Source organism: Carica papaya, chromosome 5 (assembly GCF_054855325.1).
Source record: "Carica papaya isolate Zhongbai chromosome 5, ASM5485532v1, whole genome shotgun sequence".
Lineage (NCBI taxonomy): Eukaryota > Viridiplantae > Streptophyta > Magnoliopsida > Brassicales > Caricaceae > Carica > Carica papaya.
Genome location: NC_142313.1, coordinates 5,598,256 through 5,713,990, shown reverse-complemented (window position 1 = coordinate 5,713,990; position 115,735 = coordinate 5,598,256). Strand labels below are relative to the sequence as shown.

Below are 115,735 nucleotides of genomic sequence, written 5' to 3'. Positions count from 1 at the left end.
CCCTTTTCTAGTGCAAGACCACTGAAGGAAATCCCTAGCCGCTAGGGAGGAATGGTGGAGCCGCCGTGCCAGAAAATCACCCCGTCGGTAAGCTTCAGTTTTTTTCTTTTTTCAGCCAATAGAGACCACCTAATCTCAAATTTTGCAGGGTTTCGCATAGGACCAGCCAAAACCAGTCCAAACTAGCCAAACACAATCGTAGGTAGTGGAGTTGGCACTAGAGCACGGTGGCGGCGCCATGCTGGAACCCTAAACCGGTCGAAAAATTCTAAAACCCTTATTTTTTTGCCCTTTTTGGTATTTCAAGACATGTGACGCGTGTTTTCGATTTTCACATAAAAAAATCCAAGAAATCCGAGCCAAAAAATGTAATAAAAAAATGGTATTTCGAACACCGACTCGGGATAAGAATCTCTCACCATTTCTCCCGTTATAGTTAATTAAAGTTTAAATAATAATAAATGGTAAAATTTTTGAATATTAACAACCTTTTATTAATGAAATACAAGTCACCGATGGAGCTGATAATTGGTCAGTATATAGTTTATTTGTACTGCCTATTAGTTTCTATGTTGCCTAAATTGCTTACTGTTATAGCATATCCTTTAATTTATTAATTTTAATTGTTTTCTCATTCTTTAGCTTACTTAACTATTTTATCCCTATCTGTCCATTGGTTTGAAATAAATGTTATGATAATGTTTTTTTAGTGATTAAAGTACCAAATTATATTGTCGTTTAATTATCGTTATATTGTTATGAAATTATAAAACAAGATTTTTGTGTATAATTGATGATTAGTTGATAATGAAGATATGTATGTGGAAGGCTTACCGGATGTCTTAGAAAAGGGTGTATGGACCCGATACATAGAGCAAACTCTACCGTGGACATTATCTTAGTCAAACGGGGTTGAGAAGTCCCATACCGAAAATGGTTGAGAAGTATTTGTTCACCCTTATATCGGACGAGGTATTGAGGTGGTGGTATATTTTTGTACCCATTACCAGATGGGGTATGGGGATAACGGTTATTTAATAGATTGAATATTAAGTTCACGTGTAGGAGAAATCTCTATGGAGTCTTAGAGATACCGGTAAGTAAGTGAAAAGGTAAAGTTTGATTATTGTTTTTTCGTAGAATATCTAATAAATTTTTATCTTGATTATTGTCTTAATGAGTCCTATTTGAGAACCTAAAAGATGAGTATGAACTACATTTTTAAAATTAAATGAATTTACCAAAAAGGAAAAAATAGTTCTATTGGTTATTTTGTGATTTTTACCAACATTTAATTTTCTGTATCGGTTATTAACTATTGCTATTCTTACTGGACTAGTGTAACTCATTTTTCTTATTTAACTATTTCAAATCAAGATGACTAAGATTCGAATCCTGAACAATAAGAAAGTTAGCTACTAAAAGTTGTCTCCCATTTTTCATCAGAGTTGCGCTGCAGAGGTCGACCCTATAATTTTCTAGTTACATTTCTATTTCTATTATTTTAATCTCTTTTAAAGAGCATTTCCGTAGCCTTATTGGGTATTCTGATTTAACTATGCAATGAATATAACTCTAAAATTCTCAGTTGTTTCTGCTTATATTTTATTAATACAATATTTTCATTCAATTAAATTTTGGAACTGTTACACATAATATTTAATAAAAATAATTAATAAATATCTATAAAAACAGTTGAGGATGGTGTAGTTGTTGATAGGTATGTGTATATATGTATATATATGATGTTCTACACCTATGATCTAAACTCCCTTTTTAAATTTAAATGTCGTTTTGGTCTTGGCAAGGTCTTAATGGATCATAACATGAGTCCCATTCTGCTAACTTAGTTACAAACCATGCCCAAGGATTAGGTGTGTTTTCCTGTTTCTGTTGAAGTGCAAGCCCTGGGCAAGGGTTGTGTACGGGGGCTAATGCATACTGCATGTGTGGGGTCTTAGAGCTCAAGGCCAAGACCATGACAAATGATAATTTTACAGTTTCCGTTCTTGTTTCTTGTGGTTCTTCCTGATTTTAGGTTTTAATTTCTATCTTGCATTAAAATGGATAAAATAATTTGATCAGACAATAAACAATTCGTTTTAGACATATAAAAGTAGGTGACAAGGGTGTTATTTTTACACCCTATCACAAAATAAGTAAATTATTTTTATTCTTCTTCTACAAATCTCCAAATTTTTATTCTTAATACCCTATAAATAATTCGAACTCTATAACAACAAGAACTAATTTTAACGCTTTTTTTTGTTGTTAAAGAATTGAACAATAGTTTTTTCGTGTTGTCGAATAGTTGAACGGAGAAAATAGACGGGGAATGCCTGATTAAATTGATTGTCTCAGGTAGGAACGATGTTCAAGTTTATCAGGGATATCTCAACTGCATGCCTCATTATACCTATATGCAGCTGAGATATCCCTGATAAACTTTCCATGTTCTTTGCTTACAGCAAAGGCTTTAAGAGTAGATATTTATAAAGCAGGAGAGGTTTGTAAGCTGTGGCTAATCTCTTATGAGATCAGTTGATGATGTCGATCATCATCTGAATGGACCCCATCCAATACTTTGAATTGATTATCAAATAGAGGTGTAGTTGTGTACTGATGGTGCTTGACGTATTTGATTGGGACTGTATTAAATATCTGTGGAAATATTGTCGTATAAATAGAAGGGTAAGAAAGGATGACACTATTATTATTATTATTTTTTCATTTATTATTTTCCAAATGAGAATTAGTCCCCTGCTCGTCCATCCAATTGGAGTAGGATCAGACTCAGATCCACCTACCAAGTATTATAAATATGTATGTATATATATTAGAAGTATACATTGCTCCAATTTTTATAAAATTAGAAAATAATATATTTATCTCCCGCAAAAACTGTGGACTAAGTTTACTTTATTCACATTTCAACGATCAATTAATTTTCTTTTTAGGTGAAGAATAAATCTGTTGCTAACATTATGTATAGTAAATTTTCATAATATTTTTATTTAAATTATTTTTTTTTCAATTAATAAACCACTCTTTAACTTTTTGTCAAATAGGATAGAAAAATATCTCATCATTTCAGAAATAAATCTTTATAATTAAATGCATAATGTTATAGCAACTCTTAGACCATTTTGTCTAATTGTTTTTCAATTTCTTAGTGTAAAAATCAATATATTTAGTTCTCATAATATTTCTCTTTTACTTGTATTCAAGCATCATTAATAAAAAAAAATTAGTTTAAACTATATTCTACAAGATATGTATTTTGTATAAATGTATATATTTTCAATACTAAGAAAATTTTACTTTTGAGTATGATGTGGAAAAGTTTAAATATATATTTACAATGAGAGAAATTTCATCAGTATTATGAGAATATTAAATTATATTAAGTAATTGTATACATATCTTCTAACATGATGATATTATGCTCTGTGGATACCATGTAGATTCATTAACTAAAACTAAGTAATTTTTTATTTTTCTACTTCTATTACTGAAAGAGAATAAAAAGCAGAAACTAAATTAATCTTTTAAATGTTTAATGCAATATATGTCTGGCATCCTCTGGTTTTTACAAGTCGATATGTATATGAACACAAGTAGAACGGTGATGACCATCAAAATGCAGGTGTCAGCCTTTGTTTTTACACAAGTAAAATCTGAATCATACAATTTTGTCTTGATTTATGTCCTATATCGTAATTACCTGAAACAAAAACAGGATCATCTTTAATTTAATTACACAACCACCCATCATACCAATTGATGAGGTTGATTAAGATAGGAACTTTTGTGCATGTTGTAGTTAGAAGCTACATATATGTGTGTTTGCAATATTAAAAGTGTAAAGGCTTAAGCTAAAGGTAAAGAAAATATTTAATTATGTCAACTATAAGTGGAAACAGTTTAGAATTTAGGATTTACATTCTTTACACAGTAAATCATGATGTCAAATAGAGTTACGAAAATATTTCTTTATAACAGTTCATAGTAATATAATAAATAGTTAAAACAAAACGAAATAAAAATCCTATAGAGTTAAGCTTCGTTGGGAAACTCTGATGGGATATAGGAGATAACCTCTATTCCGCAACCCTTCAATTGTTCAAGATCTGTAACTTGGACTTCTTGATCTGAAATGGTTAAATAAGAGAATAAGGTACACTATCTCAATAAAAATATCATACTTATCATCGATACGGAAAACCAAATGTTGGTAAAAAAAATTATAAAACAACCAATACAACCATTTTCTTTCTTAAATAAATTTATTTAACATAAAAACTGTTACACCATACTTACCCTTATGAGTTTCCAAAACCGACCTATGAAGATAATAATCTGAATACCATTTTTGTTATACATTTACATGAACAACAAACAGTAAACTTACCTCCTTACCTGCTTACCGGTATCTTTAGGCGTTTATAGGAATGTCCTCCTACACGTGGACCTAATATCTAATTTATCAATTAACCAGCTGTCCCCAAACTCCGTTCAGGAATGGGCGTCAAACGTACCACCGTTTTGATATTCCGTCCGGTATGAGCGTGAACTATACATCGCAACCTTTTTCAATATGAGACTTTTCACCCCGTTTGACTGAAGTAATGTCCATGGTATGGTTTTTCTTATGTACCAGGTCCATCTACCATCTCTCAGGGTACCCACTAAACTTTTCATACATGGATTCGCATCATCAACCAATTACCAATCGCATACTAACATCTCATTTCATAATTAAATATTAATATAACGGTATTTAAGCAGACAATATAAATCTATACTTCAACAATTTAGAAACGTAATTAGGGCATTTATTTCAAATTAGTCAACAACTAAAAATAACGGTTAGACAATCAATAAACGAGAAGGAAATTAAACCTATGAATTCAAGTGCATGCGGTAAGCAACAACAACAGTCTAGCAACAAATGAACAATATAGATAAAATAAGTAATTTCGTACTAACCAATTCCGGCTCCACTAGTGACATATAATTAATTTTAGGATTGTTTTAATTTTTACAAAATACAATGTTATTGATTATTAAGCTTCAATATATCATAACATGAAAAATGGTGACAAATTCTTATCCCGAGTCAGTGTCAAAACGCTATACTTTTCATTGTGTTTCCTGACAATTCCCGAGTTTTCTGAAATTTTCCTGCAAAAATTAAAAATATTCGTCACGTATCTAAAAATACCCCAAAAGGCCAAAATAGTGGTTTTAAAACTTTTTTCACCAATTTAGGGTTCTGGCATGGCATCGCCGCGATGCTCCAGTGTCGGCTCCGCCGCCCACAGCGGCAGTTCCACTTGGCCTGGTTGTTTTTGACCGATTTAGGTAAGTTTTTTTCAGTTTTATATGGAAACTTGTAAAAATCAAGTTAAGGGAAAGGTAAAAAGCAAAACTCTACCTGTAGAAGGGTCTCCAGGTGTGGAGGCTCCGCCATTCCTCCTTCATAGTCGAGGTTCTCCTTCGGCTAACCTGCACAAAAAAGGGACGAGGAACACAATGATTAGAATACCAAGGGAGATTTTAGATTTCGACTGTGGCAGATCGACCGAGTTTTGCTCAAGTTTTCTGTCTCACCCGTCGGCCTTTCGGCTCCAATATGGGTGTGAGTAGGTTTAGAATTGAATTCTGAACAAGAAGGGGGAAAAAAATACCTTTTCGATGTCGACAATGGCTTCGGTGCGGAAGTGACGGCAGTTGGTTTCTTTCCGGCCACCCTTCTTCTTCTTCTCTAGTGAGGGCTGGTGCGATTAGGGTTGAGGTTTCTTAGAACGCGAAGTTTAAATACCCTCCTCAAGTCGATATGGGCCATCCATGAAGGGACACGTGGTCTTCTCCCATCCGTTGGATCTTTCTTATTCGGGGATTGAATCTGAACCCCATAATCGAATTGAATCTGACCGTTCGATCGCACCTGAAGAGGAAATGCATCTGGGTCGTTTGTGCATGCGGAATGCAATCTGAGCAGTTGGATTCGTTGGCAACCAGATCGCCTGTGTGGCCTCTCGCGTGAAATTGATGTCAGCATGTCCACCACGCGGTGAGTCATCGTTGCTGCTGACGTGGCCGTCCAACATCACCATATATCCCCCTTTTGTGATTTTACCTTTGTTTTAAATTTTTCTTTCAAAAATATCATCCCTTCTTCACATTTTCACCATTTTTTTCAAAATTACTTTTAATTTCATCCCTAAACCCATTTTTCTCAAAACTTTTACAAAAATAAAATAAAATAAAAATTAAATTATTTTAATGTATTATTTTATTAATTAAAAAATTATCTCTGACCAAATTTTCAGCTCCGAGTTTTACAACTCTTTCCTCCTTAAGAAGAAATTTGATCACTCAAATTTGTCACCCTCTCACTAGTCAAATAATTGGGGGTAGTGAGATATGAAGTCCAATTCTAGCTCTCAAATGGTCTCGTCCTTCGCGTAATTCTAACATAAGACCTTGATAAAGAAAATTTTTCTGTTGTGAAGCACTCTATTCTTCCGATCCAAAATATCTATCGTACCTACTCATAAGATAGATTCTTCTGGAGTGAAAGTGGCTCGTGAGATAGGATATGCGAGGAGTCTGAGTTGTACTTGCGTAACATAGACATACATAATACTTTATGAATTCTAGATAGCTTTGGAGGTAATGTTAGTCTATAGACGGATGTACTAACCTTGTCCAAGATCTCAAACGGTCCAATGAATCGGGGATTTAATTTTTTCTTCTTTCTAGACCTGTTGATACCCTTAAAGGGGTTGACCTTAATAAACACCCGATCTCCCTTCTCAAATTTCAAATCTCTCCTCCGGGTATCTGCATAACTCTTTTGCTTGCTTTGAGCTAAATGATTGTTCTTCCTGATTCTAACTATTTTAGTTGTGATCTTCTCTACAAGATCTAGGCCACACAATTTTTTATCACCCATCTCTTCTCAATATATCAGTGATCTACAGGGTTGGGCATACAATGCCTTATACAGGGCTATGCCAATACTTGCTTGGTAATTGTTATTGTAGGCAAACTTTATTAGGGGCATGTAATTATCCTAATGTTCTTTGAAGTCTATAACACAAGCTGTGAGCATATCCCTTAATGTACGAATTTTTCATTCTAACTGTCCATCTATTTGAGAATGAAATGTGGTGCTGAGGGACAATTTTGTTCATATTGTTTGCTAAAAACTAGACCAAAACCAAGAGGTGAATCTGAGATCTTTGTGAGATATTACTGTCATCGAAACTCTATGTAGCCTGACTATCTTCTGAATATAAATCCTTGCTAGGTTATCTAAGGGGTCAGTCATTTTGATGACTAAGAAATGAGAGGACTTGGTGAGCTGGTCAATAATTACTCATATGGCATCATGTCCCGAGCATGCCTTAGGCAACCTTGTTACAAAATTCATGGTGATATGTTATCATTTCTATTCCAAAATTGATAATGACTGAAGTAGCATGCCTGTGCGTTGATGCATTGTTTTAACCTGCTGACATACAAGGCACTTGAAGATGAAATCAACAATTTTTCTTTGCATCCCGCTTCACCAAAACTAGGGTTATAAACCTTGATACATCTTAGTACTCCCGGGATGTATGGTGAACTTTGAGGTATGAGTCTTTATCATAATATCCCTTTTTAATTCAAGAGTCATCTAGGACACACACCCAGTCCTGGAACCTGAGCAACCCATCAGAAGATATTCGAAATTCTGGATTTATCATTGTTCTGTATTATTCTTGAGAGCTACTAGAGTTGAATAAGTTAATTGGGCTTCCTTTATTCTCTAAATCAGTTCAGGTTAAGAGTTAGATTGGCTAGATATGTAACCCTCTTCAAGTCCTGAAACCTTATTTATTGCACAACTCCTATTACCCTATATTCAGAAACTATTAAGTGAGCTAACATACTTGCATTTTTTCTACTGAGCGCGTCAACTACCACATTATCCTTGCCCCGGTGATACAAAATCTTACAATTATGGTCCTTGATGAGCTCTATCCAATGCCTTTAATGCATGTTGAGATCCTTCTGAGTGAATATATGCTTCAAGCTCTTATGGTCTGTATAAATCTTAAAAGTCTTCTCATACAAGTAGTGGTGTCAGGTCTTCAAGACGTGGCTAATAGCAGCAAGTTCTACGTCGTGGGTGGGGTAATTCTTTTCATAACTTTTCAACTATTGGGACCCATTAACTATAACATTTCCATGCTGCATTAGAACACAGCCTAACCCTAGGTAGGAAGCATCACTGTACACTGTGTATTGACATCCCACTTGGCAGAGCCAAAATTGGTGCAGTAGTTAACTGTTTTTTGAGATCTATAAAACTTCTTTCACAGTTTTCATTTCACTCAAACTTGACGTTCTTCTTTGTAAGTCAGGTCAATGGGGCGACTAGGTTAGAAAATTCTTCCATAAACCTACGGTAATAACCTATCATTCCCAAAAAGTTATGAATTTCCTTAATCGAAGTCAATTTCTCCCAACCGAGTACCGCCTCAACCTTCTCAGAATTCACTGATACCCCATCCTTAGATATTATGTGTCCTAAGAAAGTAGTCTGCTCAAGCCAAAACCCACACTTGCTTAATTTTGCATACAGCTTCTTTTTCCTGAAAACCTGTAAAACCTAAGTCAGGTATTGAGTGTGTTTCTTTCTGCTCTTCAAATAGAACAGGATATCATCAATAAACACTATGACGAACTGATCCAGGAACTGCCTGAAAACCCTGTTCATCAAGTCCATAAAAATAGTTGGCCCATTGGTTAGCCCAAATAACATGAGCAGGAACTCATAATATCCGTACCTGGTTCTGAAGGCTGTCTTGGTAATGTCTTCTGCCTTGATCTTTATCTGATGGTAACCTGAACACAAGTCTATCTTGGAGAAAATCTAAACACCCTGTAACTGATCGAAAAGATCATCGATCCTGGGGAGGGGGCACTCTATTCTTGATTGTGACTCTATTCAATCCCCTGTAGTTAGTACACAACCTGAAGGACTCATCCCCTTTCCTTACAAATGTGACTCCAACACTCCAAGGAGATACACTGTGTCAGATGAACCCACTATTCTACAATTCGTCAATTTATTTCCTCAGTTCTTTCATCTCTACACGACTCATACAGAAAGGGGCAACCGAAATGGGTTGGGTGTCAGGCTAAAAATCTATAGTAAACTCCATTTTTTTATCTACCGACAGTTTGGGTAGTTCATCAAAAAATACATCCGAGAATTCTCAAACCACAATGGTCTTTTGAATGCAAATTTTTTTCTTAGGCATACCTTATGTAGAAAGAACAACTGAGTTAAGGTATCATATAAACAATGCAGTTACCATAAGGGAATAATATTTAAAACTTTAGTTAATTGGTGAATGACTCTTTGTTAGAAAGATTAAATACAAGCTTCTTATTAAAGCAATGTACGGTGGTGTGATACACAACTAACTAATTTATTCTCATAATTACATCAAACTCTCCCATGTCTATTATTATCAGTCTACACCTAATTTTCTACCTACTAATGAAAAAAATCAGATTGACCGGACCATGAATTTTAAATTAGTTAGTTTATTTTTTACATTTTGCAATTTTAGTATATAATAATTTTTTTTTTTTTAATGTTTTGTCTTATAATAAGGAGATTAGAATTAATTTTTATAAATAACTAAAGTATAAATTATTTAATTAAAAGTTAATTGGTAAATAAATAAATAAATAAATTTTCAATATTTTTGGTAGATAGAATATAGAAACCTTGTATCTTCTAAGGTATTTCCTTTTCCTTTATTTTTATTTTCTTTTCATTTTCTTAGATGACTTGTTGACGGAACCTAAAAGATATTTTTATGGGGAGTTTTCTTCGAGTCCAAAAAGAAAGAAACTATTTATGCCTACTCGGTCTTTTCGTCCTCAAGTACCCTTTAATTTATACTCTCAGAGCCCCAGTCCACAACAAGACCTTCATTTGATAATCAATTCAGTTTTTTCCATATATATATATATATATTATATATATGTATATATATACATTGCTCCAGTTCTAGTAAAATTAATAAGTATCAAATATTGACGGTGGTTGATAACAACTAGTTAAAGTTTAAATTTATATTCACTTTAAATGTAATTTTCGATTCAGGCTTAGAAGAACAAAAGAGTCTTGTCTATCCTTTTGAGGTAGACCTTTGCCCATAAAAAGATTTACTTTTTGATCTAAAAAGAAGGGTAAAAGTCATATATATATATATATATATACACACACACACACTCAAATATATAACACATACATTAACACACGTGTAAAGTATAAGTAACAGTTCTGTAAATTTTACAATCCCTAAGGAATTGTCGGTCACGAACAAGATACAAAGTATTTTATTCCCCAAGAAACTTACATCAGTAGAAAGATGAACAGTCAGCTGCACTTTTCAAAGCTGTTGTGGTTCCACCTTTTAATCTAGCTGTATCTTCAAATGTACGTTTATTGCGATAAATTCAATTCTTTTAACGTCTGTAAAAATATATTAAAATTTACTTTTTAATTAAATACAGTTAAATTAATTAAAGTAAAATTGATTATGAAGAAAAAAATATTTCAAAATTTGGTAAACTAGAAAACCAACATCCTAAGATAAAAATTTGTGAACTGAAAAGCGGAGGAATGTTTTTTTTATAGAAGCGAACAAAAGAAATGATGGGAAGAGCTATATTACAAAAAGAGTATACATAGATGATGCATCCATGTATATGAATTGATAAAAATGGCAATAGGGAAAGGGTAGTGTGTAAGTATATATGCATGTAAATATATACCTGCATTATCTCCTCCAAAAACAAAAACAAAATCTTCTTCTAACTATATATACACATACATATACACGTACGTACATACGAGAAAAGAAGTGTTATACTATTTGTTTTAAACCATGAGTGTATATAATTATACATAGCTATCTGAAGTTTTAAATTTGGTAGTGTTATTTCTACTTTTGGATATAATAGTTCAATCCATGCCGTCTCTAACTAAAACTAAATTGGTTTTTAACGTTGAGAATGGTACTGTTTTTAAAATATTTTCTTCTTTTGATCTTTATAAATTTTTTTTTTTTTTTTTTTTTGAGCTTTGATTAGGTGCTGCCATAAAGCATCATTAATTCTTGTATAATTTTCCTTCAATTGAAATGAAAATTATGATCACGTTCAATATGTTTGTTACAATATATATCATTATTTTTTATTAAAATATACAGATAATAAAAAAAAATAGTTTAAAATAAACATAAATGAATTTATCAGCACACTTTCTGATAATTACTTTTTTCGAAAAAAGTTTAATAGAAAAAATTCATTGATCTCTTATACTGGTTCTTACCTATAGAAAGAATGGTATGTCTCAGAAAGTTATTGAATTCCTCAACTTCCGATGATGACTAGTTAGAATTATGATCAAAATACTATGTTGTTAAGGTACATTTTAACGTAATTATTAAAGTAGATAGAAAATCTGAAGTTTTCGACTCAAGTTCATAAAAACGAAGAGCCCTATCTATTCTTAATCACAACGAAAAACTTTTACTTTGAGATAGAACAATGACATAAAAAAAGAAGAAGGATTTTTTGATCTAAAAAGAACCGTGAAAGTCTTATACATACATACACATGTAAAGGTCATATTTTGCACTCTTGTCATGCTTAGTTTATTTTTGTGCTTTACCTTTCAAACATATGAGAGTACAATGATGAAAACAACAGTTCAGAAAATACATCTATAAAAATTATTTCCCATCTGTTCTTATTTTAATTTACTAATAAGATAATTATCCTTAATTTCAATATTGTAAACACACGCGTATATGCACACACATATATGCAGCTACAACTACAATGTGCATAAAATTTTCCATATGAATCAACATCATCAATCCGTATCATGGGTGATTATATATATTTTATGGTGCTGCAACTCATCACCGTTCTACTTTTATATAGATATGAACTTGCAAAAATCAGAGGATGCCAAAAATGATTTTACATTTAAAACCATGTATATTGCATTAGACCATTCGTTTTTCTTTTCAAAAAAGAAGAGTATATGCAGAACTTTTCATGAAGGCCCATATTCTAAAATAACTTTATAAATTAAAAACTAAAACATTACCGAAAGTTTTCATCTAAATAATTTATTTCAAACTGCATTATAATATAATTTTTAATTTAAATAATATTTAATCTTAAAAATTATTATATAATATATAACTAATATATTATACAATATGTAAAAATTAATTACACATACATATAATTTTGTACGCAATGCGGGAACAAAGAGGAGTTCAACACCGCGAACGAGATCTAAAGGTATTTGAGATCCGGGAAGGGTTTGTAGATGGAACCCAGCTGACACATCCATCCATGGAGCCCAGACTCAAAACTCTAGGCAATCCCACCCAAGTGGATATATATATATATATATATATATATACATGGCTTAGAAATAAATCCATTTGATGGGCCTAGTTTTCTATTTAAAAAAAAAAAACAGGAGAAAACAAATATATATATATATATATGAGATAGATCCAGATTGGGAATGAGCCAAGTCCAAATAGAAAATGGGGGGGGGGGGGGAGGGGAAGAAATATAAGTTCTGATGGGCCTGGATTGAGGGAATTAAACAAAGGGAAAGGGCAGGCAGAAGCCCTTTAGAAAGGGTATAAAAAGATCAAAAGTATATATATATATTTATATATATATACACATATATTGATAGAAATAGGTTAATCATATTTGGGCTCCTAGCCCAGAACTAAGTAAAACATATCAGAATTAATATTTGAAATCAAAAAAGTCAACAAACAACCCATTAGGAAAATGAATGAACAGAAAAAAAATGATATTGGGGCAAAAAATTCAGAGAAAAATAATAAATTAAATTAATTAAACAAGTTTAATTAAAAATTATAAGTAGGTTTAGAAATAATTAATTCTGAAAATAAAACACAAGGAGAATACAAAAATATTTATATGGTAGTATGGAGAGTATGAGCGAAATAAGAAAGCTCCATAATAGAAAATCCTATTGTAAAAGATTATTTTTAATTTAGCTTTTTTTAAAAAAAAATTTTGCAAAAACCTTTTTTTAAAGATAGAAATGTTAGAAATAAATTTTTAATTCTAAATAATTATCTCAACTTAAAAAATATAGTTTTTATAAAATATTTCTTTTTTTAAAAAATATAATATTTTACTGATATTTAACTTAATATAATTACTGTAATTCTATTGATAAATTATTAAATTAAAATTAATTAATATATATATATATATATATATATATATATACACATATATTTGTATTTGTAACTTAAAATTAGTCAGATGTAAAATTAAATTTAATCCTTCAACTCATTTACTTTCTGGCTTCTATCTATTATCCATGCAATATCAATTATAAATATGAAAGTGGGTGTGATTGGTTTAATTTACTTTTTAATTAAATAAAAATTTTAAAATTTCTAATATTAAACCGCTTAAGTAAACTAAGTATCGTCTTATAAATAAATTTCACGAAATTAATTTATTCGAAACATCATATATATATATATATAATATTTATTTGATAACGTTAAGAATAAATAATTATCATAATTGTTAAGATTTATAATATAATATTAATTTAAATAATAATTTTTTTAAAAAAATGATCGGAAGACGTAACATTAAAAGTTAATAAATAGATAAATTAAATTTTTTATATTTTATCTTTTTGTAACACCCGAACTCGAAAATTTGATTCAGAATAATTTTTTAATTAATAAAATAATACATTAAAATAATTTAATTTTTATTTTATTCTATTTCTGTGAAATTTAAAAAATATATAAATTTAGGGATGAAATTGAAAATAATTTTTTTTAAAAAAATTTGAAATTATGAATAAAGATGAGTGTTTTTAAAAGAAAATTTTAAAATAGAAGGTAAAATGGTAACAAAAAAAAACAATCACATCGGCAGCAATGACGAGTCAGAACGCGCTGCGTAGCAGACATGCTGACATCAGTTCCATGCGGGCGATTCGTGTGCCAGCGAATCCAACAGCCCAGATCGCATTCTGTGTGCACGGATGATCCATATGCAATTATTCTTCAAGCACAATCGAACGGTCAGATTCAATTCGATCATGCGGCACAGATTCATTCTCCGAATAAGAGATATCCAACGGACGGGAGAAGGTCACGTGTCCCTGCATGGACGAATCAGATTGACTCGGGGAGGGTATTTAAACTTTGCATTCCAAGAAACACTAACCCTAGTCGCACCAGTCCTCACTAGAGAAGAAGAAGAAGGGCAGTCGGAAAGAAACCAATCGCCGTAGCTGCCACACCGGAGCCACCGCCAACGTCGAAAATGTATTTTTTTTTATTCAGAATTTGATTCTAAACCTACCCACATCATATCAAAGGTTAAAGGTCGACAGGTGAGCCAAAAAATACGAGCGAAGCTCGGTCGAGCCGCAGCAGCCGAAATCTAAAATCTCCTCTGATGAGCCTCTTTCTATAACAATAAAAAAAAAGAGGGAAAATAAAAAAAAAAGAATAAAATAAATTAAAAAAAGGGGGAAAGAAACCCTAAGAGGGAGAAGAAGAAGAAGAAGAAGGGAGGCGTGGCTAGCAGCTGATCCCTACGAGGCAAAGAAATGGTGGCCAGAGAAGGAGGCTTGCGCATGATCATCACGTGATATGTTGGGAAGAAATAATCGCGTCGTAACAAGAGAGAAGAAGGGAGGCGCGACGAGCAGAGGGCAGATTCGCTCTTGGCACACAACGTGATGGCACAGAAGGAAACTTGAAGGTGTGTGTTCGGCAGGGAAGGAGCAACCAGACTACGGGGAGGCCAGATCATGACAGATTGATGAGATTTGTCCTAGACTGGCATGCCGTGACTTTTTGGGTAATTTATACTCATTCGCGGTGGCGAGTGCTTACTCCGGCAAAGGCTCGTGCGATGGTGCTTAGGATTCTAATACTCTTTTCAACCAAACTCTCGGTAAGGATATCTCAACCCTATCCGTAATTGCTTAATCAAAGTTTGCCCTTTAGATTGCCTAAAATTGATTGCGACTTTGAATTTAACTTATGTGAGATACCAATGGTGATGATTCAACTGATTTTATGTAAGTGTTGGTATATAACTGAGTTATTTGGAATTTCGTATTGCATGGTGGGTGGATATACTTTGCATATTGATGCACGGGAAAGACCATTCATGATTGCTTGTGTGAGTGGGGTGCGTGTGTCAGTTTATGTACCCGTGTTGTGGTGAGTGTGCGTTTTGGTATATATGTCTACTGAGAATGTGCGCATAAGTGTAGGTGTATAAATAAAAGGTGCATGTGGTGTCATATAAATATATATAGATAATTTGTATATATATAAAATACATAAGCCAAGTACCTGCTAAATAAATTATATTTAATTGTTTATATCTAAATATGAATAATAAACTGTGTGTGTTTGATATATATATATACACATGAGACTGTCTGCTTAATATACAGTGTGTGTGAATTTTTATTTTAAAATATAACTATAATGTTTAAATTCTAAAGTTGGAACATTAAACATAAATAATCTTTGAAGAGAAAAAAACTTAATGGATATCATGGAAGAGAGTGTACGGACTTGGTACATAAGGTGAACCCAAACGTGGATGTGTACTCAGTCATATGGGGCTGAGAAGTCCCATACCGGATGAGGTTGGGAGTTGGTTAAATAACACTCATACCGGACGGGGTATTAAGCCAATTTCTAATTATGGCGTCTATTACCAGACGGAATATGGAGACAGCCGATGATTACAAAGGAAATATTTGTGTAACCATGTGTAGTGGGAATCCCTATTGGCCTCCCAGTGATACTGGTAATGAAAATGACAACAAGTAATGGAAATAGAAATGGTAAATAACCCTGCTAAGGTGAAATAATAAGGAATTCAAAGTTTTACATTTGTTGAGATGTGTATTGATTGTGCTTCTCACTATGATTCTAATGATATCTTAATGTTATTTGTATGGATGATTGCGTGAACTGATAGTATTATTTTCTTTGTTAAAATGGAAGCTACCTGATTACATGTCTGATATGGTTGACGGTATTTATGAATGTAAAAGAGGTTAGTTGAATATAAATTTGATGTGATATGATAATAATTATAAAAAAACATAGAATTATAATGAAAAACAATAATGGGAACTCTGCCTTAGAGGAATAGAGATATGAAGTGAGGATTAAACATGTTTCTAAGTTTAAAAGTTGGTTTTATTAAAGTAAATGTTCCATCGACTGTTTTATCATTTTCTACAACACTTTGATGAACCATTATGTTGTTTGGTTTTTATATCTTTATTGAGCTAGTGTACCTCACTCAATTCATTATCCTTTCTAAATTAAGACGTTCAAAACTCCGCTCCTAAAGGATGAGAGATTCATTAGGAGATTATTCCACTCCATTTTACCTAAATTTAGACAGCAATTAAAGTTATCTATGTCATTGTAGTAAGTATTTAATTAAGAGGTTAGACACGTCTCATAAATTTTGGACATTTTAACACTAAGTTATGTAAGGGATGTTCCTTTAAATTCTTAAATATTGGTTATGTGCGATATTTCTGTAAATTATTTACCATTACACAGTGGGATGCGATTAGGACTCTGAATGGGAGGTTCGGGTCATTATACTTCCTGTTTCCCATTTTTTTTTGTTTTCTGACCATTGTGTTTCTTGTCCCTTTCTGGTGCAGGTTAGCTGAAGAAGAATCCTGGCCGCGAAGGAGCAACGGTGAAGCCGCCGTACTCGAAGACCCTTCCGTTGGTAGGGTTTCAGTTTTCATCTTTTTCGCCCAACAGAAGCCCCCTAACTTGGTTTTTTGCAGGTGTCCATGTAAAACCGACCAAAATTGGCCGAAAACAGCTAGGCTAAGAGGAATCGTCGCTGTGGACAGCAGAACCGACTTCGGAGCACGGCAGCAGCGGCGTGCCGGAACCCTAAATTGGCTAAAAAAATTTAAAATGTCCTGTTTTGGCCTTTTGGGGTATTTTTAGATACGTGACAGATATTTTTAATTTACGCAGAAAAAATTCAGGAAACGCGGGGACCACTAGGAAGTGCAGTGACAAGTACAGTATTTTTTACACCGACCTAGGATAAGAATCCATCACCCTTTCTCCCATTAAGGCGGATTAAAGCTTAATAATCAATAACATTGCATTTTGTGAAAATTAAAAAAATTCTAAAATTAATTACAGGTCACTACTGGAGCCGGAACTAGTCAGTACAAAATTGCCAAGTTTATCTATACTATTCATTTGTTGCTAAATTGTTGTTGTTGCTTACTGCATGCACTTTAATTCATAAGTTTAATTATCTTCTCGTTTATTGACTGCCTAATCATTATTTTCATCTCTTGACTTTGAAATATATACTCTAATTATGTTTCTTAATTATTAAAGTATAAATTTGTATTGTCTGCTTAAATATCGTTCTATTGATCTATAATTATGAAATGAGATGTTGGTATGCAATTGGTAATTGGTTGATAATGAGGACCCATGTATGAAAGGCTTATCGAGTACATTGGGAAATGGTAGACAGACCCGGTACATACGAAAAATCCTACTGTGGACATTATCTCAGTTGAATGGGACTGAGAAATCTCATACCGAAAGGGGTTATGAGGTATATTTCACTCTCATATAGGACAGGATATCGAGGTAGTTGTATATTTGGCGCTCATTATCATACAGGGTATGGGGACGACCAGTTAATTGACAAATTGAATATTGGATCCACGTGTAGGAGAACACCCCTATGGACCCCCAGAGGTACCGGTAAACAGGTAAAGAGATAAGTTTATTATTTGTTGTTCATGTAAATGTGTAACAAAAATGATATTCGAATTATTGTCTTTATAGGTCAGTTTTGAAAACTCACAAGGGTAAGGAGTAACGGTTTTTATGTTAAATGAATTTATTTAAGGAAGAAAATGGCTCCATTAGTTATTTTATGATTTTTTTAACTAACTTTTAGTTTTCCGTATCAGTGATAAGTATGATATTCTTATTGGACTAGTGTAGCTCATTCTCCTATTTAATCATTTTAGATCAAAAAACCCAAGATCCAGATCCTGAATAGTATGAGAGTTATGAATAGAGGTTACCTCCTAAACTCTATCAGAGTTACCCAGCGGAGGTTAACTGTATAGGATTTTTATTTCGTTTTATTTTAATAATTTATTTCATTACTATGAACTATTGTAAATGGATATTCCCGTAACTCTATTAGGCATCATGATTTACTATGTAAGTAATGTAAATCCTAAATTCTAAATTATTTACACTTATTGTTGACATAATTAAATATTTCCTTTACCTTTTAGCTTGGTCCTTTACAGTTGGTATCAGAGTCGCGTTCCTTGGAACCATTCTTTACACAAAGATTTAAAACACTAAAATATAACATGACACTCAGCCCTTTCTTATGAAATACAGGTACAAGGATATAAGGAGAGAAAGGCTTCGACTAAATCAATCAGCCCGGGATGAGTCACTTTGAGAGGATGTTGATGATTCTTCGAGATGCTAGAGAGATTTATCTCTGCCCAACATGCCTTGGAATAGAAGAGGGAGCTGTCTGACCCTCTATCATTGCCATAGTACGAGCCACCCCTATAACAAGAAGATCCAGTGCCATCTTGATACAATCTTGATACAATCTTGCTCCTCCACCATATTATCTAACACCGTCACAGTATAATCCGGTGCTCCCACCATACAACTAGGTGCCGGTATAGGGCCATCCGACCCTTCCTCAGCATAATCTAGTCCCTCTTCAATGGGAGCTAGTTCCACCTATGATGGACCCAAGCTACATTAAGAGGTGTAAGAGACTAAACTCATTTACCTTTACAGGGGCATCCTCCTTCGAAGAGGCTGAGTATTGGTTAACAGAGATAAAAAATGCCTTCGTAACTTTTGGGGTGGTTCTCGAACAGAAGGTTGTACTTGCCACCTACATGGTCGTGGGTGAGGAAGGTCGTTGGTGGCAGCTGAAACAGGCCACCCTACCCATTCTAGTCAAAATAGGCAGTTAATGGGTCCAGGTTTGTTTGGACAAAGCCCAAAGAAAATGGATCGGGCTAACACATCCATGGAGCCCAAACTCAAAACTCTAGGGAATCCCACCCAAGTGGATATATATATATATATACATGGCTTAGAAATAAATCCATTTGATGGGCCTAGCTTTCTATTTAAAAAAAAAAAGGAGAAATATGAGATAGATCCAGATTGGGAATGAGCCAAGTCCAAATAGAAAATGGGCTGGATATAAGATAAGTCTTCTTTTGGATCTAGTAAAAAGAAAAGAAAATTTTAATGGCTAAATAAAGAGAAATAAAAAAAGGTGGGATGGGGAAAGAAATATAAGTTCTGATGGGCCTGGATTTAGGAAATTAAACAAAGGGAAAGGGCAGGCAGAAGCCCTTTAGAAAGGGTATAAAAAGATCAAAAGTATATATATATATATATACACACACACACACACACACACACACGTATATTAATAGAAATAGGTTAATCATATTTGGGCTCCTACCCCAGAATTAAGTAAAAGATATCAGAATTAATATTTGAAATCAAAAAAGTCAACAAACAACCCATTAGGAAAAATGAATGAACAGAAAAAAATGATATTGGGGGAAAAAATTCAGAGAAAAATAATAAATTAAATTAACTAAACAAGTTTAGTTAAAAATTATAAGTGGGTTTAGAAATAGCTAATTCTGAAAATATGATAAGCCTATGGGTATAAGAGTTCTCACATATAGGGAACAAAAATAATACATTCAAATTTTAATCAATTTAATATAATTTATAATTTTAATTTAATTTACATAAAATGTTATATAAAAGTTTATTTTATATATATATATATATATATATTAACGTAATCTATACAAAAAAGTAACTCATTAGTAAACCAAGTATCATTTTATAAATAAATTTCACAAAATTAATTTATTCGAAACATCATATATATATATATAATATTTTATTTGATAACGTTTAGAATCTTAATCAACGTGTAATTAAATTCAGGATTATCCTGCTTTTGTTTCAAGTAATTATGAGACACAGATATAAATGAATAAAAACGCACTTAAAAAAACATGAATGTAATCAGAAAATCGAAACAGAACTGCATGATTCTGATTTTACTTGTGTAAAAACAGAAGCTCACGATGGTGCTCCTGCTCATCACCATTCTGCTCGTGTATATATACATATATCCACTTGCAAAAATCAGATGATTGGCGTGGTCCATTGTTATTGACATCATCAGCCGATCTCATAAAAGATAACCGCAGGTAATAAACTTCTCCTGCTCTATAAATATTTCCCTCTTATTCCCTCTCGCTGTAAACACGGAGAGTTCTGAGAGGGGAAAAGTGAGATGAAGAGCGACGAACAAGCTCGGTCTCTGTTTGGATTTCTCTTTCGGGTAGGCCGAAATAGCTTACAGTTCTCTTAATTTTCCAGGAATATGTATACAATAGGCTGCAATTTAAGAATTTTGATAACAGTTACAGTTGGTACTTCACATTTGTTCAACGGTTTGCGTATCTAATCTTGATTTATCTCCAAGGGTTCACCCCCAAGCAAAATGGTCAACCCATGTCAAACTCTCTGCTGTTCTTATGTGATCTCATGGCCTCACCCAACGGTCTTCGGCCTTTTCTAAATTAACCTGTTCAGCTTATGTTCAAATCCACAAAGTTAAAAAAATCCTCATTTCCTTTGTTGAAATAAGTGTTACACGCTGCAATGTAGTAAATTTTAAGATTATGTATTTGATCTTTAGCAGTAAGATTGTGGGCATGCCAGATTTTAGGTCTGGTCGGCTGGTCTTAAATCCTTAGTCTGCAAACACGGGATTCAGTTTGTCCCAGTACTTTTGTCGACTAAACTAATTTGATCTCTCTATGATAACGAATTTGGTGATAAATCAAATTTCCTTTGTTGAACATTGTGGGATTCTTATAATTTGCAGAGGTTTTTACGGTTTCAGGTACTGCGTGTTATGATAGATAATGGGAGCGTTTATACCTGAAACCACACAGCTAAATTTTCATGTCCTGTAGCGCTTCCCACATTGATTTCCTAGAGAAACGGTGACGCCTACATATGTATATATCAATTAAAAAGTAAGAACAAAATTGTATGATTCCGAATTTAGTTTGCATATCAACTTGCAGAAAACCAGATGATGCCAAAAATGCATTGCATTTAAAACCCAAAACGACTGACCGTATATATTACATTAAACCATTGGTTATTTTTATTTTTATTTTTTTAAAAGAGTAGGTGAAAAATTCTTTAGCAAAATGTTTCATGAATGACCATATTCTAAAATAATTTTATAAACTAAATAAGATTTAAGATATTTAATCTTAAAAATTATTATATGATGTGTATCATACTTGTGACTTATTTTATGTAAATCTATACTAAATGTACCTTCATTAAAGTTTGTGTCTTACAAAAATGCAGAGTTTTAGAGTCATCCTCCATGAAAGTTTAAACATTGCATACGTGTTATTCATATCTTATTAATTGATTGCTTCATCTGTCAAATGTCGTTAATTAATATAATTATTTTTTTTCTCAATCCATAAGATCAAATGTTTCAACACATTTATATTTTGCACAAATTGATTAAATTATGTTTATATCTAATACCAAATTTATAACTAAAATCACTAATCATAAAATTATGTTTATATCTTTTATTATTATTATTATTTTTTAATTTCATAATCTTCAATTGGGTATCATATATATTTATGATACTTTGCCTACATCGAGATTTAGTGGTAAAATGAATAAATTTTTATTATTGATTGTGTATAATTTAAGAAAAATGTGGAAAAAATCAAAATAATTTATTAATATTATATGTGTATTCACAAATTATTAGCATAGAGATCATAAATATAATTTTGGAATAATATCAATATTTTTCTTAAGTACATATAAAAAAGTAGAAAATTATTTTATGGGAAACAAGAATAATACATTCAAATTTTAATTAATTCCAATATAATTTATAGTTAATCCTATATTTTCTTTAACATAATTGATACTAAAAAGTAAATCAAGTATCATTTTGTAAATAAATTTCATAAAATTATATTTATTCAAAACATCATTTAAATATATATATTTGGTAACACCAAGAACAAATAATTATCGTAGTTGTTAAAATATATAATTTAATATTGATTCAAATAACAATTTTTTTTTTTTAAAAAGGATGATTGAAAGAACAAATTATCTACCACTAAAAGTTAATACAATAAATCAAATAAATATATATATATATTGTCTTATAAATAATTAATTGGTAAATAAGTTTAATTTTTTTTTAAAAAAAAAATTTCTTAGATGACGTGTTAACCCAACCCTAGTAGAAATTTATTTTATAAAACATGTGATCAAAGGGGAAAAAACAAGCAAAAAAGGTCAACACGATCTTCTTCTAATTTTGAAGATTTGAAATATATATAATTTTCTATTTTAATTATTTAATTTTTTCGTATTAATAATTACTTGGGAGTTTTCTTGGAGTCCAAAAGGGAAAGCAATTATGCCTACTCCCCTACTCCATCCTTAATTACCCTTTAATTCATACCATAATACTGCCAAACAAATCTTCTAGAGTCCCAATCAGGTGCGGTAAGCACCTCCAATCTACCACTACGCCGCCACTCGGTCATCAATTCAGATGGCTAGTTGGGTCCATTGATGTTGGACCATCAACGATCTCATAAAAGATCAGCGGCAGGTTATCAAAGCTCTTCTGCTTCTTTTCCTTCTCTTAAGCCTCTCGCTGTAAACAAAGAACATGGAAAGTTCTTCCCCCCTTTCTCTCTCTTTCTCTCTTTATATATTTTCAATGTGTATTCCCCCAAAACGAGCCAACACTTTAATGGAATAAAATCTCTCACCGCCACTTGTTAATGGGTTTCTTGATCAAGTAACCGATGGACTCGTTTCTCTATACATCTTTCCCTCTCTTCGTCAAAGTCAACATGCAGAGAGTACCGGCGAGGAAGATTGTGCTGTTCCATTGGTGATCCGAGAAGTTTTTTTCTATAAGATTTTCTTGTGATTTTTTGGGAATTTGCAGGAGTTCTGGGAGGAAAAAATTGAGATGAAGAGCGACGAACAAGCCCGGTCTCTGTTTGGGATTTCTCTTTCGAGTAGGCCAAAATGGCAACAATTCCTCATTTGTTCTTCTGGCTTTTTCTTCGGTTATCTTGTGAATGGCATCTGCGAGGTTTTTTCTATCTTTCCTTCTCGCAACTCTGTTTTTTTTTTCTTTTCTAGTTGATTATCAAGGGGATTCTGGGAATTGAGAGTTTTCTTTCTTTTTTTTTCTGTCTCATATGCGTTTCTAAATCAGCCAAAGTTTCAACTGTTGTTCTGGATTTATGATGTTTGTCTGAGCAGTTACATCTTTCTTTTCTTTTGTTTGGTTGCTGAGAAAGTTGAGAAATTTCTTACACTTGCCTATTGAAAATAGCACCGATTGAATGCATGCTCTGTTTTTCTCTCCCTTAGAAAATTGAGAACTGTTTCAAGCACTGTTGTGGCCTTATGATGTTTATTTGAGCAGTCAAATCTTTCTTTTCTTTTGTTTGGTTGCCAAGAAAGTTGAGGAATTTGATATACTCGCTGCATGCCTATTGAATGTTTCTTCTGTTTTTTTTTTTTCTCAGAAATTTGAGAATACCCTGTTTTTCTCTTACACTTTTAGTTAATGAACAAAATGAACGATTATTCAAATTAATCCTCTTACAAATGAAATTTTTAAAAATACCCACCTGCATTTTTTATTTATTTTCTGGTAAAGCTTACAGTTTTGTTAACTTTCCAGGAATATGTTTACAATAGGCTGAAATTCAGGTAATCTTGGTTCTTGATCCTGTTTAATTGATACATTTTTTTATGGTGAATTTTGATCTGTGATTTATTTATTTAATTATTATTTTTACAGCTACGGTTGGTACTTCACGTTTATTCAAGGGTTAGTGTATATAATTTTGATTTACCTCCAAGGGTTCACCCCCAAGCAAATGGTCAACCCATGGAAAACTTACGTCAAACTCTCTGCTGTTCTTATGGGATCTCATGGCCTCACCAAAGGGTCTCTGGCCTTTCTAAATTACCCTGCTCAGCTTATGTTCAAATCCACAAAGGTAAAATTCATCATCTCCTTTGTTGAAACAAATGTTACAGGCTGTAACATAGTCAATCTTAGGATTATGTAATTGGTCTTTGTCAGTAAGATTATATGCGTGCCCAATTTTAGGTCTGCTCGGCTGGTCTTAAACTAGTTTAATTTCTCTGTGATAACTAGTTTTGATGATAAATCAAATGTCATCTGTTGAACATTGATTCTGGTTGCTATTACATTGTGGGATTGTTAGATGTGTTTGTAATTCATAGAGGCTTTTATGGTTTCAGGTACTACCTGTTATGATAATGGGAGCTTTTATACCGGGTTTGAGAAGGAAATATCCGGTTCACGAATACGTGTCTGCGATACTTTTAGTTGTAGGTCTTATTCTTTTCACCTTAGCCGATGCACAGACATCCCCGAACTTCAGCGTATTGGGTGTTGTGATGGTATCTGGTGCTTTAATCATGGATTCCTTTCTGGGTAATTTGCAAGAAGCAATCTTTACCATGAATCCTGAAACCACACAGGTTAACTTTCATGTCCTGTAATTTCCCGGAGAAAGGGTGAAATTGGGACCTTTGGTTTGATTAACAGCACTTGTTTTGCAGATGGAAATGCTATTTTGCTCAACTGTAGTTGGCTTGCCCTTTCTGATTCCACCAATGCTATTAACAGGAGAATTATTCAAAGCGTGGAATTCATGTTCTCAGGTAAAAGAATCCCAAGAACCTTTTTCCCCCCCTTCAATTCATTTTTGCCAAATATGCTGAAAATTCATCTGGGATTTGACAATGCAGCACCTATATGTTTACGGTGTGCTTGTCTTCGAAGCCATGGCCACGTTTATCGGACAAGTTTCGGTTCTTTCCCTCATCGCCATCTTTGGTGCTGCCACGACCGCTATGGTACATCCTTCCCTCATGCTTTCCTGTTTATCTTTTAAACTAGTCAAAACCAGTTAGAATCTACACGAAACTGAGTGAATTAGGTACAATTTAACCAGTAATTTTATTTGATATTCACAAATTTATGGAGTAAATTATGGGGACAGGTGACAACAGCAAGAAAGGCGGTAACATTATTGTTATCATACTTGATATTCACAAAGCCATTGACAGAGCAGCATGGGACCGGACTCCTGTTAATAGCCATGGGAATCACATTGAAGCTCTTGCCTGAAAACAAGCCTAACACCAGAAGGGTCTCATCATCATCATCATCATCATCTTCTTCTTCTTGGGCTGAATATGTCAAAATTGGAAGACCCTCTGCTGAACCAGAGAAAAAGGAAGTAGAAATGGGAAGAGAAGGAGATGAAGAGAGAAGGCCATTCGTTTGAAATCAATACTACTTTTTTTGGTTTTTTTTTTTTTCTAAATGCAAATTATTTTCTTCTTGAGAAATTAGAGGAAATGATAGGAAGTTGTTTGATGTTGATTTTGATATGATATGTATTCTGGGTAAAGGAGTAGGTGTGAGGTAATAAGTATAATTTTCCACAAAGTCATTTTCTGATATGTACCTTGACCTGACCTGAATCAATAAAATGACCATCAAAATTCCATTTTGGCTAATGCTGCCAATGGGTCAAATAATACACTAAAGTTTTTAAATTTTATTTACAATATTATGTAACTGAAAAAGCCAAAGGAAATGAATGCGAGAAGTAGATAAAATTGAGAGAACCCAAGAAAGAGAGAGGCTAGAAAAGGAGGAAATGTTTATGTGAGAAGGGGCCGCCAGAGATTGGATTATTTTGGACTTGGGGGGGTTGCCTGCCACTTGACTTGACATGTAACATGCACAATGACACCTACCCAATTCCCTTGACAACGGCAATGTTATTCTATATTCATTTATAAAAAATTATAATTAAATATTTGACGTTAAAAAATCGATTATCTTCTTCTTAAACTTGTCAATAATTTAACTTTTAAAAAAGATTTATTTATTTTTAGTTTTATTTATTTATTTTTTTTTTAAAAAAAAAGTAAATTTAAGTGAACCCATCCATAAAAAAAATAAAAAATTATTTATCATTTCAAGGCTTTAAGAAAGTTAATGTGATAGAAAAAACGAAAGAACAATGGAGAAATTATTCACACCAGTTATTCGTGACTGCTAACGTGACCCGTCGGCGGGTTCACTTCCTTCTTTACGGGCGGCGGAGAAACGCCGCGTTTTAATTGTTATCAGTAAAAGCGTAAGAATAATAACTACACGCCCACCGTGGGGCTCGAACCCACGACCACAAGGTTAAGAGCCTTGCGCTCTACCGACTGAGCTAGACGGGCTTAGGTGCTAACTTTAAAAATAAGTTTTTACAATACATTTTTCCTCGAGAGAGAATGCAAAGATTCATTGAAAGTACTTTGTGCTCTGATCTTTTTTGGATTAAAAACAGAACTTATATTCGCCAATAACTTTTTTTAATTCTTTAAGTTAGTTTTTTACTTCTTGTATTCAACTAGTAAGATATTTAGCTTAACTTATTTTACAATCAGTACAAGCTCATAAGCTCTCCAATAACTAACTTTTAAATTTTTTTTCTAAAAGTTTTTAAGTAAATAACCAAAAGCTTACGAAGTGAAGAGGCATAGAGCTCATAAACTCGTTTCTAACATCCTTTCTAAAAGTTGTTAACCCAACTTCAAATAATATATCCATTTGAGTTAATTAATCAAATTTTGCTTCTGTGCAAAAAATGAATAATGCACCAAGAGTATCCCGTCACCTACTGCCGATGTAGCTAATTCAGCTGTTACAATGTGACATGTAAATATCATTAAAAGGTTTATACCAAATGAAGCAATTCTTTTCTTAGCAGATGTACATTCATATGGAATGATCTATTATTATTATTGTCGGTAAACTTTATAAATGACTAGTAAATTTTATTGACTACTGAATTTTTGTACACTAATAATTAAAGAAAGAAAAGAATACACGTTATGGAATAATTTATGAAACACGCAAACCATGTTAGTGTTCAAAATTAATCTCAAACTTGTAAGGGAGAATATAAAGGTAGTTCAGGTTAAAAACTAAAACCAGGAACCCGCCAATCATTCTTTAGAGTTAAAATTATCTACCAGGCAAGACCAGAGGAAGGGATGGTGAAGCTCAAAGAAGACATTAGAGGCATCAATATTCAGCTTTCTAAACGGAAGCAGGGGTTCCTAACATATTGCATTTTCAGTTACCTTCACTAAGTGCCAACTGCAAAGCATGCTCTGCTTCCTTCAAGAATAAGCGGGTTAGTTGCTTCTGTCCTTGCCGATAAACTATAGAAGACCACCTGTTTCTACTCATCAATTCAAGTTGGGTCGAGCCATTTGCCTCTCTGCCATGACAAAGCAGAATGGAGTTGAGGGAATCTAGAATTACTAAAGAAATATTCCAATTGTCCGAGCAACTCTCAGCTGACATATGATGAAAACCTTCATATCTGATATAGATGTAAAAACTCAAAAAACTAACGGATTATGGAAAGAGTTTGAGATATGCTTTCATAAGAACATTGCAAACATTTAACTTTTTTCTAATGTGTGTGTGTGGATAAAACAATGAATTATTGCAAATGTTTTTTTTTCTTTAAAGAATGAATGGGCCTCTACTTATCATAATACCTTATGCAAGCTTGCTGTGACAAGTTTTCCGTGATGCATGCCTTCTCAAGCAGTTCAGAATCAGAGTCCTCAGGTCCTGAATTCTCTTCAAGATCCATCATTCTAGCATAAAGAAAAAAAAAAACTTCATAATATTCGCGGAAAAGAAAGTAAATGGTGCAACTCCATAAGTTTTTAATAGCACTTGAGCTAATTTCCAACATTACTAAACCACAACATGGGATCTCCAAATTTAAGAAAAGATCAGTATTCGCAATATGTTAATCATAACTTTTACCTTCCATTCACAATTCAACCAAGTCCATCCATACATCAAATTCTACCTAGTACATTTTAACTACCATTTGTGATTATTCAAGATTATAAATCGACTTAATTTGAATTGAACATGGAACTGAATAATAAAAATTTGAATTGAACGTGGAACTGAATAATAATTTCTTTCAAAATTTTACCTTTTTTTTCTCGTTTTCCTATTCCTAATCAGAATTAACATTTGAACCGAAATAGGCTTAGTGAAATAAGAAAGTAGATTCCAGATCTTACTTTGCATTAAGAAGATCCACAAGCAACTGCAAAGCTCCAGAATCCCCACAAGCCTCCCATACTGCTGCTCTTACTTCTGTCTCTGATGGTTGTCTCTCCCCTCCAGGTCCAACAAACTTTAAGAAAAGAAACAGTATCATTGAAAGCTAAAGAATCAGTAGTAAATGACTGACAAAAGAATAAACTATTCTACACCTGCTGCAGAGCTATGAATTCTGTCATTCTAAAGGATAATGGAATTTATATGTCTGCTTGATCAAGAATCCTCCACCTATCCATGACGTCTAAAGCATTTTTATCATCATTACCTCTCCATATATTATAGTGTTTCAGTTTCCGAAGTTTCCATGAGCAGTTAAATTCTTTGTTTATTCTTCACTTTATGAAACATTTCCAAGCAGATGACTGGAACAAAGCAAGAATCACCCAGTCCTAACTCCTAATATAAAATTAGAAGATCAACCTTTCAGAGCAGCCCTCATCAGTCAGCAATACACTGATATCCCAAGAAACATAAAACATGCTATTCTTCCAATCACTACAGTCACATGCATCCCTGCTTTAAGATCTACAAATTACTTTAATTGGAAAACTGCAGGAAACTATTCTATTTCCACATAGTAATTAGAAAATGGAAACACAAAGTTCAAGAAAACAGAGCTTGTAATAAATAGAAACTGCACCTCTTCAAGCAAAGATGAAACTTTAAAGAGCTCATCTTCTTGGAAAGCTATAGTCCTCAATGCAGTAAGAAAATCTTCAGGGAAAACAAGCTTATTTAGGTAAGATGGTGTCCTGCGCTGACCACTCCAACTGAAGTTGCAAAATTTAGCCATTTTTTCCTCATCATTATTTTCATTCTTAGCATTATTTCCCGGAAAAAACCCATGATCCAGCAATCTTTTAGGTAAAAGACACCGCAATTCAGCTTTCTGTAACAAAGAACCAGGTTTTACTGGCGCTGCAATTTATTTTTTAGGAGAAGAAATAAACATGGAGGAAAATATATTCCCGTGGTCAATTGGAAGACTTAAAATTATTGCTACAATGAGGCATTCTTGATGTTCACATAAGAAACATTGTACGAAGGCCATACGACTTGCGGACCTGAGCTTCCAAAAGCTGCATTTTGGAGTCAGAAGAGGGGATGCTCCTAAGTGCCTCCATTGGATAATGCACCTGTACAATTCCCCAACACCAGTTGTGCTCTTTATCAGCTCACAATTGGACAAAAATATAAACCTAAGGAGAATGTTAAAAGATTGGAATTAAACTAGCCTAGATCTAAATCAGCTTAGTCTAAAACCTCAGCGCCAATTGGTTTGAACATTAAGCATTACCGTGCATCAAAAAGAAAAAAGAACATAGAGCATTACCATGAGATAATCATCTGGATTATTCTTTATGACAAATCCGTAAAGGTAGAGTAGCTCCTGCATCAAACGAAAAACATAAACTGCTGTTCAATGGGAAGAATGAATAAAAATTTCACATTTTGCATGTATGTTTTTGACCCCAAGGTCCAGGTAAACATGTTTTACATATCATACTTAGAGAAATGTGATCAAATACTTTTAAATAGGTAAAGCACAAAATAAAGAAATGCTAAAAGTGAAAAGTATGTCAAGTATAATGTTGCTCTTACCGAGTTTGATTAGTCATTTTTCACTGATTCATGGAGCGCATGGACAACAAAATACAAAATTTTTCCTGATTTAGCATAGATGGGACCATGGTTCTAGGTCAGAGCTAGAATTTTTTGACAGTGGGGTCAAATAAGTATACACAAAAATATTGATTAGCAAAGTCAAATTGTATCACAATTTTGCTGAGGTCAAAATCATGTTTCATAATAACTAATGGTGTCAAAATTATCACCTATTATTATAACTAATAGGGTTAAAATTATTATTTTTCATTAAAGAAATATATATATAATATATTATTTTCTAAAACGAAGTGAGATCAATTGATTGGACTTAAAAAAGGGAGGAGGTGCCCCTATATCCTTCACAGTGCTAAAAGACCCATAATTAGAGAAGATGTAATAAAATCAATGATACAAAGTAAAATAATTGAAAGAAGGCTTTCTTGAGTTTAATGCAATATATTCTTAGAGGCCATGCCAAAGTTGCAACAAAATCGAATGAGCGGTACAGTTCATCTGTGCGGGAATATATACTCAGATCCAATAGCCATGACAAAAAGGTCTCAATGCAAAAGTATAATGGAACACAGTACTTAACTAATCCACAACAGGAAGTACCTCATTTCCTTTATTACCATAACTAATGGCAATCTCTTTCCCAATTTGGAATGGACTTTGTTCAGCTTTCACCAATAGGAGAAAAAGAATGTTATAACCAGTTAGATTTTTTCCAGCTTACTAAAATATCCTTTAAGAAAAAAAAAAGGAAAAATAATCACAGATTCCATCAGAAATACGCCATGTTAAGATGCATTTAGAAGATAAACCAACTACTCAAAATAGAAACTACCAGAAGAAAGGTACATGGAGAAAGGAACTCCAGTTACTGATCCTGTTCCATCAACTTCCCATGTTGCTGTTGGCTCCAAATCTAAAAAGTCCCGAGTAAATTATAAGAACTGAAGGCAAGCGCTTAAACATGAAAATTTTAAAAAAAATAAGGCATTTGCTTTTAGTTGGAAACTTGAGCATTTCCCTTTCAGAAGTGTATTCAAGAATTCCAGCAAAGAAAAACATTGCATCAAGCCAACCAATCCACAACTGAAGACTATGAAAAATAAGAGAAAAAATTAATCAGTAGCTCATTATGAAGAACGTGTGGAGAATAATACATGTAAGAGTAGTAAGAAAACAATTCATATGTAGGATAAGGTACAGAGCCCAGAGCCTATTTACAAATCTACATCTGCTGCAGAAAACTATTAAGAGATAAGCATAGGATTAAAGAACCTGACAACCCAAAACAAAGAACTTGAGAAAAACCATAATGGACTAATGCACCCTGAATACAAATAAAGATAGAAGACATGAGGCTAGTGGAGGACTCAATAAACTAATAAGATCTGCTGACTTGTCAAACAATTGGCATACCATGGTTACAAAAGTCAATGGCAGGGACAAGACCCTCAACCCAGACGGTCTCTCCTTGTGATACAAGAGTTGCTCCACTATGTCGGTAATCAGCCGCTTCAACCTGACACCCTATGAAAAGCTGTGATCAGTGATCTCAGATGACTAGCAAACATAAACAAGTATCTCGCAGGTTTTCATAGTTCCAAATTTACATCAGATATAGAAAATTGTTCAAAACTGCAACCCTACTTTCTTCATCATTTTTGTTAACCAACTCTCCAGTAGAAATATCACAGGCAGAAACCTCTTTTTTGTCAAGGGAACAGCCAATATTCCCATCTTCCTGAATTTGTGGAAACACATAAGACCGTGGAAGAGGAATGTTCAAGGCTCGAGTCCAAAATATGGAATTTGCCCTGCATTAACAAAATTTTATAGCATTAGCCACTAGTTGGAAGGGCAATGAATGAGATTATACTGCTGAGATAGCATAACCTTAGAGAAAAACATACCAAAGGAAATCTTCAAAGTGCACTTCACTGCAAAAGAAGCAACAAGAATCAGATAGATTTAGTTTATAACAACAATCCACCTTTCATAAACCACAGGCGACCTATAGCCGTGGAATTTATAGTTCAGTGTCTTATACTATTCAATATTAATGAAATCAAAGTCAAATACATGATAGTAAAAATTATAAAATAATTGTCAACAGTCTGCGTTATATCTAAACTTTGTATATTGAATAAAAGACTTCCACAATTCTTTTTCATAGTATCTAACTGTACTTTACAGAAAAAATAAACAATCAAACAAACTATGAACATTTTATTTGCATTTGGAGCATCAGTACTCTATATGTATAAAATGCCAGGGTAATGTTAATGCGAGTCCCTAGCATTAGAAAGCCTACGAGTGCACCATTGATTCCGGGTATACAAACAGCAAAACATTATGAAAATACAAAATTCACTAGAAATATTGGAAATCTTTATATAGATAAGCAAGACCAGAGATAACCTGTAAATGCACTTCAAGTATTTTGTTCAACTTGTTCTCAAATATATTTTGTTAAAAGTTGTAAAAAATGAGAAATTACCAAGTCTGCACATCACAAACCTTTCTGTATCCCCATCCAGAATCAGAAGTTTCTCCACCAAATCCTTCACTTTGTCGTTGTATAAAGATAGCAAAGTCTTCTTCTGTATATAAATGCATCTTGATTTAGATGTAAATTTCAGAAACACAATTATCAGAATACTAAGGAGCGTTAGCAAAATGAACAAGGCCAGAAAAAAACAAATAAAACTATGTCAACTGCCAAAAAACTTCATTTATGTTATAGTCAATGCCATGGAACTACAACTCTGATATTTTAAAAAGAAATCCAAACTTCTATCTTCCCCAGAAACAAAAACAGATGTCTCTAATGCGTTTGCTTACTGCTTTTCCACCTTATAGGGTTTGCAACTTTAAAACACTGCCAAAATTAAATTTTCAGCAAGTTATGTCCACTGGAAATAGAAACGTGATAGAAAGCAATATACCTGCAATTCAGTAGCCTGATACAAGGTTGTCCCCTCAAGCTCTAGACGCTCATCATCAGAAAACCAAAGTGGATTCCCAAAAGTGGAAGGAAGCATATCAAGATACCTGATAGAATATTTCTTACAAAATAAATTTTATCCACAGGAAACAAAGAGAAGAAGATTGAAACATTAGACATCCATACATACGGCTTCCAAGACGAGTTCTTACGAAGGCGCTCCACAGTTAGAAATAAAATCATCAAGAACCTATCATCTACTTCTCCTTCCTCAAACATGGCTCTACATTCTGGTCCAATAAAAGAATCTTGTAAAACTCTCATTGGAGTTATAGCTAAATCGAGGGGAACAACTAAAAGAACTCCTGAAATGTTAAGTTAAAAAAAAAAAAAGAAAACAGAGTTACTTTCAGGAATCTGGAAAAGAAAGCAAATAAACTAGTTGGGGGAAACAAATTTTTACCATAGAAATATATTTCCAAAGTTCCAGACCTGTTTTCTAGACATCCTTAGCATAAGATATGATTCAAAATGTAATGTCAAATAATGGGGTTTCTATAAACTTACATTCAAAGACGCAAAAAACCATGATAATTCCAATCCACACCAAAAATCAAAATTTTCAGGTTGTTGCTCTGAAAGAACAAAGACCTATTGCCATGTCAAATGAGCAAGACGAGTAGCAGTTAAACTCACTTATCTAATAGATAATTTAGAAATAGAGGAGATTGGGTGAGAAACACAAGAATATAGATGGGCAAGACACTATAATATTTTATTTTCTATTTAGGTAGACTAAGTATTATAGGAATTAGATCTCAAAAAAAACTATTAAAGCATTTTAAATTTTCTTTTCTAGAATTCTATATTAGTTGTAATTAATGCTTATATAAAGGCTACTAGCTAACAACAGAGAGGATAGACAATTATTAATCGAGAATTCTTTTGTTAGGATTTTATTTCCTATTATCTTTCACTATGTTTGTCCTCCTCCTTGTTATTGTGTCTACTCTATCTCTTCATTCTACTTCTCCCTATATTTCTTCACATTTTCAATTAAAGAAGTTCGATTGTTACTTTAGGTTCCAAATAATTATTTGTTGTTTTGTACTTTTAAAGTTAGTCAACTTATTTCAATTTACTTAGGCATTCTAATATTTTAGTTTCATATTTGGGAAGACTAATCATTATACAAATTAGAATTTTATGTTTCTTCTTTTATAATTTTTCATATTAATTGTAAGTAATATCTATATAGAGGCTGGTAATTACCAACACAATGGTAATGGTTTGAGATTCCCGGACAAACAAATATGGAAGGCAAAAGTGCCTCCTCGTGTATCGTTTTTTGCGTAGGAGGCAAGCAGAGAATGTACCTTAACTATTGATAATATGAGGAAACATGGAAAAACTTTGGTCAGTGCTTGTTACCTTTGCAAGAGAGCTAAGGGGAGTTGTAATCATGTTTTGCTGTTGTGTCCAGTGATGTATCAATTGTGGCTACGGTATATGAGTTGTTAGGCATTAGTTGGGTGATGGCTAGATTGGTTAGATATGAGATTTGGGCATGGACGGGTATTAGAGGGAGGAGTAAACTAGCTAACTTAATACTGTTGTCTACAATGTGGAAGGTGTGGAAGGAAAGGAACAAAAGGGCTTTTGATGAGGTTGAAGATGTAAATGGTTTTGACATTCTTAAGAATAGATGGTTCCAAACTCTTATTTTTTTTATTAGTTGGTCATACTCCTAGATCGTTGGAGGATTTAGGAGACCTAATCAATAAATTGATGACTTGTAAATAATTTTGTACATGGGTTGGCACCTCCTTCGTGCCCATATTTTTTTTTTTTTTGTAAAAATAAAAGTATAATATGTATTGCTATGAGCACCAAAAAGGTGGAAATCAATTACAATCATTTACAGCTTAATCCTCCAAACAAAATATGTTACTAAACATTTGAACCATAATTGGAAGATGACCCAAAAGCAAATATTCTAGGGTCCTAAGCCACTATTTGGAACATATTAGTACTACATATTATACTTTTATTTCAAAAAAAAAAATTAATTCTCTATTATCTCTTTGTATTCGTTCTTCAATTCATTGTTTTGTCTGACTTGTCTCATTCAGTCTATTTTTTCACCTTGATCTCTAGTTTAACCATTACTCATCCACCATCAGTTAGTACCAGATCTTAATTCCAGCCTCTACACTGTATAGAAAAAAAAAACTCAGATTTTCTCTATATAAAGACTAGTAGCTATCAATGAAGAGGACATTTTTTTTGGAGATAAATACTCAGAACATACAATAATGAATTAAGAATTCCTTCTTGGGGTTTCATTCTCTACGTTGGGTTTTATTCTCTATATTCCTTCTTCTGGTTTTTTTTTTTGCCCAATCGATATCGTTTAGTCTATTTCGCCCAGATTCTTCTGTTTCCCACCTAAATTTCTTCTATTCCTACACTATCGTGGAAGAAGTTACAAGTTAGTCTAACTACTATTTACCATGCATCATATACAGTCAGCTTTTTTTTGTGTGATTCATTTTAGCTTTTTTTTTTTATGATTAAACTTTTTCTTTGGCTGGATATAGTGAGAAATTTTGGAGTTCTTTTTTATGCATTTTAAAGAGGCAAAGGATAGGAGTTAAGCTACAATACCAACTGATATAGGAAAAGTAGCCGTTTAAACTAATTTGTCCAGTGATTAGTTTAGAAATAGAGGAAGTTTACATGAGAAACATAAGAATAAAGATAGGCAAGAGAAAAGTAATCTTTACTGTGATCAAATAATTAAAAAGGATTTAGCTAGCAACACCGAGAAAAGTAATTTAAGGTTCCAATGCTAAGCAAGAGGGCTGCAGATAAAATTCGCAACATTTGTTTGGTACAAATTTTATAGCTATACAGTCACATGAGGTTCGCGCCAAATTTAGACTTCTTCTGATCTTAACAAACGAAATCTATCAAACATTCCGAAAACTTATTTTCATTTCTTCACAATCGAATAGGGTGTTTACACATTATCTTTTAGCGCATGTATCTTTGCCTAAGGAATAAAAAAGTAAAGAGTTCCCGTTACCATCCGAAGCACCATTAGAAGAAACGATACCAAACCCTTTGTTGGAGTTGCAGTAGTTGATATTGCAACCACGTAATTCAACTCCATTAACCTGATTTCAAATCTCATTTAATTGAATCAATAATAATATATTAGAATAAACAATACAAAAGAAAAAATAATAATCAAACGAAAGCTCTGCTAAACTCATTTCTGATCGACTGAATATTCGAGTTGGGGATTTTCTATTGCAGGAGCAGAAAAGAGGGGAAAGAAAAACAAGAGCAAATGTTTTTTCATTAATGATGTCTCAGAGTTTTCTCGGGAAAGAAACATGAAGAATTTAGATAGAACCTGAAGCCACTGGAGGAATCGTTCCAGCTTCTCTTCTTCTGGCGTCGCCATTGCTTCCAGGGAGGGACTTCTCTGAGCAGAGGGGACCGACCAAAGACCGTTCAGTTTTTACCGTCGCTAATGGACTTATTAGTGAAATAAAATCGTTAACAATAAAATTAAAACGTATTTATAAAATTTTTAATTATTTTTCCTTTTTTAGTTTGAAAAAAAAAAAATTTAAATAATGTTTTACGGAAATATGAAAAAACACCATTTCCTCTTCCTTCTTTTCTTTTTCTTTTAATTTGTTTTAGGTTGAAAAATTACATTTTTTTTTTATTTTTTCATCGATTTCCTTGGAATTAAAATAGTTTTTATATTTTACTTTAAATTTGAAAAAGGATTCAAAAATTATTTTTTTAACTCTAATCATGTCTACGTGCTTTAAATAATATTAAAGTATTTTGATTAAACTATAAAATTATGCTCATTTATTTTAAATTTTAGTTGAATTCATAATTTTCAAGGATTTTTTTTTCATAATGCACCATAATTAAAAATTTTAATATATACATGCATATATTTCTATAACAAATCTATAATTTTATATTTCATTCTTAAATTTGATAATTACAGTAAATAAAATTCAATAATTGTAGTTTATATTCCTCTAATCTATTCATCATATCATTTCTCATTCTCTCTCCTTCTCCGGTCTCTAATTTTTAATCATTACTCATCTGAACTTAAAATTTTCCCATATATAAATGCTAGTGTTTGATGATTCTAATTATTTTTAAATTTTACATTTCTTGAATTAACTTATACTTTATTAAAATTACAATTTATTACTTTCGACGTCTTAAGGAGTATTGTTAGATAAGCAAATTTAATATGATTGTTATTTTATCTGTTTTGCATACCTCTGTATTTAAATGAGTCGAATTGTTCTAATTTTTAATCATACTATGTGAATTACTGACACTTGATGATTTTGTATGTAATAAATATAAAATGTAGTCCGTAATAATAAAAGAAAAGAAAATGAGAAAAACAGAATAAAGCTTGTGTGGTCCAAAATATATCTATATTGACATGCATATTACATCAAATATCTCGTTAAATTTTTTATCTCTGAGGGGTATTTGTTCCCCTTACCATTCGGGATATCTGTTTCCCCCTCTCCTATCTAGTTTGGAAAGACGTAAGAGAACCACTCCTAATGGATGATGGTGTGCCCTCTAACGAGAGTGATATCGCACTATCTGTAGAGACCACTCATTGCTAAGTAATGTTGTAACTATAGATATTTGTTAGGACCACTATGATTGGTACGACCGTGATCATAGATCATACCATGGGTGTAACGGCCCCGGAAATATTAAAATGAAATGAGTATTTAAATATATCAAATGCAGAATCGAGATCAAAATTTCAGTTAACATCCCTTATACGAAAACCAAAAACGTACTTAAATTATAAAAGGTTAAACTAACTAAAAGAGAAACTCGAAAACAAACCTATGAGCATGACTACAGAGTCTCTAGGCATCCCTTTCATCGTCCTCCTGCGGAACGGGCTCGGGAACCATGTCTTCCTGATCTGAAATGGTTAAATAAGGAGTGAGCTACACTAGCCCAGTAAGAACATCACGATATCTCACCGTCACGGAGGTAAAGGTGGGTAGAAAACACAAAAAGACCAATGGAGCATAATTTACAATAAACTCGCTTATTAACATAAAAACCTTTACCATCCACTTACCTCGGTGGAATTTATGAAAATAATATAAGAAAAACAATAACATTATCATAATCATGGAATAATATAAGCTGTAAAACATAACACTTATCACGCCTCTTGCAATTCAATCATTGTACAACATATCTTTTTCTCATTTACCAGCCTACCAGTATCCGTGGGGGTCCATAGGGGTCCCGCTACCCGTTAACTTTTAACATTCATAATCAGTTTCCAGGGCCGTCCCCATACCCCGTCCGGTATGGACGCCAAAACCATAAACCTCAATACCTCGTCCGGTATGAGGGTGAAACGGGCCGTCCCCATACCCCGTCCGGTATGGGCGCCAAAACCATAAGATCTCCATAACCCGTCCGGCATGTGAGACCACAATCCCGGTAGGGTTCCCTACGGACCCGGTCCGTCCACCATCTCCCAGGATATCTAGTCAGACTAACCCCCATAATACAATTATCAGTCTACACAATCTTTCATTTTCCTTTTCCTCAGTCAGCATCATCAATTCACATTTAAACAAGCAAATCGTAATTCATGCCAAACAGACAACATATAGTATCAGTTTTTCAGTCATTCAACCCATGATTAATAAAAACGTAGTATATGCACACAAATCTGTAAAATGAACACATCAAACCTCATTTTGCATTTAAAGCTGTAAACAGGCCAAATAACAGTAAATCACCAATCACACTAGACTCGGGCTCCATTAGCCACCTTAAGCAATTTCACACATTCGTTAATTCAAGAAATACCGTTTTATCATTTTGAACTTTAATACCGTGATAGGAAATAGGGTGAGGGGTCCTTACTCGTTTTGGGGTCCGAACACGGCTTCACAGTGCGCTTGCAGGCTGTCCCTAATTTTCCCTAAATTTTCCTCAGGGAACTGAAACGCACTACTGGTACCTGCACGTGTTCCAAAAAAAATTCAAATTAGGCCCAGCGCCTCTTTCGGCCCAAATCGCAACTCCGGCACGGCGGCGAGTCGCCTCGGGTTGGCTATTTTCGGCCGAATTCAGCCACACTCGCATCAGTCCCTGTGAGAAAACAACCCTAGGGCCCTCGGGGGGCCAAAAAATCACGGAAAACGGAGCTTACCCGCGGCGGCGCTCTCGGCTGCGGCGGCTCTCCGGCGAGGTTCGTGTTTTGGTGATTCGGCTCCGGTCAACCTGTAGAGAAAAGAATGGTGATCACGGTGATATAAAAATTGCATCAAACGGAGGCCGGGAAGGGCCTCATCGGAGGCAAAAACCGAGAAGGGGCGCGGCGGCGCCGCTGGGCTTCGGCCGCGTATTCCGGCAGTTTGGCCGGGATTTTGGCTCCGATTTGGCCACAGGAGGAATCAGCGTGGAAAAACGAGTCGGGAGTACGAAATTTACCTCGATCGGCGATCGGAAGTTCCTCCGGTACGGCGGCGGGCGGCAGCGGCCGGCTTCTGGTTCGTCTTCTCCGGCAAGCGGCAGGCGGCTAGGGTTTGTGGTCTGGTGTGGGGGTTCTATTTATAACCCATTGCCCTTTGATCTCAGCAGTCCATTTTGATTTAATCTGGGCCGTCCGTTCTTGATTAAATCTGGGTCGTCCGTGCGATTAAATCTGGGCCGTCCGATCGTCCGCGCGATTAAATCTGGGCCGTCCGATCGTCCGCTTGATCTGGGCCGTCCGATCGCGCCCACGCGGATTGCCAACGTGGCCCTTTCTGGAACGACGTGGTATTGCCACGTGGCAGGTCCTGGTTGGCCGGGACTGCTGACCAGGCCTGCTGACGTGGCTTTTTTTTTTTTTCCTCCTCCTTTCCGGGTGCTACAATGGGGTTGGCTAGTCGGAATGAGCAAATTGTTGTATCTGTATCTGATCTGGTCATTCAACTTGGTTAATTAGAAATCTACATCTGTCATCAAAGATGGAATTTTGTAACGATTTTGCCAAATATGACACGAAATATATGTGCATTTCATGATTTATTTGATTTTCTCTATTATTTGGCATGATGTGTATATTTAATTTTTTGTACTAACGTCCTATTTTGAAATTCAAATAAATAGTTTCCTTTTCTAATAATGAGTTAGATCAACAAGGAAACTGCACGGTGATATAAAATAATAAAATTTTGAAATCTTATGATTTTAATTTAATATTATTTTATTTACTGAGTATATAGAACTCACTCTTTTCATCCACTCAGATGAGGAAAAAAATGAGGAACTGCATGCAGACTTACCCTTAAAAGTTTATGAGGATCTCGTGGATCTACAAGTTTGAGTGCATGACTGTTCCCGCACTCTGATGAATTTCAGTAGTATAGTGAAAGAAGTGACCTTTATGTTTTATATTTTATTGCCATTTTTTACCTCAGTGATGTATGTATTTGGAACATTATATATATTTGTAATGAATTCGTTAAGATTTGATTTCGTTGCATAAATATTATCATGCACTCATTATTATGAATATGTATCTGATATCTATTTACATTAATTGGTACTTGGGATGTCACGATGATAGTTATAAATAACAATAGTGACTATCATAGTTTGTTAGCTCAAAATTTTAGTAACTGTATAATTAAATTTTATTATTTATTAGGTAGATGTTTAACTTAATTTGTAATGACCTTGGAACTCCAAATGAGACAAATTATAAATTTAGTGCGAAAGCGAAATAAATAGGTAAAAGTTTACATTCCTTACATAATAACTGAAAGTACTAAATGGGACTTACGGGAATAATCATTCTAAAAGACAACTAATTAGCAAAGAAATAAATTAAAAGTAAACAAACTGAACGTCCTACTCGCAACCCTCTTGCAGATTGGGCTTTGGATCCTGGTCCTCTTGATTTGAAATGGTTAATGAAAGAGTGAGCTACACTATCCTACTAAGAATATCACGCTACTCACGACAAAGAAATGAAAGTTGGTAGAAATTATAAAAATAACTAATGGAACTCTTAATTTAAGTAAATTCATTTATCATAAATAAAATCATTTACCACATACTTACCATAGTGAGACTACTAAAAATAACCTATAGAGTCAATAACATAACACATATCATAATTTAATATAAAATCAGTCGGAATAACAACCTCCCTTTTGTTAGCCTACTGGTATCCATATGGGTCTATAGGGATGTCCCCACTATGCGTGAACCTTTTTTTTTTTTACATTTTTAATTAACGGACCGTCCCCGTATCCCGTCCGGTATGAGCACCAAAATATATCATCCCTCAATACTCTATCTGATATGAGGGTGAAATGAGTTGTTCTCATACCCCGTCTGCTATCAGTGCCAAATTACCAAACCTTGATATCCCATCTAGTATGAGGTAATATTCACGGTAGGATTCTCTATGTACCCGGTCCGTCTACCATCTCTCAGGATATCCAGTAAGGTTGTCATTTCATCTTTTCACTTAATCAAATAATTTTCTGTTTACTTTTAATTTTCAGTTTCCCAGTTCAACTGTTATTACATAAAGTAAGCAAAACATGCATCAAAGGAATACAATCGCATCATCATACCAATTCTAGTATATTATCATATATTCAAAAACTATAAAATTAGACAATCGGTTAGACATAGCAAACAATAGTAAATAATCGGTTCCTGCTCCATTAGTAACCTGCAATTAATTATGAATATTTTTTAAGTTTCACAAAATACTATATTATTTAAAATTAAATTTTAATTTCATAACAGGGAATAAGATGAAGGATTCTTACTCAAAATGATAGGAAGCCAAAAAACGTGAGCCTTTTTACAAACTTCTTAAAGTCAAGGGGGAGAGCGCCAGGATGGTTGTGGCAACTTTCTACTCCTCTTGAGCTGTCTTGGCATATCTAAAATGGCTTCGAGCATCCGGCTTCACCACTGCTGCCTGCTCTCTTCTTCTTCGGCACTTCCCAGTCCACAACGGACCCGATCTTCTCTTGATCCATACTACTAGAGGAGGTTATATACAGAGCTTATGTCATACATATAACAGATAAGAAATTGAGTGTGGACCTAATAGAAATTGACACGGGGGACTTTCATGTAATTTTAAGAATAAACTAACTAGCGGCGTATCACGCTATTGTAAATTGTTTTCATGAAAAAGTTGTATTCAACCCTCCTAATTATGAGTCATTTACAAATTAATAAAATTTTTTAACATTTGTTCCCTCATGATAAATTTTTATATTATCAAGTGCTTTAATCCAGTTATTTTCTTTAACTAAGCAAACCCAATAAAAAAATTTGTATTCAAGAGATTTTGATAGTCTGAAACTTTTCAGATGTGTTTTCGGTTGAACTACCTGGATTGCCAGTAGATAGAGAAGTCGAATTCACCATAGACCTTCAGCCAAACACCAGTCTATTTCGGTTGCTTGTTACCGCATGAGTCGTGTTGAGATAGAAGAGTTAAGGAAACAAATCAATGAATTGTAGGACAGTGGATTCATCCCACATAGTGTGTCCCCTTGGGGTACTGGAGTCACATTTGTAAGAAATGAAGATGGGACGTTGAGGTTATATATTGACTACAGAGGTTTGAATAAGGTTACGATAAAAAACAAGTACCCCCTCACCATGATTGATAATCTTTTTGATTAGTTGCAGGGTGCCCAGGTCTTCTCCAAGATAGACCTGCGTTCAGGTTACTATCAGATAAAGATCAAGGCAGAAGACATTCCTAAAACAGTCTTTCAAACCAGGTACAGACACTATGAGTTATTGGTTCTGTCATTTGAACTAACCAATGCACCAACTATCTTCATGAATTTGATGAACAGGTTTTCAGACAATTCCTAGATCAGTTCGTCATTATATTCATCGATGATATCTTAGTTTATTTAAAAAGTAAAGAGGAACATGCTTACCATTTGACTCAGGTTTTATAGGTTCTCATAGAAAAAAGTTATATACAAAGTTGAGTAAGTGTGGGTTCTACCTTGAGTAAACTACCTTCTCATGGCACATCATATTAAAGGATGGAGTGTCAGTAAACTCTAAAAAAGTTGAAGCAGTGCTCAGCTAGAAAAAAATGACATCGGTCATGAAAATCCGTAGCTTTCTGAGGATGGCAGGTTATTACCGCAGGTTTGTGGAAAGATTTTCTACCCTAGCTGCTCCTCTGACTCGGCTCACAAAAAAGAATGTCAAGTTTGAGTGGAACGAGGATTGTGAGAGAAGTTTTTCAGAACTAAAGAAACAGTTGACTACTGCACCTGTGTTGGCCTTACTGAGCAGATCGGATGGATATACAATTTATAGTGATGCCTCCTAACTAGGGCTGGATTGTGTTCTGATGCAGCATGAGAAGGTCATAGCCTATGAGTCCAAGCAGTTGAAGAGTCATGAGAAAAACTACCCCACCCATGACTTAGAATTTGCCGCAAATATATACACCTTGAAGATTTGGCGTCATTACTTGTATGGGGAGACCTTTCAAATCTATACTGACCATAAGAACTTGAAACATATATTTACTTAAAAGGATCTCAACATACGTCAAAGAAGATGGATAGAACTTCTCAAGGACTATGATTGCAATATCTTATATCACACGGATAAGAGCAACGTGGTAGCTTACGCACTCAGTAGGAAAAATACAGGTATATTAGCTCACTTGATGGTTTTAGAATGCAGGGTAATAGGGGCCGCACAACAGGTACGACTTCAGGACCTTAAGAGAGTCACATATTTGGCTCACTTGACTGTTCAACTTAAGTTGATCCAAAGAATAAATGAAGTTCAGTCCGTCGATTCCACCTTAGCAGCCCTCAAGAAAGATACAGAACAAGGAGTTAATTCAGAATTTTGAGTCTCTGCCAATGAGTTGCTTAGATTTCAGGACAAATTATGTGTTCCAGATGACAGTGAGTTGAAAAATGACATTATGACAGAGATCCATAGCTCAAAGTTCGCCATGCATCCTGGAAGCACTAAGATGTATCAAAGTATGCAACTTCGATTTTGGTGGAACAAGATGAAAAAAGATATAGCCGACTTTGTTTCTAAGTGTTTTGTATGTCAGCAGGTCAAGGCAGAGCATCCACGCCCAAGCAAGCTACTTTAGCCATCACCAATTCTGGAGTGGAAGTAGGAACATATCACAATGAATTTCATGACAGGATTGCCTAGAGCACACTCAGTACATGATGTCATCTGGGTAATTATTGATCGCCTCACAAAGTCGTCTCACTTCTTAGCCATCAGGATGACTGACCCCTTGGATAAGTTAGCAAGAATGAATATCCGGAAGATAGTCAGATTACATGGAGTGTCAATGACAATAGTGTCCGACAGGAACCCCAAGTTCACTTCTCGGTTCTGGTCTAATTTCAGCAAGCCATGGAAATGAAACTGTTCCTTAATATTACATTCCATCCTCAGACCAATGGACAGTCAGAAAGGACGATCTGCACACTTGAAGATATGCTCCGAGCTTGTGTTATTGACTTCGGAGGCCATTGGGTTGATCATCTACCCTTAATAGAGTTCATCTACAATAGCAGCTATCAAGCAAGTATTGGCATGGTTTCGTACGAGGCATTATATGGCGGTCCATGCAGATCGCCGATATGTTGGGAAGAAGTGAGTGATAGAAAACTGTTCGCCCCAAATCTCGTAGAGAAGACTACAACCAAAATAGTCAAGATGAGAAAGAACATTCAGACAGTTCATAGTAGATAGAAAAGTTATGCGGACACCCGGATGAGAGATTTGGAATTTGAGAAAGGTGATCGAGTGTTCCTTAAAGTCAATCCTTTCAAGGAAATCATTTGGTTTGGCAAGAGGAGAAAAATAAATTCCCAATTTGTTGGGTAATTTGAAAGCTTAAACAGAATTGACACCGTCGCCTACAGACTGGCACTGTCTACAGAACTTTTTAGGGTCCATAATGTGTTTCACGTATTCATACTATGCAAGTACAACCCGAACCCCTATCACATTTTGGCCCACGAGCCTCTTTCACTCCAGGAGGATCAGTCCTACAAAGAAGTACTGGTCGGTATTGTGGACAGAAAGAGCAGAGTACTTCGCAACCAGAAAATTCCTTTTATTAAGGTCTTATGGCAGAATCACACACTGGGAGAGGCCACATGGGAGCTAGAATCAGATTTCAGAGTCTAATATTTCCGATTGTTTAATTGAGTGAGAGAGAGATAAATTTGATGGATTAAATTTCTTTTAAGGGGAGGAGAGTTGTAATATCCTTGATTAATTAATTTTAATATAATTAAAATTAGTGTATAAATATAATTTTTTAATTCTTATTTATTGTAAAAATGAAGAAAATTAAATGGAGGATGAAATTAAAAATAATTTTGAATGAGTGAAAATTTGGGTTTTATGGGTATTTTTGAAAGAAAATTCGAAAACTAGGGTCAAAACATAATTTAAAAAAATTGTGCAACGTAGGACGCCCAAACAACAACCTCAACGAACCGGAGCGCATCGAGTGACAAGGGACGCTGACGATCCGCGTGCCTGCAATCGAATGGTCCAGATTCATTCCCGCGTGTACGGACGGTCCGGATCCGTTCCCTCTCTAGACACGATCGAACGGTCTAGATCTACTTCCTATTTAAACGCGATTAGACGATCTAGATCAAATCGGATGAAGGACCCATATTCACTCCCTATTTAATCGCGATCGGACGATCCAGATCAAACGCGATGGACGACCCATATTAAAAAGAGACGGATATAAATATCATTTTTCACACCAAACCCTAACCTTAGCCGCCAGACCCCCCTGTCGAAGAAGAAGACCTAGTCACCAGAAAGGAAGCCGACCGCTGCCGTCGCCGCGCTGGAGCCACTTTCGACCGCCAAAAGAGGTAAAAAATTTCTCCTCTACTCGAAATTTGATTTTAAACACCATCATGGCCAAATCAGAGCAAAAGGACTAACGGATTGGCTAGAAATTGCAGGCAAAGCCTGACGACGTCGCTGAGGGAAAATACAAAAATCGCATCTGATGAGGCCATTTTCGAGTCCCGTTTCGTGAAATTTTTCCACCACTGTAATCACCGTTTTCGTCTCTATAGGTTGACTGAAGCAAAGCACCCAACTACGAATGTGAGCCAGCGGAGCCACAGCACCGGAGAACCCCGCCGCCGGTAAATTTCGATTTTTTAACTTTTTTCGACCAATCGAGGCACCTTAACGTGTTTTCTCGCATGAATTGGTACAAAATCGACCGAATTCGATCGAAAATAGCCGACCTGAAGCAAACCGTCGCCGCGGGCGGTGGTGCCATCGCCGGAACACGGCGGAGCTACCATGCCGAAATTTCAGAATTGGTCAAAAAGGGTCTCTAACACTAATTTTGAATTTTTGCAGATATTTCTAGGTATTTGAAGCGCGTTTTAATCCCCGAAGAAAAATTCAGCGAACCCGGGGACCGCTAGTAGGCACAGTAAAAAGTTTAGCATTTCGGACGTTAATTTAAGTAAGAATCCCTCACCTTTTTCCTGTTATGAAATTGAAGTTTAATTTTAAATAATATGGTATTTTGTGAAACTTAAAAAATATTTATAATTAATTACATGTTACTAAGGAAGTCGGAACTGATTATTTACTATTGTTTGCTACGTCTGACTGATTGCCTAATTTTACAGTCTTTGAATGCATAATAATATACTAAAATTGGTATTATGATGCGATTGTATTCATTTGATGCATGTTTTACTTGTTTTATATAATTACGGTTGAATTGGGAAACTAGAAATTAAAGATAAACAGAAAATTGTTTGATTAAGTAGACGGATGAAATAACATCCTTACTGGATATCTTGAGAGATAGTGGACAGACCAGGTATATAGAGAACCCTACCGTAAACGTTACCTTATATCGGACGGGGTATCGAGATTTGGTAATTTGACACTCATACTGGACGAGGTATGTGGACAACCCGTTTCACCCTCATACCGGACAGGGTACTGAGGGATGGTATCTTTTGGCGCTCATACCAGACGGAGTATGGAGACGGCCCCGTTAATTGAAAATGTAAAAAAAAAAAGGTTCACGCGTAGTGGGAACATCCCTATGGATACCAGTAGGCTGATAAAATGGAAGGTTGTTGTTCCGACTAATTGTTTATGAAATTATGATACGTATTATGTTATTTTTATAATAAACGAATTTACTTAAATTAATAGTTCAATTAATTGTTTTTATGATTTCTACCAACTATTTCTGTGTCGGTGAGTAGCATGATATTCTTACTGGGTTAGTGGAGCTCACTCTTTCATTAACCATTTCAGATCAAGAAGACTAGAATCCAGAGCTCGATCCACAAGAGCTTGATCCATTAGTTGTTTTTATGATTTCTATCAATCTTCATTTCTGTGTCGATGAGTAGCGTGATATTCGTACATGATTAGTGTAGCTCATTCTTTTATTAATCATTTCAGATCAAGGGAACCAAAATCCAGAGTCCGATCCACAAAAGGGTTGCGAGTAGAACATTCAGTTTGTTTACTTTTAATTTATTTCTTTGGTTATTAATTGTTCTTTTAGAAAGATTATTTCTGTAAGCCTCATTTGGTATTTTCAGTTATTGTATAAGGAATATAAACTCTTAACTATTTATTTCACTTCCGCACTAAATTTATAATTTATCTCGTTTAGAGTTCCGGAGTCGTTACATAATTTTTTTTTCTATTAAATTAATTTATAAATTAACTTCACTGAATAATAATTAAACTCTAAGACATACACGAAACCAAAAAAATACTCCAAATTAAACTCCGTTCTTAATTTTTTTTAAAAAAATTACTAAACTGAAAATGTTTTATTATTTATTAAATCATCTAAACTTCATGAAGGTAAAAATTTAATTAATTATAAAATAAAAAACGTGACTGAGTAAAAAAAATAACTTTAGTCATGTCCCAAAAAAAATTAATTATACAAGACGCTAAAAACTATTTAATAAAAATAGACAAAAAATAAAATATTTTTTTATGTATTAATAAATATTTTATTTAAAATCTATTATAGAATAAAAGGACTGTATATTAAATTTTTAATTAAATTTAAGATTTAAAGGTAAATTAAAGTACTAAATTTTAACTTGGTTACTTGGATCTTAAGGAGAAAAAAAAGAAAAAGAAAAAAGGAAAGAGGAAACCTCTTCCAAGCTGACCGAGTCCCTGCCACCTTATATATTATCTTCTCCATCTTCTGTGTTTCCACTTTTCTCATCGATTCTTCTCGAGTGCTCGGCTGATCGATTCGTCTTCCTTCTTCTGAATCAAACGCGTTAGACATTCTACTACTCAGGTTTGCTTCTTCTTCGCGTGTCGTCTCTGCAATTAAACGTTCTTCTTTTTGCTTAGGGTTTCTTGTTCATCACTGTTATCTTCAAACTTCTGTGGCGATCCAAGAAGATATAACCGCTCAAATAGTGGTGATGAGATCTGTGCTCGATTATGTTTATCCTTGGTGGACGTCAGTCGGAATTCTTCTTTTAGGGTTCTTTTCGATCTTGGAGGTTCTGTCGATGAATCTGCTGTTAATTGAGGAGATGGATTTCCGAGAGCTCGGGGGAAAACACGATTCTTGTTATTTGGGGAATTTGAAGATATACAGTGACTGCTTATGTTCGATCACAAGTGATCCTTTGGTTGTTTGTGATCAATAATATTATGGTGATTCTTTTTAATGTTTGGGCGAGACTATGTTAGGGTTTTGATGGATTTGCTTATGAAATACTTGGACCCTTTTATGTGGAATGGAAGTAGCAGAGGGTTCATGATCGAGGTTTTGATTCTGTTTGTCTTCCTAGTGGATAGGGAAAAGTGTTGTATATTTTCTTGGACAAAATATAGAATGGATTGGCGATTGTCTTATTGTGAGAAGCGTCAGATCTTGGCAAGAAGGGTTCTTGGGTTCAATTTGACATCTGATCTTTTGTATCTTTCCTTATAGCATGGACGTTAAGCAGGCAAGAGGCAGCAAAGACACAATGGGAAAGTTTGTTTATGCTGGGAGGTCCACACAATTGGCTACCAGAAAATCTCAAGTTTTGTCCGAAGATCGACCAGGAATTAACCCCTATAATGGCCCTAGGAACTCATTAGTTTGGACTTCGAAGCAGTCTCATGCATCAGCTGAGGACCGACCGAGAAAAAGGCCTAATTGTGACCGTACGAATTCAGTGGTTTCAAGTAGCCGAGACAGTGAGTCAAAATGTAATAATGCTCCAAAGACGCAAAGAAGGGTCTGTAAATTCTGGATCTCTGGCAAATGCCTGAAAGGGGAAAAGTGCCGCTTTCTGCACTCATGGTTTCATGGTCAAGGATTTGCCATGTTGGCCACGCTCGAAGGACATAAAAAGGTACTTCTTTAGCCCTAACCGTTTCTTTGTAGTGTATACCTTATGCATTGTTAACGCGTAGAAACATGCAGGTAGATCCAAAAGAACCGAATATAATTTCCTGCCATGTTGACCTTGCACTGACTCACCGGAGTTTCTGTCTTGAACAAACAGAGATTAAACATTCCTAGAAACATAATGTTCTGAAGTTTAATGTTTCGTTTATGTTTGTTTATTTATTTTTCATTAGCCTTTTCAAGTCAGCGATTGATTGCGGAAGTTGCTATGTGGTTAGGCTATCAAGGGGATTGCTCTTCCTTCTCGCACTGATATCCTTTATTCAGCCAGTAAGGATGGTACTGCACGGATGTGGGATTGCCATACTGGCCAGTGTACAAAAGTTATTAATTTTGATGCTGAGGTTGGTTCTTTAATCAATGAGGGGCCATGGGTTTTTGTTGGCATTCCGAATGCTATCAAGGTTGGTTATGTCATTATAATATTGTCTTTATTAAATTACAGCTTTAGGTGATTGCGCTATAGTTACAATCTTGTTTTGTGCCTTCTAGTGCTGAGTTCATGGTCCTTGTTGGTAATGTTGTAGGCCTGGAACACTCAGACAGGTGCAGAATTCAATCTGGAAGGACCAGTAGGTCAAGTTAATGCCATGTCTGTTGGCAACGACATGCTCTTTGCAGGATCACAGGTGAAATTTTGATTTATAATGGAATTCCTTTTTGACTTTTGTGATTAGCTGAAGCTACTCTGCCGAGTTGGAAAGTAATTCTAGGAGTTGAGTATTTAATGTCTAGTTGTTTTGGCAAATGTAAACCCGTGCATTTTGGGTTTTCAAGATTCTGAATCCATCTTAAAGTTGTTTAAAATTTTCGGTGCCGCTGGATGGAGCCATTTTGGTGGGTTTTCGAGACTCTGATTCCATCTTAAGATTGGTAATTTAAAGTTTCCTGTCATTGGTGTTGCAGGACGGAACCATTTTGGTGTGGAAAGGCAATACTGAAACCGATCCATTTAAAAGAGTTGCTTGTTTGAAAGGCCATACTGGCCCTGTGGTATGTCTACGTGTCGGAGGCCGAAGGCTGTTCTCAGGATCAATGGATAGTACAATAAGGGTATGTTGCTGACATTAAGAAAATTTCCTTTTTATTTTCATGTCAAGGGTGTATATATCTTAATTCGATTATACCTGCCATGCACGCAGAAAGCATAGGCATTCCCTTGTAAACCTTTATTAGGAATATCAAATAAAATACGTTGTGTTTTCTGACCTTACGTGGCCTCCACTCCATAGCTGCCTTTGTTTATCTGATTTGATATGTGATATTCGCACAAATTATTCCATTTGACGTTCTACTAATTTCTTGATTTGCACAAAGATTGTTTATCGTTTCTTTTTTATTTTTTTTGAATGTAAAACCAGGTTTGGGACCTTGACACATTGCAGTGTGTCACGACATTGAAAGAGCATAAAGAGGCAGTTACATCTCTTCTTTGTTGGGATCAGTACTTGTTATCATGCTCATTGGATGGGACTTTAAAAGTTTGGGGTAACACTGAAAGTGGTGGTTTTGAAGTAGTCCACACGCACAACGAAGGAAAGGTATTCTGAATTTTTTTCTTTTTCCGTTCCATATTTGATACTTAGTAAATGTTAATAGAACTTCACTGGATAATTGGATGAAATATTAAAAGAATTATTTTCTGACTAATTTCATGAAATAATTGTTTGAAACAGGGTATTCTTGCACTCTGCGGGATTTATGATTTGGAAAGCAAACCAATGTTGTTTTGCTCTTCTAACGACAACATTGTTCATGTCTATGACATGCCATCGTAAGTCTCAGCTAGTTCTCGTGGATTGTATGTCGAACAAAAATTTTGTTTGCGTAACATTTACAGCTGTATTTTTTAGATTCACTGTCCGGGGCAAGATATTTTCCAAACATGAAGTTCGTGTAATTGAGGTCGGGCGTGATGGTCTATTTTTCATGGGAGATGGGAGCGGCAAGCTGACCGTGTGGAACCTTTCAGGAAACACAGTTGAGTTCTTGAATGAGGCGTCAGAGAAATGCATAAGCCATAGATGAGATTGTTTTGTAATGGGACGTTCTTTGTAATTGTTGTTAATATTAATAAGAAGTAGATATTGAGATTGATTACTCATGTCTCTTATCATTAATAAGAGATTATATTATTTAAAATATAATTATGTTTTTTAATTCGTGAGGTATCATGTCATAGACTAGAAAGCAAATAAACTAGCTTTCAATTAAATTCCTTATTCAAAAATTATATTTTTCCAGTTCATAAAATTCCATGCTTTTCATTTGTAATTTTTGGAGAGATATTTATTTTATTAATTGTATCTATAGTTTACGTATTTGTGTATACCTACATAAGAAGTATATGCATTAATTACTTTTTTCAATGTCAATTTTTTTAGGGATAATTACTCTATTGATTGTATATATATATATATATATATATATATATCTTATTTGAAGTTCTTTCCACCATTTTAACTTGTACAACCATGTCATTCTTAATAAGAAGTATTAATGTATATATATTTATGGTTCAATTGAATATTGATTAATTAACTTCTTTATGAAGTGTATATATATTATAAGAATTGTAACGAGAGTTCTATTTAGTCTTTAACACATTTTGAAGACAAATTTTCTATTATTACTGTAATAGTATTCGTATTTATTTTTGTGAAATATGTATGACAGCCTTAGGTTTAATAATTCTAGTAGCAAGGTGATTTTTTAAGTTATAATAATATTTAAATATATAAAAAAAATTAACATATAACATATATAATAATTATCCATTTAAATTTTTAAGATATAACAATATATTTAGTTATAAAGTAATTAAAAATTATACTTTCTATAATTTTTAAATATAGTAATTCTCATAATATATATAATAGTTAACATTTTTAAATATAAAAATAAAATTCAAATTTTAATTAACTTATAATTTATAAATTGTATAATTAATTTATAAAATTATAACCCGTTTATAAGACATGATAAAGATTTAGTTAAACTAAAGGTAAGAAGATAATAGTTATGTAGATCTATCTACTACGGTAATATACATAATAAAATTATTTTTAAAAAATTTTAAAAATAAAAGTAAATTTATTGTGTATTGTTATTTATTATTAATTTTCAGTAAATTACTGCAAACTCTAAAATTATATATTATATGAAATTTTAATCACTTAAAATTTCATATTTTTTTATTTTTATATAATTTTTATTCACATAAAAAAGTCTATATATATATATATATAATTCTGGAATATAAAATATAGATGTTTTTATGGGGGTATCTATCTTCTTGAACCAGTTGTTAATTGGGAACAAATATAAATTAAACTAAAACCTTGGATGAAAATTAAGACTTAATTGTGATTAATGCGGACAAAAGATGGATAAATCTTGAGGGTAGATTTGATAATTAAGCCATTGGATATTCTTATATAATATATATCTTACCAAAGATTTCAAATTAATTAAGATATTCAATCATGATTTTCTTAAATATTTGAATTAAGCATTTTTCATAAATACTGTATATACAAAAAAGTACATATATATATATATATGTATATGTAAATACATGTGTGAACATAAAGGAGAAAGTGAGATAGCTGAGTGATTTACGTTAGAGTATCGTGTCCCGTTCCCTTCGTTAAGCTCGCTTGCTCACTAATATAAACCTCACGCCATACTCGTGCCACCAACTTCTATACAAACAATACATACATATATAGAAGAAAATCCAGACTCCTCTGCATCTATCTCTTTCTTTCTGATTCTCCGATCATGGCCGCCACGGCCTGCAAAGTCCCGAGAGCATCGGCAGTCCACATAGCTTCGTGGTATTGCGTGGCGGTGCTGGTGGCGCTGTTTTTGCTAATTAACTGTTTGGAGGAAGTGCCATCTGATCATCATGATGATACGGAAGTATCGGAGGTTGAAGATTACAGTAAGAAGGAAGGAGGAGGAGGAAGATTAATATGCGAGGAGATATATGAAGTTGGAGAAGGAGAAACCCTAAATGGCATAAGCGAAAAGTGCGGAGATCCATTCATAGTTGAAAACAATCCTCATATTCATGATCCTGATGACGTTCTTCCTGGATTGCTTATCAAGATTACTCCCCCACCTTAGTTCATTCCAACTTATATATACACATATATGTGTGTGTGTAACTATATTTTCTTCAACCTTCATATTGGCATTCTGTAATTGTGGTTATCATGTATATGTTTTCGTTTGGGTTAATTAATGAATGAAACTCCTGCCCATATATATATATATATATATTCGATTTTAGTTAAATAACATTAAAAAAAAAAAAACTTATAATTTATTTTTTTTATCTTATATAAATTTAGTAATGATATTGTTTCTTAGGGAAAGAAAAATCTATAATTAATTTTTTAAAATATTTTCAAACAAACAATTTTAACAAAATTTTTAATATCAAGTTACTCAAGACAAGAATTTTCAAATAATAATTCTTTACATTAACTGCAAATCATGTATCAATAGATGTCATTTACATATGATAAATTATTATTTTTTTTTAAATTTTAATCGGACCAAATATTAATGAATTTTGAAACTATGTTAAAATTAATTAATAAAAAATAATAATAACTCATATAGTAACATAATGTATAGTGAAAAAGTAATAGTAAATTAAAAAGGTGTCATTTTATTCAATGATCACCATTTACAGGCGAGAGAAAGTGTATGTAGCTGCCATGTCAGGGGCTCAACAACAATGGATTTGGCGCCCAATAGAAAGAAAATGTCTCGCTCTTCTCCAAACAATCAACACAAGAACCTCTCTCCTGCAAATCCACGCTTTCATGCTTAGAAACGCCATTGAAGCCAATGTTAACCTCTTAACCAGATTCCTTGTGGCCTGCACTTCCGTCACCTCCGTCGCCGGCAAATCTGAGCCTCTTCCCGGTATAATCTACGCCCGTCGGGTCTTCGATCATAGGTCTCAAAGAGACGACACCTTTCTCTGTAACTCCATGATCAAAGCCTACCTGACGACGCGCCAATTTTCTGAGTTATTCACATTATATCGAGATCTTAGAGCGAATACACAGTTTTTTCCTGATAGTTTTACGTTTACTGTGGTGGCAAACTCTTGTGGTGTGAGTCTTGCTGCTTGGGAAAGTTTAGAGATACATGATCATGTTATAAAATCTGGGTTTTGCTTGGATTTGTATGTTTCAACGGCTTTGGTTGACATGTATGTGAAGCTTGGAAAAACGATCATGGCAAGGAAAGTGTTCGACGAAATGCATGAAAGAAGCCAAGTTTCGTGGACCGCTCTCATCTGTGGGTATGCGAGGTCCGGGGATATGATTAATGCGCGGAAGCTTTTTGACGAAATGCCCGACGCAAAGGACACTGTAATATATAATGCCATGATTGATGGTTATGTCAAGTCGGGTGATATGAGTTCGGCTCGCAGTTTGTTTTCTGAGATGCCCGATAGAAATGTGATTTCTTGGACGAGTATGATCTATGGCTTTTGCAACAATGGTGATGTTGGTTCTGCTAAATCGTTGTTTGATGTCATGCCGGATAAGAATCTATTTTCTTGGAATACAATGATTGGTGGGTACTGCAAGAATAAGCAACCCCATGAAGCTCTGAGCTTGTTTCATGAGATGCAATCAAGCAAATCACTTGAACCAGACATGGTTACTATCTTAAGCGTTTTGCCGGCTATTGCTGATTTGGGTGCTCTGGATTTGGGTGAATGGGTTCATAATTTTGTCAGGGGGAAAAAGCTTGACAGAGAAACCAAAGTTTGCACTGCACTTATTGATATGTATGCAAAATGTGGAGAAGTCACAAAAGCGAGAAGAGTTTACGACAAGATGAGAGGAAAAGAAATAGCTTCTTGGAATGCTCTGATAAAAGGATATGCAGTCAATGGACATGCCAAGAAGGCGCTGGAGGTATTCATGGAGATGCGATCTGAAGGAGTTAAGCCTAATGACATAACCATGTTAGCTGTGTTATCTGCTTGTAGCCATGGTGGCTTGGTGGAGGAAGGGAGGAGGTGGTTTAAAGAAATGGTGGAGTTGGGAGTTGAACCACAAATTGAGCATTACGGGTGCATGATCGATCTATTAGGAAGAGCCGGGTGTTTGGAAGAAGCTGAGAATTTGATCAGAAACATGCCTTGCATGGCAAATGGAATAATTATGAGTTCTTTTCTATCTGCATGTGGGTACTCAAATGATGTTGTGAGGGTTGAGAGGATGCTGAATGAGATAGTGAGTACAGAGCCTGAAAATGGTGGGAATTATGTTCTGTTGAGGAATTTGTATGCTGCAGAGAAAAGATGGAAAGATGTGGAGAAAATTAAGAGGTTGATGATGAGGAATGGAGCAAAGAAAGAAGCTGGTTGTAGTGTTCTTGAGATTGATTGTAGATATTCAGCTGTTGATAAACCTTGTAATTCAAATTATCTTAGATTATGATAAATGAAAACTAACTTTACCCATTAAGCCCATAATTTGCTGTTATCTCTAACATATGTATATATATAAGTAATATATTTGAAAATTGCTATATATTTTAGGTACCCGGAAGAATTTTGAAGAATGGATAGAGTGATTTGTTGTGGAGTCTTGAATTTCTATTACAATAAATATTTTTTTTTATGAGAAAAGAAGAATAAATGGCTAGAAGAAAAGAAGAATATGCTGCAAAAATGACAACATTAATAATTGATAATGATGGCATGAAAAGGAGAGCTTTTTTGTTTTTCTTCAATTTACAAAATTAAATAAAATAGAATTGTGAAATACATAGTCATCCTTTTCCAAAATATTCTACATGATATATAAAGACGTATGTATATATGCCTCCTCACTGAATTACAACCACAATATTATATTTTATTTTAAATAGTTATATTTGTATTTCCAATTGTGTTGAATTAAATATTTAATATTTATAAATATATTTAATTAAATATATAAAAAGTAAATCCTACATAATTTTTTTAATTTTTTAAGATAAAAATAAAGATAATGTGTTAATATCCATTATAAATATCTTAGACAAAAATAAAATTTAAGTTAACTTTAGAATGTTAATGATGTCAAAACTTTTAAACTAAAAATATACATTATCTATATATATGTCTACTTTACATTCTACAGTGACTTCTTCCCATCCCACTACAAAAGTTATTCATTAGGATATATATATATATATAGTGCAAAGGCTCAAAATTTAAAAAAATAGAAATATTGAATTTAAGAATTGTAAGCAGAAGTAATTAAGAATTTAGAGTTTACATTTCTTCTACATTAATTCGGAATGTCTATAAGGTTATGTGAATGTTTCTTTTAAAGAGTTCTCAATAACAAAATAAATAAATGAAAAGAAAACACAACTAAAATTCCTATAGAGTTAATCTTTACTGGACAACTCTGATAGAATGTGGGAGTTACTTTTTATTCACACATTTCTTGCTGCACAGAATTTGAGTATTGGTCTTGCTGATCTAAAATGGTTAAATAAAGGGGATGAGTTACACTAATTCAGTAAAAATATCACACTTTACATCGATACGAAAAATAAAAAATTGCTAAAAATCATAAAATAACCAATGGAATCACTATCTCATTTTAAATAAATTCATTTAACATAAAAACTGTTATTTTCATATTTATCTTTATGAGTTTCCAAAACTGACATATGAAAACAATAATCAGGATAGCATTTTCTTACATATTTAAATGAACAATAACAATAAATTTATCTTCTTACCCGTTTACCAGTACATCTGGGGGTCCATAGGGATAGCCTTACGCATGGACCCAATACCCAATTTATTAATTAATCGGCCGTCCCTATATCCCGTCCGGTAATGGACGCCAAACATACAACCGTCTCAATACCCTATCTGTTATGAGGATGATCTATACATCCCAACCCTTTTCGATATGGAACTTCTTAGTCCTATTCGATTGAGGGAATGTTCAAGGTAGAATTTTTCTTATGCATCGGGTCCGTACACCCTTTCCCAGGGTATCCGATGAGCCTTTCATACATATATCCACTGTAACACCCAAATTTTCATTATTTTTATTTTTTAATTTATTTTAATTTATATTAGAATTTTAGTTTAATTTTTCAATATTTAAGTTATAAGGTTTTAATTTAATTTAATAAAAATAAAAATAAAAATAATGATAAAATAGGGTAAAATTATTTTTGGGATTTAATTGAAATTGATTTTGGGAAAAAGGGGTGAAAATTTGGATTATGGGGGTGTTTTTGAAAAGAAAATCAGAAACTGGGGGGTTAAAACGCAATTTAGGAAAGTTGTGCCACGTCAGCAGCCCAGTCAGCAGCCTCGGCCAACCAGAACACGCCGCGTGGCAAGGAAGCTATGCGGGACGAAGCCACGTGGGCGATCCGCGTGCACGCGATCGAACGACCCAGATCTCACGCGTGCGGACGGCCCAGATCGAATCACACACGGACGGCCCAGATCGCATTGCGATGGAAGGTCCAGATTGATTCCCATTTTAATCACGATCGGACGGTCTAGATTAAATCGTGATGGACGGCTGAGATTAAAAGGGGAAGATTATAAATAACCTCACCCACACCCGACCCCAAACCCTAGCCGCCAGTACCCTCACCGGAGGAGCCGGCCGCCGCCACCCGCCGCCGCACCGGAGGGTTTTTCGACCGTCAAACAACATAAATTTTCTCCCCTTGACTCGTTTTTCGATGCTAAATTCGCCTATGGTCAAATCGGAGCCAAACTACCAGCCAATCGATCGAAAAACACCGCCGAAGTCCAGTTGCGCCGCCGCGGCTTCCCTCGATTTTTGCCTCCGATGAGGCCCTTTCCAGTTCCCTTTCGATGCAATTTTTACACCACTGTAATCACCGTCCTTTTCTCTAAAGGTTGACAGGAGAAAAACATCAAATCGCGACTCGCGCAGGAGAAGCCTCGCACCCGAGAGCTTCACCGTCGGTAAGTCTCAATTTTTCGTGATTTTTTGGCCCACCAAGGGCCCTAGGGTTGTTTTATCACAGGAACCAATGCAAGTTTGGCCGAATTTGGCCAAAAACGGCCAACCCAAGACGGATCGCCGCCGCGGGCGGCGGTGCCGTCGCCGGAGCACGGCGGAGCCACCGTGCCAGAATTTTGATATTGGCCAAAAAGGAGCCCTGGGTCTGATTTGGAGTTTTTTGGGACACGTGCAGGTACCGGTAGTGCGTTTCAGTTTCCCGAGAAAAATTCAGGGAATTTAGGGATAGTCCGTATGCGCATTGTAGAACTGATTTCAGACCCCGAAACAAGTAAGGATCTCTCACCCTATTTCCTATCACGACATTAAAGCCTAATAAATTATAAAACGGTATTTTATGACTTAATAGATATGTATAATTGATTAAGGTTGCCAATGAAGCCCGAATCTGATATATTTTCGGTCAGGTGTTGTTTGATTTATTTTGCAGTTTTGAATGCAGTATGGTGCCTGATGTGTTTATTCTATGATCTCGTATACATGAATCACGGTTTCATTTATTATACTTTGAATTATTGTGAACCCGATGTTGTGTTGCCTTGTTTGGTGTCCATTACTGGTTTACATATTTGTATTTGATTGGATAATTGAGATTAAGAAAAATGGTAAAAAGGTATGTGAATTGATAATGGATAATGTCTACAGTCTCACTAGATATCCTGGGAGATGGTGGACGGACCGAGTCCATAGGAAACCCTACCGGGAACGTAGTCTCTCATATCGGACGGGGTATGGAGACCTTATACATTTTGGCACCCATACCGGACGGGGTATGGGGACGACCCGTTTCACCCTCATACCGGACGGGGTATTGAGGTTTGTGGTTTTGGCGCCCATACCAGACGGGGTATGGGGACGGCCCTGGGATCAGGTTATTAATGTTAATGGTTCACGTATAGCAGAGACCCCTTATGGATCCCCATGGATACTAGTAGGCTGGTAAAAGAGAAAATTTGTTGTCTGATTATTGAAGTGCAAAAGTATAACATATGTTATGTTACAAAGTGTATATGATTTTAGGATGGTTATAATGTTATTGTTTTCATATGTTATTTTCACAAATCTCACCGAGGTAAGTGGACAGTAAAGGTTTTTATCATTAATAAATGAGTTTGTTATAAATTATGCTCTATTGATCGTTTTTATTTTCTACCGACCTTTACTTCTGTGGCAGTGAGATAGTGTGATGTCTTTACTGGGCTAGTGTAACTCATTCCTTACTTAACCATTTCAGATCAGAAAGACATGGTTTCTGAGCCCGTTCTGCAGGAAGACGACGAGTTAGACGTCTAAAGATTTTATAGTTCTATTTATAGTTTTTATTTCGAGTATTTCTTTTAATTAGCTTATTCTTTCATATGTTGAATACGTTTATGGTTATTGTGTAAGGGATGTTAATCAGAATTTTTATTTTGCTTCCGCATTTAAAATTTTTAATATATACATCTTCATTTAAATTTCCGGGGCCATTACAGTTGGTATCAGAGCCGCGTTCCTCGGACTCATCCCTTACACAATAATGCTTAGAGAAATACTCACCGATAAATCGTTACTCAACTCTTCCTTGTGAAATGCAGGTGCAAAAAAATGAGGAGAGGAAGACCCCCACTAAATCGAACAGCCCGGGATGATTTGCTTTAGGAAGATGTGGACACAATATTTGAGATGCTGGAAAGGATAATGGCCACCCAGCAAGGTCGAGAGGAGAGAAGGGAGTTACCCGAACCTCCCCCACTACCACGGGTTGAGCCACCGCTACAGCAAGCAGATCCCGAGCCACCCCGGCACGAGCCTGCTCCACCACAGTACCACCCGGGACCACCGCCGCAGTATGAACCGGTGCCCCAGCCACCGTACTGCCCGGCACCGCCACAGTACAATCCGGTGCCCCCACCATTTCAGCAGGTGCCACCACGGGGCCCCCCAGTCTATCCTCAGCCGGGCCCAGTCCCTCTTTCACGAGACTCAGCTCCTTCCTTGATCGACCCAGGCTACATAGAGAGGTACAGGAAGCTGAACCCTTCCACTTTTGCAGGGGGATCCTCTTTCGAAGATGTCCAGTACTGGTTGGCGGAGACTGAGAGAGCCTTCAAGACCTTGGGAGTGGTTCATAAGCAGAGAGCTGCCCTTGCTTCCTACATGCTGGTAAGGGAAGCAGGTCACTGGTGGATGCTCAAGCAGGCCACCCTGCCTATACCAGCCACTTGGGAGCAGTTCTTAGCGGCCTTCCATGCGGAGTATCTCCCTGAGCACATCCGACACCTGAAGGAGATATAGTTTGTTCAGCTGGTCCAGGAAAAAATGACGATATCAGAATATGCTCGTAAGTTCCTAGAGCTGGGCCGATACTCCCTAGAGACATTGATGGATGATAGCAGGAAGGCTAGGAGATTCCAGTGGGGCCTCCGCCCAGAGATCAAGCAATACTTATTAGTACTGGAGCTCAAGACATACTCAGCTGTTCTAGTAAAGGCACAGATTATGGAGAGGAGGTTCAATGCCCGTCCTTAGTCAACAGGGAGTCACCGACCCTCGGCTCCACCCCGCAAACCAGCACCTACTGCACCGGTCCAACCAAATAAGAGGCCCAGACCAGTGATCCAGGCCCCTCCTCAGGCTCCAGGAGCAGTACGTGGAAAGATCTGCGAGCACTGTGGCAGAGATCGCGGGGACCGACCATGCTACTACCTCAACAACACCTGTCGCATATGTGGTAGTGCCCAGCACTATGCTAGAGAGTGCCCGAGGAACCAGAACCAAAGAAGACCTCCTTTTAAGGGCAGGGTTTACAACCTTACCCAGCAGGATGCCGACGCCGACCCGGACGTGGTACAGGGTATGTACACTATCTGTGACCATATTGCTCATGTTTTATTTGACACTGGTGCATCACATTCATTTATTTCACATGTTTTTCTTCCAAACTTAATGTATCACCTGATAAACTTGATTCATTGTTGTTTGTGTCTACTGCTGGGGGTGAAACACTATTAGGAGAAGTTATCTACAGGGTTTGTACCGTGGAGATAGCAAATAAGAAACTGAGTGTAGACCTGATAGGGTTAGATACGAGGGATTTTGATGTAATATTAGGAATGGATTAATTAGCGGCGCATCACGCCACCATAGATCGCTTTAACAAGAAGGTTGTATTTAATCTTCCTAATGAGGAGCTATTTACAAATTAATAAAATCATTTAGTACTTATTCCTTGATGGTAAGTTTTCTTAATTTTTTAGTACCTTAATCTTGCTATTTTCTCTAACTAGCCAAGCCCAACAAGAAAATTTGTATCCAAGAGATTTCAGTAGTCCGAGACTTTTCAGATGTGTTTTCAGACGAACTACCTGGACTGCCAGTGGACAGGGAAGTCGAGTTCACTATAGACTTACAGCCAGGCACCCAGCCCATTTCGGTTGCTCCTTACTGCATGAGTCGCATTGGGATGGAAGAGCTGAGGAAACAGATCACTGAATTGCAAGACAGTGGTTTTATTAGACACAATGTGTCCCCTTGGGGTGCTAGAGTCACTTTTGTAAGGAAGGGAGATGGAATGTTGAGACTGTGTATTGATTACAAAGGATTGAACAATGTTACGATCAAGAACAAATATCCCCTTCCCAAAATTGATGACCTCTTCGATCAGCTGCAGGGTGCACACGTCTTCTCTAAAATAGACCTGCGATCAGGCTACCATCAGATGAAGATAAGAATAGAAGAAAACCCCAAGACGGCCTTTCGAACCAGGTACGGACACTATGAGTTCCTGATCATGCCATTTGGGCTAACCAACGCTCCGGCAATATTTATGGATCTGATGAATAGAGTCTTCAGAGAGTTCTTTGATCAATTTGTTATCGTGTTCATCAATGACATCTTAGTCTACTCAAAAAGCAGAGAAGAACATGCTCACCATCTTGCCCAAGTTTTGCAGGTCCTCAGAAACAAGAAGTTATATGCAAAGTTAAGTAAGTGTGGATTCTGGCTTGAGCATACCTCCTTCCTAGGACACATCATATCGAAGGAATGAGTATAAGTGAATCCCGAAAAGGTTGAAGCAGTACTTGGCTGGGAGAAGTTGACATCAGTTAAGGAAATCCGGAGTTTCCTAGGGATGGCAGGTTATTACCGCAGGTTTGTTGAAGGTTCTCCAGCCTAGCAGCTCCTCTAACCCGACTCACAAAGAAGAATGCTAAATTTGAGTGGAATGGGGACTGCGAAAGAAGTTTTTCAGAATTAAAGAAGTGGCTGACTACTGCACCCGTACTGGTTTTACCGAGTGGATCGGGGGGATATACAGTTTATAGTGATGCCTCCTATTTAGGCCTGGATTGTGTCCTGATGCAGCATGGAAAGGTCATAGCATATGGGTCCAAGCAGTTAAAGAATCATGAGAAGAATTATCCCACCCATGACTTGGAGTTTGCCGCAGTCATACACGTCTTGAAAACTTGGCGCCACTACTTATACAGAGAGTCCTTTCATATATATACCGATCATAAGAGTTTGAAACACATATTCACTCAGAAGGATCTCAACATGCATCAGAGAAGGTGGATGGAACTCCTTAAAGACTATGATTGTGATATCTTATACCATCCAGGTAAGGACAACGTGGTAGCAGATGCTCTCAGCAGGAAAAATGCAGGTATCTTAGCCCATTTGATGGTTTCAGAATGCAGGCAAATTAGGACCACACAACAGATTCGACTTCAGGACTTGAGGAGAGTCACATGTTTGGGCCGCCTGACAGTCCAGCCCGAGTTAATCTAGAGAATAAGGAAAGCCCAGTCAGTCGACCCCGCCCTGGTAGCCCACAAGAAGGATGCAGAACAGGGAGTGAGCTTAGAATTCCGAATCTCTGCCGATGGATTACTCCGTTTCCAAGACAGGGTGTGTGTCCCAGATGACAGTGAGTTAAAGAGAGACATCATGACAGAGTCCCATAGCTCGAAGTTTGTCATGCATCCAGGAAGCACCAAAATGTACCAAGGCATATGGCCCCGGTTTTGGTGGAATGGGATGAAGAGAGACATAGCCGACTTTATATCCAAGTGCTTGGTATGTCAACAGGTCAAGGCAGAGCATCAGCGCCCAGATGGGCTACTTCAGCCGTTACCGATTCCGGAGTAGAAGTGGGAACACATCACCATGGACTTCGTAACGGGATTACTCAAGGCACGTTCAGGACATGACGCCATCTGGGTAATCATTGACCGATTTACCAAATCTTCCCACTTCTTGGCCATCAGAATGACCGACCACTTGGACAGTTGGCAAGAATGTATATCCGAAAAATAGTCAGATTGCACGCAGTTCCAGTAACAGTGGTATCCGACAGGGACCCCAGGTTCACTTCTCAGTTTTGGAGTAGCTTTCAGCAAGCTATGGGAAGAAAGCTGTCTCTCAGTACTGCCTTCCATTCTCAAACTGATGGACAATCAGAAAGGACAATTCGTACACTTGAGGATATGCTCCGAGAATGTGTCCTTGACTCCGGGGGTCATTGGGACGACCATCTACCCCTGATAGAGTTTGCCTACAACAACAGCTACCAAGCAAGCATCGGCATGGCTCCATATGAGGCGTTATATGGTGCTTGTGCAGATCACCGATTTGTTGGGAAGAAGGGGGCGATAGAAGATTGTTCGGCCTAGAGTTGGTAGAGGAGACCACGTCTAAAATAGTTAAAATCAGAAAGAACATTCAGACGGCTCAGAGCAGACAAAAGAGTTATGCGGACACCCGAATGAGAGATCTAGCATTTGAGAAAGGTGACCGGGTGTTCCTTAAGGTCACTCCTTTCAAGGGAATTAGTAGGTTCGACAGGAGAAAAAAATTGAACCCCCGATTTATTGAACCTTTTGAAATCTTAGACAGGATTGGTACTACTGCCTACAGACTAGCACTGCCTCCAGAACTCTCCAATGTCCACAATGTGTTCCACATATCCATGTTACATAAGTACAACCCGGACCCCTATCATGTCTTAGCTCATGAACTGCTTCCACTCCAAGAGGACTTATCTTATGAAGAAGTATCAGTCGGTATCACGGACCGAAAGAGCAGGATACTCCGCAACCGGGAAATATCATTTGTAAAGGTCGTGTGGCAGAACCACACGCCAAGGGAGGCTACCTGGGAGCTAAAATCAGATTTTAGAGCCCAGTATCCCCATTTATTCGACCAAGAGTAAGAGGCAAATTTGGGGAACTAAATTTCTTTAAAGGGGGGAGAGTTGTAACACCCAAATTTTTATTATTTTTATTTTTTAATTTATTTTAATTTATATTAGAATTTTAGTTTAATTTTTTAATATTTAATTTATAAGATTTTAATTTAATTTAACAAAAATAAAAATAATAATAATGATAAAATAGGATAAAATTATTTTTGGGATTTAATTGAAATTGATTTTGGGAAAAATGGTGAAAATGTGAATTATGGGGGTGTTTTTGAAAAGAAAATCAAAAATCGGGGGTCAAAAGACAATTTAAGAAAGTTGTGCCACGTCAGTAGCCCAGTCAGCAGCTCTAGCCAACCAGAACATGCCGCGTGGCAAGGAAGCTGACGCGAGATGTAAAGGCCCCGGAAATTTAAAATGAAATATGTGTATTGGAAATATCAAATGCGGAAGCGAAGTCAAAAATTCGATTAACATCCCTTACACTAAAACCAAAAACGTGCTCACAAAATATAAAAGATCAAACTAACTAAAGGAGAAACTCGAAAGTAAAAGCTATGAATATGACTATGGAGTCTTTAGGCATCCGCTTCGTCGTCCTCCTGCGGAACGGGCTCGGGAACAATGTCTTCCTGATCTGAAATGATTAAATAAGGAATGAGCTACACTAGCCCAGTAAAGACATCACGATATCTCACAGTCACGGAGGTAAAGGTGGGTAGAAAATACAAAAAGACCAATGGAGCATAATTTACAACAAATCCTTTTATCCATAATAAATCCTTTACCATCTATTTACCTCGGTGAAATTCATAAGACAATATACGAAAGCAATAACATTATCATCATCATGAAATCATATAAACTGTATAATATAATACTCATCACGCCTTTTGTAATTCAATCATTACACAACATATTTTCCTCATTTACCAGCCCACTAGTATCTATGAGGATCCATAGTGGTCCCGCTATCCGTTAACCCTTAACACTTAAAATCAGATTACAGGGCCGTCCCCATACCCCGTCCGGTATGGGCGCCAAAACTATAGACCTCATTACCCCGTTCGGTATGAGGGTGAAACGGGTCGTCTCTATACCCCGTCTGGTATGAGCGTTAAAACACATAAGGTCTCCATACCCCGTCCGGTATGAGAGACTACAATCCCGGTAGGGTTCCCTACGGACCCGGTCAGTCCACCATCTCCCAGGATATCTAGTCAGGCTGACCACATTATACAATTATCAATTTACATAATCTTTCATTCTCCTTTTCCTCAGTCAGCATCATCAATTTACATACAAACAAGCAAACAGTAATTTTATGTCAAACAAGAAAACATACAGCATCGGTTTCTCAGTCATTCAACCCATAATCAATAAAACAGTAAAATATGCACGCGAAACAATGAAATGAAAACATCAGACCTCATACTGCATTTAAAACTGTAAAATATGCCAAATACAGTTAACCGACAAACACACTAGACTCGGACTCCATTAGCGACCTTAAGCAATTTCACACATTCGTTGATTCAAGAAATACCGTTTTATCATTTCTGAACTTTAATACCGTGATAGGAAATAGGGCGAGGGGTCCTTACTCGTTTCGAGGTCCGAACACGGCTTCACAGTGCGCCTACAGGCTATCCCTAATTTTCCCTGAATTTTTTCTAGGGAACTGAAACGCACTACTGGTACCTGCACGTGTTCCAAAAAATCCCAAATTAGGCCCAGAGCCCCTTTTTGGCCAAAATCGCAATTCTGGCACGGCGGCTCTGCCGTGCTCCGGCGACGGCACTGCCGCTTGCGGCGGCGATTCACCTCGGTTTGGCCATTTCCAGCCGTTTCCAGCCGAATTTGGCCACACTTGCATCGGTCCTTGCGATAAAACAACCCTAGGGCCCTCAGGGGGCCAAAAAATTACGGAAAACCGAAGTTTACCGGCAGCGGTGCTCTCGGGTGCGGCGGCTCTCCGGTGGGGTTCGTGTTTTGATGATTCGGCTCCGAGCAACCTGTAGAGAAAAGAATGGTGATCACGGTGATATAAAAATTGCATCAAATGGAGGCCGGGAAGGGCCTCATCGGAGGTAAAAAATGAGGAGGGGCGCGGCGGCGCCGCTGGGTTTCGGTCGTGTTTTCCAGCCGTTTGGCCGGGATTTTGGCTCCGATTTAGCCACAGGGGAAATCAGCGTGGAAAAATGAGTCGGGGATATGAAATTTACCTCGATCGGCGGTCGAAAATCTCCCCGGTGCGACGGCGGGTGGCGGCGGCCGGCTTCTCCGGTGTCTGGTTCATCTTCTCCGGCAAGGGCAGGCGGCTAGGGTTTTTGTGGTTAGGTGTTGGGGTTCTATTATACCCTTTTACCTTTTGATCTCAGCCGTCTATTTTGATTTAATCTGGACCGTCCATTTTTGATTGAATCTGGGCCGTCCGTGCGATTGCATCTGGGTCGTCCGTGCGCACGCTTGATCTAAGCCGTCCGATCGCGCGTACGCGGATCGCCAACGTGGCCCGTCCCCGGTCGACGTGGTTTTGCCACGTGGCAGGTCCTGGTTGGCCAGGACTGCTGACGTGGCTGCTGACGTGGCGCTTTTTTTTTAAACTTAATAAAAATATTTAATAATAAAATAATAAATTTTTCCAAATTTTTCAGGCGTTACACGAGAGGCCATGCGGGACGGAGCCACGTGGGCGATCCGCGTGCACGTGATCGAACGGCCCAGATTTCACGCGTGCAGACAGCCCAAATTGAATCACGCACGGACGGTCCATATTAAATTGTGATGGACGGGTGAGATTAAAAGGAGAAGGTTATAAATAATCTCACCCACACCCGACCCCAAACCCTAGCCGTCAGTACCCTCGCCGGAGATGAAGAGCCAGTCACTGGAGGAGTCGATCGCCGCCACCCGTCGCCGCACTGGAGGGTTTTTTGACTGCCAAACGAGATAAATTTTCTCTCATTGGCTCGTTTTTCGATGCTGAATTCGCCTATGGCCAAATCAGAGTCAAACCACCGGCCAATCGGCCGAAAAATACCGCCGAAGTCCAGCGGCGCCGCTGCGGCTTCCCTCAGTTTTTGCCTCCGATGAGGCCCTTTCCGATTCCCGTTCGATGTAATTTTTACACCACTGTGATCATCGTCCTTTTTTCTACAGATTGACCGAAGCAAAATATCAAATCGCGACTCGCGCCGGAGAAGCCGTCGCACCCAAGGTAAGTGGACAATAAAGGTTTTTATTATTAATAAATGAGTTTCTTATAAATTATGCTCCATTTGTCGTTTTTGTTTTCTACCAACCTTTACTTCTGTGGCAGTGAGATAGTGTGATGTCTTTACTGGGCTAGTATAGCTCATTCCTTACTTAACCATTTCAGATCAGGAAGACGTGGTTTCCAAACCCATTCCGCAGGAAGACGGCGAGTTAGACGCCTAAAGATCTTATAGTTCTATTAATAGTTTTTATTTCGAGTATTTCTTTTAATTAGCTTATTCTTTCATACGTTGAATACCTTTATGGTTATTGTGTAAGGGATGTTAATCAGAATTTTTATTTCGTTTCCACATTTAAAATTTTTAATACATACATCTTCATTTAAATTTTCGGGGCCGTTACATCTACATTATCAACCAATCACAATTCCATACCAATATTTTATATTTACATATCAATAGTAAGTCATGCAATAAAAAATACACAAATCAATCAACAGATATAGACAAAATGGGTAGATAAACTAATAACGAGAAAGCAATTAAAACTAATAAATTATAGCACATGATGCAACAGTAAGCATTTTAGGTTTTATAGAAGAAAATAAACAATAAAGTTAGGACAATTATACACTGATCGGTTCCAACTCCACTAGTAATTTGTAATTAATTTTTAGAATTTTCTAATTTTTATAAAATACATCATTATGAGTTTTTAGATTTCAATTTACCATAATAGGAGAAAAGGGTGAGGGATTCTTACTCCGGATCAGTGTTCAAAATACCATCTTTTTCACTATGCCTCTTGGCGGTTCTTGGGTTTCCTAAATTTTTTCTACAGAAATTAAAAACACATGTAACATATTCTAAAAAACTCCAAAAAGGTCAAAATAAGTATTTTAAATTTTTTCAGTCGATTTAGGGTTCTAGCACGACGCTGCCGCCATACTCTGGCACCGGCTCTGTCACCCACAGCGGTGCTTCCTCTTGACCTGGTCGTTTTCGGTCGATTTTAACTGGTTTTGGCCGGTTTTACATGGAAACTTGCAAAAGAACAAGGTTAGGGGCATCTATCGACTGAAAAAGGGGAAAATTGAGATCATACCGATGGAGGGGTTTCTCAATGCGGCGGCTTTGTCGTTCTTCTCTTGCGGTTGGGGTTTCTCTTCGGCTAACCTATACCATAAAAACATGAGGAACACATTGGTCAATAAATCGAAGGGAACAGGAACTGGGAAGGGGCTCATCAGAGGGGTTTTCAGATTGCAGTCGCGGCGGCTCGGCCAAGCTCCACTCATAATTTTTGGCTCACCCTTTGGCTTTTTGGCTCTGATATGAGTGTGGGGAGGTGTGAAATCCAATTTTGAGTGAAAGAAAAAAAAATTTACCTTTTCAGCGTCTGGCTCTGGTGCAGCGGCGAAAGTGGCCGGTTTTCTTCTCCAGCGACTGGTTCGCTTTTCGATCACCCATCTTCTTCCTCTTCGATCTCCTCTCTGCAGCTAGGGTTAGGGTTCCCTGTGAATAGGAGTTTAAATACTCCTCTTCATTAAATATGAGCTGCCCGTTTGAGGATATGTGACGTCTCCTCAGCCGTTTGATCACTCTTATTTGAAAAATTAATCTGAATTGTTTGATCGAAGATACGTGGGCCGTCTGATCATGTTTATCTAGGAAATCAATACAGACCGTTCATGTGTGCGGGAGTAAGCACGAGCCATTGGATCACCCAAGCAAGCGAATCGCCTGCGTGGCTCCTGCATGGAACCCGTGCCAACGTGTCTTCTACGCGGTGCGTTCTAATTTGTCGTGCTGTTGACATGGTCGTCCCACGTGGCCCACATTTCTCTTTTTTATGATTTGACCCATTGTTTTCAATTTTTCTTTCAAAAACACCTCTCTTTATTCAGTTTCACCCCGTTTTCCAAAATCGATATCAATTTCATCCAAAATCCATATTTCTTCAAAAATTAACAAATAATTAAAAATTAAATTACTTTAATTTATTATTTCGTTAATATAAATTATATTAGGCCAAATTATCATGCCCGGGTGTTATAACTCTTACCTCCTTAAGAAAACATTTGCTCCCTCAAATTTGTTGCTCTCTCACTAGTCAAATAATTGAGGGTACTGGGTCTTGAAGTCTTATTGTATCTCCTAAGTGATCTCGTCCTTCGAGTGATTATGTCATAAAACCTTGACGAATAAAATTTTTCTGTTGCGAAGTACTCTGCTCTTCCGGTCCAAAAAATCTATCGGTACCTCCTCATAGGATAGATCTTCTTGGAGTGGAAGTGGCTCATGAGACAAGATATGCGAAGGATCTGGGTTACTTGCGTAGCATAGACACATGAAATATATTATGGATTTTTGATAGCACTGGAGGTAGTGTTAATCTGTCAGTGAATATATCAACTATGTCCAAGATCTCAAACGGTATGATGAACTAGGAGTTTAACTTTTTCCTCTTTCCAAATCTGTTGATACCCTTAAAGGAGGTGACTTTAAAAAATACTCGATTATCCTTTTTAAATTCCAAATCTCTCATTCGGGTGTCCGCATAACTCTTCTACCTACTCTGGGCTATTTGGATATTTTTTCTGATTTTAGTTATCTTTGTTGTGATCTCATTTACAAGGTTTGGGTCAATCAATTTCCTATCACTCACATTTTTCCAACAGATCGGTGATCTACAAGGTCCGCCATACAATGCCTCATACGAAGCTATGTTGATACTTGTTTGATAACTGTTATTGTAGGCGAACTCTATCAGGGGTAGGTGATCGTCCCAATGCCCTCTGAAATCTATAACACAGGCCCTAAGCATATCCTTTAGTGTGTGAATGGTTCGTTCTGATTGTCCATTTGTTTGAGGGTGGAAAACTGTGCTAAGAGACAATTTCGTTCCCATTGTTTGTTGAAAACTTGACCAAAATCGAGAGGTGAACTTGGAGTCCTTGTCTGATACTACTATCACCGAAACTCCATGTAGCTTGACTATCTCCCAGATATAGATCCTTGCTAACTTGTTTAAGGGATTGGTCATCCTGATGGCCAAGAAGTAAGAGAACTTGGTGAGCCGGTCAACAATTATCCAGATTGCATCATGCCCCGAGCATGTCTTAGGCAACTCTGTTATTGGTAATGTGATATGTTATCATTTCCACTCCAGTATTAGTAATGGTTGAAGTAATCTACCTAGGTATTGATGCTCTGTCTTAATATACTAATATACAAGGCACTTGGAGACAAAATCGACAATTTTTCTTTTCATTCCGCTCCACCAGAATCAGGGTTGCATGCTTTAGTACATCTTAGTACTTCTGATATGCATAGTAAACTTTGAACTGTGAGCATCTGTTATAATATCCCTTTTTAGTTCATTGTCATTTGGAACATACACAATGTCCTAAAACCTTAGCAACCCATCGGCAGAAACTCAGAATTCTGGATTTGCACTGTGTTCTATATCCTTTTTAAGAGCTATTAGAGTGGAATCAGTCAGTTGGACTTCTTTTATTTTCTAAATCAGTTCGGATCGAACAACTAGATGGGTCAAACATGTGGCCCTTTTCAAATCCTGAAGTTGTATCTGTTATGCAGCCCTTATTACCCTGCATTCAAAAACTATTATACGAGCCAACATATTTACATTTTTCCTATTGAGCACGTCGGCTACCACATTGCCCTTGCCTGACTGATACATGATCTTACAATTATAATCCTTGAGGAGCTTCATCCAACGCCTTTGATGCATGTTGAGATCCTTCTGGGTGAATATATGCTTTAAGCTCCTATGGTCTGTATAAATCTCAAAAGTTTATCCATATAAGTAGTGGCACCAGGGTTTCAAGGCGTGGATAATAGCGGCAAGTTCCAAGTTGTGAGTATGGTAATTCTTTTCATGACATTTTAACTGTCTGAACCCATAAACTATTACTTTTTTGTACTGCATCAGAACATAACCCAACCTTAGGTAGGAGACATTACTGTACATTGTGCATTCACTTGTCCCACTCGGCAGAGCTAAAACTGGCGCGGTAGTCAACCACTTCTTGAATTCTGTAAAGCTCCTTTCACAGTCATCATTCCACTCAAACTTGATGTTCTTATTTGTAAATCGGGTCAAAGGGGCGGCTAGGCTCGAAAATTCTTCCACAAATCTAGATATAATATGTCATCATCAAAAAGTTACGAATCTCTTTAACTGAAGTCAATTTCTCCCAACCCATTATTACCTCAACCTTCTCGAGATTCACTAACACCCCATTCTTTGATATTATATGCCATAGGAAGGTAGTCTGCTCAAGCCAAAGCCCACACTTGCTCAGTTTTGTATAAATCTTCTTTTTCCTGAGAACCTGTAAAACTTGAGTTAGATGTTAAACATGTTCCTCTCTGCTCTTTGAATAGACCAAGATGACATCAATATATACTATGACGAACTGATCCAAAAACTGCCTAAAAACCCTAATCATCAAGTCCATAAAAATGGCTGGTACATTGATTAACACAAATGGCATGACCAAAAACTCATAGTACTCGTACTGGGTTCTGAAAGTCGTCTTACGGATGTCAATTTGTCCTAATTTTTACCTGATGGTAACCCGAACGCAAGTCAATCTTGGAAAAAAACCTAAACACCCTATAACTGATCTAGAAGATCATAATCCTGGGGAGGGGGTACTTGTTATTGATTGTGATCATGTTCAATCCCTTGTAGTTAATACATAACTTCAAGGACCCATCCTCTTTTCTTACAAACGTGACTCCAACACCCTAAGGTGATATAGTGTGTAGAATAAGCTCATTATCCTGCAATTCTTTGATCTGTTTTCATAGTTTTTCCATTTCAAAATGACTCATACCATAAGGGGTAACTGAAATGGATTAGGTATCAGGCTGAAAATCTATGGTAAATTCAATTTTCCTATCCACCGGCAGTTCAGATAGTTCATTAGGGCATATATCCAAAAATTCTCGAACCACAAGAATCTCTTGAATGCAAATTTCTTTCTTAAGTTTGCCTAATGTAGAAAAGAACAACTGAGTTAAAGCGTCATATAAACAATGCAGTTACCATGAGGGAATAACGTCTAAAATTTTTATTAATTTGTGAAGGACTCTTCGTTAGAAATATTAAATACAAGCTTTTTATGAAAGTAATATACGGTGGCGTAATATACCATTAACCAATTCATCCCGAGAATTACATCAAAATCTCATGTGTCTAGTGCTATCAACTTTACACTCAATTTTCTATCTGCTATTTTTATGATACAAGCTTTGTATATGATATTCCATTGTAGTGTCTTATTCTCAATAGTAGACACAAGCAGCATAGAATCAAGATTTTCAAATAACACCTTTAAATTTTTTGTAAAGGCATATGAACCAAAAGAATGTGAAGCACTAATATCAATTAAAATATGTGCAAGGTGATTACAGATAATGTATGTATCATGTATTACGTTCGGGTTGGCTTCAGCATCCTATTGAGTGAAGATGTAGGTTCTGCCTCGGATTGGAGATATGGTCTGATTCTGATTTCGCGGGCACTCTCGTGCGTAATGTTAAACACTTCCACATATGCGACATGTATTGTTGATGCGATAGCATGGTTGGTCCCCATGATCCTTACCACAGTGTCGGTAAGTCCTATTGTGTCCTACTGCGTCATGTTGCTAGAACTTAAAAAGGAGTTGAGTCGCGGACCTAGGTCTCTTGTTATGTTGAATCAATGTAGTAGGTGTTGGTCCGCGGTGTGGAACTGGGGGTTTGGAATTGCCCACTGCTGGACAGAAGATGTAAATGTTCCTCTCTATTAGCTGTGCCTTGGCTAGAATTGTTGAGTAGGTGTTGAGCTCGAATACAAGTAGTTGTTGCCTAATCTCAAGATGGAGATCCCACTCAAATTTCTTTATCTTTCTACCTTCGTCCATCATGCTCTCAGGAGAATATTGACCCAACTTCAGGAATTTTTGAGTATACTCAGACACTGTCATCTCACCCTAAACCAAGTGTGTAAACTTCATCTTCTTCAAGTGTCGAAAATGCTCTAGGAGGTACTCTGCATTAAAAACTACTAAAAATTATTCACAAGTAACCGGAATGGACAGGGTGGCCTGCTTCAGCTATCACCAGCGACCTGCCTCACCCACGAGCATGTAGGTAGCAAGTATAACTTTCTATTTGGGAATCATTCCAAGAGTTGCGAAAGCATTTTTCATCTCTACTAACCAGTACTCGGCCTCTTCGAAAGTGGATGCCCCTGCAAAGATAGATGAGTTAAGTCTCTTATACCTCTCAATATAGGCTGAGTCCATCATGGGCAGAACTGGGTCCTGTTGAAAAGGGGCTGGATTATGCTGGGGAGGGGCTGGGTGGCCCTATGGCGGCTCCTGGTTGTACGGTGATGGCATCAGATTATACTGTGGCGGTGCCAGATGATACAGTGGAGGAGTAAGGTTGTATTGGGGTGGCACTGGATCTTCTCGTTGCAGGGGTGGCTCATACTGTGATAGTGGTGGAGGGTCAAGCAGCTTCATCCTCTCTTCTTGGACCTGCTGGGCAGAGATAAATCTCTCCAGCATCTCAAATAGTCATTCGACATCCTCTCAAAGCGACCCATTCCAGGTTGCTCTATTTAGTGGCGACCTTCCTCTTCTCATATATTTGTACATGCATTTCACGAGAAAAAATTGATTGTCGGGTTATATTTGAATAATTTAAATCTTTCTATAAGGAATGGTTTCGAGGAATGTGACTTTGATACCAACTGCAAAGGCTGAAAACTTAAGGAAATGGAAATATTGAATTCAGAAAATGTAAGTGAAAGTAATTAAGGGTTTATGGTTTATATTCCTTACACAATGATTCAGGATGTCTAATAGAGTTATGAGAATGTCTCTTTTAGGGAGTTCTCAATAACAAAATAAATAAATAAATAAAAACATAACTAAAATTCCTACAGAGTTAATCTCCGTTGGGCAACTCTAATGGGATGCGAGAGAAAGCTTTTATTTGTATCATTCTTCCTACTCAGGATCTAGGTCTTGGTCTTCCTAATATTAAATTGTTAAATAAGGAGAATGAGCTACACTAGTCTAGTAAAAATATCACACTTAACATCGATACGAAAAACTAAAGATTGGTAAAAATAGTAAAATAACCAATATAATCATTATCTCTTTTTAAATAAATTCATTTGACATAAAAATCGTTATTTTCATACTTACCTTTATGAGTTTCTAAAACTGATATATGAAGACAATAACCAAGATAACACTTTCTTACATATTTAAATAAATAATAATAGTAAACTTACCTTCTTACCCGTTTACCAATACCTCTGGGGGTCTATAGGGATACCCCCTATACGTGGACCCAATACCCAATTTATCAATTAACCGACCGTTCTCATACCCCATCAAGTAATGAGCTCCAAACATACCACCAACTCACTACCCCGTCTAGTATGAGAGTATCTATACCTCCAAACCCCTTCCAATATGGGACTTCTTAGCCCCGTTCAACTGAGATAATATTCACGGTAGAATTTTCCTATGTAGCAGGTCCGTACACCCTTTCTTATAGTACCCAATGAGCCTTTCATACATATATCCATATTATCAACCAATCACAATTTTATACCAATATTTCATATTTACATATCAACAGTAAGTCATACAATGGACAATACGCAAATCAATCAACAGATAGGGACAAACCGGGTAGATAAACTACTAACGAGAAAATAATTAAAATTAATAAATTACAGCACATGATGCAACAATAAGCATTTTAGGCAATATAGGAGAAAGTAAACAACAAGACTAAGACTTGTCTTAGTCTTGTTGTAGCTTTACTAGTAACCTGTAATTAATTTTAAGAATTTTTTATTTTTATAAAATACATCATTATCAGTTATTAGACTTTAATTTACCATAATGGGAGAAAATAGTGAGGAATTCTTACCCCGGATCGGTGTTTGAAACATTGTCTTTTTTATTGCGCCTCTTGGTGGTTCTCGGGTTTTTTGGATTTTTCTGTGAAAATAAAAAATACACGTTATGTATTCCAAAATATCCCTAAAAAATCAAAATAAGCATTTTTAAATTTTTTCAGCCAATTTAGGGTTCCGACACGTCGGTGCTGCCTCTGCCGCCCACGGCGGTGCTTTCTCTCAGTCTGGCTGTTTTTGGTCGGTTTTAGCCAGTTTTGCATGGAAACTTATAAAAGAATAAGATTACATGGCCTCTGTTGATCGAAAAAATGAAAAACCAAGACCCTACCGGTGGAGGGTTTCCCGGTGCGACAACTCAGTTGTTCCTCTTTTGTGATCTCCTTCTTCAGTAACTTATTTGCTTTTTGGCCGCCCCTCTTCTACCTCTCCTCTCTCCTCTCTGGCGGCTAGGGTTAGGGTTCCCTTCGGATCGTCCAAGCATGCGGATCGTTCGCGTGACTCTTGCATGAAACCCGTGCCAGCGTGTCTGCTACGTGACGCATCTTAACTCACCGTGCTGTTGATGTGGCTGTCCCATGAGGCCCGCATTTTTCTTTTTTATAATTTGACCCCATATTTTTATTTCAAAAACACTTTCCTTTATTCACAGTTCTACCATGTTTTTCAAAATCGATTTCAATTTCATTCAAATTTTATATTTCTTCAAAAATTAACAAAAAAAATTAAAATTAAAATTACTTTAATTTATTATTTTTTTAATATTAAATTATTCCGGAGTCAAATTATCGGGCCAGGTGTTACATATGGGTTTGTTATACATATACATATATATATGTATATATGGGTTTGTGAAGTTGTTGTAAAATAACAAGAGAATAGGACAATATGGGGAAGTGGATAAGATTCAAGTCCCGGAATAGTCAATAAATATTGGTCAAGAACCAACCACGCTAAATATTAAGGGGGAGGAAATTTGCACTTTAATTTGTTAATTAATTAATTTTTGTTTTAAGTTCTTAATTAATCTGTCCTCTGCTTAGGCTACTGCATGTTATTAGCTAGGCCAGATATGGAGTAACAAAGCATATCTTTCCTAATTAATATCACATTAACCATTTTTCATTAGCCATCAACCATTAATCAAAGCCATTGTTGCAGATTATTTAATTATATATTTAACACACTTCAATAAATTTAACTTGTTGCTGCTGGACTTAAAGTTCATACATATCCATATATATATATATATATATATATATGTGTGTGTGTGATGTTTGTTCTGTTCTCTTAAAGTGAAAGATATGCACACTTATTACCAATGCTCTATTATTGATTAACTACTACTATGATAATTTTTTTGATAAAAAAAATTCTTATTTAATTAAATAATTAAAATTATAATTGGGGTTGAATTATAATTTGATTTATTTTTATTTTAAATATTATTTTTTATTATATTATAAATAATATGTATTATTTAATTGACAAACGTAAAAGTTTTTGTTAAAAAATTTGTAATAAAATATTGTCCTGAGAGTATATTAATTATTTTTTATTAATTAATTTCAAAATAATATCACGAATTAAATTAATTATTGTAACAAATAATAGTAAAATGATAATAAAATATGATTAAATGATAACCAATACAAAACAGTTAAAATTGTCACTTTATATTTATCAACCCACATGTTACAACATAATGATGACATCATGAACCGATACAAAAGATTTAATAAAAACAATTAATAACATGATATATATACTACGTTAGCACTTAAATAGAATGGAGCATGTATATGCACACACACATAATCATATGTCTATATGATTTACTAAGCAAATTACAGTCTTCTTCTCTGAAAAAGGAAATTTACTAAGCAAAATAAAGCAAGGTAAACAGGGATTTTTAATGACCTTTCGCTGCCGTAAAGAGCCGAATCAGTAATCTGCCAACACGTATTATGTAGTACAACTATTTGTGGTAATGAGGTAACTGTACCAAATTCTTTCTTCCTCACCCCATATATACTTGCATATAATTCACAGACTTCTTCTTCTTCTTCTTCTTCTTCCTGTAAATATTGGACCTGCCGGTCTCCTCTCCATTTTAACCTCAGCAAAAGCTCCACCCAGTAGCTTCAATGGAAATTTTTGGGTCCATACAGTTGTGAGCTCCATTAACAGCTTCTCTCATCACCGCAGACTGGAGATAAACTATTGTAAGTCAATTAATTAAAGTTTTGATATATAAGCGCATTATATCTATATGTGTGGATATATAAACATTCTACAAATTCATGATCCATGAGTGCGTATGTACGTTGGTGTGTCTATATACATGCAAGATATATATATAAAACATATTATATATTCAATCTAGCTCCCGGATTGAACATTATTTTACGTTTTTCTGATTCAATAAATTATTTAATCTTGGAGAAATTAAATTTCAGTGTTCTTGTTATAAAACTGATTAATTATTAGCTTATTTAGGTTTCAGTTATAAGAGATTTAATTATGATACTGCTGAGAAAAAAAAAAAAAAAATTCAGAATTAGTTTTCTAGTTTAGTTTTATTACAGTGTAAATATTTTCTACAATAATTAATATTTAAAAGTTGACAATTATATATAAAATAAAATCTTTTAAATATAATAAAATCAAAATGTGAATTATACAGATTACTTTTTTTTGTAATAATTAGAATTAGTTTGTTCAGTATTTATATATGAAAAGAAAAAAATTACTAAAAGATAATCTAAATATATTTTAAATAAAATCTTATATTATACTGTTATTTCTTACCATTTGAAAATTATATTTAGTTTAAAAATAAGTATTGAACTATTATTTAATATTTATTTACTTTTAATTAACAAAAAAATTAAGAGATAAATTAGAAATGAGAGAAAGAATAAGGAGAGAGTAATAGGAGTCTTAATTTTTTTTTTTTTTTAAATTTATAATTCTTCATATAAATTTTTAAATATATGAATATATAAATTATAATTAAGTACAAGATATTAATCGTAATTAAATTTAACATATAAATTATTAAATAAAACTCAAAAAATATATATTACTTATTGTATTCATAATTTATATTTATATTCAACTTAATAAGATAAAAGAGTGTATGCATGCTAAAATTTATAAATTATTATTTTCAAGAAATCTATAGTTAATATACGATAGGTTTTTGGCGCTAATCGTCAATCTTTTTTCTAGTCCTCCAAACGCCTCTGTTGAATTAAGAATATGTTCTCAACTTCAACGAGAAATATGCAATTTCTAGCGTATCATGAGATCAGTGTGTGTACTAGCTATTTCTCTCAACCACATTACAAATTTCCCGCAACCATTTACTCCCTCCGTCGTTCGCGGAATTCGATTATCAGTGAGGAAGTTTCGATTCCTCGTTTGGCATGATGAGTCTTTACAAACCCTCTGATGCATATCACCCCCTTGTTTTTCACTGGAAAATCTTATGTACAAGAAGAGGGACTCGAGCTTGGTCGTCCTGGTAATGATTGTGTTGATTTCTAATGATTTCAGCTTTTAATACTGAATTTTTGTTCAATGCTTGAGCGTTGTCAATGGTAATTTGTTTAATGCTGTGTGTATTTTGATTTTCTCATGGGGCCTTAGTCATGATCATCGTATTGGGATGAGCTTTAGCTTTAGTTCAGCCGATCCCGGTAACGTGAGTATCTGTACTCGAGAAATTTTGAGGGGAAAGAACCAAGTTGACATAGATGGAAATGAATGAAAAAGGACTGACAGATGCGACTTTCTTTTTACTGTTTTCCTTTTTCCAAATGCAGCAGGTGAACTGAATTACTGTTTTCCTCATTTTGTTTATTGGGCAGAGATTTTTCTTCAAGATGGTTGCCTTTGGGAAGAAATTGAAAGAATCCCAAATTCAAGAATGGCAAGGGTGTGTACTTGAAAAACTTCCAGCATTTTTTTATATCTATTTTTCTCTCCAACAACATACTTATTCTCACATTCTTGTTTCACAATATAGCCTTGCCTGTCATTTGCCAGCTTTTTATCTTATAATTCAGAGGTCTTTTGAAACGCAGGATCTAAAGTCATAAAATCTCTATGCTTGTTCTATTTAGGACAAAAGTGTTCTTGTAAAAATCTTTTCTCTCTTCCAAATAATTAGATTGGTTTAATACATCTTATTATTGTCTTGTTAATGATAATCTTCATTCTGCTTGAAATTTGATTCCTTCAGGTATTATATTAACTATAAGCTATTGAAGAAGAAAGTCAATCGATATGCACAACAAATTGAGGCTGGAATGCAAGATCGTCAGTTTGTTCTCAAGGACTTCTCAAGGATGCTAGATGATCAGGTAGATAGATATATATAACATGCTCGTGGTACATGCAGCTTTATTCCTTGGTTTATGATATTTTCTTTTTTTGTTGCTGACTGTGCATCCATCTATCATTTCCGTATGATTTGTATTTTAGCTAAGACTGCTTGTTTATGATTAATTTTTGGGGTCAAGCAATTTTTACTTGGTTCTTCCTAAATCTTCAATTTGGAAATATATAGTTAAACCAGATTTTATGAGTAGTAAATTCCAGAGATATTCAGCATGCACACTACAGATGCCTGGTGACATTGTTACTCTAAAGCATGGAGGTCCTCTAATTATATTTATCTTTACTTTATGAGCATATTTTTTGCTTTCTGGGGATAACATGTTTGAATTTCTCACACATTAAAAGCACTTACCATGCTACCCTTTTGGCTTTTTCCTGTGAAAAGTTGGATACTCCTTATGCACGAACGATATCACAACCATTCAAGTGTGAGTACACTGTAAATGTCACTTTCTTGCTTGTTTTGAAAATTTTAGATTGAAAAGGTTGTCTTGTTTCTGCTGGAACAACAAGGATTACTTGCAAGCAGATTAGCATCTCTTGGAGAACAGCATGGTGCTCTTTTACAGCAGGCAGATGAATCAAAAATACCTGAATTGCAAGAAGCATACCGAGAAATTGCGAGGGATCTTTTACGCCTTCTCTTTTTCCTTGAGATGAATGCTACTGGTCTGCGTAAGATTCTGAAGAAGTTTGATAAGCGCTTTGGCTATAAGTTTACTGACTACTATGTTAAAACCCGTGCAAATCATCCTTATTCTCAGCTGCGACAAGTGTTTAAGCAAGTGGTATGTAATAAATCTAAATAAGAATAGTCCTTTTTCTTGTCCCTTAGTTATAAGTCCATATAAATGCTTCATTTTCTATTGGCATATGATCTGCAGCAAACACAATTTTCTTTTGAATTGTGCAGGGTATTGGTGCTGTTGTTGGAGCCATTTCACGCAATCTTGTAGAACTGCAGGACCATCAGGGAATCTATGTATCAATATATGATCAACCTTCTCTATCTCACTCGGTTGTCTTTCTTATCTTTTTGAAATATATGATTTTAATCACTGATCTTTTTATCTTGTTCAACATTATGGATTGGTTTAGGTTCTAAAATATTTAGAGAGCTTTATTGATATTCACAAATCATAGAATTTTTAGTCGACACTGGGAAAGGGCTGCCATTGCGTCTACATTTTTGTTCTATATAAAGAGAATCCTTGGAAATAAATCCACTCTTTCTAGGATTATTGTTGAAAAGCCATTACTATTTCTGTGCTTGCGCAGATATATAGTTTTTGAACTAAAACTTGCAGGAATAACCAGGACATGGATGACCTACATTTTAAATAACAGCAGAATAGCTAGTCTAGTTTAAGAATAATTTAACCTTTTAGTCATCATATATACGTACTCTAGCTATTAGACCTTTGCATTATGTAATTTAAATTTTGTAATTGTATAAGTTTAGATTTTGTAGCAAATAATTGAAGTGTAACTAATATACATACAAATTTTAGCATTTGGAATGTCATTAAACATACATGTATTAATCGGAACTGATATCATTCTATAATCTTCTTAGTGACTTTATGATATCACTTACCTTTCCATCAGTCCAATTTAATATTGATTCTGCATTTATCGCTTTCTTAATAACGTGAAGAATCGAAATTGCAGGATCCTGTTATTCATTCTATCAAAGCAGCGGTAAATAGGTTGTCCAACTCAACAAATTTCCTTGAATATTTGGCAAAGCATGCATTTATTATGCAAGAGGAGTTGTCAACTTTATCTGAAGATCATGTTGAGCAGAAATATCATTTTATGTCTCTTCTCCTGAACTTGGTGAATACATTTCTGTATATGGCCAACACATATATTATTGTCCCAACAGCAGATGACTACTCCATAAGCCTTGGAGCTGCTGCAACAGTTTGTGGTGTTGTGATTGGGTCGATGGCTATTGCACAGGTGTTTTCTTCAGTTTACTTCAGTGCATGGTCAAATAGATCATACTTGAGGCCACTCGTTTTCAGTAGTGTTGTTCTTCTGATTGGGAACACCTTGTATGCTCTGGCTTATGACCTTAATTCAATAGCAGTTCTTCTTATTGGTCGCTTATTTTGTGGGTATGTGAGTTCACTGTCATTTTCTTGCTATGATTACTTCTTATTTTTGTTAACATAGCACGTACTGGTTCTTGATTTAAAATGATATTGTTTTCTTGGTTTTCCACGTTAACTAATCACTTGACGTTATTGGTATTTCAGGTTGGGTTCTGCAAGAGCGGTTAATAGACGATATATCAGTGACTGTGTGCCCCTCAAACTACGAATGCAGGCTTCTGCTGGTTTTGTTAGTGCCAGTGCACTTGGAATGGCATGTGGTCCAGCTCTTGCTTGCTTATTTCAGACAGATTTTAAGGTTTATAAACTCACATTTAACGAGGATACTTTACCCGGTTGGGTTATGGCTATTCTGTGGCTTGTCTATCTACTGTGGTTGCGGATTTCCTTTAGAGAGCCTCCTCAAGAGACTAAAGAGAATCTTGCGGCAGAGGAAGCTAATTCTGGTATACAACTAGACTGGTCACCTTGAGGCCCGGGCTATAAATTTTATAATTTTGATATTTCAGTTTATGGCATATTTCTTTTTTTCTGATAGAAGTTTGTGCATATTTCTTCTTTATGTTACTTATGGTGCCTCCTCTTTTTGTTACGTCCCTTCACTAAAATTTCATAGGAGCAGCCAACTTCAAATAAGATCTCAATTTGCATCTATCTTCTTCCCCAAGTTTCTCCATTGCACTCTTTCTTCTAATTCGTGTCAACATTTTAATGCCTCTTCAAATATCATATATTGATCAGTCACAATGGGGGGAAAGGAAGGGAAAATTCAGAATGCAGATCCTACATCTACTGCACTCTTCTTCTGTGTTAAATTTCTTCATCAAAATATGTGCCTTGATGTCTTCTTCTGTTACAAAATTATCTTTATACTAATATTTTTCCTTTTCCATTTTTTTTTTGTCAAATGGCAGCGCAATTGGCAAATAATGCTGTGGAGAATGGTTGTCTGCAGCCTCTGCTTTTGAAATCGGCAGCTAAGCAACAAGATCAAAATGAGGACCAAGAATTTGATGATGGTGAAGAAGACTCTGAAGAATCTCATAAGCCTGCGACTTCTCTTGCCTCAGCATATAGACTGCTTACACCAAATGTGAAGGTATAAAGTTTAAATGAAAGTTTCTTTTCAACTGCTATTAACCTACATAACTGAATAGGCAAGTAACCTAAAAATTTTTATGTATTATTTCCGGTTCATTAGTTTATACACCTGATGAAATTTATGTTCTTTGAATACACGTATATATACAAGTGGATTGACAAACAGAATCTTACTGCAAGAATTAATTCATTGATAATAGAATCAGACATGAGTCTCAATTTAAGAAGTAAAACAGCCAATAGAAACTTAGGAAAACGGTACTGAGAATAGAGGTGAAAGTTTTCATAATCTTGAATCCATTCTGTTTGCTGAATTTGCTAAGACAGTAGCCTGCAGTGAAGGTTTTGAAACTCGATTTAGGAGCAATTCACACGTTTCTTTTTTTTCTCAAAAAAGTAACTTTAATTGATAACTAATAGAAATTTCTAGAAAGGCAAGATCATCTGTGATTCAAACTCCTGTGGAAGCAATCCGGTTCATACTTATAGAGAACACTTCTTCTCTGTGTATTTTTGCTTTGTTGATTATTAGATTTACTACTGAATGCCTTTGCATCTTCATTAGGCCTTGTCAATCTGGATCCTTAACCGCTGTCCCTGTATAACTGCTTATGATTCTCATCTTGCCTAGTCTGACATTTCATGCTGGAACCATGATGTTGTTTGCCCAGGTTCAACTATTTGTATACTTCATGCTCAAGTATGTAATGGAGATTTTGCTGGCTGAAAGCAGTGTCATTACTGCACGTTACTTTATATGGTCAACCAGCAGAATAGCAATCTTTCTTGCATGTCTTGGACTGACAGTGCTTCCAGTAAATATCATTGTTGGAAACTACATCAGCAACATATTTGAAGAAAGGTAAACAACTAAATGTGCGGAAAGATCCTAAAATTTCTAACTCCAACTCACTTCGTGGTGAATACTTGCATTACATTTACTTAGTGCTTATGATTTTTCACCAATCACCAATCCTATAGAATAAAAGTGGGTGATTAAAAGAAATAAGAAATGGTAAAACTGTTTCAACCAATTGCATATGTATTAAGAAGCTCTTAATAGAATATAAAACCTTTTAGGCTCAGTTAAGTCTATTTTATTATGATTCTATTCTTATATCTTCATTATTTATTGCATAGAATTTAGTCATTTTCATATTCGATGTGTAATTTAACCAACTCTATTCATAATTTTAACTTCACTGACAATTATATTCTCACTTGTCAAGGAAGGAATCACAAAAGCAACTACTTTGAATTAGATATAGAATTGTTTCATTCAATCTTGATCTTATTTTATTTTGTATTCTCATTAATGTTTCATGTAATTAAAAGTTAAATCAAATTCAAACTTAATAGGAGTTTTTATGCTCAGATGATGTATTTTCTTGATGAATTATCTAATTGCAGGCAACTTCTACTTGCATCTGAAATTATGTTGTGCATAGGTATTCTCCTAAGCTTCCACATTTTGATCCCTTACTCTGTCCCTCAATATGTCGGCTCAGCACTTATCATATTTGTATCTGCTGAAGTCCTTGAAGGTAATTAATTGGCATATTCACCTCTTGATTCAGTATGATTTCTTACTTGTAAATGTTCTTAAAAATGTCTGGTGATGGTGCAGGTGTTAATCTATCACTACTATCTCGGGTCATGTCGTCGAGGCTTTCCCGGGGGACATACAATGGTGGACTGCTATCGACAGAGGCCGGAACCCTGGCCCGAGTAATTGCTGATGGAACAATCACGCTATCTGGCTACTTGGGTGAAAATAGGCTGTTGAATGTCACCTTGGTTCCTGCACTTATCATCTGCATCTCCTCCATTATTGCTACCTGCTTTACCTACAATTCACTCTACTGATACTGATTGTCTTCTCTTCTGCTCCTGTACATAAATTTCTGTACAGTACATCTAAAGCTTACCACAAGCTCACGGTTGTTTGTTGCTGGTATTGTTATAATCATTTAGTGGAACTGTAGATATCTCTATCTTGTGAGTTTTTATCACTAGTCTTTGGGTCCTACAATGGTGTTTCAGAAGCGTTAGATCTCCTATCATATGTTTGATTAGTTTCGAAGTAAGGGAGTGAGCAAAAGTAGGAGAAAAATTCCTTTTTATATCTTTTTAGAAGTTTTGCAGAGGAGAAATTGAGGTTGGTTTTAAACTGTATTTTCTTTTTTTCTGGAATTGTGAGAAGAAAAGGATGGAAGACTGCCTTTAAACTATATTTTTCTTCAAATAGTTATATTCTGTATTTATCTTACTTTGAGCAAAAAGTTAAGAGATGGAGGAATCCAAAATTTGCAAAGACAACACCACTCCTTAGACACACACACATATATATAAATATATAATTAATCTAACTACCCTTAATATTTATTTTCTACTTATTATTTGTCATAATTTACTTTTATCCAATTTTTAAATGACTTATTTTTTAAGAAATTCATAAAAAGGAGAAATCATCAAAATAAGAAATAAAAATATTTAGAAAATAATTAAAACTAATAAAATTGGCAAAACTTAAATTTGATATTGAATACATATTGATGCAATTATACATTGTTTCAAGTAAAATTAAAAATTGAATACATGTGACGTTTAAGTAAAACTAAAATAATTTATTAAAAATTATATTAAAAAATTATAACTTGAATTCCATTCGAATTTTAGTAAGGATTTAAATTTTGATAAAATTTATATAAATTAAGTACAATATTTTAAGTAAATATTATAAAAATTTTAAATTTATTCTAAACATGGATGCAATTAATTTTGTCATATTCAATTTTAGTAATATGTGCATAAATAAATAAAGATAATCAATATAAATTACCATGCTATTTTAATTGTATTTTCTTAATTTTACTTATAGTTTTAAAATATCTTAATACTTTAGTGACAATTGTAAATTAACAATTCACACATTTAATTTGTACGGAATAATATAGCAAATAATTTGTACAATTAAGTTTATATATCGTGTGTTTATTATTATTATTATAAATGGATTCATAGAGTTAGTCTATGAATTTTTATTAAAGAAATTATCACATCAATATGTGTTAATTAATTTAAAATTATTTATCTTTATTCTAATGATTCATATTTTCTCCTTTTATTTGCTATAAAACATTATAATAAAAAAATAAAAAAAATGCCAGTCGAATTTGGAATCAGTTTGTAAGCAAGCAGTCTAGAATTTAAATCAACTGAAAATTTATAATTGTAATGCAGAAATTAAAAATAAGACTATTAATTTTGTGAAGATAAAATAAAAATATGTTGTAAAAATTTAATTCAGATAAATTATAAGGTAATGTATGCTATTTATGTTAAATTTGATAATAATAAATATAATTAAAGTTTACTTTTAATAAATTCGATACTAAATAAAATAATCTCAAATAACATATGCATGAATGGAAGGGAGGTTCTCGTAAAATCTTGGTCTCCGCAGAATTTCTCTGTTTATCAACCCTAACTTAGCTCTGCTCAAATTTTTACGTCCTGACAAAGATTGAATTCAGAATTCGGGTTCTGACTGAAATTGGAGAGAAGCATACTTCAAGATTCATCTATAAGCCAACAATTCCTTTCTCTCTCTGGATTTCTGTGTTGATTCAACCCGTTTACAGAGAGAGAAAAAAACAACCGAAAGCTACAAGCAGAAGAAGAGGAAAGTGAAATTTGCTTTGGGAAGATGGAGTCGGATTTTCCAGAGGCAACAGTGCAGAACATACTGGACCAAGACACCCTCAAGTGGCTTTTTGTAGGAGGAAAAGGCGGTGTTGGCAAGACCACTTGTAGCTCGATCCTATCGATCCTTCTCTCTCGGGTCCGATCCTCTGTGCTGATCATATCCACTGACCCGGCTCACAATCTCAGTGATGCCTTTCAGCAACGCTTCACCAAGACACCCACTTTGGTTAATGGCTTCACCAATTTGTATGCTATGGTACCTTTCAGCTTCTTCTCTCTTTGGTTTTTTGGTATCTGGTTTTGGTAGTGTTTTACTTATGAGTTTTCCACTTGAAACGTGATTGAAGGGGTGATGTTATCGTTCGTGTTGTCGATGTTGGTTTTTGGATCGGTTTATGGGATAACCAGCTTGATACCCACCTGTTTTGTTTAAATTTTATGGTTAATTTCTGTAAGTTTTAGTTTATGATAAATTTAGGATTTTGAGTTGTTTGTTTTGTCTCGCACCTTGGGGAATTTATGGGATTTCGTATGAATTTTACATGATAAATCCGTTTGGAACTTTATTCTGCAGTGGCTATAAATAGTCAATTTCTGCTTGATACTTCTTTATGAGCTATAGCAGGAATTTTTTTTTTTGTTTCCAAAGCAAATAAGGAAAGAGGTAAGGATATGTTTGGAATAGTATTCAAAATATATTGACTCAATTCTAGTTAGGATTGGCTAGGAATTCAGTTTTTATTATTTTGTGAAGAGCTTATATCCTCCTATAATTAAGATTATTATGGATTTTGGAATGAATTCCTCAAATTAAGTACATTTTTCCCAAGAATAGCCCAAAAGCTGTAAAGCTGTATTCACTAGATTATATCTGTACTATAACTTGCAAACTTCTGTTTTCGCATTGTATTAGTTTCTTATAGTCTTTGTAAACTTAAAGTCCTGATGTTGACTTTCACTGTATTATTGTGTTAGTTTCTTATAGTCTTTGTAAACTTAAAGTCCTGATGTTGCCTTTCACCGTATTATTTTGGGCTTGATCTTTTACAGGAGGTGGATCCTACTGTTGAGAATGAAGATATGGGTGGTGCCGAAGGAATGGATAGCCTGTTTTCTGATTTAGCCAATGCAATTCCCGGAATAGATGAAGCAATGAGTTTTGCTGAAATGCTCAAGTAATAACTTTGTTTCTTTTTGTTTGATTGTGTTGAACACATTGAGTTATCTTCTTTAAATTCTATTTTCTTTGTTGATTGAGGAATGAATTATTGTAATGATTTCATTTGGCACAATTCGCTATGATGCAGAATTACATTCTTAGTTCTCATAATGATCTCATAGCAACACTGAAGAATTTATGTCTTTCAAAATGTCTATATGCATGCTTTCACTTGCTTGTGTTTATTCCTTGTGGTCCTTTACAACGTTAAAGATGTTTTCATGTGGACATCCCCTAGCAAATGAGGGAGACTTTGTAGATCTCTGGGTATGTTGTTTTGTAATTAATAGTTCTATTCAACTTGGGCTCAAGGAAGCAATCCATTGATGATTTTTATAGTAAACATTATTTTCTGTTAAAAATATTAATCTCTAATGAATTCATTGAGAGTTAGATAAAATGCTAAAGATTTAAAGTGATAACTTTGAGCTTGGTAGAAACGACTTGGACCTAATTAATTTGGTAGGTAAATCACATTAGTGTGTAATTAACTTCCTCCATGACTTTGTTTTTATGGTTAGGAATTATCAAATTTTTAGGTAATGTTTTTCGTAACTGATGATATTATTTATTTCTTTCTTGTTTGAAAATTGGATTAGAGAGCTTTGAAGAATGTCTAGAGGTAAGCTTTGTTTTTTTGTCCTTCCTTTTCTTTTTTGTTGGTGATAGAGGGGGCCAATGAATTCAGCATCAGTTTGGCTGTGATTCTTTAGTTTAATCATGCATATATATTCCCTAATGTCCATGACCGGGAGATACATGTTAATTACTTTGTTCCTTTTGCAAGTTTTAGAGCTTTTGCCATACTTTTATTTAATAATGGTCCTTTTCATGTAGGTTGGTGCAAACAATGGATTATTCTGTTATAGTATTTGATACAGCTCCAACTGGCCATACACTCCGGCTCTTACAGTTTCCAGGAACCTTAGAGAAAGGTCTAGCAAAAATAATGTCCTTGAAGAGCAAATTTGGAGGCATAATGAATCAGGCATGTAGTTTCCCCTTTTTTCTCATTAGGAGGATCTATTATCCTCTGTTGATGTAACTGTCTTCTTTCTCTGTAATAACACTTCTTTTACCCCCTCAACCCCAATTCTTCCCCCCCCCAAAAAAAGACATAATGGACCATAAATTGATGGTGTTAGTAATCAACATTCAAGAACTCATGATCTAGAATGGCTTGTACCTTCACACAGTTTTGCTTCTCTCAAATGTTTTTTATTTAATTGAGGTCAAGTTTCTTGCATGAAGATCAAATTATTTTAGCGCCCTTGTGTTGGCTGATAATGGATCCTATTCCATGATGTGGTTTTCGGACATGCTTTGCTTTGTTGTTTATCAAATGTTGTGTTTATGCATCAAATGTTCTATTTATGTATCTAATGTGAATTTAATATGGAATTCCAAAAAAACTGTTTATGGCAGATGAGCCGCCTCTTTGGCATTGATGATGAATTTGGGGAGGATGCAATTTTGGGAAGGCTTGAGGGAATGAAAGATGTTATTGAACAAGTAAACAAGCAATTCAAAGACCCAGTAAGTAGACCAATGAACTAGCTTTTCCTGCTCCTTTTGTAGTTATTTTATTTCATTTAATGCACATTTTTTTAGCATCTGCACACGTGCTTAAGCAGAAATCTATCTCTTGAGATGCGGAACTTAGCATGTTTATCAAGCTGACTGATATCCCAGTCCCCATTATTTGTTTGATGGGTTAAATGTTAGTAACAGAAACCAGCTAGAGACGATGGTCCTTGTCCGTATAGAGTTGTAAATAAATCTATATTTGTTAACTTGTCAAAATCAATGAATTGGTGTACAGTTCACCATTAATCTCATCAAACTAATTAACGATTGACAATTATAGTCCGATGATTGTGGTATTGAAGATTTTGGAAACGTGAGTAAACATTACAGGTCCATAATTGCTAATTTAAGTTTTTCTGGGCTCCAATGAACAGGAAGTTGAACATGATTTTAGGGTCAGGGGAAGTTTTTTACAGGGCTTGAAAAAAACCTGCAGAGCACATCTGTAAACTGCTTTTTTTGCATGCCTGGACAATAACAGGTTCAAGCATTAACAATGGCTTGAGCACCTCTGGGTTGCTTGTGGATAGTCTTCCCTTATGAGTATAATAATTCTCATGTACTTATTGTCATAATAGTGTTAATTATGCCATTCTTTAATATCTCTGTATATATTTTTAATTTGGTTTGCATATCCCTGTTGGCAGGACTTGACAACTTTTGTCTGCGTTTGCATTCCTGAGTTTCTCTCCCTCTACGAAACAGAGAGACTGGTGCAGGAACTCACAAAGTTTGAGATAGATACGCACAACATTATCATAAACCAAGTACTTTATGACGAAGAAGGTGTACTAGCTATAACTATCTTAGTCTCCTTTTTCTCTTTTGGAATATATACTTCAATGAAAAATTAGCCATGGTTATTCATTTATCTTATGATTATAGATGTGGAATCCAAATTGCTAAAGGCAAGAATGAGGATGCAAACAAAGTACCTTGATCAGTTCTACATGTTATATGATGACTTTCACATTACTAAACTGCCACTGTTGCCAGAAGAGGTAATGCAGATCCCATTTTTCTTTTATCAGATGTCTTACTCAGCATACAGGAGCCATTATATATGAAACGATTTGATGCGTTCTGGGGCTATACAAGTGTTACAAGAATTTTCATAATATTTTTGAAATCAATTATCTAGTTTTTGTTTTTATTTTCATTTTCTTATGGTCTCTATATAGAATCTTGTTTTGGAGTAAATTAACAATATGGGCTTGTTTATCTCAAAAAAAATGATATGGGCTTCTTAAGAGAGAACCGAAAGTTTAGCACTCAGAAACTTTTTCTGATTTCTTTTCTTAGTCCTTTTTGTTCTTACAATAACCGAACACAAGTGCTTCTATAATCTAGGAGCCTGACCGGCAGTTATAAAATTGTTCAAATCCAATGAACTGCCAACTTAACAAGTGTCAGAAAAAACAATAAAACATATTGAATCAGTTAATTAAATCTGCCATACCTGATGTGTCAGTAGGTTACCATGATGAAGCACTAAACATATGGCAGTATATCAAATATTGCGACCAAACTAGCAGCACTTAGCTTCATATCTGTATTCTTCTATCAGATCAACTAGGGTCATAATATCTCCTCATTGCCATGTTGCTCACTGAATATGCACTTCATTGCTGAGTTTAGTTTGTTAGCCCCTGGTGTTCGACACATCTTATTGCAATTTATTCCAAAATGTAGTAGTTCTATCGCCAAGATCTGATAGTGGTGACTATTTATATATAGAAGCGCTACTGTCACTCTAATTAGTTATGAAGACCTTTGATAAGCAATGTATGTAACAGGTTACCGGGGTGGAAGCTTTGAAGGCATTTTCGCATCATTTCATAAATTCATATCAACCTTCTATCAAGCTAGACACAGTGGAAGAGCTGACGCGAAGGGTATCAACTCTGACACAGCAATTAAAAGATGCTGAAGCAGAACTAGAGCGACTGAAAAAAGGAAAACAGAAAGCATGATTGTCCCTAGCTTAAATCTTTTTGATGACTCTTGTTGTTTCCTTCACCAATTTTTCCCAGGTTGATATAGATGGCATCTTTTGTTATATTTCAACCTGCTGCTGGATGCATTACATTTCATATTTTTTTATGAGTGTCATATTTATTGTAAGGGTTTTTTTTTTTTTTTTAACCATTAGCAGCAGGCATTAAGCTTGCCATGTCAAGGCATCAATGTTCTGTAACACAGGCATTAATTTTGAGAATTTTTTTTTCATCTACTTAAATTCTTAGAAAATATGATAAAGTTAAATATGTTTTAGTTAGAGAAACTCTACATGCGCCTGAAAATAACATTTTGTTACGTGAATGTCTCTTTTTGGGCCTCCTTATTGTCAGCAGGATGAGTTTCTTTCTGTCGTCTGGTTAGTAGAAAATATGTGTTCTATAACTGCTGGTGAATTAACAGTCTGTGGGAGATTTTAAGATTCTCACCAAAAATTATTTTATAAGGAAAATTTATATCATAATTTTATTAATAATATAGGAAAAAGTCTTAAGAATAATACCATTTATAGAAAGATGTTATGGAACTGTGAATAGAATTAAGTGACATATTTGGGTGAGCTCGGGATACAACGTAACATTTTTTCATTGTGATTTAACAAAAGTCCAGATATTAGTTAGGCATTTTATGCACCGAGTGGAATCTGCAAAAATTACAACTAATCGACGTTGAGGCATTGCCGATTGCTCAACGTGCTTATTCCTTTTTCTGGGGGAAGGAGATGATTCCTTGAAGAGGGTGCTGATCATTTACCAAGAATAAAAAACTTATAAATCTCTTAGAAACAAAATACTCAAATGTATCTATAATATCAATTCCATTTCGATTTCCTTTGAGCAAAATATTAAAACCCTCAACCAGTGATATCGAACTTAAAGAAAAAATGAAGGTGAATTTTCAAAATCTCTATTATTTTTCTCTTTCTAAATAATCCAAAATATAAACACTGAAATGAGGAAGATGATCTTACTTTTTGGACTTAGGAGCACAAACCCTCCCATATCCAAATTTCTTCCTTGTCGGTGGCAAACATCATCCAAAAAGGATTAAGAAGAGAAAGAGCTGAATCCCAACCGTTTTAGTCTTACAACAAGAAACGGGAAGATGGCCTGAGAATCCTTACCCACTTGGGTACAAAAATCAGCCATCCAACATGATTCTACCTCTCTTGCAAGGCTATATAAAAAGAGAATCCTTCCCTATGTTGCCCCCCACAAGGCTATCCAATAATGAGAATCCTCCCCTATGTTGACCCCAAACAAAAAGTATTGCAACGCGAAGCCTTAGTTTTTGAGAGCTGCTTCTACAGCAAGTAGTTGGTAATCTGGTTTGAGAAGTAATAGTGTTAAAATAATTTCACCAATAAAGTGTTAAAATAATTTCACCAATAAACATCCATTCATGGTGATTTCCAAACAGGGACGTCCTCTTCTTTGGGCAAATGATTACTGATTCCTTAAGTTTAGCACCATAACCCTATCTCCTTTATCTTAGCACCAAATTGGAGGCCAAGATATTAACTGCAAACAAGTCCGAGGACTAGACCTAACTCTAATTGCCCAAAGTGGCTTTAGGGCCAGACACAATTAGAATTTTCAAGTTGTTTGAGATACACAAAGACAACAGCAAGATCGGTCACAATTCAACCTCAAATATGTTGCGAGGGGAAAACAGAAAGATAAGAATTTATAATCACTCTCCAAATCTTTAACTCTTTTTGTTTCCTTCAGAAGAAATTCAGCTTATATCAGCAAAAACTTACTCTCATCTCCTTCAACGATCAATATATTTATAAATATCTAGAAGTACAATAGCACCACCCAAGCCATGTGGAGTAATTGATATGACACTAGACACTAGACATTGGGTTAAGTTCAGAGACAAGGCCATAGAACCTGAACTTCAATAAGCCTCTCGTATTAAATGGTTCATCCGGAATGAGAAAGAAACAGTCTGATGTTATCCACCATGCAAGGTTGAAATAAAAACTACCACATCTTTCTCTTCCAAGGTTGTGTCCAGCTGGCCGCTCAGCTCCCAGTCACAGTCATTCACCAAAACAAGTACACCAGGTCTCCTGCATTACAGCAAAAATGCATCAAATCTGTATCAATAGTTTATGAGTACACCAGGTCAGAATCATAACTAGGGGTGCCAGCAACTCCCTAACATATTCACATTTCATCTTCTTTTCCTTATCAGGAAAAATATATTACTGATTCTTGCTAAAAATTCAGTATCAGATTGTCAATTCTTAAGTTCTTTTATGATTGCGGTTGAATTCACCAACAAGTAGAGGAAATTCAGAAAGAAGCTTGAAACTTACACAGACTCTCCTTTCATGAACATTTCAGGCCTCTCCTTGATCAAATTGGTACGTACCCAAGAAAGCAGATCTCTCATGCTTAACTGAGAAGAGAGGGAGGGGCAAGGAGAAGCTATATCAATAGACTGACGAAAACATGAGGCAAGAATTTTCTTTTTCTTTTTTTTTTTTTCTTTTAAATGTATAATAATGTTGTAGAAGAAATATTTTTCGAACTATACGCCACATAAAACATCTGTGGCAATAATGAAACTTGCCTTCTCTGCTTTATTTTGTGGATAAACATTAACAGTATGAATCTTCACTGAGTCACAAAGAAGTTCAAGCCCACCACTGCATTAGATGATTGAGAATTCCAGTATCAGGTCAAAAAAGAGAAAATGCAGGAAGATAAGTAATTCTTTCAGGGGTTAAACAGATAAGCATAAGTTATTAATCATCTTTAAGAATGTGATATTTTACCAAATACATACTCAGTACAAACAAGCACATTTATCCATAGCCTCTCTATTAATGGATCTAAGCTACATTTTACCAAACGCATATTCAGTACAAATAATCACATTTATCTATAGCCTCTCCATTAATAGATCTGTGATCTTGGGATAAGAAGCAAAAGATCTAAGGACAGTATTTTCTTCTTTATTCTCCAGGTAATAGGCATAGCAGAAACAAGAGGACCTTGTTATAAAAATAAAAAGTCAACTTTATTCATCCTTCTCAAACAATTCAAAAATCACAAGATTAGGAACTTCTCTAACAAGGTTAGGAATTTACAAAAAGGCAAGTTTGATGGAAATTCTTGTCACTCTGTGAATTGTGAAACACTAGTAATAGATAAAAATTTCTCATTTTAAAAGTGGTTGGCTTCCTTCCCATTTCAAAGTTTCCAGTTTTTGGCTCCCCAGAGAAACCATAATTCTCGGTGAAGGGGAAGGCTCGGGATATCTCCTGGGAACTTCCACCTTGTTATGGGATGAAATTATAAATGCCTTCATTAAAATTTTCGGAGCTCCAAAATTGAACACTACAACAGTGACAGGAAAGACAACAATCCTCAAAAGTAAACATCAGATCCGCATAAACTGCCTTTGTAACAATGAAAACAAGAACCGATACAGCCAAAAATAAAAACTAGAGCAGCGGAAAAAAATCAAAAGAATGATTTTTGCATCCAGAGCAATGAATTCCAAAAATCACATCAACTCGTAATATTTCCTCTTTCTTTATTTTTAACAATAAGAGTTGAAGTTCAACTATTTATGATGTTAAAACCTAACAAGAAATCCATCTCCCAGTACTTCCATTACTCGAAACAACAGACACAAAGAAGTAATCACATGAAACCAGAAGGATCAAAAGCGAGCAGAAACACAGAAGTCTTAAAAAGTTCTCCAAACAAAGAACAGATGAATTACGCGAAACAAAATGCATATCAGGGGCAAAGGTCTCATCCTCCACCTTTTCTCGTAAACCAAACAAGCATAAGAGATTATCAGAAGTAAAAGAAGAGAGAGAAAAAATGCGCTACCCGAATTCCAGGGTCAGTAGCATGTTGAATTTGGTCAGAGCAATTGAAAACCCTAGACGGAGGTAAGCTCAATTTCGTCGAATGTGCATGCAGAATCAATTCTTCCACTCTTTAATGTATATAATACAATTATTTCTTTTTGGGGTTTATTTTAAACCGCATAAAAACCATTTAATTACACAACGTGTTCCAAATAATTTTATTTAACAATTTTTTTTTTAAAAAAAAAAAACATAAATATAATACAGCATAGTTTCTTTCGATTATTTGCATTAATATAATTTTTGTTTGTTCCTTTCAGTTAATTTTTAATACTTGTGATTTTTACATTTTAAATTTATTTTTATAATTAAATGAATAAAATATTAAATATTTTTATAATAATAATATCAGAATTAAAATTCATTTAATAATTTAAATTCAATTTTTACTGAAAATATGCATTATAAATATCAAAATTAATCTCACTAAAAACATGTAATTACATATATATTCGAAACCTTTCCTCTTCCATTTCTTCTCAACTCACACGTCTTAACAGTCTCTCTCCTCTACATAATGATGAACAAATAATGATAGAATAAAGTCAAATAATTACTATATTTCTATATATAGTATATATAAATAATATTATATAATATATAATATAAATATGACGAACATATAATGACAGTAATATAATTAAATTATATAGTTGTACTTATTACTATTAATATATAAATAATAATCAATTTTTATTATTAGTTCATTTAAAATTATAACTTTTACTTTTAACTTATCTTTTTTGTATATATTTTTTTTGATAATTTTTACGTTAACAATTATTTTTATCAAATATGCAGCTTAAATTTTTTTAAAATAGCAATATTTTTTACAAATATATATATTAAATATTAAATAGATTTTAACTAAAACAATTTCAATTAACAATTAGTTTAAGAGTAATTTTAAAATATTACATCATAAAATTGATCGCTTTAATGTTTACCAAATTATTTTTTAATAATTTCTCCTATTCGTTTGGACTTGCGGCTGTTCATGGGCTTCTTTAAAGCCCAACTTGATGATTGGATTGCATCGGGGTACACAACTCGTGTTTATTTTAATTATGTAAGAGATTTGGTACTCTACGACTTTCCCTATCTATAACAAGATCTTAACCGTATACATTGCCAGCACGATTTATGATCGAACGGTCAACTTAAGCTTTAGACAAATCAACGGTTGAAATCAGAAAGTACTGTTTTGTGTCAAAACAAAAACGCACACCTCATAACTACTCTCATCCCTCTATTATGATTTTATCCGCCTGCAGTCTGCAACTTGTTGGCTTTCTAATCTCCCAGCAGAAGTTGAATAGAAAATAAATTGGAATAAGGGTTTTTTTCTTGTCTGGGCGATTGATCTTCGGAGTCTTGTCCAAAGTCGCCGGACTGCTGGAGAGTGACGTGCAGCACTCGGCAAGTAAAGGCCTGAGCTTAAAACATAGTGCTTCGGCTACCTGTTTCTCCGTCTTCGCTTTTTATTTGCTTCTGATACGTTTGAGGAAGAATCTATGGAGGCTTACAAGAAATGGGTCCGGAGGAACAAAGACTATATACACTCCCTGGAGTCTCTTGCTAACGTAAGCCTTATATTTTCTGAACCGAAGTTTGAAATTCTGGTTCGATTTTTGACCAATTTGTCTGTCTGGTACTTGTATAATATGTTTACCTATTGTGTGTTGTTGTTTGGTTTATGGATTATCGTTTTTTATTTCTCGGGTTGAGATGAAGGAATCTGGAATTGTGTATGAGTGCTAGTTTGATGCTTGTTCTTCATTTAATCCTCTTAATATAATCATACTGGCAGTGTAGGTTTGGTGCTGACTTCATTAGATTGGTTAGCTATGTAGAGCTTGATTTGATTCGTTCACTATACTAATACTGATCTACCCCATAGTAATCAATCTCTTATATGATAATATGCCTGTAAATTAATGTCTTGCTAAATTTCCATTGCTTTCATTTTTTAAAATGCTCGCATTCAGGGATCGTCCAATATAAGGTATTATTATCTGAAACCATTTAATATTTTGATTAGTTATATGGCAATTTATCTTATACCCATATTGAAAAGTTGGAAATTATGGTGCAGGGACTAACATGGTTTCTTCCTGAAAGATTTTCTGCTTCAGAGATAGGACCAGAAGCAGGTTTTGTGAAATTTTGGTAACATGTGGCTACTTCTTGTAATAGCTCTTTCATTCTACTTTCAAGTAATCATCTCTTTGGTTCCTGAGGAAATAGTCAGAAAGGAAAAAAATTAAAATGTTGAATTCGTAAAGATTCTCCCTTGCCTCTGCCTCCACAATATTTTTTAGTAGTTAAGATTTTTTGTAGTGTAATCTATGGATTGAAAATGTTGAGCTATCATGTCTTGGAGACATGGTAGTAGCTCCTATTGAATTTCATGTTTCTAGTTCACTTTTTGGTTTCTGAAAATAAGTACTGTATGCATGTACTTTATATTGTGGGTTTTCCTATGGTGTCGTAAAGGCAACGGTCATTTAGTCTTCTCACATTTCATGATATTTCAATAATTTTTCTGTAATTATTTAATACTGTGTAGTAATTTAGTTCTCTAAAAAAAAAAATCATGTAGTAATTTAGTTACTGCACCAGCTTTCTCAATTAATATGAAATATTTAAAAAGTTAACACGGAGACATCAGGCCTTAGGCATCATAGATTTCCTTTATGTTTTGGACCTCGGATATGGTATTATTATACTTCTTAGTCTGATATTTTTTAAACAGAAAAGGAAAAATTATTGCCAACACCTACTTTTCTAGCTATTCCAACTCAGGGTTCCTTCCTTTTTCATTTATTCTTTACTAAAAGTTGAATTTGGTATTGTAATGACTGATGCAGAGCTCTTTTGCAGTAACTGCTATTTTGGGCATAATCACTGCTATCAACGAGCACATAATCGAAACAACTCCAACCCAGGGGTCTGCAGGCTATGGTGAGCCTTATTCATTCCCTTATCCACTGTGTATATCAGCCCTGAAAGACTTGGAAACATTGATTGAAGTGGTGGCGGAACAATACTATGGTGATAAGAAATGGAATTTTATTGCTGTTACTGAAGCTGCTAAGTAAGGAACATTTAAGATCTGGTGTATGCTGCTGTTCTTTTTCTTTTGTTTCTCCTTTTTCATTGGCATTTTTTTTACTTGCCTATTTATTGTGTGTTTGATGTAATGCAGGGTGGTTGTTAGATTAGCTTTGTTTCGGAATAGTGGATACAAAATACTTCTGCATGGAGGGGAGACCCCAAACATTGAGAAGCAAGTAAATCATTCAGGTTTCCAGAACAGTGTTGGGGATTTACCAAATCCTGGAGGTAACAGGCCTGGTTATTTACAAAATTATGGACGACACCCCAGGACTCTAGAAGGCAGGGCAATATCCGCATTGAACAGGTTTGGAGAAAATGCTAGAATGGCATACCAGCCAGTATGGTTCAGGAGGGTTCAGCATCAGCATGCCATTATGGAGCCTTCAAGTAATTACTAATGAATTCTATAATGACCTAAGGCAACTTAGTACAGTTTGTGGGATTATTATCCTCATATTCATAGTTGTATCTTTAAAAATGCAGTGGTTGAGAGACGGACTCTTTCTACCATATTGTCTGAGAAGGGCATTCCTGGAGTTTTATTTGTCATGGGGGAGCTGCTGTTTATAACAAGGCCACTCATTTATGTTTTGTTTATCAGAAACTATGGAATCCGATCATGGACTCCATGGTTTCTTTCTCTGGTAATTGACCTTCTTGGTGTGGGCATTCTAACGCAAGTCACAAATTCATGGCGTGGTGGAAAAGAGCAACATTTTCATCTTTCCACCTCCGAGAAGGATGAGGTTTGGAGATTCTTAGATATTTGCATTGCAAATTTGTTGATTGCAATATGATTGTCAGCATTTGGCCAGAATTCAAGCAATTAAAAATTTGCATAAGCAACATTTTTAAGCATGTTCTGTTGCATGCGTGAGAGAATCAATGCTGAATAATGCTAGTTTATGTGTCTTTTACAGATAAAAAGAAGAAGGTTGTTATGGGCACTTTACCTCATGAGAGATCCTTTTTTCAGCAAGTATACCAGGTAGCAAATGTTTTCATTAACCATCTCATGGTCACACTTGGTATCTTCTTGGGGTCTTAGCAATAGCATTGTGCTTCTTGATTATTACAGGCAGAAACTGGAACGTACTGAAAAAATTTTAGAACCTGTTCCAATAATTGGGCTTCTAACAGGTGATATAAATCCCTTCCTTCTTATTGTTTCCTTCTCATGTTTTGGCGAAGCACTTCATTCATTAGCTGATATTCTCTTTACAATTGCAGAAAAAGTTGTTGAGCTTCTTGTTGGAGCTCAAACACGGTATACTTACATGTCAGGATCATGAGATCGAAGCCGAATGACCTCAAGCACTTGATAGTTACCCACATTTTTTTAGGTGCAGTAATCACCCCAAGTGTAGGATACATGTAAATTTTTTAAACCTTATTAAAGTCTTTTCTTCTACATAGACACTAGGGTGTTAGGATTGATTTATTAGTTTTTATACTTGATTTTCAGATTGTAATAAGCCGTCAAATATTTGATAAAATTAGAATTCTAAACTGAAATTTTAATGAAAGAAGTAAAATAACAATTAGTTGGTCTGATTAAAAGTTATTTTTAAGTGTGATGTTGATAGAAGAAATATCTTCAATGTGTTCTGCAGATGGAAGAAACTTCTTAAACACCATTACGGAAAACTACAGTTCATTTGTTTCATATACGAGATGGGATTGGACAACCATGAGACAGAGACGGGAGAAGACAGAGCCGTGTTTGGTGTACGTGGGACTGAATGAAGTTATTATGTGTGTATACATACTACTGGATCATTTTGATATAATATATTTTAGGAACAATTTTATTGGAATTTTGATTTATTCAAATGATTTTATTTTCACATTTGGGTATTGAGTAACTCCAAGAAGATTTGGTGATTGCACATGCAACAAGGTAGGTGAAAGAAAGCACTTGGCTAATTATTTTTTTATAGAAGAAATCATTGTAATGTCATGTTAGAGTTAGAATGAGATCATTGCTTCCTTGTAAATCAACTTTTCTTGTACTCCCTCGATCAATTGCGTAGTTTTTCAAAGTTTTCTTGTCAACTTCAACAAATAAATATATTGAATGAAATGCTGCAGTCTTTACCTGTAAAGAGTGAAGCCGAAGAGACGACAAAGCAGCATGGCTGTTGATGGAACACGGTCGATCATGCAATGTGTACGAGATACCATCAACAAATAAATATATTGAATGAAACACCGCAGTCTTTACCTGTAAAGAGTGAAGCCGAAGAGAAGACAAAGCAGCGTTGCTGTTGATGGAACACGGTCGATCATGCAATGTGTACGAGATACCATGAGGGCCCGATATCTCAATAGCAAAGGGAATGAAGACAAGCAGAACCTTAACTTTTGGCTTTCAGATATGGTGAAATTTTCTGCTAATCCTAACCTGTCTTGCCTCGAACCAGATTTGGGCATGGTGGACTCAAACCATGACTCTCATCTCTACCTATTGGGGTTGAATTAAAATTAAAAATAGCTATTGTATAGTTTGATTGTCTAATTGAAATATTTTTAATTTTAATTTTAATTTTTATGCTTACATGGACGATTGATTTTATTAATTTATTAATAAATAAATTATTCACATATTTTTTTAATTACTTAAAATTTAAATAAAATTTAATCAAATTCAATTTCAAGTTGGACAAAACCTACCCAATTACTCTTGCTTTTGGTATTGACCAAAACTTGGTCTATTCGATTCATTTAAGTTATCTTATTTGTGCAAAACGTAAAGATCAAAATGTAGTTTTTCTTTTGTTAAACACTAGTTTCCTAAATTTACCCACAGAACAAGATATATAATTATATATTTGGCTCTGCTGTTTGAATTTTCTTTGGGAATAAATACAAAATTCTTCTTTTATGGAATACAAATTATTCAATTATTATATGATCTCAAAAAAACTTATTATAGTAATTGAATAAAAAAACAATTAAATTACACACAACATCTTACTCTCTAACTAATGATTTGATAGATTTGAAATGAAAACATATTAAAACAGTTATTCTTGTTTTGTCTCTCTTTACAGAATAATACTTATTTAAGTATTGAACTATATATATATATATATATATATATATATATATTCATGCATGTTTGGGCAAGCAACTAACGGGAGCATCAAATATATAGATATACATATATATTATAATCTGTATTTGTGTACGTATATATTCTTCGCCCTGCATGGTCTCTCCCTTAGCTGATGGGAAAAATAAAAAAAAAAGGTTTATTTGTGTGCATGTTACAGTTTCAATTTTGTATGTTTTGGTTTATAAGTGATAAAAGAAAAGAATTTGTATTAATACTTTTTACCTTATAAATTATGTAAGTGTGTATGTATATATATATATATATACATATGCATATTACCATCTCAGTTACATGCACTAATCAAATTATCGTATAGGATTCTGATAATACCCTCACTTGGTTTTAAATTGAGGGTGAGTGTCCATGATTAGACCTGCTACACCCTACACATATATTATATATATACATATACATATACATAATATATCATTTAATAGGTGATAATATTTACGGTGTGCTAGCGCCCATCTTATCAAATCGTAGACTGGTCAATATTTCAACCCTTTTTAGAGTAGCCAAAGAGAAATAAGTCCCCAAGAGCTCAACCCCCATCCCCCCATCCAATCCAATATATACACACACCCACACATCTTGTGCATATATATATATATATATTATGACAACGCCGGCTAGTGGGTAGCGAGGTGGTGGTGATAGTGTGGGTGCCGGCCTAAGTAAACCATTTTGTAATGGGGTCCACGGGGGCCAGGCAGATAAAAGGGTCCCACCATGTCCAAGTTGTGTAGGGACCAGTTGTTAGGCAAGTGGGTCTGTGCTCACATACTCTTCCAGAGCATTGGTGGGACCGGGTAGCGGATTTAGGGCTGCTTCACGAGAGCACTGAGTAAAGGTTGGACCCCACCCATCAGCTAAAAAGGCCACGAGGCCCAGAATCCGATCTTGAAGGGCTTCTGTGGTGGGGGCCCACTATCAACGCCTGATGAGTGGTGGTGGAGGGTGGAGCCGTCTGATTTTGACAGATTGGGGGACCCCACCATAATACTTCCCGTACGCAACAAGTTGCCCTTCCATAATCCTCACCACCAACATGAATTGTGGGGCCACCCCACTTCCTATCATTTCTTTAATCAATACAACTAATTCGGCGCACGTGGTGAGTTCGCTGCATTTGATTGCACCAGATTCGGTGTTACGCTAGAAGTCAACTTGTGCTGTTTCACGTTAATTTCACAAAAATTCATGTCTTATATATATACATATATATAACTTTTTTTTTTTTTTTTTTACCACAAAGTCATTTACCTTTATATCAATTTTCTAAAATATTTTAAAAAATTACATAAATTAATATCAAAAATAAATATTTGTTAATGTGAAATATTGCATATATTATTATATTAATTTATAAATAATTTCTACGCAAATTTTTGTTATTCATTGAATTTTCCAATCAAATGTGATACATTGATAATAAATTTCATTATATGTTTCTTGATTTTAAAATTTTCAAAAAATTTAAAAATTCTCCCAAATCTACCTTATGAATTTCTCAAAATATTAATTATAATAATCAGATCAAGTAGTTAAAATAAAAAATATATATTTTATTATTGACCAATTAATACATCTTACCATAATATTACCTTTTGCAATGTCTCAAAAGTCAAAATTACAACTCATTTTGACATTGGAACATTTAAATTAGTATTAAATGGTCATTAATTTCTAATAAATTATACAAAATTTTGACTTCCATACCCATTTATAAATATTTTTGATAAACAAATTTTCACTTTAAACTCAATGACCAATTGAAAATATTTGAACGAGTTTTGAGAGAAATGAAATTTGCAGTTTTGGTGAAAACAGAGTATATCCCTCTGCCTTCCTTTTCTTGTGTATTTATATAAAATGAAGAAGAAGTTACAGTATTTTCAAGGGAGCTGCTTACTTCCCTTTTTACAAAAAGTAAAAGATATATTCAAAAAAGAAATGGAATAAACAAAAGCAATTATATGATGAGTATATCACCCACTGCACAATCGGTTACAAGGAATATGTGTGAAATCATTAACAAATCTGTAGGTCACCAATGATTGGGAGACATAGTGATAGAGGCTCAACGGTTTCTGTACTACTGCTGCTAAGGTGGAGGGGGACGACCTTTAGTCTCCTGACGTGGCAATTCTGCCACCTTTGCCTTTCCTTTCCTGTCTAAGCATCCACCACGTGTGCATTCTGCTGATGTGGATTGTTGACCACATGCATCATCTTCGTTCTTTGACACTCCCCCACAAGATGGGCTGTAGATATTTTCTACTCCCATCTTGTTCATGTGAGAAACCAGTGTTTCCTAACCCAATGATTTGGTGAACATATCGGCCAACTATAATCCACTTTGAACATGTGAAGTAATTACCATTCCTTCTTTAATCTTTTCTCGAATTAGGTGGCAATCTAATTCGATATGCTTAGTACGTTCGTGAAAAACGGGGTTTGCCGCTATATACATCGCTAATTTGTTGTCACAATGAAAAACAGTAGGATCAAGATGGTTGATTTAAAGATCATTTAGTAGGTACCGTAACCAAGTTAATTCGTAACAAGTTGTTGCCATGGTGCAGTATTCAGCTTCTGTCGATGATCTATAAATTGTTGGTTGCTTCTTTGATCTCCAACTGACTAGACTTCCCACGAGCAGTACATAATAACCAATGACAGATCTTCTGGTATCTGGGCAAGAGGCCCAGTCGCTATCACTGTATGTTGAGAGGCATACATCATAATTTGCAGCATAAAATATACCATGTCCCGGCGTTTGATATACCTCAAGATCTTGTGAGCGGCATTAAGGTGATTGTTCCGTGGTTCCTCCATAAATTGACTAAACAATTGAACAAGATAAGACAAATCTGGTCCGGTGATAGTGAGGTACATCAGCCTTCCGATCAACCTCCTGTAACTTGTTGGATCATCAAACAACACACCATCTTCTTTAGATAACTTTAAGTTGCGATCTAAGGGAATCCTTGATGGTGAAGATCCATTCGTTCCGGAGTCATTGAGCAAATCCAATGCGTACTTTCTCTGATTAATATGTATCCACTTCTGCCTCTGGCAACTTCAATCCCCATAAAAAAATTTGAGATTTTCCAGGTTTTTTATTTTAATTTTGCTGTTGAGGGAGTCTCTCAGTTCAGCTACGGCCTCCTCATTGTTGCTAGCAACAATAATATCGTCCATGTACACAAGCATTGTCATGAACACATTTTCTTTCTTCTTTATAAAGAGACTATAATCCGCCTTCAACTGAGTGAACCCCATCTAGACTACAAAATCTGACAGCTTGGCATACCACTGTCTTGATGCTTGCTTTAATCCGTATAAGCTCTTCATCAACTTACACACTTTCCCTTTTGTCTCTAGACCTTCTGGTGGCTCTATATATACCTCTTCATCAAGATCTTCGTGCAAAAATGTATTGTTAACATCGAATTGGTGAAGAGACCAATTTTTCATAGCTAGTAGAACTCTGACAGTTAACATTTTCACCAGTGTTGAAAAGGTCTCGTTATAGTACAAACCCTCTCGCTGGGTGTACCCTTTCGCCACTAATCTGGCCTTATGCCTCTCAATACTCCCATCAGCATTGTACTTGACTTTGTATACCTATTTGCATCCCACTGATTTCTTCCCTTTAGGCAAGTCACATAGAATCCATGTGCCATTCTCCTCAAGGGCAGTGATCTCAAGCTTTATTGCCCTTTCCCATTTTGGAACATTTCTTGTTTCAAACTAATTTTTAGGTTCAATGTGAGTAGTTATAGAAGATACATAAGCCTTGTATTCTGGGTTAATGTGATTATAAGAAACAAAGTCATTTAAAGGAAAAAGAATACTTGTTTTACCATACCCTTTCTTCTTGCGGGGATCATTGCTCAGGGGTTTGGACGACGACACTTGATGACACATGAAGTCCTGCAAGTATGCAGGAGGTCTCTTCTGTCTATCTGATCTTTTGCGAATATGAGTGGATGTACTAATTAATGACTGTGTTTAAGCAATCTCGTTTCTATCTTTTGTTTGGGGACTCATAAAGTTTTCTACTTGTTCATTTCTTTGCTCACTCATTTCTGGTGGTGATGGTTATAAGTTCATGAATTGAAAATTGTTGTAAGGGATATTGATCTCTTGCTGATTTGGGATATTTTGACTCTCTTGAGGGTTCTGGTTTAAGGTTGACTTGCAAGGGAATTCATTTTCGTGGAACACAACATCTCTTGACATGAAAATTCTCTTTGTCTTCAAATCCATCAATTTATACCCTTTGATCCCTGTGGGGTATCCTAAAAAAACACTTAACCTCCCTCTAGGATCAAATTTGTGTCTCCCATTTGTCAGTATAGTGTAGTAGGCAAAGCACTCAAAAACCTTCAGATGATTGTAGGAGGGTTTGGTTCCAAATAGCACTTCATAAGGGGTCTTGTTGTTAAGAACATGAGTCGGTATCCTGTTCACCAGGTGAACAGCTGTGAGAACACAGTCAGACCAAAAAAACATCTCTAATCCACTTTGAAACCTGAGAGTTCTAGGAATATTAAGCAAGTGTTGGTGTTTTCTTTCCACCACAGCATTTTGTTGTGGTGTTTCAGTACAAGTCCTCTGGTGTAAGATCTCCCTTATTTAGTATAATTCTTTCAGGTTGAATTCCTCGCCATTAGCACTTCTTATTGTTTTAACTTTGGTTTCGAATTAATTTTCAATCATGATACAAAAGTTTTCTAAGTTCATAGCCACATCTGATTTATGTTTAAGCAAGTAAATCTAAGTACACCGACTATAATCATCAATTATACTTAGATAAAAACGGAAATTGTCATAAGAAATCTCATTGCAGGGGCCCCATACATCGCAATGAATAAGCTTAAAAGGTTTTGAGGCTCCGTGTTGTGTGTTTCCAAATGAAAGTTTTTGTTGTTTACAATAACAACAGACGTTAGAAGGTTTACATCCAGAAGATTTAATCTCACTATTATCTATTAGTGTAATCTTAGAATCTGAAAGGTGTCCTAACCTAAAATGCCATAAATCAAATCTTGTCTCTAATGCATTAACGATTGGTAGTTGAAGTTTCTGAGGGAAACCTGGAAGAGACTCTCCTGCAGTAGCAGCAACGTCTTCATCTCTCACCAAGTGATACAAGTCATCCTTTACTCTACCCATACTAATGATCCTCTAAGTCGAAAGGTCCTGCAAAAAATAAGCATTGGATATGAAGGTCAAGCAGCAATTCTGGTTTTCAGTCAGTCTTTTGGCAGATAGCAAATTAAAAGAAAAATTGGGTACACACAAAACATTATTTAAGGTCAAAGTTTTTGTGAGTTTAACAGATCTGGAATGAGTTGCTGCTATTTTGTTTCCATTTGGGAAAACAACTAAGTATGATACCTTGAGTACATTTGAAGTGTAAGTGGAGGTCCTGCATATGACGTGATCAGACCCACCTGTGTCGATGATCCAGGGTGCCTGATTATTGTATTTTAATGGGTTTTTGAGTTTAGATAAGCAAGTAAATATACCAGAACAGTTAGGCAAATTGTTTGAGTCATCTTCTTTTGAGGAAAAACTAGCATTCTACTTCAAAAGTGTGACCAGCTGATCACGTTGGGTTTTTGTTATCCCAAATAGTTCCTCTGTTGCGTCTTTTGAGACTTGATTTGTATGAGTCTCTCCGGATTTTCTTCCCTTATATAGTTTGTGCCCTTTGGGATATCCATGGAGTTTGTAGCAAACCTCCACCGTATGCCCTAGCATTCCGCAGTGCAAGCAATTAGGTTTGTTTGGGTTTGCTTTGAAGCATTTCTCCAGTAAATGCCCCGGAACCTCGCAGTGGCTACAATAATACTTCTTCGAGTTTGGAGTTTTTTTGTTGCTCTGCTTTCCTCCATCTTTGGTCATCATCGCCATCGTCTCCCCCTTTGGTTAGTTAGCTGATATATCCCTCCTTTTTTTTTCCTGCTGAATGATGGAATATACTTCATTCAATATGGGAAATGGCTTAATCAAGAGCACCTGAGCCTTCAATCCTTTGAAGGATTCATTTAACCACATCAGAAATTTCATCACGCAATCTCGTTGTTGGTAATCAACCATGGCTTTCAAGCCTCCACAGGTACAATTTGGTATTAACTTGTAGTTCAGCAGTTCATCAAAAAGTACCTGAGTTTGGAATAGTAAATACCTACTGAGTCGCTTCCTTATATGAGGTTTACGATGTTCTCTTTCACTTCATAAATCCTTGGTGCATTTTGGTGCGCATGCCTATGCTCAAGCTCACTCCAGAGTTCAAGTGTCGTTTTTTCATAGAGAGTGCTTGTCTTAATATCTGATGACAGTGCGTTTTGCAACCAGGTGATCACTACATCGTTGCATCTGAGCTAGTATTCCATTAAGGGGTTATTGGCATCAGCTGGAGGAGAGACGCTCCTGTCGATGAATCCTAACTTATTTTTAATTCTCAACGCCCTCTTCATGGACCTACCCCATCCATGATAGTTTGTTGTATCAAGAAGCTGCGAAACAAGAACAGCTCCTGAGTTTTCGTTGGGGGCTATGTAATATGGACTGATGGGATTGGTATGATAAAAAATGGTTTCACTCACGGTAAAGAGGTTGACGCTGAGAGTTTGGTTTTGTTCGTCTTGAGCCATGGCTCTGATACCATGAAAAGATTTGAACGAGTTTTGAGAGAAATAAAATTTGCACTTTTGGTGAAAACAGAGTATATTCCTCTGCCTTCCTTTTCTTGTGTATTTATATAAAATGAAGAAGAAGTACAATGTTTTTCAAGTGAGTTGCTTATTTCCCTTTTCACAAAAAGTAAAAGATATATTCAAAAAAAAAATGGAATAAACAAAAGCAATCATATGATGAGTATATCACCCACTGCACAATCGGTTACAAGGAATATGTGTGAAATCATTAACAGATCTGTAGGTCACCAATAATTGGGAGACACGGTGACAGAGGCGCAACAGTTTCTGTACTGCTGCTCCTGAGGTGGAGGGAGACGACCTTCAGTCTCCTGACGTGGCAACTCTGCCACCTTTGCCTTTTCTTTCCTATCTAAGCATCCACCACGTGTGCATTCTACTGATGTGGATCGTTGACCACGCAGATCATCTTCGTCCTTTGACACCAATTCTATCAAAATAAAAATAATAATCAATTATAACCCGTATTAATTGGACTATCAATTATAGTGTGTGATAACCAATTTTTAGTGTATTTAACTCAAATAATGACATCATATTTTAATTAGAGACATTTGAGCCCAAAAAACAAAAAAAAGGTGGCACGTGATAGATATATGTATGTATGTATGTATATGTATAAGTATATATAGTTAAAAGGGTAAGTCCTAGTTTGGGATAAAATAAACAGGCATGCAAGGAAATACCATATTTTGCTTAACTAAATCAGCTGAGTTTGTATGTTTACAAAATATATTAAATCATATCATGTAATAAAATTAATAACAATGCTGGAAAGAGAAAATTTTGTGTAAAAATAAAAAATTAGTATTCATATTATTTAAATAATATCCAATTTTTGTGTTAAAATTTACATAATAAAATAAATTATTTATTTTAATTTAATTGCTTTATTTATTTAGTTCAACGTGATGTTAATTTGAAGCCATTAGATTATTAAATTTTCAAAATAAAATAATTAGTAATATATTTTAATAATTTATTACTATGGGAAGAAGAGTATATGTGACAACATATAATCAAAATATTATAATTTTTGTTGTATCACTTGTAATTGTTCTGTAAATATATTTCTTAAAAAATTATATTATCTTCGGAATATCTTCTATTTTATTATATCTTTTGAATATCTATTGCTCTAACTTAATAAAAAAATTAATTGGCTTATGGAATTTATAAATCACTAAAATTAATAAAAAAATATATATGTTTGCTTGGTATGTCCTTTTTAGCATTTTGGTAAACTAATATCTACAAAATAAAATTTCAATAAAATATCCAAGAAATACATATATATATATATATTTAATAAAAATATAAGATGTAGACTTATTAGTCAAAAGAATATTTGCTTTGACCCATATTTTGACATCATCAAATTTACATTAAAATGTTATTTTAATTTTACTAATTCAAAATAAATAGTTTATAATTGTAACACCCAATAATTGCTTCTATTTTTATTTTTATTTTATTTTATTTTTTTAATTTATTTATTTATTTATTTATTTTATTTTAATTTAATGAAAAAATGGTTAAAAATTTGTTAAGGATTAAATTAAAAATAATTTTAGAAAAAAATGGATGAAAATTTAGGTTCTAGGATATTTTTGAAAGAAAAATCAGAAATTGTAGGTCAAAACGTAATTTAAAAAAATTGCGCTATGTCAGATGCTCGGTCAGCAGCCCCGACCAACCAGGACACGCCACGTGGTAAAGGCGCTGACGCGGGAGGCCATGCGGGGAGGAGCCACGTGGGCGATCCATGTGCGCACGATCGAACGGCTAAGGTCTGTTCCCGTGTGCACGGACAGCGCAGATTGAATTGCGCACGGACGGCCCAGATTAAATCGCGATGAATGGTTCAAATTCACTTCTTATTTAATCGCGATCAGATGGTTCAGATCAAAAGTGATAGACGGCCTAGATCAAAAGTACATGGGTATAAATAACCCCATCCGCAGCCAAAACCTAACCATAACCGCTAGAACTCCTCGCTGGAGAAGACAGCCCAGCTGCCGGGAAGCCGACCGCCGCCACCCGCCGCCATACCAGAGTAATTTTTGACCGCCAAACGAGGTAAAAATTTCACTCTTTGCTCAAAATTTAATTTTAAACACACCCATGACCAAATAGGAGCAAAAGGACTCGCCAATTGGCCGAAAAATGAGGTCCTTTCCGATTTTCGTTCGATGTGATTTTTCTACCGTTGTGATCAATGTTTTCTTCTTTACAGGTTGACCAGAGCAAAATGTCCAACCGCAACGTGAGCTGGAGGAGCCGCCGCACCAGAGAGCCCCGCCACTGGTGAGTTTCGGTTTTCTACATTTTTTCGGCGTACCGAGGGCCCTAAGTGTGTTTTATCGCTGGAACTGATGCAAATTTGGTTGAATTCGGCCGAAAATAGCTAACCTGAGGCAGATCGCCATCGCCACAGCACGGCGAAACCGCCATGTCGGATTTTTAAAATTGGTCAAATAGGCCATGGGACTGATTTTTGGGTTTATTTGGGACATTTGTAGGTACCTAAGCGCGTTTCAGTTCCCAAAAAAAAATTCAATGAACTCAAGAACTACCCCTAGATGCAGTAAACCATTTAGCTTTTCGGTATTAAATCAAGTAAAGACTTCTTACCCTATTTCCTATCATGGAATTGAAGTTTGAATAAATGATAATACTATATTTTATACAAATTAAATAGATGTGCATAATTAATTACGGATTGCTAATGGAGCCCAAATCGGACATTGTTCTCTATTGATTTCTGTTAATTTATTTTACAGTTTAAAAGCATGATGATATCTGATTTATATATTTTATGGTTTAAATGTATGTATTACTGTCTTACTTGACCACTGCTTGATTTTGAGATTTAAGATATGATTGCATTATCGGATGCATGTTCATTGTTTGATTTGGTAACGGGGACTAAAGGAAAACAGGAAATGGGTGTGATCTAATAAACAGATAAGATGACAGTCTCACTAGATATCCTAAGAGATGGTGGATGGACCGGATTCATAGAGAACTCTACCGTGAACGTTGTCTCATACCGGACGGGGTATGAAGACTTGGTAATTTGGTGCTTATACTAGACAGAATATGTGGACAACCCACTTCACCCTTATACCGGACAGGGTATTAAGGTTTAATGTCTTGACGCTTATACCGGACGGAGTATGGGGTCGACTATGTAATTAAGACTGTTAAGAAAAATAGTTCACATGTAGCTGAAACACCCTTATGGATCCTCATGAATACTAGCAGGCTGGTGAAACGAGAAACAGTTATGATTTAGTTTATTGTTAATAAATGTGAATTTATGATATGTTTTATATTGCTGATCGTGCACGAAGTTATGATCTGTATGATATTATTACTTATATAATTTATTTCATAAATTCTCCAATGGTAAATAAAATGGTAAATGGTTTTATTTTTAATAAATGTATTGGTTTATATTTAGTGCTCTATTAGTTATTTTTTATTTTCTATCAACATTTGCTTCTGTGTCGATGATATAGTGTGATGTCCTTACTGGACTAGTATAACTCACCCCTTATTTAACTATTTCAGATCAAGATGACCTGGTTCTCAAACTCAATCCGCAAGAAGATTGCGAGTAGATGCTAGATACTTTATATTTTCCTTTACTTTTCTCATTTCTCGTGTTTCTTTCAGAGAATTCATTCCGTGATGTTTGTTTAGTACTTTTAAGTTATTGTATAAGGGATGTAAATCTTAACCTTTTATTTCGCTTCCGTACTTAAATTATTATATATTTCCTTTTGGATTTTTGGAGCCGTTACAATAATTTATATGTTCTTTTAGTATATTATAATATATATGTTAATATTATTATAGATAATAGATAAAATTTAGATATAAGACTCATTTACATATTAAATTTCAGTATAAATGTGTCTAGATTGATGTGTATAGACCAATGTGTGGCTCGATCGTGCAAGTCCCTTTGTAGCTTAATATACACGTGGCAAATATATACATATTTTTTGTATTAAGGTTATTTTAAATTAAAAGTCACATCTCGTTGGATTTTTTAATATATTTTTTATAATAATAATCCCACAACATAAAATTCGAATTCACGTTCTGATGAAAAGAGTCAGAAGAACAAACTATTATACCAATAAATAATTAATATATTCTCATTTTTTAAAGAAATACATATAGACATATATAATCCTCCATAACATACACATACACATACATATATATATATATATAAAGTTAATTAATGCAATTATACTGTACTTTTTACATATTTAAAAAAAGTGAGATTAACACGAATTGTTCATTAATAAAATAAAAAATACCAGCAGATTTTGATATCGCAGTTATCTGAATCTTTATTTTACAATATATATTTTCATTGAAATTATTATTTATTCTAAAATTAACATACATTAAAAAAATATATTTATTTCAAAATTTTAAACAATTATGCACACATTTAAACATAGTTTAGTTTAGTTTATATACGTAACAAAAATTTCAAATATTTTTCACATTTAAAATAAAAAATAAAGATGAAAAGAAATCCATAATAATATTCAATATAATTTGAAATTTTATTTTAATAGAAAAATAAAATTCATTAAAGATGTAACGACTTTGGAACTCTAAATGAAACAAATTATAAACTTAGTGCGGAAGCAAAATAAATAATTAGGATTTACATTCCTTACACAATTACTGAAAGTACCAAATAGGGGTCACGGGAATAACCATTATAAAAGAACAACTAATAACCGAAGAAATAAATTAAAAGTAAACAAACTGATCGTCCTACTCGCAACTCTCTTATGGATCGAGCTCTGGATCCTGCTCCTCTTGATCTGAAATGATTAATGAAAGAGTAAGCTACACTAACCCAGTAAGAATATCACACTACTCACTGACACAGAAATGAAGATTGGTAGAAATCATAAAAACAACTAATAGAGCTCTTAATTAAGCAAATTCGTTTATCATAAATAAAATCATTTACCGCCTACTTACTGTAGCGAGATTTACAAAAATAACCTATAGAGTCAATAATATAACACATATCATAATTTCATATGCAATCGATTGGAATAACAACTTTCTCTTTTACCAACCTACTGGTATCCATGGGGGTCCATAAGGATATCCCCACAATGCGTGAACCCTTTCTTTTAACATTTCCAATTAATGGGTCGTACTCATACCCCGTCCGATATGAGTGTCAAATTACTAAACCTTAATACCCTATCCAGTATGAGGGTGAAACGGACCGTCCCCATACCCCGTCCAGTATGAACACCAAATTACGAAACCTCGATACCCCATCCAGTATGAAGCAACGTTCACGGTAGGGTTCCCTACAGTACCCAGTTCGTCCACCATCTCCCAGAATATCCAGTAAGGCTGTTGTTTCATCGATTCACTTAATCAAATAATTTTCTATTTATCTTTAATTTCCAATTTTCCAATTCAACCGTAATCACATAAGATAAGTAATACATGCATTCAAACTATAAAACTAATTAACTAGATATTATCATGCATTCAAACTGTAAAATTAATCAACAGAATCAACAGTAAATAACTTCCGATTTTGGCTCCATTAGTAATATGTAATTAATTATGGATACTTTCTAAATTATACAAAATACCGTATTATTATTAATTAGACTTCAATTCCATAACAGAGAATAAGCTGAGGGATTCTCACTCAAATTGATGTCCGAAATGCTAAACTTTTGACTATACCTACTGGCGATCCCCGGGTTTCCTGAATTTTTCTTCTGGGATTAAAATGTGCTTTAAGTACCTAGAAATATCCCAAAAAATCCAAAATCAGTGTTAGGAACCCTTTTTGGCCAATTTTGGAATTCCGGCACGGCAGCTTCGTTGTGCTCCGGCCATGGCACCACCGCCAGTGGTAGCAGTTTGCCTCGCGTCAGCTGTTTTTGGCTGTTTTTTGCCAAATTTGGCCAGTTTTGTATCAATCCCTGCAGAAACACATGTTAAGGGGCCTCGGTTGGCCAAAAAAAATCGAAAAACTGAAACTTACTAGTGGCAGAGTACTCTAGTGCAGCGGCTCCACCAGCTCACATTTGCAGTTGGGTGTTTTGTTTTGGTCAACCCGTAGAGAAGGAAACGGTGATTAAAATAGTGAAAGAATTATGCATAACGGGAATCAGAAAGGGTCTCATCGGAGGCTTTTCTGTATTTTTTTGTTGCAGCGCCGCCAGACTTTACTTATGGTTTTCGGCCAATTCGCTAGTCCTTTTCCTCTAATTTTTCCATAAGGGTATTTAAAATCAAATTTCGAGTAAATGAGAGAAGTTTTACCTCTTTTGGCGGTCGAAAGTGCCTCTAGCATGGCGACGGCGACGGTCGCCTTCTTTTTCTGCGACTGGGTCTTCTTATTCGGTGGGGGATCTGGCAGCTAGGGTTAGGATTTGGTGTGAAGAAGGTTATTTATATTCATCCCCTTTTAATCTGGACCATTCATCACGTGTTATCTAGACTGTTCGATCGCGATTAAATAAGGAGTGAATTTGAGCCATTCATCTCGATTTAATCTGGACCGTCCAATTGCGTTTAAATAGGA

At 35.1% G+C, this 115,735-nt stretch overlaps 9 protein-coding genes and 1 non-coding gene across 16 annotated transcripts; 7 read left to right on the top strand and 3 right to left on the bottom strand.

The window, feature by feature from the left end:
- Positions 1-22,968: 22,968 nt before the first annotated feature.
- On the top strand, positions 22,969-25,913 carry LOC110813242 (UDP-galactose/UDP-glucose transporter 4-like). Its single transcript, XM_022040298.2, has 7 exons — positions 22,969-23,433; positions 24,034-24,062; positions 24,154-24,355; positions 24,624-24,866; positions 24,948-25,049; positions 25,137-25,244; positions 25,391-25,913. The coding sequence occupies exons 1-7, from the start codon at positions 23,308-23,310 to the stop codon at positions 25,676-25,678; spliced, it is 1,098 nt and encodes a 365-aa protein (XP_021895990.2). The 5' UTR covers positions 22,969-23,307; the 3' UTR covers positions 25,679-25,913.
- A 647-nt stretch (positions 25,914-26,560) lies between these two features.
- TRNAK-CUU (transfer RNA lysine (anticodon CUU)) lies at positions 26,561-26,633 on the bottom strand. Its single transcript has one exon. It is a non-coding gene; the product is annotated as a tRNA-Lys (tRNA).
- Positions 26,634-27,212: 579 nt separating this feature from the next.
- On the bottom strand, positions 27,213-36,694 carry LOC110813250 (SET domain-containing protein). 4 transcript variants are annotated; one of them, XM_088219653.1, is made up of 16 exons: positions 36,543-36,694; positions 36,210-36,300; positions 33,312-33,486; positions 33,123-33,228; positions 32,695-32,777; positions 32,088-32,114; positions 31,825-31,991; positions 31,594-31,704; positions 31,013-31,093; positions 30,781-30,845; positions 29,891-29,947; positions 29,622-29,693; positions 29,198-29,446; positions 28,515-28,630; positions 27,969-28,070; positions 27,213-27,787 (listed from the first exon to the last, which is right to left on the bottom strand). In XM_088219653.1, the coding sequence occupies exons 1-16, from the start codon at positions 36,591-36,593 to the stop codon at positions 27,535-27,537; spliced, it is 1,806 nt and encodes a 601-aa protein (XP_088075779.1). In that variant the 5' UTR covers positions 36,594-36,694; the 3' UTR covers positions 27,213-27,534. The 4 variants fall into 4 exon arrangements, with proteins under 4 accessions (XP_088075779.1, XP_088075780.1, XP_088075782.1 ...); XM_088219654.1 differs by having other exon boundaries at positions 27,213-27,682; XM_088219656.1 differs by lacking the exon at positions 36,210-36,300 and having other exon boundaries at positions 36,543-36,682.
- Positions 36,695-48,398: 11,704 nt separating this feature from the next.
- LOC110824851 (zinc finger CCCH domain-containing protein 48-like) lies at positions 48,399-51,776 on the top strand. The gene is made up of 7 exons (XM_088220139.1): positions 48,399-49,620; positions 49,895-50,080; positions 50,204-50,305; positions 50,583-50,729; positions 51,038-51,217; positions 51,353-51,450; positions 51,530-51,776. Exons 1-7 carry the CDS (start codon positions 49,213-49,215, stop codon positions 51,702-51,704), a joined length of 1,296 nt encoding a protein of 431 aa, XP_088076265.1. The 5' UTR covers positions 48,399-49,212; the 3' UTR covers positions 51,705-51,776.
- Positions 51,777-53,459: 1,683 nt separating this feature from the next.
- On the top strand, positions 53,460-53,807 carry LOC148253694 (uncharacterized). Its single transcript, XM_088219841.1, has one exon. It carries the CDS (start codon positions 53,460-53,462, stop codon positions 53,805-53,807), a length of 348 nt encoding a protein of 115 aa, XP_088075967.1.
- A 548-nt stretch (positions 53,808-54,355) lies between these two features.
- On the top strand, positions 54,356-56,182 carry AHG11 (Pentatricopeptide repeat (PPR-like) superfamily protein). The gene has a single exon (XM_022048691.2). It carries the CDS (start codon positions 54,365-54,367, stop codon positions 56,153-56,155), a length of 1,791 nt encoding a protein of 596 aa, XP_021904383.2. The 5' UTR covers positions 54,356-54,364; the 3' UTR covers positions 56,156-56,182.
- A 21,902-nt stretch (positions 56,183-78,084) lies between these two features.
- Positions 78,085-85,722, top strand: LOC110819528 (SPX domain-containing membrane protein At4g22990-like). Of its 2 annotated transcripts, none has more exons than XM_022048771.2 (12): positions 78,085-78,325; positions 79,335-79,629; positions 79,976-80,043; positions 80,350-80,470; positions 80,984-81,295; positions 81,421-81,525; positions 82,179-82,630; positions 82,772-83,073; positions 83,542-83,726; positions 84,400-84,590; positions 85,177-85,272; positions 85,356-85,722. In XM_022048771.2, exons 2-11 carry the CDS (start codon positions 79,594-79,596, stop codon positions 85,259-85,261), a joined length of 1,857 nt encoding a protein of 618 aa, XP_021904463.1. In that variant the 5' UTR covers positions 78,085-78,325; positions 79,335-79,593; the 3' UTR covers positions 85,262-85,272; positions 85,356-85,722. The 2 variants fall into 2 exon arrangements, with proteins under 2 accessions (XP_021904463.1, XP_088076035.1); XM_088219909.1 differs by having other exon boundaries at positions 78,096-78,325; positions 85,139-85,272.
- Positions 85,723-87,150: 1,428 nt separating this feature from the next.
- LOC110819602 (P-loop containing nucleoside triphosphate hydrolases superfamily protein) lies at positions 87,151-92,475 on the top strand. The gene is made up of 7 exons (XM_022048851.2): positions 87,151-87,692; positions 88,487-88,611; positions 89,493-89,643; positions 90,081-90,191; positions 90,890-91,028; positions 91,128-91,243; positions 92,039-92,475. Exons 1-7 carry the CDS (start codon positions 87,438-87,440, stop codon positions 92,213-92,215), a joined length of 1,074 nt encoding a protein of 357 aa, XP_021904543.1. The 5' UTR covers positions 87,151-87,437; the 3' UTR covers positions 92,216-92,475.
- Positions 92,476-93,929: 1,454 nt separating this feature from the next.
- On the bottom strand, positions 93,930-96,276 carry LOC110819619 (Ubiquitin related modifier 1). Its single transcript, XM_022048877.2, has 4 exons — positions 96,119-96,276; positions 94,845-94,920; positions 94,588-94,670; positions 93,930-94,338 (listed from the first exon to the last, which is right to left on the bottom strand). Exons 1-4 carry the CDS (start codon positions 96,139-96,141, stop codon positions 94,221-94,223), a joined length of 300 nt encoding a protein of 99 aa, XP_021904569.1. The 5' UTR covers positions 96,142-96,276; the 3' UTR covers positions 93,930-94,220.
- A 1,147-nt stretch (positions 96,277-97,423) lies between these two features.
- SSE1 (shrunken seed protein (SSE1)) lies at positions 97,424-101,126 on the top strand. Of its 3 annotated transcripts, none has more exons than XR_002540700.2 (9): positions 97,424-97,742; positions 98,255-98,312; positions 99,043-99,256; positions 99,368-99,666; positions 99,763-100,025; positions 100,200-100,267; positions 100,358-100,419; positions 100,510-100,622; positions 100,893-101,126. XR_002540700.2 is itself a non-coding variant. In XM_022048776.2 (8 exons), the coding sequence occupies exons 1-8, from the start codon at positions 97,674-97,676 to the stop codon at positions 100,569-100,571; spliced, it is 1,095 nt and encodes a 364-aa protein (XP_021904468.2). In that variant the 5' UTR covers positions 97,424-97,673; the 3' UTR covers positions 100,572-100,839. The 3 variants fall into 3 exon arrangements, 1 of the variants encoding a protein (XP_021904468.2); XR_002540699.2 differs by having other exon boundaries at positions 100,510-100,653; XM_022048776.2 differs by lacking the exon at positions 100,893-101,126 and having other exon boundaries at positions 100,510-100,839.
- Positions 101,127-115,735: the final 14,609 nt, after the last annotated feature.

What these genes read in the sequence shown, in the direction of transcription:
- SSE1 (XM_022048776.2), top strand. Translation starts at nt 97,674, where the DNA reads ATGGAGGCTTACAAGAAATGGGTCCGGAGGAACAAAGACTATATACAC. An exon ending in TGCCATTATGGAGCCTTCAA is followed by an intron (nt 99,667 to 99,762) that starts GTAATTACTAAT and finishes TTAAAAATGCAG; the next exon opens with TGGTTGAGAGACGGACTCTT. An exon ending in TTTTTCAGCAAGTATACCAG is followed by an intron (nt 100,268 to 100,357) that starts GTAGCAAATGTT and finishes TGATTATTACAG; the next exon opens with GCAGAAACTGGAACGTACTG.
- AHG11 (XM_022048691.2), top strand. Translation starts at nt 54,365, where the DNA reads ATGATCACCATTTACAGGCGAGAGAAAGTGTATGTAGCTGCCATGTCA.
- LOC110819602 (XM_022048851.2), top strand. Translation starts at nt 87,438, where the DNA reads ATGGAGTCGGATTTTCCAGAGGCAACAGTGCAGAACATACTGGACCAA. An exon ending in TTGGAGGCATAATGAATCAG is followed by an intron (nt 89,644 to 90,080) that starts GCATGTAGTTTC and finishes TGTTTATGGCAG; the next exon opens with ATGAGCCGCCTCTTTGGCAT. An exon ending in TGCCACTGTTGCCAGAAGAG is followed by an intron (nt 91,244 to 92,038) that starts GTAATGCAGATC and finishes TGTATGTAACAG; the next exon opens with GTTACCGGGGTGGAAGCTTT.
- LOC110824851 (XM_088220139.1), top strand. Translation starts at nt 49,213, where the DNA reads ATGGACGTTAAGCAGGCAAGAGGCAGCAAAGACACAATGGGAAAGTTT. An exon ending in CGCTCGAAGGACATAAAAAG is followed by an intron (nt 49,621 to 49,894) that starts GTACTTCTTTAG and finishes CTATGTGGTTAG; the next exon opens with GCTATCAAGGGGATTGCTCT. An exon ending in ACACGCACAACGAAGGAAAG is followed by an intron (nt 51,218 to 51,352) that starts GTATTCTGAATT and finishes TGTTTGAAACAG; the next exon opens with GGTATTCTTGCACTCTGCGG.
- LOC148253694 (XM_088219841.1), top strand. Translation starts at nt 53,460, where the DNA reads ATGGCCGCCACGGCCTGCAAAGTCCCGAGAGCATCGGCAGTCCACATA.
- LOC110819528 (XM_088219909.1), top strand. Translation starts at nt 79,594, where the DNA reads ATGTACAAGAAGAGGGACTCGAGCTTGGTCGTCCTG. An exon ending in GACAAGTGTTTAAGCAAGTG is followed by an intron (nt 81,296 to 81,420) that starts GTATGTAATAAA and finishes TGAATTGTGCAG; the next exon opens with GGTATTGGTGCTGTTGTTGG. An exon ending in ATCTGCTGAAGTCCTTGAAG is followed by an intron (nt 85,273 to 85,355) that starts GTAATTAATTGG and finishes GTGATGGTGCAG; the next exon opens with GTGTTAATCTATCACTACTA.
- LOC110813250 (XM_088219653.1), bottom strand. Translation starts at nt 36,593, where the DNA reads ATGGCGACGCCAGAAGAAGAGAAGCTGGAACGATTCCTCCAGTGGCTT. An exon ending in TAACAAAAATGATGAAGAAA is followed by an intron (nt 31,705 to 31,824) that starts GTAGGGTTGCAG and finishes AGCTTTTCATAG; the next exon opens with GGTGTCAGGTTGAAGCGGCT. An exon ending in ATCCAGATGATTATCTCATG is followed by an intron (nt 29,694 to 29,890) that starts GTAATGCTCTAT and finishes GGAATTGTACAG; the next exon opens with GTGCATTATCCAATGGAGGC.
- LOC110813242 (XM_022040298.2), top strand. Translation starts at nt 23,308, where the DNA reads ATGAAGAGCGACGAACAAGCCCGGTCTCTGTTTGGGATTTCTCTTTCG. An exon ending in TTGTGAATGGCATCTGCGAG is followed by an intron (nt 23,434 to 24,033) that starts GTTTTTTCTATC and finishes TTAACTTTCCAG; the next exon opens with GAATATGTTTACAATAGGCT. An exon ending in TTATGTTCAAATCCACAAAG is followed by an intron (nt 24,356 to 24,623) that starts GTAAAATTCATC and finishes TTATGGTTTCAG; the next exon opens with GTACTACCTGTTATGATAAT.
- LOC110819619 (XM_022048877.2), bottom strand. Translation starts at nt 96,141, where the DNA reads ATGCTACTGACCCTGGAATTCGG. An exon ending in CACAAAATAAAGCAGAGAAG is followed by an intron (nt 94,671 to 94,844) that starts GCAAGTTTCATT and finishes CTCTCTTCTCAG; the next exon opens with TTAAGCATGAGAGATCTGCT. An exon ending in TTCATGAAAGGAGAGTCTGT is followed by an intron (nt 94,339 to 94,587) that starts GTAAGTTTCAAG and finishes GCTGTAATGCAG; the next exon opens with GAGACCTGGTGTACTTGTTT.